The sequence below is a fragment of the Gigantopelta aegis genome, chromosome 1, assembly GCF_016097555.1.
Source record: "Gigantopelta aegis isolate Gae_Host chromosome 1, Gae_host_genome, whole genome shotgun sequence".
Taxonomy (NCBI): domain Eukaryota; kingdom Metazoa; phylum Mollusca; class Gastropoda; order Neomphalida; family Peltospiridae; genus Gigantopelta; species Gigantopelta aegis.
In genome coordinates this window covers 5,506,486-5,628,381 of record NC_054699.1, presented here as the reverse complement: position 1 = coordinate 5,628,381, position 121,896 = coordinate 5,506,486, and the positions used below count along the sequence as shown (strand labels likewise).

General features: G+C 38.5%; 3 protein-coding genes across 4 annotated transcripts in view; 2 read left to right on the top strand and 1 right to left on the bottom strand.

Annotated features, from left to right (window-relative positions):
• Positions 1-5,693: 5,693 nt before the first annotated feature.
• Positions 5,694-65,993, top strand: LOC121369790. The gene is made up of 8 exons (XM_041494864.1): positions 5,694-5,758; positions 30,078-30,290; positions 34,274-34,400; positions 35,437-35,518; positions 37,211-37,417; positions 56,029-56,159; positions 59,713-59,821; positions 65,540-65,993. Exons 2-8 carry the CDS (start codon positions 30,085-30,087, stop codon positions 65,659-65,661), a joined length of 984 nt encoding a protein of 327 aa, XP_041350798.1. The 5' UTR covers positions 5,694-5,758; positions 30,078-30,084; the 3' UTR covers positions 65,662-65,993.
• A 20,928-nt stretch (positions 65,994-86,921) lies between these two features.
• Positions 86,922-102,911, top strand: LOC121369779 (myosin catalytic light chain LC-1, mantle muscle-like). Of its 2 annotated transcripts, XM_041494848.1 has the most exons (7): positions 86,922-87,055; positions 89,651-89,678; positions 96,745-96,891; positions 98,062-98,229; positions 99,043-99,129; positions 100,645-100,688; positions 102,371-102,911. In XM_041494848.1, exons 1-6 carry the CDS (start codon positions 87,053-87,055, stop codon positions 100,683-100,685), a joined length of 474 nt encoding a protein of 157 aa, XP_041350782.1. In that variant the 5' UTR covers positions 86,922-87,052; the 3' UTR covers positions 100,686-100,688; positions 102,371-102,911. The 2 variants fall into 2 exon arrangements, with proteins under 2 accessions (XP_041350782.1, XP_041350775.1); XM_041494841.1 differs by lacking the exon at positions 100,645-100,688.
• Positions 102,912-105,517: 2,606 nt separating this feature from the next.
• The window catches only part of LOC121369770 (myosin essential light chain, striated adductor muscle-like), a 47,434-nt gene continuing 31,055 nt past the window's right edge, over positions 105,518-121,896 (bottom strand). The window contains exons 2-5 of the mRNA XM_041494832.1: positions 115,744-115,890; positions 114,569-114,736; positions 113,012-113,098; positions 105,518-109,075 (exon numbers count right to left, since the gene is read on the bottom strand). Of these exons, the coding sequence (XP_041350766.1) occupies positions 109,029-109,075; positions 113,012-113,098; positions 114,569-114,736; positions 115,744-115,890 (449 nt within the window). The 3' untranslated portion in view covers positions 105,518-109,028. The remainder of the gene's footprint in view (positions 109,076-113,011; positions 113,099-114,568; positions 114,737-115,743; positions 115,891-121,896) is intronic.

The window sequence follows — 121,896 nt, the reverse complement described above, 5'->3', positions numbered from 1 at the left end:
GTGTCGTGGTAGGCCATCGGTCTACAGGCTGGTAGGTACTGGGTTCGGATCCCAGTCGAGGCATCGGATTTTTAATCCAGATACCGACTCCAAACCCTGAGTGAGTGCTCCGCAAGGCTCAATGGGTAGGTGTAAACCACTTGCACCGACCAGTGATCCATAACTGGTTCAACAAAGGCCATGGTTTGTGCTATCCTGCCTGTGGGAAGCGCAAATAAAAGATCCCTTGCTGCTAATCGGAAGAGTAGCTGTCACGGGGATTCTATAATACCCGTAACTGAATAAAACACGATTATCAAAATATCTCTCCTAACTGTATATCTATTAGATCTCTCTGTAACAGGCTGTTAAACCCTAGTATGGCTCGTCTCTAGGTATGATCAGAGATACGATCTTATATAAAGTATATATTATTATAGCACGTTTAGCTCACTAAAAACACAACAAAACACAACAAAACACAATACACTTTGGAATCTGTATTAATCTACGCTGACAAATGTACAGCCGTAGTAGTTAATTAATAACAGCAATAATAACAACCCAGAACTGATCACTTAATTAGTTAATCTCTAGGTGTCTAGTTACACAATATGCGAATCACTTCACCGTTACACCACACCCACACGTGTGATAATTGAGAAACGCTTCCAGGAGAAGTTAATTAATAAAGGAATTACAACACCATTCCTAACTGGTTAATTTTTAATTAACCCTTACTACTCGTTCAGTAACGTGTGATAATTTAGGAACGCTTCCAGGGGAACTTAATTAATAAAGGAATTACAGCTCTATTCCTAACGGGTTAATTTTTAATTAACCCTAACTACTCATTCAGTAACCTTGTGACACAGAATTAATATTGGTACCTATCACAATAAAGACAATAACCTACAGTGTACCTAGGTCGTCTAGGATGACTGGCTAAGCTTTATATTACCAAATACTCGTATAATGTTAGAACAAGAAGTCTACGATTTACTTCATCAGATGACCGAAGACACTGTCTAAAGAATATTGGAATAATAAAGTATCAAAATATTTAAAAGTCACATCAATCACATCAAGGTTATACACAGAGCAGAAATAATATATTTACCAGTCCAAACGGACAACGTTCCCCCCTGGACACCTTCCAAATGTTTCTCCTCGATATCTCTAAAACACTAGCTATTTATTATAAATCAGGATTTTGCCTGGGGGTACAAGGCGGTACCTCACGTATCATCTCATATTCTACATCTACTAGAGTCGGTATATTTCTCTCTGATCGTCAGTCTGGCTGTCGCCAACCGCGAGCAATCTCCTGGCCATAAACAGCACTACCGGAGATATTACGTAACTACTAGCCACATGGCCTCCGCAGCTGGCTGGGTGTGTATTAGGCGTACCGATCGAAGACCGTCGCGCAGAAGTATTACGTAACAAGTTGCCCATCTGGGCTTAAGTGCAATTAACTGCACACGGCCCTCTAACACAAGTAAAATCGCCACAGGCGAAAACAAACTAAGAGCATGTACCGTCACACACCCCCACCTCAAAAAGGATATTTCCTCTACTCTAGGAATAGGGAAAATATACTACATTAAAACAAAAAGGTGCGTTAACCGACGCATACGGGCATTTATAACACATGTAATAATAGGGTGACTACCAGTAATCACACTGAGTCTCTGAGTCCCTGGTATACAAATAAAATATATATAAACAAAACAGAAATCAAGAATGTCAACACATATCATAACGTTCAACTTCGGGACAGGGCATCAGCGATTACATTGGATGTGCCCTTGATATGTTCAATGGTAACTGGGTATTCTTGCAGAAGAAGACTCCACCTCAAAACTCTCTGGTTGGTGGCTTTCATTCTGTGAATGAAAGTAAGCGGATTATGATCAGTAAAGACCACCACTTGGTGCACTGCCGATTTCACGTAGATCTGAAAATGCTTCAGAGCTTGTACCATGGCCAAAGCTTCCTTCTCTATAGTGGAATAGTTCACCTGGTGTTTGTCAAACTTTTTCGAGAAGAAACTTACAGGATGGTCCAGTCCATTTTCGTCTTCCTGAAACAGCACAGCTCCAGCTCCCACGTCACTTGCATCCACAGCTAGCTTGAACGGCATTCGGTAGTCTGGTGCTGCCATCACGGGAGACGAGGAGAGCATCTGCTTGAGACGGTTAAATGACTTCTCGCATTCATCTGACCACTGGAACTTCGTTTCCTTCTTTAGCAGCGAGGTGATGGGGGCCGCTACCGTCGCAAATCTAGCGCAGAAACGACGATAATAACCGGCCATGCCAAGGAACCGGCGAACTTCACGACGGTTGGTCGGTGCAGGGTACTGGCTGATGCTTAGTGTCTTGGCCTGCAGTTGGGCGACGCAACCATGTCCGACAGTATGACCTAAGTAGGTCACTGAAGCTCTCACGAATTCGCATTTGCCCAGGTTCACAGTCAAGTTAGCTTTCTGTAGGCGACTGAATATTAGTTGTAACCCGGTTAAATGTTCATCCCAAGTGTCGGTGGCTAACACCACATCGTCCAGATACACACTGACGGTTTCTAAATCAGATAACACCTGGTTCATCATCCTTTGAAAGGCAGCAGGGGCAGTCTTCAAACCAAACGGCATCACTCGGAATTGGAAGAGGCCGTCAGGTGTGATGATCGCCAGAATGTCCTTAGCTTCCTCCGTTAACGGAATGGCATAAAAACCCTTCAGTAGGTCCAATTTGGTGATGTATTGCGCGTGTCCAACTCGGTCGATGCAATCGTCAAGGCGGGGTAGAGGGTAGGCATCTGCCTTGATGAGTTGATTCACGCGACGTAGGTCAGCGCACACCCGGAAACTGTTATCTCCCTTTTGAATCAGAATAACAGGTGATGCCCACTGACTGTTTGATGGTTCCAGAATGTCGTGTTCCACTTTTAATTTTTCTAACTGGAATTCTCTATCCCTCTCTTCTCTTTCTCTCTCTCTCTCTCTATCCCTCTCTTCTCTTTCTCTATCGCTATGTCTATCTTCTCTATTTCTCTCTTCTCTTTCTCTCTATCCCTCTCTCTATCTTCTCTATCCCTATCTTCTTTTTCTCTATCTCTATCTTCTTTTTCTCTCTCCCTCTCTCTATCCCTCTCTTCTCTTTCTCTCTCTCTATCTAATGCACGTTCTTCTCTTTCGTACTCAAGCTTTTTAAAAGCTAACTGTTGTTCCATACTCAAGTCACTTATCTCTATCTCTGGAACAATCTCACTGTCTTCCATAACAGGCCTATCACCAAAAACTTCCTGGATAATAATTGTCTTTATATCACCTAAGGTTTTAGCTGATGTTAAATCAATTTCTCGCTCACCCGCGATTTCAACTAACTCGGCCTTACGTGCTCGCTTAATCTCCACTACACTGAGCGTAGGCCTATCCAGCAAATTCTTATCCATGTTTAGATATGACGCACTTATTATTAATTAATTTTCTAGTGAACAACGTGCTACTTCTGGTAAATTTGTAAAAATAATTTATAAAGCCCCCATTTACAAACAATACTTTTTTTAAAATATGCATGTCCTGTTTCAGATCCCGGACGAGCCCCCAATTTTCTACTCCTGTCACGGGGATTCTATAATACCCGTAACTGAATAAAACACGATTATCAAAATATCTCTCCTAACTGTATATCTATTAGATCTCTCTGTAACAGGCTGTTAAACCCTAGTATGGCTCGTCTCTAGGTATGATCAGAGATACGATCTTATATAAAGTATATATTATTATAGCACGTTTAGCTCACTAGAAACACAACAAAACACAATACACTTTGGAATCTGTATTAATCTACGCTGACAAATGTACAGCCGTAGTAGTTAATTAATAACAGCAATAATAACAACCCAGAACTGATCACTTAATTAGTTAATCTCTAGGTGTCTAGTTACACAATATGCGAATCACTTCACCGTTACACCACACCCACACGTGTGATAATTGAGAAACGCTTCCAGGAGAAGTTAATTAATAAAGGAATTACAACACCATTCCTAACTGGTTAATTTTTAATTAACCCTTACTACTCGTTCAGTAACGTGTGATAATTTAGGAACGCTTCCAGGGGAACTTAATTAATAAAGGAATTACAGCTCTATTCCTAACGGGTTAATTTTTAATTAACCCTAACTACTCATTCAGTAACCTTGTGACACAGAATTAATATTGGTACCTATCACAATAAAGACAATAACCTACAGTGTACCTAGGTCGTCTAGGATGACTGGCTAAGCTTTATATTACCAAATACTCGTATAATGTTAGAACAAGAAGTCTACAATTTACTTCGTCAGATGACCGAAGACACTGTCTAAAGAATATTGGTATAATACAGTATCAAAATATTTAAAAGTCACATCAATCACATCAAGGTTATACACAGAGCAGAAATAATATATTTACCAGTCCAAACGGACAACGTTCCCCCCTGGACGCCTTCCAAATGTTTCTCCTCGATATCTCTAAAACACTAGCTATTTATTATAAATCAGGATTTTGCCTGGGGGTACAAGGCGGTACCTCACGTATCATCTCATATTCTACATCTACTAGAGTCGGTATATTTCTCTCTGATCGTCAGTCTGGCTGTCGCCAACCGCGAGCAATCTCCTGGCCATAAACAGCACTACCAGAGATATTACGTAACTACTAGCCACATGGCCTCCGCAACTGGCTGGGTGTGTATTAGGCGTACCGATCGAAGACCGTCGCGCATTATTACGTAACAAGTTGCCCATCTGGGCTTAAGTGCAATTAACTGCACACGGCCCTCTAACACAAGTAAAATCGCCACAGGCGAAAACAAATTAAGAGCATGTACCGTCACAGTAGCCCATGTAGTGGCGACAGCGGGTTTCCTCTGAAAATATGTGTGGTCCTTAACCATGTGTCTGACGCCATATAACCGTAAATAAAATGTGTTGAGTGCGTCGTTAAATAAAACATTTTTTTCTTTCTTGGGACTATCGGCTGTCAATCAAAACATCGAAAATGAGCAAATAACCATGCATACCACTCGCCTGTTTATGCGTTAAGTTTAACATTTAAGTTACATTAATCTGATACGTGTGCATGCAGGATATATGTATATTATTATTACTATTATTATTAATGTTGTTGTATAATTATAATTATAATTATGCAGTGACGTAGGAAGGTGCTGAAAAGTGTGTCACAGTGTGTGGGCAACACTTATATTTACACACTTTTATACTGTTATAAAGCAAATATGAAGCAACATATCTCAACGTGGGGGCACATGCCCCTCCCCTCTTCCCACGCCAGTGTTATTATTATTATTATTATTAAAAACGTGATTTTAAAAATTCAGTTGGCCATTAATAAAGGGACGTAATCCTGTCACAAATAATAGGCTAAAACTAATAGTTCGGTGGCGTTGATAATCAAGGCTCATCAACCACCCACCTCAACAGAACTAAACAAACAATAACAAACGTAATCGCCCTATATTATTCTTGTTGTTAGTATTATTATTAAAACCCCCACAATCGTCTAATGGAAACATAATAGAATAAAATACTAGTACAAAAGTTCCAATCTTATAGAGACTACTATGTATATTTAATAAACGTCACGTGCGGGGACCGCCGGGGTTTTCCCTTGTTATAAAATTAGAATTTCGGTAAGCCATGTTTTCGAGATCCACTTGAGAGATTCGGCTGAAGAAGTTAGCAAACATTGACATTAATCGGCAATGTAAGTACATTTTTCTCTCTGTTCTAATCAAATACTTTATCTCACAACAACATGAACATGTTAGCTAATTGTCGGACTTCGACTTTGTGGTTTTCTTTAATACTTACAGGCTCACTTAGCTCGAGTACTTGACAGTAGAACACCTAGAGTGACATCCGGACGGTTAACACACTCTCATTACATGTAACCAAATGTCCGTCTAGCTCTCGTACTGTCAGAGTACTCGGGCTAACTTATACTGAGACAGAGAACTAAGGGGACCATTGTGACTTGGTACTGTCTAGGAGCGGGACGTAGCCCAGTGCCACTGGTAAAGCGCTCGCTTGATGCGCGGTCGGTTTGGATCGATCCCTGTCTGTGGACCCATTGGGCTATTTCTCGCTCCAGCCAGTGCACCACGACTGGTACATCAAAGGCCGTGGTATGTGCTATCCTGTCTATGGGATGGAGCATATAAAAGATCCCTTGCTGCTAATTGAAAAGAGTAGCCCATGAAGTGGCGACAGCGGGTTTCCTCCCTCAATATTTGTGTGGTCCTTAACCATAAGTCCGACGCCATATAACTGTAAATGAAATGTGTTGAGTGCGTCGTTAAATAAAACATTTCCTTCTTCCTTCTTCTCCACAATGGTAGGGCCAGTTTCCATCTATATACGGAAAATCCTGAGAATCCCGAAAAGGCAGTTTCGGTATTACATTTCTGTACATCTCTGTCAATCGATCTATTGCAGAAAGTTGTGGACTATTTTCAAACTTAATAGTAATGGAAGAACTTTCTTTTGTTTAACAACACCACTAGAGCACATTGATTTATTAATCATCGGCTATTGGATGTCAAACATTTGGTAATTTTAACATATAGTCTTAGACAGGAAACCCGCTACATTTTTTTTCATTAGTAGCAAGGGATCTTTTATATACACCATCCCACTGATAGGATAGCACATACCACAGCCTTTGATACACCAGTCGCGGTGCACTGGCTGGAACGAGAAATAACCCAATGGTCCCACCGACGGGGAGTAATAGCAGTGGAGGACCAGAAGAATGGGGTGGGGTGGCGGATGGTGGTTGGATGTCTGAGGTGCACACTTCATATAGGCATAGGAAGATGCCAGCAACTGGGTGAGGGGTGAGGAATTTAATGTGAGATCATATAACATGACGAATTATAACCTACATTCATATGAATAGTGAACTTTCCAGATAATTAGTCGGAGAGTAAATCAAAAATAATTATTATCCATATGGTTCAACATAACCGAGTTAATAATAATCATACGAAGCACACGTGTAATAACAAGTGTTATTATCCATATGGTTCAACATAACCGAGTTAATAATAATCATACGAAGCACATGTGTAATAACAAGTGTTATTATCCACATGGTTCAACATAACCGAGTTAATAATAATCATACGAAGCACACGTGCAATAACAAGTGTTATTATCCACGTGGTTCAACATAACCGAGTTAATAATAATCATACGAAGCACACGTGTAATAACAAGTGTTATTATCCACGTGGTTCAACATAACCGAGTTAATAATAATCATACGAAGCACACGTGTAATAACAAGTGTTATTATCCACGTGGTTCAACATAACCGAGTTAATAATAATCATACGAAGCACATGTGTAATAACAAGTGTTATTATCCATATGGTTCAACATAACCGAGTTAATAATAATCATACGAAGCACACGTGTAATAACAAGTGTTATTATCCATATGGTTCAACATAACCGAGTTAATAATAATCATACGAAGCACACGTGTAATAACAAGTGTTATTATCCATATGGTTCAACATATCCGAGTTAATAATAATCATACGAAGCACATGTGTAATAACAAGTGTTATTATCCATATGGTTCAACATAACCGAGTTAATAATAATCATACGAAGCACATGTGTAATACAAGTGTAATGACGTAATTGTGGTAAGCGACGTCATAACATTCCCAAGTTATTCAATGTTTTTTTAACAATGTTAATTCAGTTATAGTTAGTTCCGTTAGCAAGGTGGTCATTTAACATAATTTTGTATAAAAGAGTAGACAATTTTGATTGTTTTCCTGATATCAGTTGCGCTCAGTAGCATACCAAACTCGATTGGCATTCACCCTATTGTAACATAAATATTGGTGTTGCTTTCTTAACAAGTATGATGTGTCTTAGAAAGTTTATTTGTACATAATTAAACATATCAACTTTATTATATCCCCATATTTCGCATCCATATAATAAAACTGGCAGAACCATTGAGTGGAACATTTTAAGTTTACATTCGGTTGATAGATAGTTGTCCTTTGATTTTGATAGTACAAAGTACATGGCCTTGGTAGCCTGTTGTTTATGTCTATTCTTACTAATTCGAAAGTTTTTTAATTTTGTAAAAGTAATTCCTAAGTATTTGTATTCTTTCACATTTTCTAATGTATTATTTCCAATCTTAAAATTATTATGTTTATAATATCTAGTGTTACCGTTAAAAATAAATATTTTCATTTTGTTACCATTTATTTTAGGTTTCCATTTATTGCAATATTGATAAAACATATTTAAGGTGTGTTGTAGGTCTGCTGCAGTGGGTAATAGGGCAGTATCGTCTGCATATAACAAGCAAAACATGTGCAAAGCAATATCTATTGGGTCATGTTGGTTGTCTGTGATAGGAAAAACCCCTTCACATCCATAGCTAGATAAATACTATTTTAAATCGTTCAAATACATGGAAAATAGAATCTCAGTCAGTCGCTCCACCCCATTTCATTTGCTTATATGGTGTTGCTAATACAGTTTGCAATATAATACATGTATCACCAAGCAGCTCTATCAAAACATATATTTCTGCTTCAAAATGCTCGAAAATGGAGGGGTGTGTCACTGTAATTGGCTTGTACTCTTGTTGAGTAGTATCCCCCATCCTTCAAAAGCCTAGATCCGCCCTCCTTCAAACGTCTGGATCCGCCCTTGAAATATCGACAAATCACTTCCTTTGGAAGACCCAAATAAGCTGCATATTCCATTCTAATCAATGTAGGGCGAGACGTAGCCCAGTGGTAAAGTGCTCACCTTATGCGCGGTCAGTCTAGGATCGATCGCCGTCGGTGGACCCATTGAGCTATTTCTCGTTCCAGCCAGTGTACCATGACTGGTATATCAAAGGCCGTGGTATGTGCTATCGTGTTTGTGGGATGATAGATCCAGTCACCCTGATCCTCTGTGTTTTGGGCCGTAGTTCTATATATTATGTGGGAGACGCGTGAAACTAGAAGGGAAGGTAACCAGTCATTTCGTACCATAGTCATTTCGTACCCAATTTTACCATTTCGTACCCAAGCCATTTCGTACCCTGGTCATTTCGTACCATAGTTATTTGGTCATTTCATTCCATAGACATTTTGTACCATGGTTATTTCTTACCATGTCTGTTTGGTCATTTCGTACCTCAATCATTTATTGTGCAGCTTAGTTGACTGATAGTCTAGATAGTAAAATGCCGACTTACTGATTTAAAAAATAAACATTAGGCTAATGCAGCTATATTGAAGCCCCACTCTTAAGAAAGAAAGAAAGAAACAAATAACAAGAATAAAGATGATATATTACTTTTATTACTTTTATCTTCAAACGATACTGATGTGACTGTTGATTATAACGATTGTTATAATAAGGCAAGCATAGACAGAGAATCTGTCGACAGTGGGCTAAGGACCTAAGCCTCTTTGGGGTGGGGGGGTGGGGGGAGTCTCGTATCATATGAAATGATCATCAGTGGCAATATACATATGTTCATTTAAACCTTTGCTCACTTTACAAGGTATGTTTACACGTCAGCGTTTATTCGTCAACAATAAAAATAAGAAGTGGCATACCATGACAAAAATAAGATCCCGAGTACGAAACCACTATGGTATGAAATGACCAAACATTATGGTACGAGATGGTAAAAAGTAGGTACGAAATGGCTATGGTACGAAATGACTGTGGTACGAAATGACCAAAGCACTATGGTACGGAACGACTATGGTACGAAATGACCATAAATTATTGTATGAAATATATTTCCTGGGGAACATGACTCGACCCCAATAAACCTCACTCGCCACAGACAGACATACACCTGCTAATATGAAAATCGCAGTTCCATTTCTGGTGTATACTGCATAACAAATGAAAGTGTATTTATTTATTGACAATCGATAATAGTATAATATTTGCAAAAATAACCAATATCAAGTATTACTACTAATCAGGGGCCTAATTCACAAAAGTCTCTTAGGCTCTGCTAGACAACAAAGCATCCTCTTTGCAAGTCTTTTTGCGCTGCAGTGCGATATCGCAAAGTTGCGAGAGTTAATAGTGAATTAGGTCGCTGCAGCTGTTTTTACTCCGTAAATATTTTATGGTGCACCTCGAACTTCAACTTTATCACGCAACACTAATTAGAGTAATGGGAACACGACGCCTAACGTTGTTGGGGCGGATAGTAGGGACTGGAGTGCAATTAAACAAGCTGATGTTTCTTTGATCAAGGGCGGGATCTAGGCCAGTCAGTAGCTATAGAGCGCTCCCCTAACGTTCTTGGGGCAGATAGTAGGGACTGGAATACAATAGTAACATGTGGCTAAAACTCCAACATACAGCGTATCAATCAACATATACACCACGGATATAGATACTACACGCTTAAAGTAAATCAGAACAAGGAGGTTAAGCTGTTAATTTCAGTGATAGTGGGCAGCATCTATGACTACCCTAGTTCCGCACAAAAATTGTCACGCTAGTTTTAATAGAAAAGGATAGAAGTGCTTGTTTTACGACACACCAGAACAATTAAACTACGGCTAGTTGGTGTCCGACATATTGTTATGGAGGAATGCACAGAGAGAGAGACACACACACAGACAGACAGAGAGGTATATTTCTGATTTAAAGACAGTCAGGTGACAAACTGTGCATTAAAGTATTGCACTGTGTATCTGGATAAACTGATACAATGTTCAGCCTCCAGCAACCTTAGCTCCACCTTCTCTCCTAACATTTACTTCATTAAAAACAAATTCTATTAATAAGGTGTTCTTTCCTAAACAACTAACTATTGTAAAAATAGTGGCTGTTGTGCAGGATTCAGTGGAATAAATGACTCACTATGGATGCTTAGCCTGAATGAATAGGATTGGAAGTGGCAGACCCTATAGTTTCAGTAGTTAGAACCCGTGAAAACAGACAGCAAGTTTAGTTAAATCTACAAACCTGGGGTCTAATTCTCTAAACTCTCGCAACTTTGCGATCTCGCAGTGCAATGCTAAAAGACTTGCAAAGAGGATGCTTTGTTGTCTAGCAGAGCCTAAGAGACCTTTGTGAATTAGGTCCCAAAACACATCTGGGTAAAGTTACAACAGAGTGAAACAAGAGTTTGTTACGTAGGAAAATAGAAGACTAGTGCCCATCTCCAGAACGTTTTCTTCGCAGAGGTACGTGCGTTTTGGGTTTTGTTTTGAGAACCATGAAACATGCATTTCGTGGTACGACCATAAGCACCTAGGATGTACGTAAATTAATATTCCAAACAATAAAATATAAGTACTATCTGATTTCAAGTATCAACAACAGCTCGAATAGTGCAATTTAGCCTAGTGGTATAGCGCTCGCTTGATGCGCAGTCGGTTTGGGATCGATCCCCGTCAGTGGGCCCATTGCGCTATTTCTCGCTCTAGCCAGTGCACCACTAGTATATCAAAGGCCGTAGTATGTACTACCCTGTCTGGGGGATGGTGCATATAAAAGATCCCTTGCTGCTAATCGAAAAGAGTAGCCCATGAAATGGTGACAGCGGGTTTCCTCTCTCAATATCTGTGTGGTCCTTAACTATTTGTCTGACGCCATATAACCGTAAATAAATGTGTTGAGTGCGTCGTTAAATAAAACATTTCTTTCTAATAGTGAAACATATGCCGCACTGTTTGAAAACTGGTTGTGTCTTTTTAAGAAACAGGTTATCACGTGGAGTCTCTTCTTGTGATCAAAGAGGAAGGAAGGAAAGAAGGGAATGTTTTATTTAACGATGCACTCAACATATTTATTTTATTTACGGTTGTATGGCGTCGGACATAATATGGTTAAGGACCACACGGATACTGAGGGAGGAAACCCGCTGTCGCCACTTCATGGGCTTCTCTTTTTCGATTAGCACGAAGGTATCTTCGATATGCACCATCCCATAGACAGGATAGCACATACCACGGCCTGGTTCCTACGGGCCTTCATTGATTTAATTGAATACACATGGACTGCTCAGTATTATTTATTAACATTTTCACACGCATTGATTTGATTTCATTTATACTTATTTTCGTGCTTGTATCCAATTAAAGTTCAAGTACGATGTCCTGGGCCAGACGTAGTAGTGTTGGTATATAGTGTTCTATTAGCTAAGTTGGTAGAGCACTGGATTCTCGTAATGAGAATCAGTGGTTTGAATCCCTTCAGTGGAGGTTGATTTTTCTTAGTGGTTAGTAAGAGAGAAGTGTGACCTTACACCCACTCACTGAGTCGTTTTACACTTGTACCTACCGTGTACCTATCTTGTACCTGTTTTTTTTAAAGAAGAAGAAGATATGTGTCATTTATTGTTGTATTGTGATGAACTTTATGATTTAATTTCTATTTTTCATGAAATATGTATTTATTTGTTTAAGGATAATGGTTTATCTTTAGAATTGTTAAAAGAATTATTGCTTTTTGCTTATTTCAAAATACAAAATTGCTCAAATGAATCCATCAATGCTTTGCTCTCAATATAAAGAATATAAGTTTTCAAGAGACATTTAATAGCTGAATCAAGGGATGTAAATATTAATATTGTCAAAATTTTTAAGCATTATATGCGTTAGTACTTCTTAATACTTTTAAATCAATATCGCTTTAACAAATTTCTGTATTTATTAATAAATATATTAAAACTAATATTTTTCTTGATCTAAATAATGATGAATTAGTTTTCAAATACCCACTTGAAAACTGATATTTATATTTAGTATTTCTGTTGAAAATTTCACATTATCTTACAAGATCGATATCCCTCAATTTGCATGTAAGTGTGCGCGTGCGTGTTTGTGATAAAATGTGTGAGTGGTTCTATGCGAGAGTATGTGTGTGGATATGTGTGCATCTTTTTATTATTTTTATTTATAAATTTTACTCTCACACTGAGGGTTTTTGATTCGAATCCCCTCAGTGGAGGTTGATTTTTCTTAGTGGTTAGTGAGAGAGAAGTCGTTTCGCTGTGACCTTACACCTACTGACCGAGTCGTTTTACACTTGTACCTACCGTGTACCTATCTTGTACCTATCTTGTACCTACCTTGTACCTGTCTTGTACCTGTCTTGTACCTACCTTGCACCTACCAACCTAACCAATACACTACTGAGACCGAATCTGACGTTTTCACAAATATACAAGACATATTTAAAAAAAAAAAAAAATCTGCTTTTATTTAAATTACAGACCTTTAAATACGCAAGTTTGCTAAATATGAATTATTTTTTAAAAGATATATACCTTGATCCTTCCAACCTCAAGTCCGATGATTTAACCACCACACTACTGAGACCGGATGACACGTTTTCACACTTATACAAGACGTATTTAAAAAAGAGAAATATTTACTTTTAATTAAAAAACCCAGACCTTTTGAATACGCAAGTTTGTTTAAGTATGAGGGTGGTTTTTTTTAAAATAATGAACCCCCCCCCCCCCCCCCCCAAAAAAAAAACCCAAACAAACAAAAAAACAAACAAATAAAAAACATTACATACTGAACGTGAAATCTATTCACATTCCTTTGATGTATTTATTCCAATATTTATATCATTATATTTTGTGTTACTTGTTTACCCTTTGTTCACTTCACTTCACTCCAATTCACTTTGTTCCCTCACCCCACCCGACACACACACACACACACGTTTGACAGACACTTGTTGTATTTACAATATTGCCTTAGAATTGCAACACTGATGACAAAATTTCGCATTTCTTCTCATCAAGGGGCGGGATTTAACTCATTCGGTTGAGTGCTCGCTTGAGGTGCTTGCGTCGCAGGATCGAACCACCTCGGTGGATTCATTCAAATGATTGGGTTTTTTTCTGGTTCCAACCAGTGCTTGCAGCATATAAAAGATCCCTTGCTGCATTAAGAATAATGCATTCTGTTGTTCAGCACATTCCACAGACATTCATAAAACATATTGTTTAACGACACCACTATAGCACAGTGATTTATTAATCATCGGCTATTTAATCAAACATTTGATAACTTTTAGAGAGGAAACCCGCTTCATTTTTCTATTAATACCAAAGGATTTTTTTTATATATGATACATGATAGCACATACCACAACCTTTGGTATACCAGTCGCGATGCACTGGCTGGAACAAGAAAAAGCATTGATCCCCGTCGGGGGGCCATTTGTGCTATTTCTCGTTCCAGGTAAGGATGGTATATGTGTTGAACATCAGAACCTCTGACGTGTGTTTTAGAGCGTTGTGGAATTAAAATATAACTGAACCATGAGCGGAACACAAGATTAGATAATCGTAAACACATTTGTTTTTCGTTTTTCTTTCTTCATTCTAAAAAACAAACAAACATTTTTCACGTTTTTGGATGATTTTAGCAAGTGTTTTTCTGTTTCGTCTATTAGGTCTAGAAATGGACTGTTTTAGGCACGCTTCTATGTCGAGTCTTAACTATTGTATATTTTAGTAAATATTTTATGTGGTAAGGTCTGTTTTTATGAACTTGTATAATGCAGGAATTAAATGAGAAACATTTTTCATTTTACCCTGCAATATGTTGCTCTTCTGAGCTGGGGTGGGCGGAGGGGCGGAACGTAGCTCGGTGGTACAGCGCTGTCCTGATGCGCGATCGATTCCTGTCGGTAGGCCCATTGGGCTATTTCTCGTTCCAGACAGTGCACCACAACTGGTGTAACAAAGGCCGTGGTATGCACATGTACTATCCTGTCTGTGGGATGGTGCATATAAAAGATCCCTTGCTGCTAATCGAAAAGAGTAGCCCATCAAGTGGCGACAGCGGGTTTCCTCCCTCAATATCTGTGTGGTCCTTAACCATATGTCTGACGCCATATAACCGTAAATAAAATATACTGAGTGTGTCGTTAAATAAGACATTTGCTTCCTTCGTCTGAGCTGTCTCTGTGTTATTAGAGTAACGTGATCGTAAGTCGGACACGGTCGGTAGTCCAACAATGGTGACGTTGTATTTCATGGGTGTTACAATTGCACAGGCATTAAATAATAAATAAATCATAAACATTAGCTACAGAACTTGTGCAATTTGCCATTCATTCCAACGCTACATGACTTTCATTTAACACCAGAAGGAAGCCACCACAGCTGGAATTAGCTACAGAACTTGTGCAATTTGCCATTCATTCCAACGCTACATGACTTTCATTTAACACCAGAAGGAAGCCACCACAGCTGGAATTAGCTACAGAACTTGTGCAATTTGCCATTCATTCCAACGCTACATGACTTTCATTTAACATCAGAAGGAAGCCACCACAGCTGGAATTTTGAATAAGAGATACGGTATTTTTTAAAACTTCTCTTTCTCCGATGATAATCAGGAAATTACTTCAGTGCCCTAAAAGGAACACCTATTACATGTAAATAAATATTTTGGATGAACGTGTTATTGTATACATATCAGAAGCGGATTGGGGAAGGGGGTGCAGGGTTAAATTTTGCGACAGTTATAAATTTAATATATATATTATTTTTTTTATTTTTTTACGATCCCCCTCCAAACCTCCCCCAAAGTTCGCTTGGCATTCCGCCTCATGTCAATGAGCCCCCCCCCCCTCCCTTAAATGGATTTTCTGGACCCATCTCTGCATATAGCTCCCTTACCTTTGTTTTAAACCAAATCCACGTTATTGATATCAAGTTGGACAGTTCAAAAATAACTGCCCGACTCGGTATCAAGTAATTTCCTTATAAACACCACTCGGACATTGAAGGGGGCGAGTTTTAGCTCAGTCGGTAAGTGTTAGCATGAGGTGCTGGCATCGCAGGATCGAACCATCTCGGCGGATCCATTCAACTGATTGTTGCATTTTTTTCTCGTTCCAGCCAATCCACCACTACTGGTCAAAAGTCGTGGTATGAGCTGGCCTTTCTGTGGGAAAGTGCATATAAAAGATCCCTTGCTGCATGTCAGAATTACCAAAAATGTACCAATAGCCGATGATTAATCAATCAATATGCTCTAGTGGTGTTGTTAAACAAAACAAACTTTAACTATTATGCTGTTACGAAGACAAAGTGATCTTGGGTCCATTAAAATGAATACTGGCTAGAATAGCCCCAGTTCGATTCGATTCTGATAATAATTGGCTGAAGCAGCAGTCATTGTACATGATGACCCAAAAAACAATGGTCCAAACCAAATGGACATATCATCACGAACAAAACAACAACAGCAATAACAATATGGCCTCCACGAGTCCAAAATATTGGACTCGGGTATTCGAGGTTCAAACTCGACCCAGACCCGAGTAGTACTGAGTACCAGACACGTACACTAGATCTATGACTAATTAAAGAATAAAGTTAAATAGTATTATGAATCTTAATTCCAGGGGCGGGACGTAGCCCGGTGGTAAAGCGTTCGCTTGATGCACGGTCGGTCTAGGATTGATTCCCGTCGGTGGACCGATTGGGCTATTTCTCGTTCCAGCCACAGCTCCACATCTGGTGTAACAAAGGCGCCATGGTATGTACTATCCTGTCTTTGGAATGGTGCATATAAATGATCCCTTGCTGCTAATCGAAAAGAGTAGCCCATTAAGTGGCGACAGCGGGTTTCCTCTCTCAATATCTGTGTGGTTCTTAACCATATGTCTGACACCATATAACCGTAAATAAAATGTGTTGAGTGCGTCGTTAAATAAAACATTTACTTCTTTCTTTCTTTGTTAATTCCAGCGCCAAATCATGCCAGTGTATTGCATTGCATACATTTTCATGGCAAAATGACGTAATCAAATATAACTAAATGAGAATGCTCTGCCTTGCACGGTGCTTGAACCTTAATTGGATATAGGCTAATACACGTTGGTATGTTATCCTATTCTATGCCTTGCACGGTGCTTGAACCTTAATTGGATATAGGCTAATACACGTTGATATGTTATCCTATTCTATGCCTTGCACAGTGCTTGAACCTTAATTGGATATAGGCCAATACACGTTGGTATGTTATCCTATTCTATGCCTTCCACGGGTGAACGAACTCGAGTCTTGCTAGACTCGGCATGGACCCGAGTACTCGAGTACTCGTGGAGACCCTAAATAACAACAACAAAACCCCCAACAACAAACAAACATTCCCCCCCCCCCCCAAAAAAAAAAAAAAAAAAAAAAAAATACACAAAAACACACACACACACACACATTACCCCTCCCCACCACACACACACATTAACCCTTCCCCCACCCCACACACACATTAACCCTTCCCCCACCCCACACACACATACAAAGAAACAAAAACAAGAAAAAAAAACAAACAAACAATAACAAAAGAAACCGAACAAACATACAAATAAACAAACAAAACAAAAGAAACAAACAATACAAGAACAGAGAAACAAAATGAAGAAAAAACAAACAAATAAAAACCTTTTACTTAGCCGTTCATTTATTTAATTTCAACTTATTTTCATGATTATATCCAATTAAGGTTCAAGCACGCTATCCTGGGCACACACCTCAGCTATCTCGCATGTCTGTCCAGTTGGTTAGTTGTTAGTAAAACAAAATATGAGTCAGTGTAGTGGTCTTACATCTTCCATCTGAATCGTTAAAACTCTTAGTGGGAGCCGGTACCGGGCTGCGAACCCAGTACCTACCAACCTTATGTTCGATGCTTTAACCACAACACCACCAAGGTCGGTTTTAACTTCAACTGACATTTTCGGGGTTCTTTTGTCCTGGTGCTGTTTTGACCTGGTTCCTTTATATAATTTTACAAAATGACAGCTAATCCAAAGCGGACTGCCTAATGTGCGGACTAAATGTTCGCTTTAATGTCCACTTTTGTGTATATCATTAATTAATGAAGCAAGTCACTGGCGCGTCTAATGCACAGTATTATTATCATCATATGGGTGATAAAATTGTTTCACGGAATGCCAGCGTATTTTTAAAAGACTTCGATCCAATGTTTCGGAATAGTTGTAAGGATGTGGTGAAGTACACAACTGCACAAGTATTGGAATAAATCGATTTCTAATTCACTCTGCACATAACGCGAATTTTAATTGGCTAATCAAATCCATTTACGGCAGTAAAACGAGAAAGTATCCGCGTCAGAAAACAATATTAGCAAACTACTTGTGGATACAGCAGTTAAAGGCAGACTGTCATAGATTTAAGGACATTATTTCTCTTTTAATGAATAATAAATGAAATTTACATTAATTTTTACAGACCAAATCTAGCTATTGCATCACTTTAACTACATCATGATGGAGTACAATCCATGTCAACCCCCTCAGCAATGTTAGTTTTTGAATTATGGACCATTACCACAATTCAATTATTTTTACAAAATATCATTAATAAGTGGAGTATGGTGGTTACGTAGATCAGGTCAGTGGTCTGTGACAGTATGCCTTTGATACATGTGTCTACACACGTAATAACAAGGCATAGTTCGGGAATCAATGCAGGTTATTTAGAAGAAAAAACACGGTGGCCAGGACAGCCTACAAGAAACAGAAAACAATTATTGATAACAAACAAAGACTTCTAAACGCCAGCAAACAGTAAAATTAAACTAGTGAAACACTGAGAAGGAAGGAAATGTTTTATTTAACGATGCACTCAACACATTTTATTTACGGTTATATGGCGTCAGACATATGGTTAAGGACCACACAGAAATTGAGAGAGGAAACCCGGTGTCGCCGTTTCATGGGCTACTCTTTTCGATTAGCATCAAGGGATCTTTTATATGCACCATCCCACAGACAGGATAGTACATAACACGGCCTTTGATATACCAGTCGTGGTGCACTGGCTGGAACAAGAAATAGCCCAATGGGCCCACCGACGGGGATCGATCCTAGACCGACTGCGCATCCAGCGAGCGCTTTACCTCTGAGCTACGTCTCGCCCGAAACACTGAGTAGACACAACTGGAAGACTGAACAGAAACTTACAGATCTTAACCGATATGACACACGGGTGTTTTGGAAACTGTTAAAGGAAAACATAGATGACTGTAATTCACCACCTTTAGAAACACTTCATCAGTACTTTAAAAATGTAAACAGCAGCGATGCCTTGTTTGTTTTGTGTTTTCCTTTAGCAAACCTGCCGTCTAATTATAGAACACATAGAAAACTTTATTGCGTCTTTTTCTGTTTCCTTTCTTCTTTCTCTTTTTCAGTACTATTTATTTCTGTTCATAATTAAATTGCAAAAATGTATTACTGTCGTAACGTGCATGTATTATGGAGAAGGCCTAGCAAGTTGTATAATCTGTACCTAATCCATTTGTTCTTCAAAAAACAATAAAACGTCTTTCAATAAATAAATAAATAAATGTAAACAGCAGCGATGACTCCACTCCCAAATCAGAATCGAAAAATAACAGTATATTAAATTCCTCCATATTACAAGAAGAAATACTTACTGTTGTGAAAAATCTTAAGAATAACAAAGCTTCAGGTTTAGATAAAACAATTAATGACTATATTAAGCAAACTATTGATTGTATGATTCATATACTGTACATGTTAAACGTTTTAATTTAGTTTTTGAAAACTGTATTTTCCTTCACTCATGGTTAGTTGGTATAATCAAACCAATTTATAAAAGTGGTGATAAAAATAATCCAAACATTTATAGACCTATCACATTACTTAACTGTCTTGGAAAACTCTTTACCGCTGTGTTGAATAATAAACTAAAACTGTATATTGAAACAAATAATACACTATCTGGAATTCAAGCAGGATTCAGGAAAGACTATTCTACAAATGATCATATCTTCACACTCTATGTCGGGCTGAGTCCTTAGAAGTGGTTTTGTTTAACGACACCACTAAAGCACCTTGATTTATTAATCATCGGCTATTGGATGTCAAACATAATTTTGACAGTTTTAGAGAGGAAACCTGCTACACTTTCCCATTAGTAGCAAGGGATACACTTCCCACAAACAGGATAGCACGGGCGTTGCTAAGTACAACGGATCGGGACCAGACTAAGTAGGTCAGGACTAGTCTAAGTAGGTTGGGGGCCGGCCTACGTAGGTCAGTGCCAGTAGGACGGGGCCGGGTCACGTGACAAGGCCGTGACGTCATCAAGGTCACGAGAAAGTAGGTCAAGGTCACGAGAAAGTAGGTCATGACCCTACATAGACCCTTATAAGTTATACTACTGTTGGGTTGAATTATTTATCCACTATTGTCTTTGATTCGATGCTGGCAAATCATAAATAGACCCGTTCAACCACGCGATAATCGATCACGTACTCTGTGATTAAAGTAAAAACTAAATGCGGAAATAAACAAAATAAGCTCGCCATCTTCCCCCTGCGTTTACTTAAATCATGTTTTCTTTCTCCAAAAACGCAAGTTAGCTTTGTTTGTTGATTCGTGCTGGGGTGTTGTTAAACATTAATTCATTAATTCATTCATTGTTTGTTGACGTGAAAATTCCGAAATCTCCCATTTACCTTCATAAACTATCTGTCTGTATCACCGTCAGTGCACACTATAATAAGCCTTTGGTGTGTGAAAAATAGCAATGTTGTGTACTTCTTCCGTTATTCAACTTTAAAAAATGGGACATGTATTTCTTGTTTGTTTGTTGTTGTTTCTTTTTCTCTCTTTTTTTCGTTTTATTTTAATCATCCGATATATACCTGTGTATACATGCCCTGTATATATGGAGAAATGAAATCGATTAAACTGCAGTTATCTCATGGTGAGTTACTAATTGTTTACGACTGATTGCCAGTAATCCCCGTTGTTCCAAGACACGAAATGGCACGACGTATTCCTTTGAGTAAAGTAGCTTATAGATATTCTATATATTTGACAAGCAGCTTATTATAGATTTTTAAAAACTCCAGTTGAAATAGAATGACTGTTATTTGTTTAACATCGAGGTACTTATCTACATGTATTTAGCTTTCATAATAAATTCAGTAGCCTAATCTGTTTGCACGTAAGTGTTATAATCTCAAACGTTGATTAGATACCCATGCGATAATCCGAAACGTTCGTATTTAATGTTTGTAGTCTGAGCATATGAACATGTATTTAATGATGAAAACAGGGAAAAGGTCACAGTGACACTAATTTATAGACGTTCAAACACTCATACACCATACACACACGCACGCACATACACACAGTCACAAACACTCGCATAAACACACGCACGCACGCACACACAGACACAAACACTCGCACACACATACACACACACACACACACATAAACACAACACACACAGACACTCGCATAAAGAGAGAGAGAGAGAGAGAGAGAGAGAGAGAGAGAGAGAGAGAGAGAGAGAGAGAGAGAGAGAGAGAGAGAGAGAGAGAGAGAGAGAGAGAGAGATTGATTGATTGATTGATTGATTGATTGAATGTTTGTTTAACGACACCCCAGCACAAAAATACATATCGGCTATTGGGTGTCACAAATGGTAAGTATATGAACATATTTATATAGACTCATGTAAAACCAGTGTAAGGAGCTGTGGGGGGGGGGGGGGGGGGAGTATAATACAATATATAAAATCAAGTTAAGTATATCTTAAAATTTTGTATAGAAGTCAAAGTGTTTTAAAAACTTTACAATTAACATTGGATGGAATTTAAACGATTCCAAAACATTTCTGTTGCCAAATATATCATTTCTTGTCGGCTTGAGATGATCACACTCCACCAAAATGTGCCGCACAGTCAGTGTACACTGACAGTGTTCACACTGAGGAGGAGGGTCCTTCTTTAAAATAAATGAATGCGTCAAATATGTATGGCCAATGCGGGCACGGCATAAGACTATGCTTATTCGCAACCGCACCGTCCCAATCATCTTGCCAAGTCGAAAAGATATATTGGTTAATATGAAATTTAAAATCACTGTAGGGGACACCAACATGGACACGGGGCAAGTTCAAAGCAGACTTGGCAGCAACATCTGCCTTTTCGTTACCCCTAATGCCAACATGGCTGGGTACCCAACACAGTATAACATCTTTATTGGCAATTGATAAAAAGACACACTTTCGTATCACCATCCCAACTAAGGGGTGCTCCAATTTCATGTACTGTAGAGCTTGAAGACACGAAAGTGAGTCTGTAAAAATAATATACTTGGATGCATATGAATCCTTAATCTGTTCCAGGGCTTTAATGATTGCCCAAATTTCAGCAGTAAAGATTGATGCTGAATCGGGCAATCTCATGGAAATTATTGTGTCTGATGGAAACACTGTAGCACAAGCCACAGAATTCCCATCCCGTGATCCGTCTGTGTAAACAGGAATGTAATCACAGTGCCGCTCTTGGATTTCCATGAAATGTTGTTTATAAATAACTGCATCTGTGCGATCTTTTTTTAGATGCACAAGATCGAATACAATTTTTGGTGGTTTGATACACCAAGGTGGCAAAATAAAATATGAAGGCGTTTCCAAAATGTCTGTTAAATCAATGTTGGAAACTGATAAAAACTGCTTAATGCGAAGACCAAATGTTCGAATCGCATTCGGTTTCGCATCAAATAACTTCATATATTTATTATCAAACACCGCATTGTGTGCAGGATGTTTTGGCATTGATTTAATCTTTGTAGCATATTGCAGAGAAAGCTTTGCACGTCTAGCACCCAAACTAGGTTCGTGTGCATCGACGTACAAGCTCTCCACAGGAGATGTTTTGAAAGCACCAAGACAAAGCCTAAGTCCCTGGTTGTGTATAGGATCTAGCATTTGCAAGTAAGACTTACGTGCTGACCCATACACAATGCACCCATAATCAAGTTTAGACCGAACTAAAGATCTATAAAGTCGGAGCATAACCTTTCGATCTGCTCCCCATTCAGTCTTGCCAATAACCTTTAATATATTGAGGGCCTTTAAGCCCTTCTTTTTCACATACTGTAAATGAGGAACAAAAGATAGCCTCCTGTCAAAAATAACCCCCAGAAATTTGGTCTCCTCCACAACTGGAACCGGAGTTTTGTCCAGAAACAGCTGTGGATCTAAATGGTGACCTCGTTTCTGGCAGATGTGCATACAGACTGTTTTTGACTTTGAGAATCGAAATCCATTGTCAGTTGCCCATTGTTGAAGTTTATTCAAACAAAGCTGCAACTGACGTTCAATGATACTCATACTGGACGACCTGTAGCAAATCTGAAAATCGTCGACATATAACGAGCTATCAACGCCAGGTTTTAAACACTGGGTGATGCTGTTAATTTTCACGGAAAATAAAGTTACTGACAGGATGCTACCTTGAGGCACACCCATCTCTTGGGAGTGAGAATCGGATAACGTAGATCCCACTCGTACCTTGAAAGACCTATTCTGTAAGAAATTTGAGATAAAGCCAGGCATACGGCCTCTTAGGCCCATGCCATGGAGGTCTTTCAAAATCCCAGACTTCCACGTGGTATCATAAGCTTTCTCGAGGTCAAAAAAAGACCGATACCAAATGCTGGTTATGGATAAAAGCATCCCTACAAAACGTTTCAAATCTAACAAGATGATCGACCGTGCTACGTCTAGGCCTGAACCCACATTGCACGTTAGTAAGCAATTTGTGGGACTCAAGATACCAGACAAGTCTACGGTTGATCATTCTTTCCATGGTTTTACAAATGCAACTTGTCAAAGCAATAGGGCGATAACTGGTAGGATTTGTTGGATCCTTACCAGGCTTAGGAATAGGAATGACAATGGCTTTTCTCCAATCAGAAGGAAAGTCACCCAAAATCCAGATTTTGTTAAAGATATTTAATAGAACCATTAAGGATGATTCAGGTAAGTGTTTTAAGAGTTGATAATGTATTTCATCTGGTCCTACCGAAGTATCATGGGCTCTACGTAGAGCGTCCTGCAACTCCTCCAAAGAGAAGTGCCTGTTGTATACTTCAACATTTTCAGATGAAAAGTTAATAGGTTGCTTTTCAGCTTTATTTCTGACAGACGTAAAATCATCTGTACTGAAAGAAGAAGAAGAGTTATGGGAGAAACTGTCTGCCAATGCATTGGTAATGTCACGATGAGACGTAACATCCGTGTCATTGACAGACAAATGGCGAACTGTATTATTGGATTCTTTTCCCTTGATTTTACGTATCCTATTCCAGACAGATTTCACAGATGTTTGAGAAGTCAACTTGGAGACATAATTTCTCCAAGATGATTTCTTACTCTGTCTGATAGTTTTACGAGCCTTTGCCCGAGCAATGCGATAACTATTCAGGTTATCCCCGGTAGGTTCGCGTTTGAACCTCTCGAGGGTCCTGTTTCGCTCTTTGATTGCATCTTTGCATGTCTCATTGAACCATGGTTTATTGAAACGCTTCGGTACTGCCGAAGTCTTAGGAATAGTTTCCTCTGCAATATCTTTCAAGATGGAGGTGAACAAAGACATGGGATCATCCGCACCAGTCATGGCAGTTTGTTGCAGTCGAGTGCTGCATAGATGCCGAAATTGATCCCAGTTTGCCCGTCAACTTCCATCTCTGAACTCTTTCAAGTGATGGAGGTCCATCATTCTCCAAAATAACTGGAAAGTGGTCACTACCACAAGGGTCTGGACAAACTTTCCATGAGAAATCAAGACAAAGTGATGGACTACAAAGGGTTAAATCAATGGATGTGAAAGAACCACTTGCAGGATGAAAGTATGTATGACTTTTATCATTGAGTAATATTAAGTCATTTTTGAGAATTAAGTCTTCTAATTGTTTACCTCTAGTGTTTATGTCATCGCATCCCCACAAAGTGTGGTGTGCATTAAAATCTCCCATGATAATAAAGGGAGTAGGGAGTTGATCAAGAAGACCTTGAAAGTCCCTAGTACTAAAATTGTAATTGTTTCGAGGGGGTAAATAAACTGAACAGAGAGTAATAGTTTTATGAGCCGTGACCTTTACGGCCACAGCTTGTAAAGTCGACTTTAATATGACTTCACTCTGGGGAATGTTTTCATTTACAATAATGGTTTCCCAGACGCTCTGTTTTCACTCTGTTGACATTTATGGTAGAGATTAAATCCTCTGATGTTAATACTGTCAGTATCCTTCAGGAAAGTTTCCTGAAGACACACCGCAAGAGGATTATACTTTTGAATTAGAAGACTTAATTCATCAAAATTGGGCCTAAGCCCACGACAGTTCCACTGGATAACTTTATTTTCCATCGGGAGGAAGTATGGCTTTTATCTTTGGCTTTGCTGGTGGTCTTTGTGATCAGCAATGATCTGGAGATGAAATCTCCATATCATCATCACCGATATCAGCCAAAGTATCGTACATATTGCTGATCAGGACCGAACGTAATTCGATCTTTTTCAGCCTACCAGACAGTACTTCTGTAGCTTTCTTTGGAGATTTCTTTGTGTCATTGCCTGTCTTAGGGAGACTAGTGCTCGACTTATTTGGTGGATTTTTAAAATCCAATGACACTTGAGTTTCAATTTCCTTTTTCTGGGGTGTGATTTTTTGTTTTTGTGCTGCTTTTTGCACCTGTTTTTTGCGTCTTCTCAATATCAGACAGTTTCTTGTACTTGGCTTCATCACAATGCCAAGTGAGGTCTGTGTTGACTGCAACACTTTTAGTGGCGACTTTGGCAGCAGCTGCAGCTGCATATGACTTGTCACCGACTGTAGGTGTTGCTGTCTCCACCAACCTCCTGGCATCCGTGAAGGACAGTTTATTTTGTACCTTCAACTGTTGAACTCTTTTTTCCAGCTTCCACCGCGGACATTCTCGCGAGTATGCACAGTGGTTGCCCTTGCAGTTGAGACAAAGTGTATCGTTCTTACATGTCTTGCTGTCATGGTCAAATAGACCACAACGAGCGCATGTAAGTTTTCCACGACATGTGTTCTGACCATGGCCAAACCGCTGGCATTTGAAGCAACGCAAGGGGTTTGGAATAAAGGGTTCAACAGGAATATTAAGGTAACCGGCTTTAACAGATTGAGGAAGGGTAGGGACGTTAAAGGTGAGGATACAAGTATTCGTCGGTAACAAGTCATTCTTTCGACGAACCTTTATCCTCCTCACCGCAGTAACACCCTGAGAACTTAAATTTTCGCAGATTTCTTCTTCAGTAACACCTTCTAAATCTCTGCATCTGATCACTCCCTTTGACGAGTTGAGGGAGGTATGCGGAGTTACCTTAATCGGCACGTTATAAAAAACTGTCGACTTGAGGAGGCAAGTTGAATGCTTGTCGGTTGAACATTCAACCAACAGCCCATTTTTGATTTTTTTTTACTGATTTTGGCTCACCAGCCAAGCCAACAATTGCCTTTTGAATGGCAAACGGGGATAATTTGTTCAAGGCCCCATCATCAGTGGAACTGATGACAAGAAACCTTGGCCAATTTTGTGAAGAAATCACTTTGGATTTCTTCACAGTATACTTTGATTTCATGGACTCCTCGTCCGAAGACAAGAAGTCCGAAACTTCGGTGTGGACCCTTTTCAGGGTCCCATCAGAATTTGGTATTTGAATTTTTGTTTTCTCCATATTTAAAGGATGAAAGGTTCATCAACCAATGCCCCCCACCCACCACCGAGTCCAACAAGGGAACATGGTGCTGCGGATAACCAGCAGACAGCCATGCCAGGGATACATGGTTGATATACTTGGGCAATAAACAAACAATAAATCACCCAATTGACCCTAGCCACCGCTTCAAGAGCAACATATACAAACGGTAAAGCAAACAATGTTTGTTCTTGACTGTATAAACAAAACAGAGGTTGTTTGCTCTAGAGCATGGCGTGACCAGCCGATTGATCAGGTCGGGCCATTCCTGACCTCCCGTCTACATGAACTCCGGGCCAAAGTGGTGTATTGTCAATGGCAATATACTCGGTTGCAGACATTAACCATAACTCAACCACCAGGATCCCATCATCCACTTCACGGGTCGCACCTCACGGCGAACAAGGCGCCTCATACGAGGAGTTGTGCATTTATTGGCCATTCTATAAAAGAATGTTCACCCCTGCACCACGGTGAGGTTAATGCACACGCAGGGGAGAGAGAGAGAGAGAGAGAGAGAGAGAGAGAGAGAGAGAGAGAGAGAGAGAGAGAGAGAGACACTGACTTATACACAGACACTCACATACCCCCACATACACACAACATACACACACATACACGCACACAACACACACTACTCACACACATACACATATATAGATGTATAGATGTAGAGATACACACACATACACACACAAACGTATCTATGTATATGTGTGTGTGTGCGTGCGTGTGTGTGTATTGATGTATGAATATCTATATATTGTATGTATGTCGAGGTTGACTGTTACATAGATATTAATGCACTGGGGCAGGGGATAATTAAACCCTTTCTGGTCTCACAAATTGCCCCATGCCGTTCCTGGGACTTGAACCTAGGTATGTGTGTGTGTGTGTGTGTGTGTGTGTGTGTGTGCGTGTGTGTGTGTGTGTATGTATGTATGTATATGTGTGTGTATGCATGTATGTATGTATTGATGTATGAATATCTATATATTGTATGTATGTCGAGGTTGACTGTTACATACATAGATATTAACACACTGGCGCCGGGGATAATTAACTCCTTTCTGGCCTCACAAATTGTCCCATGCCGTTGCCGGGACTCGAACCTATAGCATCGAATCGCCCGCAAATTGCAGAGTAACCACGATGCGTTCTGAGCTATCCAAACATCGATAAAAAGGATGCTGTTTAACTCAACCACATGCATGAGGCCTACAAGCTACGCGGTCGATCCCGCTTACATGTATGAAACAGTGGTCAGACCTGGCACTGGCTAGTATGTATTGATGTATGAATATCTCTGTATTGTATTGTATGTATGTATGTATGTTACGTATGGATGTATGTATGTATTTAAGGATGAATGAACGCACTGGCTCGGGAATTTTTTGAAACCTAACAAATTAATATTTTCTAATTTTGCCCCTGGAATTCGAAATTGATTTTAAATTGACCGTTGTGATATACAAAATATAACTGTTTTTTAGTCAGTCTTGTTTTAAATTTATTTGGCTAGTACTATGTTTTGTTTATTAACCGAATACAATGTATTTGTTTTAGAAGGTTGTTAGAAAAAGGGATAACAAACAAACCAACCGCTGAAAAATGGACTGGTTTAAGAGGCTTAGACGCAGGCTTTGGCGGCGGGTAGTCATGTGGAGACTAAGATATACTTGAGACTTGAATTTTTTTCTGTATGCAATAACCGGACGTGCTGTAATAGGGTTTTTCATAACAGTTTGCAGATTTAAAAACTCCTCCTTCTTAAATTTACCAATAGCAACGCTACGTCGACTGGAATTATTGGAAAAAGTATTTTATCTCTTTCTACTTCTTTACCAAATTCAACATTCATTCGAAATGGCTGTTTTGTCTGTAATGTACGAATCCAGAAGGCCTCTCGTTCAAGTATCAAGAGGTCTGTTTCGTCTTTTGAACCAAGTATCGGGGGTTGTTCAATTGGAATTATTTCAAATTTTCATCTAACGTATGGTCAGGTAGATTGACATGATTGGCGACAGGGGTGTCAACTTCATGCTGAATATCATACTTGTGACAAACTGCTCTAATTCTCAGTTGGTTTTGCGTTTGTCCTACGTACTCTTTTTTTTCTTTTTCTTTTTTCTTTTTTTTAACATATATTACAGGTGATTAGATATACTACATTTTTTTAACCACAGTTCATGTCTGTCCGAATTTGATATTCAATTTTGTTCTGTTGACTTTTAGTCGGCTGCATTTTAATTAAGTAAGTGCTTATTTGAGGTGATTGGTTATGCTGAAGTTTGCTATCCCATCTGTGAAATGGTGCTCATAAAAGATCCCTTGCTACTAATGGAAAAATATATGTATGTATAAATATATGTATGTATAAATATAAATATATGTATGTATAAATATATGTATGTATAAATATATGTATAAATATATGTATGTATGTATGTATATTATGTTGACTATTACATACATATATATTATAACGCACTGGCGCAGGGGATAATTAAATCCTTTCTGCACTCACAGATTGTCCCATGCCGTTGTTGGGACTCAAACCTATGGCACCGAATCTCCCGCAACTTGCAGACTTGCCACGATGCGTTCTGAGCTATCCATACAACCATAAAAAGGATGCTGTTAAACTCGACTATATGCATGGGGCCTACAGTCCACGCGGTCGATCTCACTGACGTGCATGACACAGTGGGCAGACCTGGCACTGGCTAGTATGTGTCGATGTATGAATATCTATATATTGTATGTATGTCGAGGTTGACTGTTACATACATAGATATTAACGCACTGATACAGGGGATAATTACATTCTTTCTGGCCTCACAAATTGTATGTATGCATCTTTGTATGTATTGATGTATGAATATCTATATATTGTATGTCGAGGCTGACTGTTACACCAGTACTCTACAACTGGTGTAATAAAGACTGGGGTATATACTATCATATCTGTATATAAATGGTGCATATAAAAGATATATGGGGGCGGGACGTAGCCCAGTGGTAGAGAGCTCGCTTTCGCTTGATGCGCGGTCGGTTTGAGATCGACCCCGGTCGGTGGGCCCATTGGGATACTTCTTGTTTCATCCAGTGCACCACGACTAGTATATCACAGGCCATGGTATGTGCTATCCTGTCTGTGGAAAAGATCCCTTGCTACTAATGGAAAATGTAGCGGGTTTCCTCTCTAAGACAGTATGTCAAAATTACCAAATGTCTTACACCCAACAGCCAGTGATTAATAAATCAATGTGCTCTAGTAGTGTCGCTAAACAAAACAAACACGTTTTTAACATTGTTGTTGCTGAGAGTCGTGTACATAAATTAAAGAAATTAATCTTTACCTTTATTTTGTTGTTGTTCAGTTTATTATTTTGTTGTCCAGTTTATTCTTTTGTTCTTCAGTATAATCTATTCATTTGTTCTCTACAGTCAAGGTATGGGTGAAACAGACGTTGTTGCTAGGAGTCGTGTAAAGATTGACGCCATGATGTTCGATTCCGGAGATGACGTCACTGATAGTGGCGCGCCGTCCTGTATGTTCGATGCCGACATGGAAACCACCAAGAAGCGCGGGACAGACGATCATCACTGTCATCGTTTTTACCCTCTGGAAAACAACGGATTAGCTTCAATGCACATAAAGTACTCAACAGCCTACATTAGATAGTTTTTGTAACCACGCCTTTACTGTTACGGATAGTGAAAGAACGGTCACCACTTAGTGTGTAGTTGGTGACGTCACAGCAGTTTGCTTCCCGCTTTTTTTTTTTTCTTCTTTTTTTTTTAGAATAAAAAAGCCTGCTATACGTAATTTATCATCCATTAAAGGCTTTTGTAGGAGATTTCGCTGACACTATAATTTGCGATATCTCCTGATTGTAACAAGCGGGATATCGCAAATTATAGTGCCAGCGATATCTCCTACAAAAGCCTTTAATGGATGATAAAGTGACGTTCAACCCGCATTACTGACTTTGTTTACAGTTGTCGCAAATGAAAAGAATGATAATGGATGATAAAAAAGAATACCCTCTCATGTCTTGTGATATCATAATTTATCAGCACTCGTTGATAAAAGTATAAAAATCCTCGGCAAGCCTTGGATTTCATACTTTTATCAACTCGTGCTGATAAATTATGATATTACAAGACACTCGGGAAGTATCCTCTATGAATTTTGTGGCTAATGTATAATTTAGATAATAATAATAATACTAATCTGCGAAACTGGCTAAACGATTAGTAGTTACCAAATCAGGCCTTAGAAAATTAAAAATTTGCGTGACCCATTTATCGGTTACGCAGAAATAAATCCAGGTAACCCATTTCCTTTTTGCGTAACCCGTTATATCCATGTAAATGGTGCTCGAAATTTTGCGCGAACAAAATAATAGGTTACGCAAAATTAGATTTGTGCGAGCAACGCGCGAACGAAACGATCGCAGCCTGTCAAGTATCGTACTTTTTCCTATTTATTCCTATTTTTTGATGAGTCCTTATTTAGCCCTCTTTTTGATGAAAATTCCTATTTTTCCCCTCTTTTTTTTGCACTTTTGACCAGTTTCATATGTTTGGGGTTTTCTTTGGGTTTTTTTTAGTGACACCATATTTTTTCTCTTCACACCATTTGCTCCTCATGACTTGCTATGAGGCATATTGTGATATCTGTGTCATTGAAATCTGAATATGCAGATGGGATGCATGGTTACAGGCTTCCAGTTATTAATTTTCACAATGCAATATAAAGTCCTCTTATTTATAATTTCTGAATTTATGGATATGTTTCTGTTTTTTGGTAATATCTGATCTTGTTGAATGCTCAAAACCAGAAGTTTGAAAGGATATGGCAACCCTTTCAGTCTAGGCCTAGTGACTTTGAGCTACATACTAATTATGTATTTAGTTCGTTATAGTTAGCTTGCATGCAGTTGCTCCAGTGAAGCCTGATAAATGCTCAGTTTAGCTTGCTAGCTGGTGGATAGTTGTGTTACCTTGTGTGATGGTTAACTATGCATTGAGCTACACACTAATCATTTCTTGCTTTAAACATGTATAGTTTCTGGTGGTGGTCTGCATGTGATTCTGCTAACTAGATAGTATAAACTCTATTGATGTAATTGTATTGTGTAGATACATGTATGCTATTATTTAAAGTTTTCAGCAAATATATTGCAGTAATTGGACTGATCTGTGATTGACCATGATCCTTTTTCAAATTAGGCATACTAAATCATTCAATGTTTCATTATGGGTGGGCAGGGTGGCTATTAGGGGAGTGAGAAGGCCATTACAAACTTCCAGCTTCGATCTCGGATGACAATATATATCACCAATGCAGTACAATACTTCTCATAACCAGTTAATCATAAAACTGAATTTCCCTCTGGTTACCTACTTTCAGTTTATAACGTGGTCAATAACTGTTTTAAAATGTATAAAACCATTGGAGAGGATGGCTGTGATAGGTTAAGGTCTCCTTTAAACAAGGTTAAATAAAATTAAAAACAATTAAAGTTATTATTTCAGTTATCTGCTCATTGTATATTGGTTCCTATATTATATAAAATATTGAAGAATGATCATGGAACAGTCAAAACAACTGCTAAATTATGTGGGTAGGTGGGTGTTTGTGCAAATATCTTACATTTTCCACATTTCTCATCACGTCTAAATTGTACGAAGTCAGGCTGAAGCTGTTAGGGTTACCTCTGATATACTGGTGCATGGTGTCTAAGGAAGTAGGACTTCGGTTCTCATTTGCAGGTTGTGCTTTGCTTACCGTAACAAGTATTCTATTAAATGTGCACACCTGCAGTATCATAATTATTTGACATATTTCTACCAATTCAGTTAGCACACAGCTACTAAATCCAGCTATATTATCCAGTTGATCACATAAACACACACACTGCCATTGCTGCTGTTTTTGATGGTGTCACTGGGTCAGCAATGCCTTGTTGTGTGGTTTTTTTCAATCAACACTCCTGTCATTTCAGAGTTAAAATTTTACCTTGTAACTTGTATTATTCAATAGCATAAAAGGAATACTGCATTGTGTTGCTTTTTAAAAGTCTTACTCCAAAGAACCAAATTCAACCACTGCATTGTCTGAATAAAAAGTGGTGGATCGGGATGGCTATAAGGGGTGTTGGGAGGCCATCTTAAAACAAAATAAGTGCCTATTTTATTCCTATGATATACACATTGTCTTATTTTCCTGTATTATTATCTTTTTAATGGTTTTCTATTTCCATATTTAGTTTTTTGAGATGGCTCATTCACTTGACCCCTGCAATATTCTCTATTTTGGGACATTAACTTTTATACAAAATTCCTATTTTCTTCCTATTTTGTGGGCAAAATTCCTATTTTAACCCTATTTTCAGGCAACAAAAATTCATATTTTCCAATTTTTTTGACCCACCGCCTCACTTGACGGCCTGCGATCGTTCTCGCAGTTATCAGAGGCCTGCCGGAGAATCCTATGAAGGGCAGAATTTATAAAACCTGTTTATCTTAAACGCACGTGTAAATGCATGTAGTTACACACGTGTAAGACAAATAAGTAGTATTTGTAAATTCAGCCTATTGCCATTAGCTATCCATAACCAGTGGCGGGTACAGAAAAGCTATTTTTTTGGGGGGGGGGGGGGGGGGGCAATGCCATGAGTCGGAATGCCACGGGAACTTTGGGGGAGATTTGGAGGGGTATGAAAATTAATATATAATAAAATTATAACTGTCGCAAAATATTTTGGGGGGGCCTGGGGGTCCCCCTAGATCCGCCTCTGGGAACGGTAATAGTGTGGTTGCAAAACGGTCACGTGGTATATATTCTTGCGCAAAGTAAACTCGTGCAATAAATAGGAAGCGAAAACAAAGTATGTCAATAACGAGATACTCTCGGCATACTAAGTTGAAAACTAGACGTAGCTCCTCGTCATATTTCGGCCAACCGTTAAAAAATGCACCCAATTTCCTTCATAGAAACTGCTAAACCTTTATTTTTGAATTTAATCGTACGGGACATTGAAAATTCGATAGCACCAAAACTACCCTCCCCCTCCCCCGCCCGCTACCGACTCCGGTCGGGCTGCTGGTGCTCCCTTGTACCTGTCAGTGCAGGCGGTCCCCTCTCCTACCCACCTCAACCCTTTTTCTGTCCATGACAGGCGTGCGCTACAACAGCTTGCTCTGAATAAACACGTAAAACCTTATAACCTGATGACCTAACGTATGTGAAGTTCTGTAGATTTAATTTACTGTACATTCAGTGTTACGAAGTTATGTTATTTAATTGACTGTACATTTATTGTCACGAAGTTATGTTATTTAATTAAACTTGTATTAATCGTAATATAAAAATGTGGTATGTTATAAATACAGAACCACTTATTTATTTATTGCACTCGTTTATAGTGCGCAAGATTTATATCACTCGACCGCTACGGGTCTTCGTGGTATAAAATTCTTGCACATTATAAACTCGTGCAATAATCAACATGACACAACAACTGGTATGTGGTTCTGTCTATATAATATGATGCGTGTAACGGAAATTTAATTATTGTCTATTGAATTGTCTAATAAAATGTCTAATGAATTATCTACTGAAATTATTGCAGAAAGGGCGACGAGTTGTGGTGCATGAAACACCAGGATAGATATTACGAAGTGACCACTTGGACGCACCAGACAGTTTTACACATGCTCAGACACTTGCCACTAGTGGAAGAAGACACGTTCACTCTGGTCAGTGCAGGACAATGTTTACTTTAGTCAGTTCAGGAACAGGTTTAATTTAATTAGTTCAGGAAAATGTTTACTCTGGTCGGCGCAGAATTTGTTTTACTTTAGTCAGTTCCGGAAAATGTTTACTTTAATCAGTTCAGGAAAATGTTTACTCTGGTCGGCGCAGGAAAATGTTTACTTTGGTCGGTTCAGGAACAGGTTTAATTTAGTTAGTTCAGGAAAATGTTTACTCTGGTTGGCACAGGAAAAATGTTTACTTTAGTTAGTTCAGAAAAATGTTTACTTTGGTTGGTTCGAATTGTTTTTTTTTAGTTAGTTCAGAATTTTTTTTACTCTGGTCGGCGCAGGAAATTTTTTGACTTTAGTCAGTTCCAGAAAATGTTTAATTTAATCAGTTCAGGAAAATGTTTACTCTGGTCGGCGCAGAATTTTTTTTACTTTAGTCCGTTCCGGAAAATGTTTAATTTAATCAGTTCAGGAAAATGTTTACTCTAAGTCGGCGCAGGAAAATGTTTACTTTAGTCCGTTCCGGAAAATGTTTACTTTAATCAGTTCAGGAAAATGTTTACTCTGGTCGGTGCAGAAAAATGTTTACTTTAGTCAGTTCAGGAACATGTTTAATTTAATTAGTTCAGGAAAATGTTTACTCTGGTCGGCGCAGAATTTGTTTTACTTTAGTCAGTTCTGGAAAATGTTTACTTTAATCAGTTCAGGAAAATGTTTACTTTAATCAGTTCAAGAAAATATTTACTTTGGTCGGCGGAGAAAAATGTTTACTTTACTCAGTTCTGGAAAATGTTTACTCTGGTCGGCGCAGGAAAATGTTTACTCTGGTCGGCGCAAGAAAATATTTACTTTAGTCAGTTCTGGAAAATGTTTACTTTAATCAATTCAGGAAAATGTTTGTTTTAGTCAATAACAGGGTTACATTGTGGACGCTCTTGATCAGAGGTTTGGCTGCAAGTACTACTATCTGCTGTTAATATTCCCGTCAGTATAGTTAAGTCTTATTGGAACCAATCCACGTATATTTCAGATACTCCGAAGAGTCTCCAGCGATGGTTCGTATGACATACTGGAGGTGATCATTAGTAAAGTTGTAACGGATGATGCAGGCGGTAAGGAGTTTCAATGTGTTTGTCCATTGTTCTTATAAAGTTGGATGGTTCTCTAAAAACAAAACGTGATACTTCTGGAGGAAACTTAAAAGTTTATTGTTTAGACTTATTCATTTCTGCACATATGTGTTCTTAGGCCTTTTAATGCCAATACAGAAACTCAAGACAGTGTTGTTATAGTAATCATTTTGGAGTGGCCAGAAATGTTGACGATACCGGGTTTCTTCTTTTAAATACATCCTACAGAATTTTAAGGATATGCAAAAATTCAGAACATTTCAAATGATCATGAGAGTAAAGCTGTATTCTAACCGGACGCGAGCGATTTGTTTAGAAATCATCGATTTCAATTGCCGTATCCTAAAGCCCAGTTCTCACTTGAAAGATTTTTCGTACAACTGCGGTGCGACTAAAAGATTGTACAGCCATGTGATTCCCGTACGAATTACCTAGGCCCCCCCCCGCGTGCAATCTCACTTGTGCGACTGCCTTTCTGCACCGGGCTTGCATACGCTCGCATGAGATTTGCACGACAGTTGCTCAGAAGTCTGGTGGATGTCGCACGGGAGTCGCAGGGGGTCCGCTGGGAGTCGCACATCTCGGCTCCCTTAAGACTCACGTACAACTCCCGTGCAACCTATCATACTGCCGTGCGACTGCTGTGCAACCTCTATGCGAGCAATGCGAACTGTGCAAACCTAGAGACAGCCGTACGATAATTTTAAACATATGAAAAATGTCGCACCGGCATGCGACTTGTCCAAAATACACACGACACCCCTACAACGTGTGCGAATCATCAACATACTGCTGTGCGACTCCCGCATGCCCTGTACGATTTGGTGGTCGCACGGAATTCGCGTAGAAAATCGTTCAAGTGAGAACGGGGTTTAACCGCACGCGTGCGATGCGACAGATTTATATGTCGCGCCGTACGCGTTCGGTTAGGAAAGAAAGAAGTGTTTTATTTAACGACGCACTCAACACATTTTATTTACGGTTATATGGCGTCAGACATATGGTTAAGGACCACACAGATTTTTTTAGAGGAAACCCGCTGTCGCCACATAGGCTACTCTTTTACGACAGGCAGCAAGGGATCTTTTATTTGCCCTTCCCACAGGCAGGATAGCACAAACCATGGCCTTTGTTGAACCAGTTATGGATCACTGGTCGGTGCAAGTGGTTTACACCTACCCATTGAGCCTTGCGGAGCACTCACTCAGGGTTTGGAGTCGGTATCTGGATTTAAAATTCCATGCCTCGACTGGGATCCGAACCCAGTACCTACCAGCCTGTAGACCGATGGCCTGCCACGACGCCACCGAGGCCGGTCGTTCGGTTAGGGTGCGGCGATTGAAATCAATTATTTCTTAAATAATCGCTCGCATAGCTCACGTCTGATTATGATACAGTTTAAGCATTGCCTGCTATCCGGGTACAAATTTAAAAATATTTGTATCTCTGACAAAGTTTAGATACTTTTACATTCAGAAATACATTTCATTTAATTAGATGTGGAAAATCACTGCTTCAAGCAAAGCAAAATTTTAGACAGATTTTTTGTTATTGTGTTGTTTTTTTCTTTCGTTTTTTAACAACATGACCAGAGCAAATTGATTTATTAATCATGGCTACTGTATGTCAAATATTTGGTAATTTTTAACACGAAGCTAATCTACTATTTTGTAGGTGTGAAGTCATACTACAGTATTGTAGTGAACGCTATACATTTTAGTTTGCATCCCGTGGATATTGAAAATATCCAATACACGGGTGTGGAGCGGGTTTGGGTTCGTCACGGCGCTTTGAGAGGCCACTTTTTAACCAAGTCACCGTCAGGGTTACCGACCATGGAAGATATCCCGGATGTAGACGGTGGAGACGACGATAATCGATGTGAGTAAACAGTTTGACACGACACGCCAGTAAAAATAGGATAGTTTTCTTTGTCAGTAATTTCCCTTGGGTTTGAAGTAAAAAGAAAAGAAAGTACATTGGAAATAACAAACATATTGTGTTTCTAAATGCAATGTGTAAACTCACTGGTGACAGTATATCAATACAGCAGCACCACACACCCATTACATGGGTTCCGTAAGGGGCGTGGAGGGGGCATTTCCCCCAATTCTAAAGCTGGAGGGGCCAAGGTATGCAATATGTCCCCAACCGCCCCAGTTGAATGGCGATCTAACTGTGGATTAGAATTGTTTATTTACTCCGACAGTTCACAAACATGTAGCTCACAATTACCCACATACGTATACGTATACATACACATACACATACATGTACATATAGATACATATACACATACACATACACATATACATATACTCATACATATACTAATACATATACTCATACAAATACATATACATGTACATATACTCATACATATACTAATACATATACTCATACATATACATATACATATACATATACATATACTCATACATATACTCATACATATACATATACTCATACATATACATATACATATACTCATACATATACATATACATATACTCATACATATACATATACATATACTCATACATATACTCATACATATACTCATACATATACATATACTCATACATATACTCATACATATACTCATACATATACTCATACATATACATATACTCATACATATACTCATACATATACTCATACATATACATATACTCATACATATACTCATACATATACATATACATATACTAATACATATACTCATACATATGCATATACATATGCATATACATATACTCATACATATACTAATACATATACTCATACATATACTCATACATATACATATACATATACTCATACATATACTAATACATATACTCATACATATACTCATACATATACATATACTCATACATATACTCATACATATACTCATACATATACTCATACATATACATATACATATACTCATACATATACATATACATATACTCATACATATACTAATACATATACTCATACATATACATATACATATACTCATACATATACTCATACATATACTCATACATATACTCATACATATACATATACATATACTCATACATATACTCATACATATACTCATACATATACTCATACATATACTCATACATATACATATACTCATACATATACATATACTCATACATATACTCATACATATACATATACATATACTCATACATATACTCATACATATACATATACTCATACATATACTCATACATATACTGTACATATTATACTCATACATATACTAATACACATACACATACACATACACATACACATACACATACACATACTCATACACATACTCATACACATACTCATACACATACTCATACAGATACAGATACATATACTCATACACATACACATACTCATACTCATACACATACAGATACAGATACAGATACAGATACACATACACATACACATACACATACACATACACATACTCATACTCATACTCATACTCATACTCATACTCATACTCATACATATACAAAGAAAGAAGTGTTTTATTTAACGACGCACTCAACACATTTTATTTAAGGTTATATGGCGTCAGACATATGGTTAAGGACCACACAGATTTTGAGAGGAAACCCTTCCGATTGGCAGCAAGGGGTCTTTTATTTGTGCTTCCCACAGGCAGGATAGCACAAACCATGGCCTTTGTTGAACCAGTTATGCCTACCCATTGAGCCTTGCGGAGCACTCACTCAAGGTTTGGAGTCAGTATCTGGATTAAAAATCCCATGCCTCGACTGGGATCCGAACCCAGTACCTACCAGCCTATAGACCGATGGCCTGCCATGACGCCACCGAGGCCGGTCATACAAATACAAATACATATACATATACATGTATATATATTCATACTCGTACTCGTACTCGTACATATACAGATACATTTAAGAATTGAACGTGAAAATGTTTGAGTTCCATGCTAGTATGAAACGCAAAACCACTTTGCACACTGTATGAATGGCGTAGCATACTAGCATGAAACTCAAAAATTTTCACGTTCAGTTCTTATAATTCCAAACACATAACCATGTAATTAATGTAAAGCTCTTTGCATAAAAAGTGAACTCTTATTTTCCAACTATTTACTATTTTATTAACACAAAATTCATACTCAACATTAGCGGAATCTCTATGGCGGCTCGGCTTTTTCCGTCAATAGCCGAATGAGAGAATGTCAAATTGACTCAATGTTACAATCATTAATACAATTCATATTAAATTTTTGCATTAAATGTCAATACCAACTAGAAACATTTTGAATTCACTATAAACATATAACGTAAGTAATTTCAATAACTTTTAACCTGTAATAAAAATGTCTGAAGCGACCTATTTTGTATGGTGTAATTTATATGTGAAGCGGTTGGTGTATGAATATTTAACTACGAACTGTGCATGGGCGCCATTTTTTTTTATTACTGTCCACATTTACCAATTACGACGTTGAAATTAAAGTTATCAAATTTTGAGTGCGTGAAAATTCCATGTGTTGATAGATTGGTATAATATCCGCCCGGTCCCCTCCATTATTATTTTTAGTTAGTGGTTGGGGTTGGGGTTAAGGTTAGGGTTAGGGGAGGGGGGACCGGGCGGATATTTTTCCCGAAACGGCATGCTTCAGTGATGCACAGCACATAATTGCTCATTTAATGTTTATAAAAGATACTGAGTGATTATTACAACAATTTGTTTGCTAAATGTTACAATATGTTTGTAATATAACATTATAATTGTGTATTTAAAAAATATATTAATGTTAGGTGTAATGTATGACATTATTTAATTGGTTACGAACTGGTATGCTAGTGGTTACGAAACGGTATGGTACGAACGTGTTTGGGTACGAAATGTCTAGAAACCGCGACAACACAGGATGGTTTTGGCGTGCGACTTCAAGTGGTGCGACACAGGTATTCGTGAGATTTGACAGTGCCATGCTCATGTTTCGTTTTTGGAAAGTGGAACATTCTCTGTTGTAGCTTCGAATTGAAGCTTCGTTCCTGTGGCCCGACATGTACATGATATGCCTAGTTTCAAAACCCGAGTCGTTTAAAGATTGGATCGCAGTGGCGCGCAAACTATGTGCTGTGTACGTCATACTATGATTTGAATTGCAATATTTCGGGTGTTTCGTCGCTCCAAAGGTAATTGTTGATTTTATTTAAGTCGGAACTACCAATTATTGGTTTATGTTTCGTTGCACGCGATGTTCCGGATTCTATTTAGACTTTCAGTTTACCGTTCAGTAAATCATTTGCTTTTTTAAACTCTTTATCTTTCACAATATCTATGTTCCTATCACTGTCATGCATATGCCTGTTTAAATTAAAATCTCCAAAAAATTGTATAGGAACATCTGATATGTTACGATGTCTAACGCTGACACTTGGACGGACGTTTGACAGAAGACGATTAGGCCACTGTTTGATGTCTAAAAATAGAATCAAGGAAATTCCTCGGGGATTCCTTTGCTGACATAATTCATAAAGTAGTTCCGGCTATAAGCCAAAACTAGTGCTAAACTGAGATTCATGGTGCTATGAATGTCAGTTTTTATCATCACGTGATACGAATTTGACAAATCCAAAGGTTTATAACAAAGGCATTTTTAGAGATTGGAATTATATACATTTATTACCCATATGGGCTCAAATATACGGGGTAATATTTTTTTGATTTCTGCACAGTGTGCAGATTGCTTCTACAGTCACTGATTGGCTGGCTTTAAAAAGACAAGATTTGATTGGCAATTACATACTGCCGGGACTACTTTTTGTTCATTCATGATTCCATTCATCGGTCAAACTATTACTACGAACTTCAAATATTTTTTTACGATACGAACATTTATGGAATTAAAAATCAAAATATATGTACAAATGTTTAAAAATGTTTTTATTTTATTATTTTGACTGGGGTTTTTTGGAACTATTCTTTGGTGGATACTGTTGGGTGTGCACCGGTAACGGCGCGTATGGATATATTGTTATGGCTGGTAGAGCTTGTTAGTTGTTACAGCAGCGAGAACGTAAATATACTTTTAAAATCGTTAAAGATTGACAATGGATAATAAAGAGAATAACCAACTCACTACGAGGAATTACGGATTATCTGTCCCTCGTGAATTAATGCTGTAAAACCCTCGCCAGAGGCTCGGGTTTACAACATTAATTAACTCGGGACAGACAATTCATAATTCCTCGTAGCTCGTTAGTTATTCTCTAAATATACATATACATGTACAGATACAGATACACACATATATAATTTATATACAAATTTAATAAAATTTTGTTAAAATGCGTGACGCCCGACTAAGGTCTGACTACACAGATCACTTCCGGGTGAGAGTTCATTGATGACAGTCCACTATAGTTCCTAATTGTGGCACATGTTATGGTTCACATATTCACTTCTAGGAAATGGTGAAGAATTAAAACAATATGTATGTTTAATGGTAAGCCTTCTGGCTGTATTTTGACCATGTTATTTTGTAATATTGTGCACCAACCTTTTGGGACATGGGTATATAGCGCAAGTGACAGCCGGAGTGAATCGGTTAATGAACCACCTGTTCGGACCGGTACTACAGCCAGATGCAGTTACATAGCAAAAAACTGAGACGGAAATGTTCACAATTTTGGAGTGAATATAAATGCTTATATAATGTATGTTTGCAATGGTGTATGTTGTTAGTGCCAACGAGAACCCGTTCTATGGGTAATCTTCGCTTGAAGTTGGGCAGTTTAACATGGGTTTCAATGGCAGATGACATCTGTTTAGTGAGACCATAATGTAAAACACGAAATTACTGTTTATCCCCAAATATATAAGTTTAGCAAGCCAAAATGAAAATGTACTAGTGTAGCATCCTTATAAAAGGTAATTACATCGATGTGGATTTGAGCCAAGCGTATGGGGGCCCTATTTGGGTAAATATAGCAAACATGTCAATTTTATTTATTTTTATTATTTTTATTTTATTTTTATTTTTTAGAGGTGTGTGTGTCAAAATGTATATTCTAGTGTTCTTACATGTAATAAATAAATTGATATGAGTGTCTAACACTGAGTTTCTCATTGTAAAAGGTCAGAATTCAAGGTCACAAGGACAATATCCAAATTCACCCTAATTTCTGTGATTTTGTGCATAATTAATTTTTTCGAATGTACAGTCATAATGACAAACAGTTTTGATGGTATTGTGAATATATAACATAGTATTCTACTATGAAAGTAGAATTTGTATCTGCCATTAATAATATGTGGATTTTCATGCTGAAATATACAGAAAAAAACAGGATTTCAACACTTCGTTATGAAACAATTGTTGCCTATAGCAACAATTGATGGAAACTAATATTTTTAATGAACTAACTAGATAACTAGCTTCTTTGTATGTTCCCCATATCAGAACTACCAACAAGGTCATACATTACCATATAGTGGCTGCTTGTTTGATGACCATCTATTGTGTGGATGACCAAGGAGTAACAATGTGATATGAAGTTTTATTGGATGGTATGGTGCATCTATCTTTTGGTGTATTGGTTAGAGTTCATAAGTTACACGGCTCTAGTATAGCTTTTCATGGAGTAAATGACCCAAATTATCAAACTGACTTCAAACCAAGTCAGAGGCTCGCATAATACAATTTTTATTCCTAATATATATGATATTGACGATACCGAAAAACACTCTGGTAATAACCTCTATATATATTGAACAGCAAAAGAAACGCAAGTATTTTAAAGAGGTCAAAGACTAAATGAAAAGTTAGATATTTGACTTGCAAGTGATGTGTGATGGGTATATTTTGAGGAAAATCGTCTCTTTTGCAGTTTTCATTACGTTTTCTTCGCATACATGTACAGATGAAGTATGTCTCCAAAACATACCATAGGATAATGCCATGGGATCGTAAAGTAAAAGATCCTCGTGAAAAAAACAAACATGATTTGTTACTGACATTAAGAGGTATAAAAACACCTATTTTTAAAAATCCCTTCTTCAGTATTGATGTCGTACACATATACCAAGTTTTACCCCACAACAGCGGGAACAAGCAATCGGACGCCTTACGGCAAGTCAAAGCGTTAGTAATGTTGTCAATGCGTTTAACGTTCACACCACAACCATTTATTGCTTGCGAGATCGGTTTGCCACCACCAACAGTACTGCTGACCTTCCAAGAAGTGGACGCCCGTGTGTTACCCCACCCACATATATCCATGGCTTGCTTCTTCACGATCCATTCCTGGTAGCCAAGGAAACAGCTCGGCAGACAGTTGGACCGACCCATCAGTGGTGACACACAGTCAGGTGATCTCAGTTCTCGTCGTCGTCCTGTCAGCCGTTGTTCCTGGTGGACTCGGCAACACCAACAGAACTGTTTACAGTGGACCTCATTTCATCGGAATTGGCGTTATCTATATTGGAGACTTGAACTCTGTACAGGTGGAAGTCGGTTTTGCTTTTCCCATGCTGGTGGAAGTCGGTTTTGTTTTTCCCATGCTGGTGGAAGTCGGTTTTGTTTTTCCCATGCTGACGGAGAGAGAGAGAGAGAGAGAGAGTGAGAGAGTGAGTGAGTGAGTGAGTGAGTGAGTGAGTGAGTGAGTGAGTGAGTGAGTGAGTGAGTGAGTGAGTGTACCCTTTTAACATGCCCCTATCCTATACCACTAAGGTTTTGGGCATGTCCATCCCAGGCCCGATCTCTGGATGGCCTGTGATCTGGGGGAGAGACTAAATCGTAGACACTGAGAGTCGTCAGCCAGTGAGAGTCTACTGAATATTCATGAGCAAACGGTTGATCGACATCGAGATTTTACGACATCGAGTAATGTTCTATGCCTGTATTTTCGAACCTATCATAGCGCTACGAAATCGTAAAAACCATCGTATGGTGTGACGTCACTACAGCACACGCCATAGTGACGTCATAGCTTACGATGATTTTTACGATTTCGTAGGCTAAGATTGCTTTGAAAATACGGACCCTGGTGTATATATATAAATTATTCCAACTGTAGATATTAATGTAACAAGTATTTAATAATATACAGTGTGGTTAATAAATTGTGTAATTGAATGTTATGTAGCGTATATCAATGTCGTTGTTTGTTGTTTTCCTACTCTTCTTCTGTGGGATAATCCCGCCGATATTTTGATGAATTTTACACCAGTGGTTACGGTTATCTAAACGTCAAAATTGTAATGCACGTCTGTACAACTTAATTTCATAAACAAATAAACAAACAACAACAACAAAAATCATTCAACAACTACAGAATATATAATTTAAAATAATTACTGTATAAATGAGTACAAGTCAAACCGATTAGAAAAATGTTGTCCACTACTTTTAATTATAATTATTTGTAATAACAATTGTCCTAAATAAAAATAACAACAACAACAACATAACAGTAGTTACGGTAGGTTTTTGGAAAATTATAAATTTAAGATTTCAGTATGTTGGATTATAAATACATTATCTCACTACCAAGTACACATGAAGTCATCCACTGATGTAGTTAACAAATTACACACTTCTTGGCTAATGTCTATTTCCTCAAAGTAAAAATCTACTTTTGTAGACACAAAATTAATCAGTTTCTTTATTTTTTAAAGTATGATTTTTATTAAATAGATTTGAATAAAGTACCACTGAAGGTTCATTTACCTTTAATATACATAAACATACATGTATACATACATACATACACACATACATACTTGCATGTGTATGTCTGTGAGTGAGTGTGTGTGTGTGTGTAACCGGCCTTGGTGGCGCAATGGTTAAGCCATCGGACTACAGGCTGGTAGGTACAGGGTTGGCAACTTTATATTATTATTTTTTAAGTAGATGTGAATAATCTTACTGTATGTTTACTACCGATGTTTGTGGTAGTTTTCAGAAAAACAGAAACGTAACATTTCAAAAGGGTGGATATTATGGTACTTAACTACCGAGGTACATGGATATCATCCACCGAGGGTACTTTTCCTTTAATATGGTATATTGCATTGCACATATGTTGGCTAATGTATATTTCAGCAAAGTAAACACCTAATGTAGACATGACAATTAAATATGAACATGATGGCTTAATCCATTATCTAACTGATCAGGGTAGATATTCTTTTCATATCTAAAATTGTAATTTTTTTTTTTTTAAATAAATAGATATGAATAACCTTACTGCATATTTACTATCCATATCAGGAGTAGTTTTCAGAAAAGGAGATCCTTAACAGTTCAAAAGCATAGATTTCACCATACTTAACTACCGAGGGTACATGGATATCATCCACCGAGGGTAGTTTTCCTTTAATATGTTATATTACATTACACATATGTTGGCTAATGTATATTTCAGCTACGTAAAAACACCGTCTAATGTAGACATGACAATTCAATATGAACATGATGGCTTAATCCATTATCTAACTGATCAGGGTAGATATTCTTTTCATATCTAAAATTGTAATTTTGTTTTTTTTAAATAAATAGATATGAATAACCTTACTGCATATTTACTATCCATATCAGGAGTAGTTTTCAGAAAACGAGATCCTTAACAGTTCAAAAGCATAGGTACATGGATATCATCCACCGAGGGTAGTTTTCCTTTAATATTTATATTACATTACACATATGTTGGCTAATGTATATTTCATCTGAGTAAACACCTTTTAATGTAGACATGACACTTTAATATGAATATGATGGCTTAATCCATTATTTAACTGATTAGAGTGGATTTTCTTTAGATATGAAAATTTTAATTTAATTTAATTTTTATTATTATTATTATGTTTTAATAAATAGATACAAATAACCTTATTGCATATTTATTATGTCAGGGGTAGTTTTCAGAAAAGGATATTCTTAACATTTCAAAAGGGTTGATTTTACTCTACCTAACTACCGAAGGTACATGGATATCATCCACTGAGGGTACTTTTCCTTTAACATGGTATATTATATTACATTACATATAATATGTTGGCTAATGTATATTTCAGCTAAGTAAACGCCTTCTAATGTAGACATGACAATTAAATATGTATATCATGGATTAATCCATTATCTAAATGATCAGAGTACATTTCCAAATTAAAAGAAATTATTATTATTATTATTTAAAAATATATGTGAATAACCTTATGGTACATGTATGTTTACTGTCAGTGCTAGGGATAGTTCTAGGAAAATGAGACACTTAAGATTTCAGTAGGGTGGATTTTACAGTACCCAACTACCGAGGGTAGATTATCATCCACCGAGGGTACATTATCATCCACCGAGGGTACTTTTCCCAAAAGATGTTATATTAATTTACATATTTGTTAACTAATGTATATTTCAGCTAAGTAAACACCTTATGTAGACACTATATGTGATAGATTAATCCATTATCTAAAAGATCAGTGTAGATATCTAAATTGTATGTCATGTTTTTATTTTGTAATCAAATATATGTGAATAACCTTACAGTATGTTTACTATCCATGCTAGTAGTGGAGCGACTTAGCTGATCAATTGTGCACTTTTCTGTGAAAGCATGAACATTGGCAAATGGTTAGAGTAACCCAATACAAGGATATTTAGTCCAGGGCCCACTGGAAATTGCACCCTGTATGGCTGCCATCTTGAAATCCAAGATGGCCACCATTGTGGACCTGTTTTGTTTAATATCTCCTTAACTAATACACATATTGAGAGAGTTGAAATGCCTATACCCACATGTTAGGGGACTAGGAATCCAGTGGTGACAGAAGTGTTTGCAAATTGTGTCTGCCATCTTGAAATCAAAGATGGTCGCCATCCACATTGCGTGGACTCTCATGTCCAGGTGACATTTCATCTATAAGCAACAAAATTAACCATCGCTGGATTTTTTGCGCCACTCCCCTAGTGGCACCAGCAATTAAACTCTTACAACCCTTTCACATCACTCTTCAAGTAACGCCGGTTTGGGAAGTTATAATAACTTCCTAAACAACTAGTAGGCCCCCAGGATTGGACTGAACTGCAGTTGGACATGGTGGGGGGTGGGGGTGATGGGATGCCGGGAGTTAGGGCATTCTTTGGGGCTATATACATAGGCGGTTCGGCCTTAGGTTTTGTGTAGGGCCGGCCTCCCCTCCCGACCGACCCTCACCTGGTCACACCAATGTTTAAAATATGACTGGCAGCCCCTTTCCTCTTAACCTCCCATGGGCTTAATGAATATTGTTTAAGAATTATTCTTAATTTTAGACCAGCCCATCTAAATGTGCACCGAAAATATATTGTATTAATAATTTATATAGGTTAGGAATGTTGATATTTTTCTTTACGGGCGCAGCCAAAACGTTTTAACCCCAATTCTCCCCTTTTGATACTTTTGGCGTTAATATTCAAAATGTCCCCTATTTGTTAGGTTATCCCTGTCCCGAGTCAGACCCCTGATCTTATCGGAGGCCGGACTCAGGATAGGCGTGTTCGAAACCCTAGTGGTATATGGACACGTTAAACCAGTTACTAATCTAAGCTATAAATAACAATTTGAATATCGACCAATTACACTTCGCCTTTTATAGCGTTATTCGGGAGCATACAAATTCTAAAAATATCGGGCGAGACTATTTATGCAATAGGTGACCTTGTTGGTCTATTTCAACACTGAAAAAACAGGGGGAAAAGTGCAGTAATAAACTCTGGATTGTATATTAGTATAAACAGATTTTATGGCTATATCATCACAGGTTTTTTTTTTGTCTTGAAACAAATTTTATATAAACTTTTATATTGAAATTAGTTTTCGGCATACTTCGTAATTCACCGAATCATTTCGTATACCCTCCGCATAATCCCGAATGTTTTCAAATTCTTTTCAAATCACTGGCATGATTTTGCAAGTAAGGTTTTGATTGGTCAAATGAAAGGTCAACTTGACATAAGCTCCAACAGGCTGCTGTTAGATCCACATGTAATAGTGGAGCTAATTTTAATTAGATTGCTATTTTGCTCAATATCTCATTTAGTAGTAAAGATATCAATACAGATTTAACACCTATAATAACATTAATCATCGGCTATTGTCACTATAGGTACTTGTGCCATCATACATCAAAATGACAAATCTTGCAATAATAGTGGTCATCCTGTTCTGTTATAAAGACATGCAGGCTGCAGGTTCTGAAATCAAAAGTTTTAAATGAGTGGCAAGCAGCGTGAACCATACCACTAACAAGTCAGCAGATGTGCAGGCAGAATTAATGGAATTTTCTGTTAGGAGACTGGAATTTTAGGTGATGGTAAAGATGTTGTCACAAAGGTAGTGTTGAACAGCTCAGTATTTTATATAGCGCAACTGACAGAAACAAGCGGACACTTATAAACAATGGGGAATGGGGAAAGCTAATGAAACATGAGTGGCACCCAGAGACATCAATTATATAGCTTCACTGTGAGAGCTGACTGATTTCTTCAAATGCACTTGCAAATTTATGGCTCATTAATAGGAGATGGTATAAATATAATATACAAAAACCAACCAGAATTACAGGTAGTGGAATGTTTAAGCAACACTTTGACAGAAAATTAGAATTTACATTGTCAAACCATTAACAAACATAACTGAACACATTTTATTCTGACTGAGCACATTGAGTTTGCATCTTTTAATGTCAGGATACCAACTGTTAAGTATGTAAATACTGTCTGAGTTTCCAATAACAATTACATTGTATCTAATCACATTAAATATTTATTATAAGCAATTCCTTATTTTTATAAACCATAGTCAAACATTTAAAACAACAGAACATGTCGATTAGATTTGGATGTTCAAAGATATGTATTTCAAAATTTTCTTGTGGCCATTTTGAAAAATATTGCACCACTCCACCCGTTGCCCACTAATTTTATATAGTACCTATCATAGCATCTATATATAATATATACTCTTCAAAAAAAGAAACGCAAAAGGGTACAAATGGGTTATAACTCCGATTTTATGTTTCCTACCGGTTCATGCTTTGTGAATATAAGGTCATTGCATGTCCCAAATACATTCCCACGGTTACATTCGATAAAACGCAGCTACTGTACAATAAAGTTCCAAAATGTGAATATTCGCAAAAACGCAGCCACGTGCAAACCATGTCACCACTGCACGTGCGTTGTCTGCACGTGCAACATGAACACCGACAGTATAAAAGTGCAGGGTGTTCGCTTGCCTGGCCTCTGTATCTGGCCGACAGTTGACAATCCAGGACATGCCACGTCTCAGTGAACCGCAGAGAAACAATGCCATCGGCCGACTAGACGCAGGCGAATCCAGAACGGCCGTTGTCAGGGCATTCCATGTGTCCCCAAGCACCATCTCCAGACTGTGGGACCGTTACCAGCAACATGGATCAACACGTGACCTCCCTAGATCTGGTCGACCACGGGTCACTACCCCCGGGCAGGACCGCTACATCCGGGTACGCCACCTTCGGGAACGATTGACTACTGCCACCTCCACAGCCGCAGCAATACCAGGTTTGCGCAGGATATCCGACCAGACCGTACGGAACCGCCTACGTGAGGTAGGAATTCGTGCCAGACGTCCAGTTCGAGGTGTCATCTTAACACCACAACACCGTCGACTCCGACTCCAGTGGTGCCAGATTCATCGACAATGGCCTCAACTGCGATGGAGACAGGTGTGGTTCAGTGACGAGTCCCGATTTCTGCTCCGACGTCATGATGGAAGATGTCGCGTGTATAGGCGTCGTGGTGAACGTTATGCGGCAAACTGCGTGCAGGAAGTGGACAGATTCGGCGGGGGTAGTGTCATGGTGTGGGCAGCCATCTCACACACTGGCAGAACTGACCTGGTCCACGTGCAGGGCAACCTGAATGCACAGGGCTACATTGACCAGATCCTCCGGCCACACATCGTTCCAGTTATGGCCAACGCCAACGCAGTGTTCCAACATGACAACGCCAGGCCTCACACAGCACGTCTCACAACGGCTTTCCTACAGAACAACAACATTAATGTCCTTCCTTGGCCATCGATATCACCGGATTTGAACCCAATTGAGCATCTATGGGACGAGTTGGACCGACGCCTCCGACAGCAACAACCACAGCCCCAGACCCTGCCCGAGCTGGCAGCAGCCTTGCAGGCCGAGTGGGCCACCATCCCCCGGGACGTCATCCGTACTCTGGTTGCTTCAATGGGCAGGCGGTGCCAGGCAGTTGTCAACACACGCGGAGGCCACACCCGGTATTGACTCCAGATGACCTTGACCTTGGTGGGGTGTCCTATCACTTACTCACAATGGACTAGAGTGAATTGTGAACAATCCTGCAACATTTGGTAATTATCGGACTCACCATTCAATAATTAAATCAATTCTCCAAATGTTACGACAATGTGGTTTTGCGTTTCTTCTTTTGAAGAGTATATATATATATGTATGTATGTATGTATCTGTCTCTGTGTGTGTGTGTGTGTGTGTGTGTGTGTGTGTGTGTGTGTGTTTGTTTGTGTTTGTTTGTTTGTTTGTTTGTTTGTGTGCATGTGTGTGTGTATTTTATTCTTCTCTACACTGTAAGCCTACAGTTTATGAGAATAAAGGTCATTGTCATTGTCTTTATGATAGTCTCGAAGAATTACCACTTGGGTGTGCAAAATTTGACACAATCTATGGATTCTGACACTGTTGGGGGTTCACATCGATAATCCACTGGGTGCCATCCTTGAGAAATTTGAAAACTCCAAGATGGCGGCCAAGATGATGGCCAAATCAGAAAACAAAGAACAATTATTTTTATATCTACCCCATGGTTTTAGGAGCCTGGAAAGACACTGGTGCTATCATAATTGGTGTCATCGTAATTCATGAGGGCCATGTTAATTTTAATGTATTCAAGATGGCCACCAATATAAGTAATGAACCGAGGAAGGTGGAACTGTTAAAAGTAACAGCCACACAAAAGACTTGTTGGTGTAAAGAGGATGACCTACATGTAATAATGAAAAACCAGCCTCAGTGGCGTAGTGGTTAAGCCATCAGACTACAGGCTGGTAGGTACAGGGTTCGCAGCCAGGTATAGGCTCCAACCCAGAGCGAGTTCTTAAGGGCTCAATGGATAGGTGTAAGGCCACTACACTCTCTTCTCTCTCACTAACCAACTAACAACTAACCCACTGTCCTAGACAGACAGCCCAAATAGCTGAGATGTGTGTCCAGGACAGTGTGCTTGAACCTTAATTGAATATAAGCACAAAAATAAGTTGAAATGAATAATGAAACACTATATCAAAGTGACCCTTTACTGGGTTTTTTGTTTTCTCTCGGGTACTATGTGTGTTGTTTAGTGAGCATGATAGAGTTTTGCCAGTTTTAGCTGGTCTGTTTTTTTATTTTTATTTTTACAATAATGGTATTTAACACTGGGAATAAAAAGCAAGTACTAGGCCACCTAAAATAATATTACATTGCAAATTAACAAAATTACATCATGCACACTACACCACGCACAACACTACCAAAGATCTTACATTCTATTGGCCAAGAAAAGGTCACTGTAAAATAATGTTACAATGCATTTTACATCTGTCAATCCATTCAACTGATTGGGTTCTTTCTCGTTTCAACCAGTGCACCACAACTGGTCAGAGTCCATGGTATGTGCTTTCCTGTCTGTGGGAAAGTGCATATAAAATATCCCTTGCTGCATTAAGAAAAATGTAGTGGGTTTCCTTTGATGACCATACGAGTCAGAATTACCAAATGTTTGACATCCAGTAACCTATGATTAATTAATCAATGTGCTTTAGTGGTGTCGTTAAACAAAACAAACTTCTTCTTTATATCTGTCAAATTATTTTATTATTATTAATTGATTATCTTAAACCCACAAGTTTTTTTACTGACTCTGTTAATCATTTTACAAATATACAGTGGCACTTTATTTTTAACAGTTCCATCTCCTTAGGTACATTGTCTGTATTGGTTGGCATCTTGAAATAATTAAAATTAACTTGTATAGAAGAACTGAACTACTTTCATCATATTCCATGACCCCTAAAACCATGGGTTAGATGCAAGAATTACATTTTAGTACCGAATAATAAGGAAGTTATTGTAATTTTCTCAATTTGGACCACCATATTACAAGGCCCATTTAGTTGAATCTGAATTTTGATAGCACCATTGCCCTCCTTGGCTCCTACAACCATAGGGTAAATGCAATAATTTTTGTTTATCTGTCAATTTATAAACAAGCTGTAGCCATTTCCCTGATTTGGCCACCATTTTGTCCGCCATCTTGGATTTTTCTTCAAGGGTGCCCAGTAGATTATTGATGTGCACCAAACTGTGCAGACATTGAACCCAAATTGGCATTTGGCTATTCACATTTCTTTCTTTTAAATTATAATAATAAAATTAAAAAAATATGGAAATCTACCCTGATCATTTAGATAATGGATTAATCCATCATATACTTATTTAGTTGTTAGTGTCTATATAAGAAGGTGTTTACTTAGCTGAAATATACCATATTTTGGGAAAAGTATCCTTGGTGGATGATCTTGTAACCCCAGTAGTTAGGTACTATAAAATCCACCTTATTTCAATAGGGTCTTAAGTGTCTAATTTTCCTAGAACTATCCCTAGCACTGATAGTAAACATACAGTAAGGTTATTCACATATATATATTTTTTTTTAATTAAATAAAAATAAATAATAATAATAGTAATTTCTTATAATTTGGAAATCTAACCTTATCATTTGGATATTGGATTTATCCACCATATACATATTTAATTATTAGTGTCTACATAAGAAGGTGTTTACTTAGATAAAATATACAATATACAAATATTTTATTTAACGATGCACTCGGACCACACAGATACATGTATAGACAAGAGAGGACATCCACTGTTGGCACTTCATGGGCTACTCTTTTCGATTAGCAGCAAGGGATCTTTTATATGCATCCCACAGACAGAGTAGTACATACCACAACCTTTGATATGCCAGTCGTGCTGGAACGAGAAATCAATAGCTAACAAATACATAAATTAATATACCATATTAAGGAAAAAGTACCCTCAGTGGATGATCTTGTACTGTTGGTGGTTAAGGTACTCTAAAATACAGCCTATTACATTCTTAAGTGTCTCATTTTCCTACAACTATTCCTAGCACGGATAGGAAACATACAGTAAGGTTATTCACATACCCGGTATATTTTTACAAAAATAAAGGAAGGAAGGAAATGTTTTATGTAACGATGCACTCAACACATTTATATTTCTGGCTATATGGCGTCGGACAGGAAGGGATCTTTTATAAGCACCATCCCACAGACAGGATAGTACATACCACGGCCTTTGTTACATCAGTTGTGGAGCACTGGCTGGAACGAGAAATAGCCCAATGGGTCCACCGACAGGGATTGATCCCAGACTTACCTCACATCGAGCGAATGCTTAATCCACTGGGCTATATCCCGCCCCACTTTTACAAAAATAGAAAATGAAAATTACAAATAACAAATTGTAAATATACCCTGATCATTTAGATAATGGATTAATCCATCATATTCATATTTAATTTTCAGTGTCTGCATAAGAAGGCATTTATTTAGCTGAAATTAACATTACAGATAAAATGGAAAATCTACCCTGATAAAATTGAAATCTGAAGTTTATAATTTTTGCAAAATCTACCCCAGCATATATAGTACACGTGTAGCTTTGGTGCAATCTAAAGCCCTGACATTAGCCAAATATCATGTACCACATTGTTAGGTCAGTTGTTCGGTCATTTAACCCTCACCTTACCTGTAGGTGGTAGATAATGAATTAACCCACGATTATATATTCATTTTTACATATACTGTATATATATTCATGTTTACATATCTGATACAGATGTTAAAAACCCCCAAAAAAACCTATGCGATATATTATATTATTCATGTATTATTAATATTATGTCACATTTACAACCGATTAACTTTACAGCGTTGTTTGTAGTCTGATACATCTGTCATAAACTCAGTTGCTGAGTTGACGGCAGGTGTATCGGACTAGGTAGGTACATCAGAATGTCGGAAGTACAGATTAGAAGAAAAAAAACACATTGAAAAACACTCAGTTATAAAACTAATTTGTATTACTTAATATTTTATTAAATGCTCGTTACAACAACACAGATCTATATTTGACATAATTTACTAGGGAATTAGGCCTACTCGTTCATATATATGTTTATTTCCCGCGGAAACATATCAGACTCGTTTGTGACATGTGGCATGGCTTACGAAAAAGGGCGTAGCTTAAAATCACATTTCGCGAGATGTTACATCCTGGTGGCTACGATTAAGTATTTCCCGTGATCTGGTCCGGGACAGAATGCTACAGGAAGAGTTCGAATGTGGCACAGACATGGACATCTTTATGACGACCAGTGTTATGGAAAGAGATCCATGGGGTGGTCCAAATGTGATGCTATGGGCTGCAATTGGCCTGAATCAAACACTTGGCCAGAATATTGGTCCTGGATGGGGTGATGGTGTTACAGCTCAGCATTACATAAACCAGGCACTCAGACCCCATATAGCGCCGTTTGTTACTCCTCATCTGCAATAATCTTTCCAGCATGATAATACCAGACAACATACAGCTTGGGCTACAGTTCAGTTCTTGCAGCAGCATAACGTCAGACGTTTGCATTGGCCAACCCTTAGTCCCGACCTAAACCCCATTGAACATTTATGGGACGAGCTAAAAAGAAGACCACGAAATGCAGTTCAGCTTCAGGCAACCATACTTCAGACCTTTCCACTTATCCCATTGGCCTTTATTAACCATCTGATCCATGTACAGAATGTATGTTGCAGTTGTGAATGGTGGACACAAGCTATTGATTATTGATCACTCTGTCTGGGTTGTCTGCCCATGTTGTCATTTATGACTGATGCCTATTAACATTCCTTCAAGTTACAAAACTTTGGGCATCAATAATGTTTTTCTTTGGTTTACATCAGTTTTGTACACTACTGTCTAAAATACATAACATTCATATTTGGATTATGGCATGCGTTTCTTTTTCTGTTCAGTATATATATATATATATATATATATGTGTGTGTGTGTGTGTGTGTGTGTGTGTGTGTGTGTGTGTGTGTGTTCTTTGTTTTGTTTTGTTGGGGGTTTTTTAAAAACATAAACCAGTGATATAAATTCCCGCTCCTCGGTTTTGAAATACGTTTTTCGAGTATTATTAAAGCAAAACGATATCAAAGACATTTGGCTTCCCATGATGAGAACACCAATGTTGATGTTCTATTCTAAAGTGTTAAATAATAATAATAATTAAAAAACCCCAAATAGACCCGAGGTTGCCGCTTCAATGTGCATTGTTTTTGTGTCTATCGTTTCAGTTATTTTCAAGCAATACACATTTACTGGTTTGAACGAGAATGAAAACATGGTCTTCATAGCATGTCTTCAACATGTTCAATCCAACAGATTCCTTACCGCCACCTTCAGCAACAGCGTTTCGTTTGTAGAGGTAAGAACATGTGTGCCCCCAAACACCAACCACTATCTATACTAATATAATACGGAAGGTCTTTTTAACACTTCTTCTTGTTTAATTTACACGGGGATCATCTTCTTTGTACTTACTCGGATTCTAGGGGGGAGGGGGCAGGGGCCTGCCCCCACCCCCCACCCCCAACTCTGAAAGTGGGGGAGCCACTAAATGCACAATATGAACTCGCATTTAATAAGTGCACACACACACACACACACACACACACACACACACCCAGTTGCTGCAATCTTCCGACGCCTATGTTACTTGATGCCGCATTTCGCAAGCATCTTTTTTCTTCTTTTTTTTGCCCTCATTACACTCCCATTGTCCCTCCTGGTGCATAGGCCACTGACAACAGTTCTCCAGAGTCGTCTGTCCTGGCACCTTGATTCCAGCCGTGTCCAGTTATAGCCTGGTGTGTTTTTATTTGTGGTGTCCGCCTGGAGGTTCCTTTGCCGCCTCGTTTCTTCTTGACTGGTAGGATCCATGTCAGAGCGTGCCGTGTGTGTTCCATGTCAGAGCATGCCGTGTGAGTTCCATGTCGGAGCATGCCGTGTGGGTTCCATGTCAGAGCATGCCGTGTGGGTTCCATGTCAGAGCATGGCTGGTAGATTTCATGTCAGGGCATGCCTGGTGAGTTCCCTGTCGGAACATGCCTGGTGAGTTCCATGTCAGAGCATACCTGGTGGGTTCCATGTTGGAGCATGTCTGATGTGTTCCCTATCAGAGCATGCCTGGTGAGTTCCATGTCGGAGCATGTCTGAAGTGTTCCCTGTCAGAGCATGTTTGATGGGTTCCATGTCAGAGCATGTCTGATGTGTTCCCTGTCAGAGCATGCCTGGTGAGTTCCATGTCGGAGCATGTCTGATGTGTTCCCTATCAGAGCATGCCTGGTGAGTTCCATGTCGGAGCATGTCTGAAGTGTTCCCTGTCAGAGCATGTTTGATGGGTTCCATGTCAGAGCATGTCTGATGTGTTCCCTGTCAGAGCATGTTTGATGGGTTCCATGTCAGAGCATGTCTGATGTGTTCCCTATCAGAGCATGCCTGGTGAGTTCCATGTCGGAGCATGTCTGAAGTGTTCCCTGTCAGAGCATGTTTGATGGGTTCCATGTCAGAGCATGTCTGATGTGTTCCCTGTCAGAGCATGTCTGGTGGGTTCCCTGTCAGAACATGCCTGGTGGGTTCCAAGTCGGAGCATGCCTGGTGGGTTCCAAGTCGGAGCATGCCTGGTGGGTTCCATGTCAGAGCATGCCTTGTGAGTTCCATGTCGGAGCATGCCTGGTGAGTTCCATGTCGGAGTATGCCTGGTGGGTTCCAAGTCGGAGCATGCCTGGTGGGTTCCATGTCGGAGCATGCCTGGTGAGTTCCATGTCAGAGCATGCCTGGTGAGTTCCATGTCGGAGCATGCCTGGTGAATTCCATGTCAGAGCATGCCTGGTGAGTTCCATGTCAGAACATGCTGGGTGAGTTCCATGTCAGAGTATGCCCGGTGGGTTCCATGTCAGAACCTGCCTGATGGGTTCCATGTCAGAACATGCTGGGTGAGTTCCATGTCAGAGCATGCCCGGTGGGTTCCATGTCAGAACCTGCCTGATGGGTTCCATGTCAGAGCATGCCGGGTGGGTTCCATGTCAGAGCATGCTGGGTGAGTTCCATGTCAGAGCATGCCTGGTGGGTTCCATGTCAGAGCATGCCTGGTGAGTTCCATGTCAGAGCATGCCTGGTGAGTTCCATGTCAGAGCATGCCTGGTGAGTTCCATGTCAGAGCATGACTGGTAGGTTCCATGTCGGAGCATGCCTGGTGAGTTCCATGTCAGAGCATGCCTGGTGAGTTCCATGTCAGAGCATGCCTGGTGAGTTTCATGTCAGAGCATGCCTGGTGAGTTCCATGTCAGAGTATATCCACCTTCTTCTTATTTCATCTTCGACAGTTAGTTGGTGAGTTCCCTGCCACAAGTCAGTGTTGCTGATGATGTCTGGAGGATTCGTCTTAGAAAGTTGAATTCTTCTTAGACTACTACTACTACTGCTGCTGCTGCTTCTACTACTACTACTACTATTACTATTTCTACTACTACTACTACTATTACTACTACTATTTCTAGTACTACTACTTCCAATTCTTCTACTACTACTACTACTACTACTACCAGTTACTACTTCTACCACTACTACTACTTCTACTTTTACTTCTACTAGTTACTACTACTACTACTACTACTTCTACTACTACTATTACTACTACTACTTCTACTACTATTACTACTACTACTACTACTTCTACTACTTACTAGTTCTACCACTACTACTACTTCTACTACTTAATATTTCTACCACTACTACTACTACTGCTACTTCTACTACTATTACTACTAGTACTTACTACTACTACTACTACTTCTACTACTACTACTTCTACTTTTACTAGTTACTACTTGTACTTCTACCATTACTACTACCATTACTACTACTACTACTACTACCACCACCACCACCACCACCACTACTACTTACTACTTATTACTTCTTACTACTTCTACCACTACTACTACTACTACTACTTTTACTTCTACTAGTTACTACTTGTACTTCTACCATTACTATTACTACTACTACTTACTACTTCTTACTACTTCTACCACTACTACTTCTACTTTTACTTCTACTAGTTACTACTTGTACTTCTACCATTACTGCTACTACTACTACTGCTGCTGCTGCTGCTACTACTACTACTACTACTACAACCACCACTTCTACTACTTATTATTTCTACCACTACTTCTACTACTTACTATTTCTACCACTACTACCACTACTACTACTACTTCTACTTTTACTTCTACTAGTTACTACTTGTACTTCTACCATTACCACTACTACTACTACTTACAACTCCTCCTCCTCCTCCTCCTACTACTACAACTACTACTATTACTACCACCACTACAGTACATTAATTAGTGTGTACAAAGGTGAATTCCATAAATACAACTGTAGCCTCTGCTAATGAAGGCTGGCTATCTACAAGGCGGTCGTGGGTTTTTTTTTTTTTTGTTTTTTTGAAAGGGGGGGGTTGTTGGGATTTTTGTGTTTTATTTGGGGGAGGGGGGGGGTTCCCAGTGTAATGCCACTACACCCCCATCTAATGATCTAGTGGTTATATACAGTTAAACCCATCGAAACCGAACACCAAGTGGACCAGGTACAAGGTCTGGTTTTAATAGGTGTCCAGTTTAAAGAGTGTCTGTTTTGTATTGATATTTACAAAGAGACGTTTGGTTTTGTGGGAATTCCAGTTTATTAAGGGTCCAGTTTTGATGGGCTTTCACCATACATATAAAACCAACATAAAACATGTTAGTATTAGTGGATATTTAAATTATTTGACATCAGCGTGTCCGTTAGACGCCATTTATCATACAAGCCAGTGTTTACGAATGTATTCCTCTCGCTTTCGCTCTTTAGATACATTTTGAAATGGACGCTCCTGTATAGTATTCTTTATTTTTTATTTGTTGTAGGACGAAGAATTTTCTGTCAACAAAAGGAAACCCATCAAACCTGATCAGCGATTCTTTTACATGCATCCACACAACAATTTAGTGTACCTGGAATCAGTGATTGTCAAAGGTAAGGCGGTATGGTATGGTGTATGGTAAGGTGTATGGTGTATGGTATGGTGTGGCGTGGTGTGGTGTGGTGTGGTATATGGTATGGTATGGTATATGGTGTGGTATGGTATGATATGGTGTAATATGGTATGGTATATGGTATTGTATATGGTATGGTATATGGTATAGTATGGTATGGTATGATATGGTATGGTGTTTGGTATGGTATGGTATGGTATGGTATGGTGTTTGGTATGGTATGGTATGGTATATGGTATGGTATGGTATATGGTATGGTATGGTATATGGTATGGTATATGGTTTGGTATGGTATGGTATATGGTTTGGTATGGTATGGTATATGGTTTGGTATGGTATGGTATATGGTTTGGTATATGGTATGGTATATGGTATGGTATGGTATGGTATGGTATGGTATATGGTATGGTATGATATGATATATGGTATGGTATGGTATGGTACGGTATGCCTTCTGTCCGGTGCTAGGTTTGACAACTGTTCATCTAGCTCTCCTACCGGCAAGAGTACTCGGGCTAGGTTTGGGAGTAAACTAGTCTGGCAGTGGTAATCCTCTTTTTGACTGTGCAAGAAATGAAATCACCAGTAAAAGATCTTCCTAGGGGTGGCTGTCCTCCTATAGAGGAGGCACCAGACACAGATTCATGGAATCAACCACTATTTTACTAAATGCCCATTCGACTGCATTGTGCAGAGATACGGCCCTGATCGTGTATTACAGTTTTGTCGTTGATTTGGATCCTATCTTTATACTTCTTGTGTTGTCCACTCCACATCCCAGTCTTTGTCTACAACCAAGACTGGTACTTGTCTCATGACCGAAATGTGCCACACACCTGCCAGGTTTTCCTGTGTGCTACCTCTATACCACTTAAACAGTTTTCACTGGCTCCTTCTGGCTTAATGATTGTTAAAGTCACAACCCTAGTTGTAGCCCGTGAAAATGGACCCGACGTTTGGTTGTTAACCTCTATACGTGAAGGTAGCCGTACACCAGATAGTATCTATTTTTCTCCTCCAGCCAGTGCACCACGACTGGTATATCAAAGGCTGTGGTATGTATTATCCTGTCTATGGGATGGTGCATATAAAAGATCCCTTGCTGCTAATCGAAAAGAGTAGCCCATGAAGTGGTGACAGCCGGTTTCCTCTCTATATATCTGTGTGATCCTTAACCATATGTCCGATGCCATATAACCGTAATTAAAATGTGTTGAGTGCATCGTTAAATAAAACATTTTAAAACATATGAAGACAAACTCTTGTTTTACTCTGTTGTAACTTTATCCTAATGTGTTACAGGTTTGTAGATGAACCAGACTTAGTGTTAATTTTCACAAGTTAAAACTTTGTTCTGCGACTTCAATTTTTGTTAAAATGTGTCGAGTGCATCGTTAAATAAAGCATTTCTTTCTTTCTGTTTTTTTTTCTTCAATTTTTGTTGTTGAGAAAAGTGCGTTCACTCGCTTTAGATTGAAAATCAGCCTTCAATATTACCTTTTCTGTCCAGGAGCCAACTGTTTTCTTCTTTGTTTTAGGCGCCAAATGCCGATATAGTTTATGTATATATATATGTGGCAAAGTGTGTGTGTGTGTATGCATGTGTGTGTGTGTTTATGTGTGTATGCGTCACTGAGTTTTTGGTGTGTGTGTGTGTGTGTTTGTGTGTTTATGTGTGTATGCGTCACTGAGTTTTTGTTGTTGTGTGTGTGTGCGTGTGTTTATGTTTGTATGTGTCACTGAGTTTTTGTGTGCGTGTGTGTGTGAGGGGCGTTGGTGTGTGTGTGTGTGTGAGGGGGGAGTTGGTGTGTGTGTATGTGAGTTTTAGGGGGAGTTGGTGTGTGTGTGTGAGGGGGGAGTTGGTGTGTGTGTGTCTGAGGGGGGAGTTGGTGTGTGTGTGTGTGAGAGAGAGGGGGAGTTGGTGTGTGTGAGGGGGGAGTTAGTGTGTGTGTGTGAGGGGGGAGTTGGTGTGTGTGTGTGTGTTTATGTTTGTATGTGTCACTGAGTTTTTGCTGTGTGTGTGTGTGGGGGGGGGGAGAGTTGGTGTGTGTGTGTGTGTGAGGAGGGAGTTGGTGTGTGTGTGTGAGGGGAGTTGGTGTGTGTTTGAGGGAGTTGGTGTGTGTGTGTGTGTGTGTGCATGTGTGTGTGTGAGAGGGGGGAGTTGGTGTGAGTAAACGATTGATGCAAATATTAAGGTACCTTCAAAATTATTTCGTGCATCAGAGAAATAAAACTGTACAATTGATATACGTACTCGGTAAATAGCCTACATATCCATAACTGTTGAGTAAATTGTCGGTTCCAAGTAAATTCTAAGTCTCTACCATAACACTTTATGAAATCCAACGTGATTGTAATAATCCTCATGAAACATTACTAAGAGGTGTTTCCCCGAATAATGTGTGGCTAAATATAACATGGCCGCCATCTTTGTTTATTTTTGTTGACTACACAGAATTCTGGGTAAACTTAGTGTATTGAATGTGTACGCATAAAACAGTGACGTCACTTGTTAATACGTGTAACACACTCTCAAGATTCCCCTTTAAAAAAAACCCAAATCTACACATAAATGGAATTATATAGTTGTACATTGTTATAGGTATATAGCTGAACGTATAAACTTTATGTTTCAAAAAATTGGTGGGAACTGTCATTATTGTAACTTTGACATTGCACCTTTATGCAGAAATACAAGTTTGAAAATGTGTGTGCGTGTTTTTATTTATTTATTTTTATTTAATCTATTTATTTTATTTTATTTTTATTTTTATTTTTTATGTGTGTGTGTGTGTGTGTGTGTGTGTGTGTGTGTGTGTGTTTTGTTGTTCGTTTAACAGTTGCATTTAAAAAATTAAAATGTTTAATGTAATCAATTGGTTTAATTTATTTGATGCACAAATACAAATTATTAATATTATTTGAATTATTTTTCTCTCTGCTTTTTAATTATGCATTAATGATACATTTTATTACTTACAAATCAGTTTAAAAAAAAATAGTATTTAGTATTTTCCATGGAAATAGGGAGAAATTTTAGGATATATTCGGGATTCACCGATAGTTAACTGGATTTCTACTTTATGCTGATGATGTGTTTGCGTACTGCATAAAATGTTTATCGAGATCCTGATCTCTGTTAGTCATGTGATCGTCTTTTCATTTTTGGTTCAAGTTATTTACACAGCCGTAATGTTTTATAAAACACTTTTTCTTTCCTTTTAAATAGTGTTTCATAACGCGCACAACAAAATATTTCATAACTATTCAGATATATTTTACTCGTACTCTACTCTACTCTTATCGGCTTCGGTGGCGTCGTGGTTAGGCCATCGGTCTACAGGCTGTTAGGTACTGGGTTCGGATCCCAGTCGAGGAATGGGATTTTTAATCCAGATACCGGCTCCAAACCCTGAGTGAGTGCTCCGCAAGGCTCAATGGGTAGGTGTAAACCACTTGCACCGACTAGTGATCCATAACTGGTGGTTCCACAAAGAATTTGTGCTATCCTGCCTGTGGGAAGCGCAAATAAAAGATCCCTTGCTGCCTGTCGTAAAAGAGTAGCCTATGTGGCGACGGCAGGTTTCCTCTAAAAAACAGTATCAGAATGACCATATGACCAATGACGTCCCATAGCCGATGATAAAATAAAAAAAATCAGACCAGTGGCGTCGTTAAATAAAACAAACTTTACTTTACTTATACATATTAGATAATATTTACTTCTTAAAATTTAACTTTGATCATTTCCGAACACATGGTGGCGGTCTGTTTTCGTATTGATCTTATTATCGATGATGTGATGATTTTTATATGCCCAGGCAGGGATTTCGAAGTCACCCCCAAAATACTCCCCGTGTACACGCACCTGACAAAAGTATTATACATGTATATTTAATGTAAACTACAAATTTGTTATTGATGTACAATGTATTATTCTATGTATGTTTATGTATTATAATCATCCCCGTCTATGAATACTATTCTAGTCTGTATATAATATGTGCACGTCTGTTTTACGCCTCTAGACTGTATGTTTTGGTAAATAAATATATAAAAGTTGTTGCCACTTTCCGACACATTTACCGCTTTCTGTTGGAATGATGATTCGTGCGGAAAATCGTGCCAAGAGTCGCGGCATTCGTGTTCGCGTTCTGTATAAATAGGCCTTTTTTACACGTTGAAGTTTGATAGTTTACAGCCACTGGCCTCGGCCACTACACCCTTTTCTCTCTCACTAACCACTAACAATTAACTATAACCCATTGTCCTGGACAGACAGCCCAGATAGCTGAAGTGTGTGCCCAGGACAGCGTTCTTCAGCCTTAATTGGACATCAGTACGAAAATAAGTTGAAATAATAATAATAATAATAAATAGTATACAGCGACTATTTCGCCCGAATCGTTCCCTTCTGTGACTTGCTGATCTCTTTATATCAACTTTTGTTTAATCGCCAGGGGGCCACCGTATAAAATGTTTCAGTCGCCAAACGATTTTTTTTTAGCTACTTTCGATTCACTAATATCAAAACCTATATTAGCTCGGCCATTTACCTTTCGACTGACCGTTCAAAATTGCGCCAAATTCCCTCAATCAAAATTGCGCACCCTTTTCTCTTTGGCATTTAACTGCTCCATTCAAATTCCATAGCACCACCACCACCCCCACCCGCCTGCTACCGATTTGATCGGGCTGCTGGTGCTCCCTTGCACCTGCCAGTGCAGGCGGTGCCTAGTTCACAATATGCGAATCCCCCCCCCCGTTACACAACACCCACGCGTGTGATAATTGAGAAACGCTTCCAGGAGAAGTTAATTAATAACTGGTTAATTTTTAATTAACCCTTACTACTCGTTCAGTAACGTGTGATAATTTAGGAACGCTTCCAGGGGAACTTAATTAATAAAGGAATTACAGCTCTAATCCTAACGGGTTAATTTTTAATTACCCCTAACTACTCATTCAGTAACCTTGTAACACAGAATTAATACTGGTACCGATCACAATAAAGACAATAACCTACAGTGTACCTAGGTCGTCTAGGATGACTGGCTAAGCTTTATATTACCAAACTCGTATAAAATTAGAACAAGAAGTCTACGATTTACTTCGTCAGATGACCGAAGACCCTGTCTAAAGAATATTGGTATAATACAGTATCAAAATATTTAAAGTCACATCAATCACATCAAGGTTATACACAGAGCAGAAATAAAATATTTACCAGTCCAAACGGACTACGTTCCTCCTGGACGCCTTCCAAATGTTTCTCCTCGATATCTCTAAAACACTAGCTATTTATTATGAATCAGGATACGCCTGGGGGAACAAGGCGGTACCTCACGTATCATCTCATATTCCAACTCTACTAGAGTCGGTATATTTCTCTCTGATCGTCAGACTTACTGACGCCATCGTAGCCAAATCACGGTCGTCGAAACCGCACTCGCAGAGGTATTACATAACTACTCGCCACATGGCCTCCACAGCTTCACTAAGTGCATATTGGAATGCCCGATCGCGCGAAGTATTACGTAACAAGTTGCCCACCTGGGCTACGGGCAATGAAACTGCACACGGCCCTCTAACACAATTAAAATCGCCACAGGCGAAACAAATTTAAGAGCATGTACCGTCACATTCGTCATCATGTTTAGGTAACACAGATATCTAAAGACTATTCGTTAATTTTCAGATTTGTACATCAAGTTTGACGTCATGGATCGGTTACGGATGGCAAAATGCAAACCCGCACCATGGGAACGAGCCTGCGAGGACACCGGACGAAATTTTTCTTTTGACATGCAACAGTGTTGACGCTTGATCCAAAAATAGGCATATGGGAAGATGCCCCATGCTTGTCCAGCTTTCAATTAGGGACACTGAGAGTGATGTGCTGGTGTAATGAGTCAAATCACTGATGGTTGATGGGAGGGGAGGGAGGGGTGGGGTGGGGGGGGTCTGTCTTTAAGGTTCATACGCCCTTTGTGTTAGGGGAGGGTTATTTTGCAAATCTTAATTTGTTTAATACACACCCCCCACCCCCCACCCCCCACCCCGAAAACATGGTAATAATCTGACTGGTGGGGTGGGGACTGACTGCAACACTGTTGTTGATCGACCATTTGACTGATGCTAACCCCAGACACGGCGGTAGTAAGTAGATATTGGGTGGGGTGGGGTGGGGTGGGGACTGACTGAGATAGAAGACGCAAATGAAAGTTTCTAGGGGGTTTGGGGGGAGGGGGTATGCTTCCCCGTAAACGTTTGAAAACTAGATGTCATGATATGCAACTTCCTGCATTCTACAAGTAAAATTCATCTCTGTCTTGTGATTTACTACCTATATATATTTTTTTTAATTCCGAATTATTGGGTGGTGTGGGGTGGTGTGGGGTGGAGTGGGGTTGGGCGCTAGAGCGTTATTTTTCTTGACAAAAGAAGTAGTACGCCCAACATCAATGTGTAACGGTCACAGGCTTTAAATAGAGAATATGTAGGGTAAAGACAATATGTACTCAAATATTGTGACCATTGACAGAACGAGGACAACAGACACCACCGAACAATGGTGCGGGGGGGGGGGGGGGGGGGGGGGGGGGGAGCTGTAGGTTTGGTTTCTGCCCTTCAGTCCACCATATAGTTTTCCGACCATTTGTTTTTCCCACAATGCCACAAGATATTTACCTGAAATTTTTTATATAGCTTTATCATGTGCAGTTACAAATCTAGTTTGACTTTGATGGGGATTTACCAGTTTTACGACCAGTTTGACTTTGATGGGGATTTACCAGTTTTACGACCAGATCAAGTTTGACTTTCAAGAAAATTTATTCAAGGACCACAACTGTAATTTATCCACGTTTGACAGAGTTATGGCTCTTGACCTTTGTGGGGCCTGGTAGGCGACTTGTATTGCTTTGACAGTGTTCTCAGAATGCATGTTTATGACTTGTTATTGCATGGATAGGTTTTTTTGGTTTGGTACCCCAAAGATGTTTTTTTTTTAATTCTTTATTCACTCAAACCATATACATTGTAATAATATAATATTTACAAAGTGCTTTAGTATAGGCTTGCTTTAGTATATGAATGGCAAAATATATATCGGGCATATTTTAATAATTAATAATACAAAGGCTTGTGCCAGCATGGCACTGATTACGGAAAAGTGGTGCAAACATTTGAGGCATGGTGCCTTACCATGCTAAAACTATCTAGGGAAAACACTATGTATATGCTATGTAAGTATTGCATATGTGTACTATTACCTTGTTTTTATTGTTATTATACAAACTCTGTATCAGGTGCTTAAAGGGACAGACCCTAGTTTTTAAACACTACAGCATATTTTTCACTATTAGAGACGTTTATCATCACTGAAATCAAACATTACTTATATTTTATTGTTTAGTTTATCCATTTCTGTACATCCGAAGTGTTTCTGGTCATCCTGGTGTTTTTAATATCACAAAATTCATTTATCATATTTTAAAAAACGCACACGCATTTGAGAAGAAGCGGTTATTGATTCGAGTTCTAGTCTATTTTTTAACGATATTTTCCGGTTTTAACGTCACAGACTCTTCTTTCACTCTGTTGTAACTTTATCGAAATGTGTTGCAGGTTTGTACATTAAGTATAGGGGAATGTCCGAGTAACTCCATTTCTGAAAAATAATGGAGACGAGGCCCGTTAGGAATGGAGAGTTACGAGGATATTCCCCAACTTAAAATACACCTGTGATGTCACTGTATTGCCTCAACGCTCCATTATTTTTCAGTAATGGAACGATGATTCCATAATTCTCCATTATAAAGTTATTAAAAACACTGACAGTTATATTGACATAAAGTCATTATTTATTGGTGTAGTTTAACTAAACTTAGTGTCCATTTTTACGACGCCGTAATGGTTAACAACTAGCCGTAACTAGGGTGTGTCCCTTTAACTAAACTTCGTGTCCATTTTTACGAGTTGAAACTAAGGTCTTTAAAGGGACAGTCCTGAGTTTACAATGCTAAATTGTAAAATGATTCCGACCAATATAGCCTTTCTAATGACATAACAGAGAAATTAAATATATTTTCTTAATTAGAATATCAGTGTCTGTATGTACAAAGTATTTGTTGTTGTCCTAATGCTTGTAGTAGCCCAAACCGGATTTTACCTCCCAATAATTTTGTACGTACGAAAACATATATATCACGAATTAAAGTAAAAACTGAGTGCTACAAACATCAGTATACGACCGCAAACAGACACTGGTATTCTTAACAAGAAAATGTATTTAGTATGAAATAGTAGTCGCCAACAAGGCTCTGTTATCACAAACATCTTACAATGATTGCAAACTCGGGGCAGTCCCTTTAATTGATATCTTTGCAAGTTTTTCTGCTAAATGGGAAAATTGTTAGAGTTTAGTGAATTAGACCAAAGGCTAGCCCGAGTACTCTGTCGTTACAGAGCTAGACGGACATTTGGACGGTCATGGTCGCTCTCTCGGCCAGAGATAACTCTATAGCGAAAACACGGAATTGCTTCCTACCATTGGGTAGGCAAAGATTCGCACTCCAATACAAGAGTAACCCTATGTTGAACATAAAATACCATTACATTGATCATTTTCGAGTTCCCTATAAAGATATCTCTGGCTGAGAGAGCGATCGTAACTGTCCAAATGTCCGTCTAGCTCTCGAACGGCAGAGTACTCGGGCTAGATCCCAGACCCGTAGGAACTGAAGTAATGTTTTTCGCCATCCCCATACTTCAGGGCCATTCTCTGTCATAAAAACGAAAAAACCTTTTTCTAATTGGCTCAATTTCATCTATACCATTACTATTTTGTTCTCCGTGTTGTAGAAATCAAACTCTAGGCTATCAACAAAAAAACACCACCTATACACACCTAGATAGTCTTGAACTTCCGCTATCTTACCCACAGGTCTTTTACACCTATATCTGTACATTTTGCTTTTACACCTATATCTGTACATTTTGCTTTTACACCTATATCTGTACATTTTGCTTTTACACCTATATCTGTACATTTTGCTTTTACACCTATATCTGTACATTTTGCTTTTACACCTATATCTGTACATTTTGCTTTAAATAACGTTATGGACATTTTATACATTTAGTGTTTTATTGTCTCTTTGATATATTTTATTTTGTCAATTTGAAATTTAATTGAAAAAATTGTAGATATTAATAATGTTTCCATAAATGTTTATAAAATGGTCACATGGGTTGGTTGTATACCCACCACAGATTGTAATTATGGCATTTTACCTAACTCACAACTGACCCAATGGATATATTTTTAAAAATTAAAAAAGGAAAAAGATTTCACCTTCCTCTTTTATTTGGTAGTTCCGTCACATGGGCACTTGCCATAGATTGGTATGAGCATTTGTATAATATACATCTTGATACGTTTTGTTTATTTTAGTAAATTTGATATATTTTCACTATATTAGTTTTTACTCTGTACATAGCACTTAACATTGTTGTCATGGAATGTTGTATTCATTTATTGGGACATATATTTCATTTAAATAATTACATTTCACTAATGTTTTGTTTTTGTACAATCTGAAACACGTCGGCAACCGACGCAGACTGACGCCCATCGACGCAAATTGACGCCCGTAGACGCAGACTGACACCCGTAGACGCAGACTGACACACAGTGACGCCCATCGACGCAAATGGACGCCCATAGATGCATACTGACGCACAGTGACGCAAATTAACGCCCATCGACGTAGACTGACACCCATAGATGCAGACTGACGCACAGTGACGCAAATTGACGCCCATAGACGCAGACTGACGCACATTGATGATCATTGACGCAGACTGACGCAAATTGACGAAGACTGACACCCATAGACGCAGACTGACGCACAGTGACGCAGATCGACGCTCATCAATATAGACACGGATCGACGCAGACTGACGCACATTGACTCAAGCCAAACACAACTTTTATAATAACTCATTTGTAGACGGTCGACGTCGATCAGATTTTGTTTGGATTTTTTTTTTAGATTATCTTAAGTGTATAATTATTACTATTATTTTAATTTGTATGCAAAAGATTTGTTGTCCCTGTAATGTTTCAACTTTGTTGATTTGAAGTGATATTCTGTTTAATTCTACAACTAATTAATAGTTTAGTTTTTTTAAGCTGTTTAGTATTATGATTTATCCTATAACTTACCCATGATATCTATGTCATAAACCAATGTGATAATTTACTTTATCATATAATATCTTACATTTTCAGTACAATCAAAATATGTGATATTTTTCAGATTACATACTTTAAGAATTTGATAACTTTGCAAATTAAATGTAAATTAATAGAGGTCACGGCACTAGATTTATTGACATTTAAGCAAACGTACTAGGGTGACACTCCATAACTGACGTATGCATTCATAGTAATCAAATAAAAACATTTCAATAGCAATTGTACACTGAAAGCTGTCCAGCGTTCAGAAAAGCTGGGGTAATAAATAGAATAACAAACTCGGTACCAGTTATTATCAAATTTATGTCCCTGTGAAATATTTTCACTTGTCACTCGGTAAAGCTCGTGAGAAGTGAAACTGATTTCACGAAGGACATAAATTTTATAATAACTGGTAACTCGTTCATTATCCTCCATACACAGAAATTCAAATACATTGTTTTGCTTCCTATGTATTACATAGCGGTCAGTTATCCTCCATACACAGTATGTGAAGTTCTGTATTTATTAATACATTGTTTTCGCAATTCAACTGAATGTATTTATTACATAGCGGTCGAGTGGTATGTTCTTGTGAAAAATAAACGAGTGCAATAAATAGGAAGCAAAAACAACGTATGTGAAGTTCTGTATTTATTACATAGCGGTCGAGTGGTATGTTCTTGTGAAAAATAAACGAGTGCAATAAATAGGAAGCAAAAACAACGTATGTGAAGTTCTGTATTTATTACATACCTTCTTTTATGTTATTACAAAAAACATTTTTGATTTAACGTCATAACAATTCTTTCTTAAATCTATGATTAATATACCTTTCATGGATTTACTTAACGTTAAGAACCATACTCTGCGGCAGTCTTGTGTAATGTTTCAAATACGTTGTGACGTAATTTGTAAATCATATATGACGTCAGTAACTAAAACTTAAAAGGCGCTAACTGCAGTAAAAACAAAAAGGGAATTCCCAATTTACAAGTTCCGGTCCAGATTGCACATATGTGCGATACAAGATTAATTTATCACACGGTTTGAAAATGTCTTTATCACTATAGTAAGATTGAATAGGTATTTAATAAAAAAATAACATCGATTATGAGTACCGTAATAAATAGGATATTAAACTCGCTACCATTTCGAATCATGTTTATGTCCCTCGTGGAATATTTTTCGTTGTTTCTCGCTAAAGCTCGTGACAACTGAAAATTATTTCACGAGGGACATAAACAAAGTCAGGGTTTGTTCCTGCAGGGTGTTCATTTACTCTTTTTAAACTGTCATATGTAATTATTTTTTTACTAATATATATACATGTAAATATTTTTTATTTTTTTATTTTTTGAAAATGAGATGTCTCTTTAATATTTCATTCTGTTGATTTGGAATGATATTCTGTATAATTCAATTTTTATTTAACAATTACTATTTTCGCTTTTAGATATACATTAATTTATGCAACTTTTTGGCATGCAGTATTTTACCTTTTGCATTTTGGGCATTTTAAATTAAATTTTATGTTTGAAGCTTGTTGGCTTGTTGTTGTTTTGTTTGTTTTTTGTGTGTTTTTTCACATTATTATTATTATTTATTTGTTTTTACTAAACTGTGATTTTTCTAAGACAAAATTCTAACATGTCTACAAGAAACCACAGTACAGTGTACTTTAGTAACTGATAGATGAGTGTCTACAAGAAACCACAGTACAGTGTACTTTAGTAGCTGATAGACGAGTGTCTAAAGAAACCACAGTACAGTGTACTTTAGTAACTGATAGACGAGTGTCTACAAGTAACCACAGTACAGTGTACTTTAGTAACTGATAGACGAGTGTCTACAAGAAACCACAGTACAGTGTACTTTAGTAGCTGATAGACGAGTGTCTACAAGAAACCACAGTACAGTGTACTTTAGTAGCTGATAGACGAGTGTTTAAAGAAACCACAGTACAGTGTACTTTAGTAACTGATACACGAGTGTCTACAAGTAACCACAGTACAGTGTACTTTAGTAACTGATAGACGAGTGTCTAAAGAAACCACAGTACAGTGTACTTTAGTAGCTGATACACGAGTGTCTACAAGTAACCACAGTACAGTGTACTTTAGTAACTGATAGACGAGTGTCTACAAGTAACCACAGTACAGTGTACTTTAGTAGCTGATAGACGAGTGTCTAAAGAAACCACAGTACAGTGTACTTTAGTAACTGATAGACGAGTGTCTACAAGTAACCACAGTACAGTGTACTTTAGTAGCTGATAGACGAGTGTCTAAAGAAACCACAGTACAGTGTACTTTAGTAGCTGATAGACGAGAGTGTACAAGTAACCACAGTACAGTGTACTTTAGTAGCTGATAGACGAGTGTCTAAAGAAACCACAGTACAGTGTACTTTAGTAGCTGATAGACGAGTGTCTAAAGAAACCACAGTACAGTGTACTTTAGTAACTGATAGACGAGTGTCTACAAGTAACCACAGTACAGTGTACTTTAGTAGCTGATAGACGAGTGTCTACAAGAAACCACAGTACAGTGTACTTTAGTAGCTGATAGACGAGTGTCTAAAGAAACCACAGTACAGTGTACTTTAGTAGCTGATAGACGAGTGTCTACAAGTAACCACAGTACAGTGTACTTTAGTAGCTGATAGACGAGTGTCTACAAGTAACCACAGTACAGTGTACTTTAGTAGCTGATAGACGAGTGTCTGCAAGAAACCACAGTACAGTGTACTTTAGTAGCTGATAGACGAGTGTCTGCAAGTAACCACAGTACAGTGTACTTTAGTAGCTGATAGACGAGTGTCTACAAGTAACCACAGTACAGTGTACTTTAGTAGCTGATAGACGAGTGTCTACAAGAAACCACAGTACAGTGTACTTTAGTAGCTGATAGACGAGTGTCTACAAGAAACCACAGTACAGTGTACTTTAGTAGCTGATAGACGAGTGTCTACAAGTAACCACAGTACAGTGTACTTTAGTAGCTGATAGACGAGTGTCTACAAGTAACCACAGTACAGTGTACTTTAGTAGCTGATAGACGAGTGTCTACAAGAAACCACAGTACAGTGTACTTTAGTAGCTGATAGACGAGTGTTTAAAGAAACCACAGTACAGTGTACTTTAGTAACTGATAGACGAGTGTCTACAAGTAACCACAGTACAGTGTACTTTAGTAGCTGATAGACGAGTGTCTACAAGTAACCACAGTACACCTGATAGACGAGTGTCTACAAGAAACCACAGTACAGTGTACTTTAGTAGCTGATAGACGAGTGTCTACAAGTAACCACAGTACAGTGTACTTTAGTAGCTGATACATGAGTGTCTACAAGAAACCACAGTACAGTGTACTTTAGTAACTGATAGACGAGTGTCTACAAGTAACCACAGTACAGTGTACTTTAGTAGCTGATACACGAGTGTCTACAAGAAACCACAGTACAGTGTACTTTAGTAACTGATAAATGAGTGTCTACAAAGATTTGCGCACTGTAACGCTTGTCTTTGACTACATCCAGATTTGTTTCATTTGGTATAGGGATGATTAAAAAATACAACAAGTCTGCATAATGTTCTTGGTTTAGAATGATCTAGGGTCGATCCCCGTCAGTGGACCCATTGGGCTATTTCTCGTTCCAGCCAGTGCTCCACAACTGGTATAACAAAGGCCGTGGTATGTATTATCATGTCTGTGTGATGGTGCATATAAAAGATCCCTTGCTGCTAATTGAAAAGAGTAACCCATGAAGTGGCAACAGCGGGATTCCTCTTTAAATATCCGTGTGGTCTTTAACTACATGTCGGACGCCATATAACCGTAAATAAAATGTGTTGAGTGCGTCGTTAAATAAAACATTTCCTTCCTGCCTTCAGGACATTAGAGGCGTGTTCAGCCAGCTGTTTCTCGCTAACGCTTGTCAAAATAGTTTGCAAACGTTTAGCGAATAACGCCTGACTAAACGTAGACTGGGGTTTTTCAGTTTATTTTAGTAATGCATTTCCCAGAGTTCCCCAAGAATTTATGTAAACACGTTTCCAAGGGAGTCTAACCAATTCCAATAAAACATTTAATTTACACGAAACAATGACCTATATAGTCACATGAAAATATTACATGTATGCAAAGTTGTAGATTTTGTTGTTGTTAATATTCTTGTTTGCCACTGTAGGCCAGATGGCAATGAACTATTTGATTAATTAATAACAATGAAAAACTAAATATATTTGTTGCAGTGTGTTATTTGCAAGTTACCATCTAGGATTCTATGTTTAAAAATTAGCTGAACTTAGTTGATTCCTTTTACGTAACGTTTATGTGAATTCTAAGGGGGTTTGTGAGAAATATATCCCCGGAAAATTAAACCATTTAGTTGTTAATTGTACGTAATTATCATACCTACATGTACGATAACTGTGGTGTTAATAACATCGTAAAAATGCAATACAGATCTTGCATTTACCAGAATTTGTCATGATAAATTCTTCTTGTAGCGGACACGTGTGTGTGTGTGGGGGGGGGGGTAGTTCGGTGGTCAAATCCCCACCCCACCCCCGCTCAAGCAAATTTTCTTCTTTTTTCAAGGAGGAGCATGACTCGACCCCCCGTATACACCAGAGATGGAAACTAGTGCAGGATATCACAGACAATGAAATGAGATTTTCAGCAAAAATGATGGTTCCAAATAAAAACATTCATCAAAACTCTTAAATGATATATGACCTCCACCCCCTCCTCCATTTTCTTGCAGATAATTTAAATATGAGGTGCCACACTTGTTATTGGTGTGCTGTCTCGGCCTGTTAAAGGCATATTGTCACAGATCACTCACATATTTAATGGTTTAACAAAGTATTACCTGAACAAAAATAATTTGATTTGTCCCTAAATGTACTTTATTCAACCATTTTCATAACCCCCATACTCCATTTATTAATGACATTTTGTAAAAATAATTGAATTATGCCAATGGTCCATATTTCAATAACCGAGAGGGATGACATGGATTTCACTCCATCATGGTTCAGTTAAGGTGATGCGTAATTTTTATTTATTATCCATTTTCAGAGAAATAAGGTCCTTAAGTCCGTGACAATATGCCTTTAATACGCTGCTTACGTCAGCTTTATTAGTAAAGGTTAACATTATCAGCAATAGGAATTGATTTGATACACTGGAACCACAACCGTACCTCTTAGGATACGGGTTCCTTCCAGTTCGATATCCTCTCGGAAATCACCGCTCGGTGAATGGCCGAATAACACAGGAAAGGGCTACTTGAGGACACTCGAGCTAAATAGTCGCCGTTTACACTTGTAACAAGTTGTCTTGAAAAATGTCTGCCCTTGTAGGAGACACATCTACTAACAAGACTGAGTCACCAGAAATGTGTTGCCGTATCACTCCGACAAAACAGAAAAGGACTATTTAACGTGAACACATCGGTGTTAATGTTTGGTAGTACTACTTATCTGACCATCAACGAGACCATGTGAAAACTGATTTTATTTCTAACTACAACAACCTATAAAACGTGCCAGCAGGCAAGTTCAAATTAAGCTGGTCTGACATTGCTAGCATTTATAGAACTTGTACGTCTCTGACGTAGGCGCGTACGGACTCTCATTATTGTTTTTTGCATGAATTGAACAAAATGCCCAAATTCGGATAACTGCATTTATTCATATTAGCATTACTACCAAACAGAGATATAGGGTTGCAAACGAATCACTACGCATTTTTACATGAATTACAACTAATTTTGAGGGTAGAATGATGGAAGTACATGGTAAAAAGCTCTCAGGTTAGCATATTGCCCGAATTTGAGCTGGTGTTCCAGCACTAAGGGGGCAGGTGCCCCCCCCCCCCCACCCCTCCTTGCCCCCATGTCTCGTTATGACGTACGCCTATGATCTCTGATCCCAGCATCTAAACTGACCTCTGTGTTCACCAAACACAAGCCAGACCGGTATACCCCCTCCTAAGTGTAAATAAATGTATGTCAGCTTAAAGGCGCTCAATCACGGATTTAGTGGGCCTTATTTATCTTAATATGGATTATAAATGGAAATTACATTCATTTGGAATACCAAACCTAGTTAATTGTATGATCCAAAACATTTTAATTGAACTACGAACGAGGAAATTCCATCAGGCGCGTGTGCATGGAATTTAGCAGGGGAGAAAGTCTAGACGGTTACAACGCTATAGTGCTTGATTCGAAGACGGATAGCATGTTTTTCAGCGTCACAAATGTGGCACACGACCGGCCAGTCATTTTTCGTTAAACGTTTGCAAATTATTTTGACTGATTCGCAAAGTGGTTATTCGGTTTAATGTACAGCGTAAAAAAAAATACCCCCCCCCAAAAACAAAAAAACAAACAACAACAACAACAACAACAAAAAAAAAACAAAAAAAAAACAACAACACAACAACACAACAACAACAAACAAACAAAACAACACAAACAAAACAAACAAACAACAAAACAAAACAGTATAGGGGCCTACTGTCGCATGTTTTGCCGTCTAAAGGTTGGCTTAATTATTACTTAACCCAGTTGAATCCAGTTCTACGTGCAGGGACAAGTTCAGCCTGCCGTTTGTGCGTGTGTGCATGCACGTTAATCTTGCTTTTTATAGACCCCTCCCCATGGGGCGGGACGTAGCCCAGTGGTAAAACGTTCGCTTGATGCGCGGTCGGTCTAGGATCGATCCCCATCGGTGGACCCATTGGGATATTTCTCGTTCCAGCCAGTGCTCCACAACTGGTGTAACAAAGGCCGTGGTATGTACTATCCTGTGTAGGATGGTGCATATAAAAAATCCCTTGCTGCTAATCAAAAAGAGTAGCCCATGAAGTGGCGACAGTGGGTTTCCGCCATCAATATCTGTGTGGTCCTTAACCATATGTCTGGCGCCATATAACCGTAAATAAAATGTGTTAAGTGCGTCGTTAAATAAAACATTTCCTTCCTTCCCCTCTCAGATAAAACACCGCCCCCGCCACCCCAAAAAGTAGTAGTAGGCTAATAACAATAATAATAATATTATTAATAATAATAATAATAATTAATAACAATAATAATAATAATAATAATTAATAACAAGAATAATAATAATAATTAATAATAGTAATATACTATTATTATTATTAGTAGTATTATTATTATTATTATTACATGTATTATAATGTTGGTTATATCATGTTACGGTGGGGTGGGAGCGGTTGTTACAGAAACCTTACATACATTTAGAGGGGGTGGTCTCAGCGTTACTGGTATATAAAAAAAACCCATATTTTGAATTTTATTGCCCATTGCAATTCTGCGGATTTGGAATATGACTAAATACAGCAAAATAACCTTTTAGTCATATTTATTTGCGGTAAAATTAACTTTGTAAAATGTTTACGTCAGGAGCCTCAAAATTGCAATCAGAGAAACATTATTAAGTTCAAGCCCTTTTGTTAGTTTGTGTACTGTCAGAAGTTAGTTTCTCTTTTAGATAATCTACCTCAGCAGCTGATAATTTGTAATTTATTTATTTATTTATTTATTATTATCAATGTTTTGTTATTACCAAGGGGTCCAACCTAAACCGTATGACACATGCTTGAACTTCGTATACCACTACCAAAATGGCGGATAAAGCTCGCTTCGCTACACGACGGTGAGTACATTTTGTCTTACAGCTACATGATGGATGCCTTTCTGATTAAAATAATATTGCGATACGTCTCTAGAATGATTACTCTATCCATATGTTTACGTAATTCTCGATTTTGTTTAACCAAAAAAAAGCTATTGAAGAAAAACCTCGTTGTTTTGACGATCAAAACAAACATGATAAAACATTTTGATGTTTCTTTACCGAAACAATTTATATTTATATACTTTGAAAGTGTCATGATAAAAGCTTATACACCGTGGGGGCTAAATTAAGTAAATACGTTTTGGAAAGTCATTTTATAATTGTTCATCCAAGACATTTCTTATAGTTTAGGCACATCTTCGTCTGCTGCCCCGGGTTTAAGCCAAGATTTCGTTTACTTCAAAAAATTATATTTGAATTTGTACCCCTAAAATATCGTAATTGTATTTATTTTTTTCAGTAATGGGGAGATACAAAAAAAGGAAAGTTGTTTCCAGTCTTGACACATAGGAGATCCAGTTCTGACAAAATGCTGTGTAATCGTTGTACCTCAGACTTTACAAATTGCACAAATAAATGTTTTTGCATCAGTGCATTTAAGAAAGCATCTTCCATATCAACACCCATTGTGTAAATCCTACATCCAACAAGGGATTTCCAATACCACCACATCAGAGATTATAACAACAGAAAGGAGAAAAGCGATTTAAGAAGAGGTCATTCACATCTCAGAGTGCAAATAATGATAATCATACATTTTAAGTGTTAGATGAACCGTCCCTTGATGCAGACATGTATATTTTTGATATAACAGAAACAATATCACTCTTCAGAAGCAGTGTTCAAAATGGCCTTTTTTCCACCACCCCCAAACATTCCCTATGTATTATTTAAAGATACGCTAAAAAGGCACTGTCACGGTAATTCGTCCTGTATGTGGTATTCTGATGCCAACAAAAAGCACTTATTATGAACATGCAAATTGTTTTTGGTGGTCAGTTTATCAGATTCATGAGAGGGTTTTCTCACCGGGATATATTCTGGACAACCTCAAGGAGTTCAACCTGCACGTGACAACTACAAGGTGGATAAAGGAAAGATACTTCATTCATAATGACTTGGAATCAAGGACAAAAAAACCAACTCACCCAAGTATTGTTCGTATATTTTAATGTGACGTCACAATTGTAATTCCTATTTTTTCTCTGTTCAGCTTGGAAAATTAATTATTGTTTTTAGTAGAATGGCAACAGAAATGTAATGTAAATCCCCTCATTTATAAAATAAGTTTCTCAATTCATGAATGTTGACTATCTTATTTATATCACTCACGTTAGTTAATTTTCAAAACGTCACCTAAGACTAAAGCCCATGTCTTAATTAACGAGGGTGAAATAAATACAATAACCAACCGTCGCTCGTTGTGGAACCTTTATGTACACAATGCATCATATTGTCATTAAATTGTGTCTAAACACATCTGAAAACACCCAGATGTAGGTCAAGGGTCAGTCAAGGTCACTTTGACCTATTCGAGATACACGGCATGTATCCATATACTAGGATTGCTGTTTTAGGAGTCCAGTGGGGGATTAATAACAAACTACTAATACACTGCATTATAATGTCGATTTATTAAACAATATATAAAAACTAGATCATTCATTCCAATGGATCTGGAAACGCGGTGTCCTTGGAGATGACTCCTAGTTGACAACACTCGTCCACAGTCAGTGCACTGGTGCCCGTCTGGTCTGCTTTGATGAACAACCACATGTCTGCGGATGGCAGACCTTCCAGAGTATTGTTGGCCGCAGTCTTCATTTGGAACATACGATTAGGTGTCCTAAACCCGGGGGAGCAGACGAAGATATGCCTAAACTATAAGAAAATTCTTGGATGGAAAATTATAAAATGACTTTCCAAAACGTATTTGCATAATTTAGCTTTCAGGGTATACAAACTTTCATCATGACACTTTTTAAGTATATAAATATAACTCATTTCCTTAAAATAACACAAAAAACTTTGATCATGTTTGTTTTCACCGTCAAAACAACGAGGTATTTCTTCAATAGCTTTTTTGTGGTTGAACAAAATCGAGAATTACGTAAACATATGGATAGAGTAGCCATTCTAGAGCCGTATCGCAATATTATTTTAATCAGAAAGGCATCCATCATGTAGCTGTAAGACAAAATTTACTCACCGTCGTGTAGCGAAGCGAGCTTTATCCGCCATTTTGGTAGTGGTATACGAAGTTCAAGTATGTGTCATACGGTTTAGGTTGGACCCCTTAATTACTGTAGTTGCAATATTACGCTATTCATATAGTTGTCTATTTAACTACAGCAGTTAATGAAACTAACGATATGGTTTCTACCGTCTGACTCGGTAATAAAAACAGTTTCGGGAGCAAGCATGCACATATTTTTCAATGGAATAAACACGTGTAACAAATCGTACATCACGGCGTATATTAATTTTAATTTAAAGGCATACTGTCACAGATTTAAGGACCTTATTTAAAAAAATATGGATAATAAATAAAAAATTACATTAATTGTTGGAAACCAAATCTAGCTATCGGATCACCTTAACTGAACCATGAAGGAGTGAAATCCATGTCATCCCTCTCGGCAATTTTAGTCTTTGAATTATGGACCATTGCCATAATTCAATTGTTTTTACAATATGTCATTAATAAATGGAGTATGGTGGTTATGAACATGGGCGTATGGGCACTCTTTGATTTAGGGGGGCTGTACGCCCATGGTTATGAAGATGGTTAAATAAAGTAGGCCTACATGTAGGGACAAATCAAATTATTTTTGTTCAGGTAATACTTTGTTAGACCATTAAAGCTGCAGTGTCTGGTTTCAATCGTATACAATCAAGTTCTAAGTTCAAATACAAGCATAACTGCACTTTTAATTCACTCGCGAGTTGTCGTCATTAGCGCATATCGTCAAATGCTTACTAGCCAGTTAGAACAATTCTCGCCATTTTGTAATACCGAGCAGATTCTAGCAGCCACTTCCTAGCAGCCAATTACGCTAGCAGCCAATTTCAGCAGACACGCATGTCGACGTTCTAAACACCGGACTATACTATACACTCAAACGTCAATAACTCGATCTTGAAGGGGTCGAGGAAATAGTTCGAGTGTTTTAAAATTAATATATAAGAGTTGAAATTTGAAACAAAAGTAAATGATATAATGAATAGTGCTGTATTTTGCAGATGTCAACACATAGCGGAACATAACTAATAAATAAAACACTTAATGCAAATAACACTCAGTACATTTTTTTTCACAAATTTTTAAAAATTATTTTAAATATTTTGAATAAGAACAATCATTAAAAAGCACTAATGCGAATCAGGAACCAACATTTATTTAGAAAAGAAAAGAAACAGCGCTAACAATTATTGTAAGTTAGTACTCTTTGAAGTTAACCCGACTGAGTGTGTAATTACGTATTCCGTAGTGAGGCTCTCCGCCACGCATGACCGCCGACAACCAAACACAGAATCAGTTTGTTCCACTTAGTCGGCGATCTATTATTTTGTAATTATCACCGTAATCCTGGACTGCCCAGACCACCCGAGACCGGCGCCCTTCGTCAGGAGACTAGACTCTAAATGTTGTATAAGCACCAGGCCTGATTGACAATGTATTCGTCTTTGAAATATTATCGGCAACGACAGTTTGATCCATCCATAGGTGTCGAGTTTTAGAGGTGCATAAACGTCAGTTCTAAGTGACTGAATTGCTCAATGAAGTATTTGACACGTGCTTATAATTACATCCGCTGAATGTTCAAGTACGTCTGACATGGGCATATGTGCTTGAAAAGTTCATACCTGAGACTGACAGACATGTTTTGTATTTGATGCTATGCAGGAGTAAAGTTAATTTGCTTGATTCCATGGCTTGTGACCAATCATGTTTTATGAGCCAAAGAGGAAATGAAGGGATCTTTTATATGCACCATCCCACAGGCATGATAGCACCTACCACGGCCTTTAATATACCAGTCATGGTGCGCCGGCTGGAACGAGAAATAGGCCAATGGGACCATCGACGGGGACCGATCCCAGACCGACCGCGCTTCAAGCGATCGCTTTACCACCGGGCTACGTCCGCCCCTACGTCTGCAAATAATGCATCTTGAACTGTATCAGGAACAACACTGTCCGTAGAAAACTACAAATAAATGTGTGTAGTTTAAAAGTGATCTTATGTTTTCCTATTTGGAGACGTTACTATATTACTGTCCTGGGTTATCTGTGTTAATACATCAACCACAAACACCACCAGCCCCATCCATCCCCGACTAGATATGGTCACTCGAATGTATTTACTGTCGGTGGGCCCATGGGGCTATTTCTCGTTCCAGCCAGTGCTCCACAACTGGTGTAACAAAGGCCGTGGTATGTACTATCCTGTCTGTGGGATAGTGCATATAAAAGATCCCTTGCTGCTAATCGAAACGAGTAACCAAATGAAGTGGCGACAGTGGGTTTCCTCCCTCAATATTTGTGTGGTCCTTAACCATATGTCCAACGCCATATAACCGTAAATAAAATGTGTTGAGTGTGTCGTTAAATAAAACATTTCCTTCTTCTTCTTCGATTGGCAGTAGAATATGTACATACTTATATCGTTCTGTTTACAGAATTTCCTCTGTTTGATTATTTGTTTTAATACTACACCAACTCCCACCCCCTCGGATAGATATGGACACTGCAGTGTGTGTTCGAAATGGCAGTAGGATATGTACATACTTATATCGTTCTGTTTACAGAATTTCCTCTGTTTGATTATTTGTTTTAATACTACACCAACTCCCACCCCCTTGATTAGATATGGACACTGCAGTGTGTGTTCGAAATGGCAGTAGGATATGTACATACTTATGTCGTTCTGTTTACGGAATTTCCTTTATTTGATTATTTGTTTTAATACTACACCAACTCCCACCCCCTCGGATAGATATGGACACTGCAGTGTGTGTTCGAAATGGCAGTAGGATATGTACATACTTATATCGTTCTGTTTACGGAATTTCCTCTATTTGATTATTTGTTTTAATACTACACCAACTCCCACCCCCTCGGATAGATATGGACACTGCAGTGTGTGTTCGAAATGGCAGTAGGATATGTACATACTTATATCGTTCTGTTTACGGAATTTCCTCTGTTTGATTATTTGTTTTAATACTACACCAACTCCCACCCCCTCGGATAGATATGGACACTGCAGTGTGTGTTCGAAATGGCAGTAGGATATGTACATACTTATATCGTTCTGTTTACGGAATTTCCTCTGTTTGATTATTTGTTTTAATACTACACCAACTCCCACCCCCCTCGGATAGATATGGACACTGCAGTGTGTGTTCGAAATGGCAGTAGGATATGTACATACTTATATCGTTCTGTTTACGGAATTTCCTCTGTTTGATTATTTGTTTTAATACTACACCAACTCCCACCCCCTCGGATAGATATGGACACTGCAGTGTGTGTTCGAAATGGCAGTAGGATATGTACATACTTATGTCGTTCTGTTTACGGAATTTCCTCTATTTGATTATTTGTTTTAATACTACACCAACTCCCACCCCCTTGATTAGATATGGACACTGCAGTGTGTGTTCGAAATGGCAGTAGGATATGTACATACTTATGTCGTTCTGTTTACGGAATTTCCTTTAGAACGGATCCGTCAGCGCTCATTGCTGACAACAAACTGCGACAAGTAACAAGCACTAATTGGAACCACGTGGTCGCGGGTTTCATTTCTCCTGTAAGCAGGTAAAAACACGAGCACGTGTAAGATCGCATATAACATTGCCACTGGCAACAAAAGAGTACCGCAAATACATTTCCCGCAATATTAGTATAGCGGTACTTTTGGTTTCCCTGTGGCGCAGTAATTAAGCTATATAGCTTTCAAGGTCGGAACGTTCCGAGGGTTTTTTATTTATTTAATTTTTTTTTTTTTATCAGAGTTGACGGTTCATTGGGGCGACACTGTAAAACCACTACATTGATTTTCGATTATTAGCTATGACTGTGTGCTGTGTTGCCCGTGGGCGCTGGTGTATATAGTCAGTATGTTAGGGAGCCACCCACATTGGGGGCAAACTATAATGTCTAAGGGTTGTGTTATGGACCATAAAGAAGATGGTCAGAGAAATACTGCACCGAGCAATCACCTTATATATATTCTTGCCCACTGGACAGGTTTATCCAGCCTTTGCACGGTGCTAGAAAAATCTGTCTGACCCGAGGGCTAGACGATTTCTACATACATAACTCATGCTTTACAACGATTGACGCCATAACAGATGGTTTTTAGAATTCTGTTTGCCATTTCACGTTGCATCATTGTTTTAAAAATATTTAAACAAATTAACATTTTCAACTTTATGTTTATTGGTAAGTTGTTACATTTTTATGTCGTTGCATGAGTTGGACTATATTTTCCCCGCGTATGATTAAATGAGTTTGTAAGTAAAATGTTTACGAATCGTTCTACAATAAACAAACCGTCGCTTACAAAATTAATGTTTTGTTACTGAAATTAAATGGGCAAGAAAAAGAATCAATCACCGTTGTGAGGTATAGATAAGGCAATTCCAACCCGAGGGACAAAATGTTTTTGTAAGGGTCTCTGTAAACCTGGGCCCTCACAAAAAACATATTGTCCCTCGAGTTGGAATTGCCGTATCTATACCTCACAACGGTGATAAATTATATTAATATATAATCTCTCTCTCTCTCTCTCTCTCTCTCTCTCTCTCTCTCTCTCTCTCTCTCTCTCTCTCTCTCCGGCCAGTGCACCACGACTGATATATCAAGGGCCGTGGTATGTGGTATCATGTCTGTGGGATGGTGGGATCCCTTGCTGCTAATTGAAAAGAGTAGGCCATGAAGTGGCGACAGCGGGTTTCCTCTCTCAATATCTGTGTGGTCCTTAACCTCTTTAACTGTATGTCTGTATCTGTCTGTCTGTCTCTCTCTCTCTCTCTGTCTGTCTCTTTCTCTGTCTGTCTCTCTTTCTGTCTCTCTCTCTCTCTCTCTCTCTCTCTCTCTCTCTCTCTCTCTCTCTCAGATATATTTCTCCTCTCTCGAACTCAATATATTTTAAATACGGTTATATAGCGTCAGAAATATGGTTAAGGACCACACGTGAGAGAGGAAACCCGCTGCCACCACACAATGAGTGACACTTCCCGATTGGAAACAATGGATATTTTATATACAGCATCCCGCAGACAGGGTGGTACATACCACGGTCCTTGTTAGACCAGTTCTGGAGCACTGGCTGGGACGACATATATTATAGCCCAATGAGTCCACCGATGGGGATCGATCCTAGATGGTTAAGAGTGACAGATGTAACTGTGCACCTCCTGATTTGCATATGCAAATTAAGCTACTAATACTTTTTTTTTTAATGTAATGCTATATACACTATAGTATAGTATATAGTAAACTGCGACTATGGCTGTAGAAAAGTTTGGTTTGTCTAACAACACCACTAGAGCACATTGATTTATTAATAAGTTATTTCGACATATAATCTTAGAAATGAAACTCGCTACATTTTTTATTAGTAGCAAGGGATCTTTTATATGCACCATCCCACAGACAGGATAGCACATACCACAGCCTTTGGTATAACAGTTGTGGTGCACTGGCTGGAACGAGAAAAATAGTCCAATGGGCCCACCGACGGGGCTGTTGGAAAGAATTAGAAGAAAGTTTGTTTTGCTTTAAGATACTATTAGAGGACAATAGACACATTGTTCAAGTAGTCACGAATATCAAACATAGTTTTCAGAGGAAACCAGCTACACGTGCCCATTACATCTTTTATATACTTTCCCAACAGATACGACAGCAGATACCATGGGATTTGATATACACAAGTCATGAGTCCAGACTCAATATCTAATGACGTCACACGCACACAATTTGTATGGCGTTGTCATGACATTAGTGTCTTTTAGTTTTAGTTTTATAAGCACCAGGCCCGGTTGGAACGGGATAAAACCCAATTGATCCACTGAAGAGATTTGATCATACAATTTAAGCACCACAGGCTCGCCCTTGAAGAACATAATGCGTAGTATGCCGTCTCACAAAGCGTCGAATGCGTTTTATTAATTAGAGCAGAAACATGACATGCACTGGGATGTACTGGGTGTATGTATATGCGCATTATCTTCTGCTCTGTGCAGAAAACATTTTGTTGGCAGCTGTTACAGGAATGCGGCCAACAAAATACATGTACACCGGTATATCAGTAAATAAACTTTCACACATATTCGTTCTCCCCTCCCCCCTCCAACCATCAGCCCAACTGGGATACTTTAAGTCAAGCCGATATTACAATATTTCTAAAAGAAGCTTTCTTAAAAGCTAATGGAGTTTTTTGCTCCTCCCTCGGAATGAAAGAGAATATTACGTCGTTAGTTATATATTGTGATATTCCAGAAGGCGCCATTCATTGTCTGCGGTAAATCGGCACTCGTCTGCCGCTGTATCTGGCAGCCGACAGATATCACATTGCCGCCTTACCTATTTTGGCACGTGCTGGGCTGTTCTGCTCTGTCTTCTGCCATGTGTTGCAACCATATATGACCAAGGCCACGCAGTATGCCTAGCAACGCATTATACTGGTACCTACTGCTATCCACACGACTAATCTACTGTAACAGTTGCAAATTAATTAAAAGCGCCCAGCGTAAACAAAATCATTTCTGTCTTTTTCTAAAAGAGCTATTCTCCATGGCAATAAAACACATACGAAGGTTAAATTTTTTAAAATAATTGTATCTTCGTTGCCAAAGACCGGAGTGATATCATTGCCAAGCGCTATTTGTTTACACAGGGGGTCAATAATATTCTTTACGGCTAAAACGTCACTTCCGCTAAAAACTGTAAATTCATTATAGGTGTGTTAAATAGTAACTTTCGTTAGTAAAACTGAATACCGGACTCCTCCAACCAGTATTATTTCACTATTTCTAATTCGCGGCAGGGGACGTAATTAACATCATCTTGTCCTACTGTGACCAGATGGTGCAACAGTGAGGCATCGTCCATATTGCGGATCTGGCCGCAGTGCACCACACCCCCAAGTACGGCAGTGGACTCGTCGTATATATAGCAGGCACGTGGGAGAGAATAGCACACGGCATTTTTAACATTCCGCAGGTAGAGTTCTTGCTTTAGTACTGAACGAGGCAGCATCCAGGAAACCAGCCGCAATGGTAAGACAGTGATTTTATGAATCACCCTCCTTCACCCACGGTAGCATGACTTTCCTGAAACCCCCCTCCCTGTGTGATTTCGTGTGTGCATATATTAATTTAATATACATAGTTTGCGTGTGCCTTAATACATATATGCAATCCACGATACATTATATTGAAAATCGTTAGCTATGATCTAATACCTTGTACAGAGTGCATAAGCATGTGGCTTAGGTTTGGTTCCTTCCTGCTAGAGCGGTATCTGGAAAACAGTGGAAAGAAAGAAGAACATTTGTTAAATGTTAAAATTTATGGTATTGATTTCATCCAAGTAAATGCAATTTTAAAGTAACTATTTCTCATTTGCAATTGACAATGAAAATATGTAGAACTATGAGAGCGTAGTCATATCTTTAATTCATTTATAAAAACACTTGTAAAGCCCGGGGGATGGAGTGCACGCCGCACAACCCACCCCTCGTTGGCCCTTTCGGTTTGCAGAGCTATTTTATATGTAGGCACTCATATAGGTTACCGGCCTGGCATCACTGCTAAATACGGAGCTTGCATCCAAATATATATTTTTGGTTTTGAAATGATCAGTAAGATAGTATTAATTAAACATTTAAAGCCCAAGGTACAACTATTAAAGATAAATGTACCGAAAACAACAAGAACAAAACAATTGTATAGTATTAATAAAACATTTAAAGCCCAAGGTACAACTATTAAAGATAAATGTACCGAAAACAACAAGAACAAAACAATTGTATATTTGAAGCTATTTTCTATCTTCTTGTTAGCGTGGCATGTGTAGAAACTCGTGTGTGTTAATATTGATATGAAAACTTGATTGGAAATATCAAAGTGAAAAACGCACCTGACGTCAGCACATTATATAACGAGTGCTCGAAGTAGATATCTGATACCATCTGTTACCTCATTCCCACCTCAACATGTCGCTTCCATCTAGGAAAAAACAGTGTACCAAAAGTGGCCTACGTTCAGCCAGCCGTTTTTCGCTAAACGTTTGCAAACTATTTTGACTGGTTTCCGAAGTGGTAATTCAGATTATAATGTAGCGTAAAAAAAACAGTCTAGTGAACGTTAGGCACAAACGGCTGACTGAACTCGACTCTGACACCTCTGTAACGGTCTCGACGTTTTGTTCCACCACCTCCCAAGAAACTTTCTGAAGAGATCATTATGTACAAATATAATGGTTTACTAACATAGTGTGGTCATTGTATGCATGGCTTCTAAATCGATGTTACAAAAAACAAACAAGAAACACCCACATATCTGTATTTATCTTTGAACACATATCTGTATTTATCTTTGAACACATATCTGTATTTATCTTTGAACACATATCTGTATTTATCTACGGGTAAGGGGCGGGACGTAGCCCAGTGGTAACGCACTCGCTTGATGCGCAGTCGGTTTGGGATCGATCCCCGTCGGTGGGCCCATTGGGCTATTTCTCGTTCCAGCCATTGCACCACGACTGGTGTATTAAGGCCGTGGTATGTGCTGTCCTGTCTCTGGGATGGTGCATATAAAAATTCCCTTGCTAGTAATGGAAAAATGTAGCAGGTTTCCTCTCTAAGACTATATGTCAAAATTACAAAATGTTTGACATCCAATAGCCGATGATTAATAAATCAATGTGCTCCAAAACAAACTGTATCTATAAATAACTGGTTAGTACAAAATGTAACTGAGTGTATGTTAGTGCTTAACAACATGGACCTGGGTAATTAAGCCCGCTTATGAAAGAACTACATGTATTTACTTTGTTGTCATCGTATATTAAAATTTGTTTTGTTTAATCACACTACTAAAGCACGTTGATTTATTAATCATCGGCTACTGGATGTGAAACATTTGGTAATTCTGACATATAGTCTTAAAGAGGAAACCCGTTAAATTTTTCCCATTTTCATCAATTCTCTAAAAATTGATAACAAATGAAAATTACATTAATTTTTAAAACCAAATCTAGATAGCGCATCATCCTAACTGAACCATGATGGAGTGAAATCCATGTCAACCTTCTCGGCAATGTTAGTTTTGGAATTATGGACCATTGCCATAATTAATAGTTTTTTTGTGTGTTTTTTTACAAAATATCATTAATACGTGGAGTATGGTGGTTATGAAGATGGTTGAATAAAGTACATTTAGGGACAAATCAATTTATTTTTGTCCAGGTAATAGGTTGTCAGGTCATTTAATAGATTAGTGGTCTGTGATAATATGTCTTTCAGTAGGTCAGTTATATGGCCTTTATAAATACACATGACTTTGAGTTTATGATAATTAAATGGTGTTTTTATTTCTTCTTTGATAAATACAATATAACCTTCAAAAACTAAAGTAAAGTATATATTGTATATGCAGTATAAATGAATGCCACCATATCATAATAATATTTGTTTGATCAGGAATTTAAGATTTTCTATTCGATACTTTTTACTGACAAATGAAAATGTTACCTCCAGCGGAATGTGACATTCATTTTGACAGTATAATAAATTCAGATTTACATTATATTTTCCAGATTTACATTATATTTTCTAGATTTACATTCTATTTTCTTCTTCTTTTCAGTCTCAGTTATCGAAAACAGAAATCGAAGGTGAGTACTGGAATTCTTCATTCGAGCAATAAACTTAGAACGGTGCAGGATACTTTAACTACCAAGTAACAGCAAGAAAACCCCTCTATGCCGGACACTCATGAGAGAAACTAAACAGTCCAATTCTAAGGGGTATCAGGTTTACAAAGGGTCTGTTCTGTACTGCTATTTGAATAGGGGCCGTGATAAGCGTCCAGCTTTGAGGGATTTCCAGTCGAGTCAACATACCACCATGTGTCGTGTCGTTACCTGCTATAGCAGCTTACTATAGTCCGGTTTAGCAAATAGTTTCTCATGAAATAAAACCCTACACAATTTTAACATGCTTTTTCAAATCTTCCTTTGATGATTATACGTAGGATGACCTCTGTAGTATTTAAATAACCCATTGGTTTGAAGTAACTTATTATATGTTGTACTAACTGATAACAACTGTGCACTTGGTTTAGTGCCAATTGTATAACAGCAACACGAGGCGGTGGTCAGGCATGGGGGTTGTTAACTGAAAAAACTTAGTGGTCGACCGATGTTGATTTTTTACACGGTACTTGCCAGTTGGGAGCACTCCCTAAAATTAGTAGTCACATGACCCTCTCGATAGTGATGTATTTTTCACAGAATATATTCTGACATAGAAATTGTATTGAACTGCATGAGTAATTAATGGTGGTGTGTAACCTTTACATACACAGTAACTTGTGGTACACAGGTTGGAACGGGGAATGTATCAGAGAATGGGCCCCCTGAGGTGATTCGATCCTCACCTCAGGCAAGCACACACACCCTCTCAACCTCGCTCTCTCTCTCCTGACAGAAACATGCACACGCACCTCCATACATAAACACGCACACACACACACGCACGCACGCACGCACACATGCAGATACAAACACATGTTCCCATTTAAACTCTTGGAAATGTTCCTAATTAGTAATTACAGCGTGGTTTCATATACATGTAATGAGTTTCTGTTATTGGAACAGTAAGGCCATGTGTGTTTCTACCTCACTATATCTCGTCGCTGTATTTCCACAATGCGTAATCAGTCGGTTTGCATGTTACTAGTAACAGGAATATTACCAGTTCTCCATACACTGAGGTTTTTAGGCCTGACGCAAACAAGTTTTTTCAATTTATTTGTTTATTTATTTATTTTAAATTCTAATTGAAAATTTAGTTATTATGATGCATTCAAAAAAATCCTTTCTCTTTTAATTCAAATGGTAAATTCCATAGCTTTATTACCCCCACCAATCCCCCTGTCTTCGACACATCCACCGGGGAATCTCAGAGGATGTGCCCAAGACAGTCGCACTTGAACGTTCAGTGGATGGAAGCACGAGTTATATGGTTGATTGATTGGCCGATTAATACATTGTGGTGACCATGATGTATATAATTTTATTTCAACTTGACTTTCGTGCTTATATCCAATTAATGTGCAAGAGAGAGAGAGAGAGAGAGAGAGAGAGAGAGAGAGAGAGAGAGAGAGAGAGAGAGAGAGAGAGAGAGAGAGAGAGAGAGAGAGAGAGAGTGTGTGTGTGTGTTGGTGTAACGGACGCAGCCCTCCTCACCAAGTCATTATTCTGAGTTTGTAACCATTTAAAAATATTTGCAAAAAATATTTTAAAATTTTTAAATTACAATTTACTTACATTTTATTTTTGTTAGGATATGAATACCTCTATAATCAATGCATTTCTGAATGTAGTGATGTTTTGTAATAACTCAATATCAATTTATGTCTAAATTAATTTCGTACGAAAAGTTTAAAGTTAAAGTTTGTTTTGTTTAACGAAAACAAATATTGTACGACATAATTCGGCCGAAGGCCATTCCCATAGGCGTACAAAATATCTCTATCATTTTTGCTCGAATTTGAGGTTTGGTTCCAGAACTACCGGGGGGGGGGGGGGGGGGGGGGGGGAGGGTTACCCCCCTCCCGACTCCCCCCACCCCGGTCCCCCTGTCTCGTACGCTTATGGTCATTCCAAATGTATTTATCCGTATAAAGCTTTGTAGCTGAAACATGTTAAGATTATAATATAGTGTTTTTAAAAAAACAAGAATGTGTATTTATTTTATTGGGGGATGGGGGCAAACGGAAGTCTTGCTAGGGCTGAAAACTCAGGGTACTCCTTTTAAAAGCAACTCTAACTTGAAGCCTGTACAGGGTTGCGAATTTAGTACCTACCAACCTCAAGTCCGAAAGTTTATGATTTATGTTCCTCTTTCTTTATGGCATTTCGCGGTGTTCGTATCCAGAATAATTCCTCGAGTCTTTGGCAGATGCCTCTGTTTACAGACACTCGATCTCAGCTCGGTACTATGTCAAAAGATGATGTGTGTAACCGGATACCGTCTGCTTGCTGCACGCGCCTGGTCTACATACCTAGCTCGGTGCACTCGAGGGATGAATTACCTTCCCCGTGTGATTATCGAAATAGCATTTGGTTGTTACCTATCCTCACTCTTGTATATAAGAAGGGAGTTTGCAAGATTTTCTTCTCCCTTTTCATTTTAATTTTTATTTTTATTATTATAATTTTTTTAAATGAACCTTCTTACTGTTGCTAAATAGGATTTGATATGGTGGCAGGTGGTATGAACCGCATAAAACAAGCGTTTCTTAACGTCACGAAGTGATCGCCCTAGCCAGCAGTTCACTTCAACTTGTTTTAATTATCATGCCCAATTAAGGTTTAAGCACGCTATCCTGGGCATATCGCTAATTTAGGTCACCTAATAATGTATTACTCTTCTAAAGAGTGATAATCCACCATTTGTCTTTCAGATGATAAAACTCTGTAGTCATAAACATGGCGACAGTGTAAGTTTATTCTGTTTAAAGACTCCACTAGAGCACCCTGATTTATTAATCGTCGGCTATTGGATGTCAAACATTTGATAATTCTGACATATAGTCATGGAGGAAACCTTCTACATTTGTTCCAGGGACAGGACACCACATACCACGACCTTTCATATGCCAGTCATTGGGGCGCTAGATGGGACTGAAAGAAAAAACACACCAGTCAGATAATAGGTCCACTGAGCGGGTTCGATCTCACGATCAAAGCACCTCAAGCGAGTTTTCAACCGACTGAGCTAATTTGTTGTATGAAAGAAAGAAAGAAATGTTTTATTTAACGACGCATTCAACACATTGTATTTACGGTTATTTATAGCGTCAGACATATGGGTAAGAACCACACAGATATTGAGAGAGGAAACCCGCTGTCTCCACTTCATGGGCTACTCTTTTCGATTAGCAGCAAGGTATATTTTATATGCACCATCAAACAGACAGGGTAGTACATACCACGGCCTTTGATATATCAGTCGTCGTGCACTGGCTGGAACGAGAAATAGCCCAATGGGCCCACCGACGGGGATCGATCCCACACCGACCACGCATCGAGCGAGCGCTGTACCACTGGGCTTGATGTATACTGACGGTAGACTAAGGGCTGGCTATGTACACGACGGTCGTATCTTGGACTAAAAACACAGTGTAAAAGAAAGAAATGTTTTATTTAACGACGCACTCAAAACATTTTATTTACGGTTATATGGCGTCAGACATATGGTTAAGGACCACACAGATTTTGAGAGGAAACCCGCTGTCGCCACTACATGGGCTACTCTTTACGATTATCAGCAAGGGATCTTTTATCTGCGCTTCCCACAGGCAGGATAGCACAACCCATGGCCTTTGTTGAACCAGTTATGGATCACTGGTCGGTGCAAGTGGTTTACACCTATCCATTGAGTCTTGCGGTGCACTCACTCAGGGTTTGGAGTCGGTATCTGGATTAAAAATCCCATGCCTCGACTGGGATCCGAACCCAGTACCTACCAGCCTGTAGAACGATGGCCTGCCACGACGCCACCGAGGCCGGTCCCCCAGTGTAAAGTCACCACACCCCGTCTAAACGTCGTCTAGTAGAACTTATAGAGATATTGGACACGATGGGGCGGAACGTAGCCCAGTGTAAAGTCACCACACCCCGTCTAAACGTCGTCTAGTAGAACTTATAGAGATATTGGACACGATGGGGCGGAACGTAGCCCAGTGTAAAGTCACCACACCCCGTCTAAACGTCGTCTAGTAGAACTTATAGAGATATTGGACACGATGGGGCGGAACGTAACCCAGTGGTAAAGCGTTCGCTTGATGCGCGGTCGATTTGGGATCGATCCTCGTCGGTGGGCCCATTGGGCAATTTTTCGTTCTAACCAGTGGACCACGACTAGTATATCAAAGGCCGCGGTGTGTGCTATCCTGTCTGTTTGGATGGTGCATATAAAAGATCCCTTGCTACTAATGGGAAAAATGTAGCGGGTTTCCTCTCTAGGACTCTGTCAAAATGACCATATGTTTGACATCCAATATCTGATGATGAATTAATCAATGTGCTCTAGTGGTGTCGTAAAATAAAACAAACTTTAACTTTAACATTAGACACGAGTTTCACCGACTTTATACAGAATAGTTCACTGACTTTGGCATATGATGACAATACAAACTTTAACTTTAACATTAGACACGAGTTTCACCGACTTTATACACAATAGTTCACTGCCTTTGGCATATGATGACAATACAAACTTTAACTTTAACATTAGACACGAGTTTCACCGACTTTATACACAATAGTTCACTGACTTTGGCATATGATGACAATACAAACTTTAACTTTAACATTAGACACGAGTTTCACCGACTTTATACAGAATAGTTCTCTGACTTGGCATATGATGACAATACAAACACAATTATACATCATGCGACAACATGCGAAGTGCTGGTTACATCTAGTAATGTTATAATCTGGTGAAGCTAGGATGTATCCACTACGGCGCCGAGCGCTCTTGGAGGCGTACGTCTAAATAGCACTTAATACCAGATACCTGCGCGCCCACCTGGGACGCATCTTAGCAACGGCGCTGTCTTCGTCAGCAGCTATAATTTGTTTCTGTCCTAGACTTTCTCCACGGCCTCACTGGAACTGTACCTGCAGATATGTTATTTGCAGTCAACTAAACAGTTATGGAAAGATAACGGCGATATGTGGCCAGAATAATCTTTAGAAGGTGTAAGACCTCTGCACCGACTTCTTCCTCACTAATCATGAATTATTAACCTCTGTCCTTGGACTAGTAATAATAACATTGTTTGTCAGCGTTGTTTAGTGCTGTCAATGGACACCCTGCATTGACAGATCGAACCGGCTCGTCTCTTACACATTATTTCCCTTTGGGCGCCATATTGGAATTTGGATTTTAAACGTACCATATCGATATTACTAGTATTTTGTAAACAAGATCATATAGAATAAAAATTAACGCGTTACTTTGTTGCTATATAGTTTTTGCGTAGTCCAACAACACATTTGTTTTTAATAATAATTACAAAGTCAGCTGTTTCATTTCTTTATGTATTCATTTCACAGGCGCCGATTGTAATGTTTGTGATGAAATACAATAGCTCAGATATTCGGTCAACCCACGATAGCTTCAGCAAAATTGTTCATATATTTGTTTTCATTTTTCAAATATTTATAAAACTGTAAATGCATTAAATTTATATCTTGTTAAACCGGGTTTTTCTATATATTTACATAAAATGTAATTAGAAACTTAATCTTCTGGTACCATAATTCCAAAGCTTTTGATTTTATTACTGTGCTGGCTTCAGTATCGTGGTGGTTACGTTAACAGCTTTACGGCTGATAGGTACTGGGTTCGCATCTCAAGACGGGTCTATATGATAATTCATTCACTGGGAAGGTTCAAGACGACTACATCGACATCTCTCTCTCTCTCACAAATAACTAACAACTAAATCATTATCCCTGTTCTGGACAGAGAGATATCATAAATGCGATCATATGCGTGCCCACGATATCGTGCTTGAACCTTAAGAAGACATAAACACGAAAATCAATATAAGTGAACGAATGAACGAATGCTAATGATTCAATGATGAAATAATTGGTGAATTAACGAAAGAATACCTTTACAATTATTACGAAAATTAAAATAATAATAAAAAAAATAAAAGAGAAAAAGGCCTGGAAGCAAGTGCATCTGTTGGTAAACCGATTTGTGCTTCTAGACCCCAAGAACACGGCAGTGATGTTCTTCAGGTAACGAAGTAGAATGCCATTCCCGTGCGGTCCACGTGTTAAATATAGCTTCCAGGAATCGGCGGCCATAAAAGGTTGAAGAGCCAGACGTTATTTTAGAACAACCAGTGTTACGTTCTCAGTTGCTTTATAGTCATTGACTCATGTCTACCACACTTTTGATTAAACGAAATTGTATACTGTATAAAATAAGAATAAAATTCGGTATTAAACGGTATACTTTTTTCTTAATAATAAAAATCATGAACTTAACAAACAACATCACATCTCAAAGAGAAACAGTTGTGCCTTAAATTTGTAAACATATTCAAACTTGAGCATAATATTTCGAATATTCTTTGACCTTATTACTAATAGATTCAGTTTTATACCAGACCCAACTTTTTGTATGCCAGTACTTTACTTATGTTACTGTAATACAGGAATAGGATAGTGTCATAAAATATTCAAGAAATTAACATTTTCTTTCAATTTTTTTTTAATCGCCCGAAGATATAGTCTTATAAATATAGTATTATAGCATGTTAAATTCACGTTTTACAAAGGATGTGGTATGTGATGCCCTGATTATTGGAAACTGCATCTAAAATATCCCTTGCTATTTGGAACAAAATGTAACGGGTTCTCTTGGACTACGTTTTACAATGACCAAATGTTTGACAGCCATTAGCCGATATTTAATAATTGGTATTCACTAGTTACACAAAACAAAATATATATATATAAGCCCACCCACCCACAAAAACAAAACAAAAAGAAGAAAAAAAAACAGAAAAAAAGGTAAAAAAACCCGACAACAAACAAATATTGCCCCCTGTTAAGCTGTGTACTCATTCTGGGTTGGGGTCAGTAGGCCTATTGGGATTCGAATCCGACATCTGCTGAAGCTAAGAAGTTTTATTTTTCGTTTCAGATGTTCGGGAGGTGTTCGACCTTTTTGATTTTTGGGATGGTCGTGACGGCGACGTGGACGCCGCGAAAACCGGCGACATGCTGTACTGTCTGGGCCTGAACCCCACACAGGAGATCATCATGAAGAACGGCGGAGTCAAGAAATTCGGTGAGTCGGTTACCATGACGACCACGTCGGGATCTTTACAGAAAGTACCGAATACTTCCGAATTGCGCTTTCGTCTTTAATTGATTGAAAACATATTTTATTGTAAAAAAACAACAAAGGATTCGAGCACAAGTCTTTTAATGTGTAATGGTTGGTAAAATGTTATGAAGTATTATTATACAGTCATGTGTTGTTTTTGTATGAAGCATTCAGTACGTTTGTTACTACGATAATTACGTCATTGGATAATGGGGGGGGGGGGGGGGGGGGTAAGGGGGTTACGGAAAGTGACGAATAATTCCGAATGATACACATAAGCTACATTTTTTTCGTTCATTTTGAAACAGTGAGGAAAAAGGTTTATACAGTCATCATTACGATGTGGAAGGTACCAAACACCAAACTCGAGATATCGAAAGAAAGAAAGAAATGTTTTATTTAACGACGCACTCAACACATTTTATTTACGGTTATATGGCGTCAGACATATGGTTAAGGACCACACAGATTTTGAGAGGAAACCCGCTGTCGCCACTACATGGGCTACTCTTCCGATTAGCAGCAAGGGATCTTTTATTTGCGCTTCCCACAGGCAGGATAGCACAAACCATGGCCTTTGTTGAACCAGTTATGGATCACTGGTCGGTGCAAGTGGTTTACACCTACCCATTGAGCCTTGCGTAGCACTCACTCAGGGTTTGGAGTCGGTATCTGGATTAAAGATCCCATGCCTCGACTGGGATCCGAACCCAGTACCTACCAGCCTGTAGACCGATGGCCTATCACGACGCCACCGAGGCCGGTCGAGATATCGGTGGTTCGAGATAAACATAATAGTTGCTGGTGAAAATTATACCATGGGACTATTTCTGGACTTTGATATATCTATCATGGGCTTTTGAAATCACAGATGTCGAGATAATGACGTTTGATTTTCGGGAGGGGTTGGGGGGGTCTTGATTTTTTGTTTTAAATATGTGTTTATTTCATTACATTTTGTACAGTGATATGGGCTAAAGGCTAAATCGTCGCCCGCCTTAAGATAACACTCATCTCTACGTCACTTAATACCTCATTGCTGTGGATTTCACCGCTTCCCAATCACTGGTTGTGAAGTAGTTCGCAGGTAGAGATAATGTTCTAATTTAATATTGCTTTATTTATTGTCAGGCGAGAAGTCGTACAAATTCGAAGAATTCCTCCCAATCTACGAAACCGTTGCCAAGGAAAAAGACACAGGAACTTATGCAGACTTCATGGAAGCCTTCAAGACATTTGACAGGGAAGGTCAGGGATTCATCTCCTCAGCGGAAATGAGACACGTGTTGACGTCATTGGGTAAGACTATTCACGGAAACTGACGAATGATTCCGAATGGTCCCGAAAGAGTTCCGAATGACATAAGCATGCGTAAAATGTTCTGGCCTAACTTGGCAACAGTATATCAATATTTATATCTTATTCCTGTTTTGAGATGTCAATTATTGGACCGTCTGTTTATATAACTGCTGAAATATTTGTAATTAACAGTTATAAGTATGTACGCACTATGTGTACACCTGGCTCTGGGACGACTGCAGAATTTGTTTAATGAGGGGTGAAACTTCAAAGTTCAGCTTAAACGTGTACCTACAGTACTCATGTGTACGTAGGCGTACGGGCTCCCATTTTTTGTAGGTGGGGGGGGGGGGGGGGGGGGCTGGTTGATCTTCTCTCAAACATACATTAAACGTACATAATATAAAAACAACTATCTTCCTGAAACACCAAGCGCAAAAAAAAGAAGAGAAGTTATAACTACGTTCCTCGCGAGCTAGATTTTATGAGTTTTATAATTTTAAGAATCGACCGGCCTCGATGGTATCATTGTTAAGCTATCGGATATACGGCTGGTAGGTACTGGGTTCGTAGCCTGGTACCGGAACCCACCCAGAGCGAGTTTTAAATACTCAATGAATAGGTGTAAGTAAGACCACAACACCGATTTCTCTTTCACAAACCACTAACCACTTACTTACTGTCCTGGACGGACAGACCAAATAGATGAGGTGCGTGCACAGGACCTTAATTGGACAGAAGCACGAAAATAAGTATAAATGAATTGTGTAATCTTTTTCAGTGAATGTTTTTTGTTTTCTTTCTTTCTTCCAGGCGACCGACTGAGTGACGAGCAGGTTGATGACATCATTAAGTGTATCGACTTGAGAGAGGATTTGGAAGGAAACGTCAAATATGAAGGTCCATACGGGTTCTTTTGTTACAGTTTCACATTTTGCAGAAGGGGCGGATCTATGTGGGGAGGGGGGCATATTTTGGTACAGTCCTCCTTACGACGACTGGGATGAGTGTGGCATATTCGGGTAAGGTCAAATATGAAGGTCCACACTGGTTCTTCTGTTACATTGTCAAACATTTCAGAATGGGCGGATCTATAAGGGGAGGGGGGCATATTTGGGTACAGTCCTCCTTACAACGACTGGGGTGAGTGTGGCATATTCGGGTAAGGTCAAATACGAAGGTCCACACTGGTTCTTCTGTTACATTGTCAAACGTTTCAGAAGGGGCGGATCTATAGGGGGAGTGACATATTTGGGTAAGGTCCCCCTTACGATGGCAGGTCCTTAGTTTCACACTCGTCAATCACCAATTAGAAAGAAATAGCAGCGACCCACCAAGGGGGTGATAAGCCACCACCCCAGGTGTGTTTGCAGGGGTTATCGGAGGTCAAACCCCACCCCACTGCTCCAAGTTATCATTTCTTAAATATATTTTTTTTCGGGGTAGTATGACTCGACTCCACTAAAACTTCGCTTGCTACAGTCTAGACCCCCCCCCCCCTCTCCCCCTCCACATAGAGTTTTTCCATCTCGCGTAAACAGCGGGGTGCTCTAGTATTAATGTGAAATATCCTTCTATGGAATCTGCCGATCTCAGAGTTTCAAGTTGCCCCTTTTCAGGTTTCTCCAAACTCTCGCCCTGTCCCTCCCCACTCGGAAATCCTAGATTCGCCCGTGACATGAATATTACTCAGTACATTTTAAAGTGTGTTTAGTTTAACGACACCACTAGAGCACATTGATTTATTAATCATCGGCTATTGGATGTCAGACATTTGGTAATTTTGACATATAGTCTTAGACAGGAAACCCGCTCCATGTTTAAAATGCACCATCCTGCAGACAGGATAGCGCATACCATGACCTTTCATATACCAGCAAATTTTAAGCTACAGTTGTTTGGAAAAGTTAAAGTTTGTTTTGTTTAACGACACCGCTATTAATCATCGGTTATTGGATGTCAAACACATTTGTCATGTGTGACTCGTCGTCTTCAGAGGAAATCCCATTACATTTTATATGCATTAATCCATAGACAGGGCAACACCTACCACGGTCTTTGATATACCAATCGTGCTGCACTGGTTGGGTCGTGGAAAACCCAATTAGAGAATGGTTCCACTGAGGTGATTCGATCCTACGCCGCAAGCACCTCGGGCGATCTCTCTACCGACTGAGCTAGATCCTACCCCGTTCACGGTTGTTTGGTGTTCGCGACATGGTCCACAATACAATTTGGATCCGCCCTGGTTACTGGCATTTTCGCGTATCCATGTTGCATTGAATTTAACACAGACATATCATTGTTTGTAGTTCTTCTTTTTTTTTTTTTTTTTTTTTTTTTTTTTTTTTTTTTTTTTTTACACATTATCACAATTTATGTCAATGATTCCACATCCTAATGTCTTCCTTTCAGAGTTCATAACAAAGGTCATGGCCGGTCCCTTCGATAAGTAAAGGGTGCGGTAAACTTACCCTTCACCCCCACCCCAATGCTTTCCTTCTTTATGTGCTAACACGTTTAATCTTTCTGATTCCTGTGAATAACAAGAAACTGTATTCTAGTATTCATTCTGTAACACTGAAAATAACAACTTAGCACTGCTACTGCTTATATAACTATTACTAAAATCAATATCACTAAATTGTTACTCTCTACCAAATCTTATCTTGGTACACGACTGAATCCAAGACGCTTTAATAAGGAAATACATACTTGATTAGTATCATTCGAGGATAACAAGTACATAGTACATGTATCGGTTACACCTCTGCTACAGAATTCTATAGTCACCTCTTGTTCGGTCGATAAACAGAATTCTATAGTCACCTCTTGTTCGGTCGATAAACAGAATTCTATAGTCACCTCTTGTTCGGTCGATAAACAGAATTCTATAGTCACCTCTTGTTCGGTCGATAAACAGAAATTGTATTGTATGAGCACTTGACCAAAAGTTGTATGGAATAATATAATTGTACTCTTCTAAGACTCTTCTTGGTGCAGATACCTTTAATCTTTAGTTAAAAATATATACGCAAAATATTACTACTAACGTTAGTACTGTTACTATTGCATACGCAAAATATTACTACTAACGTTATTACTGTTACTATTACATACGCAAAATATTACTACTAATGAGTAAGTTATTGCGACTGCTGTTATATACGCAAAAAATACTACTACTTGACGTTACTACAACTACTATTATCTTCGCAAAACACTACTACTAACGTTATTTACTATTATTATATATGCAAAATATTACTACTAATGTTATTACGACTACTATTATGTACGAAAAATATTACTACTAACGTTAATGCTGTTACTATTATATACGCAAAATATTACTACTAACGTTATTAATATTATTATATACGCAAAATATTACTACTAACTTAATTACCGCTACTAGTATGTAGGCAAAATAATACTGCTAACGTGATTACCGCTATTCGTATTAGATATGCAAAATAATACAACTAACGTTATTACGACTACTATACTACTACTACTACTACTACTACTACAACTACTGCTAGTGCTATTGATACTACTACAGTATTCTGTTTCTAGTAAAATAATAAGATAAAATAGTAAATTTATACAGAATTAAATAATTAAACGAAAAATATTTTTTTTTTTTAAATTATAATTTAATTATAAACTAGTAGGAAAAAATTAATTTAAAACAGCAGTAGGCCTACCTATCAGGTGTCAAGTCAGTAACGTGACGTCAACAATTATTTGCAAGTACAGTTTCACTAGACTGGTCTCCGCTCCTAATTTTAGCACATGGATATTTCAGGGTACAAACCACAAGAACTGGTGTAGCCAGATCGTTACACAATAAGATTTTTTTTGTTTTTATTGTTTTTGTTTTTAGTTAATGACGATTAATAACGTTTATTAAAATAATTATTTGTATTTATTTATTTATGTATTTATTTATTTATTTATTTATTTATTTACCCGTTTATATACTTTTTGTAAATTGATAAACGTTTCCTACTTTGTAAACGTTGCTGTACTTGCATAGCCTATATCTTTTTCCAGTATTGACACTTTCAAGTTTCCATCATTTTAATACATTTACTCAATTTAATTTTTAATTTTGTTTTTGTTTTTTCCATTTCAGAATTCATTTCCAAAGTGCTGGCTGGTCCATACCCTGACGATAAATAACATTATTAACGAAACAGAAAACAAAATTTGATTTATGATCAGTTGTGTCTAAAATAGCGACAACATCAACAAAAACCCAAACAAAACAAAACAAAAACAAAAACCCATGGTTTTAGAAGATGCTGCTGCAGATTCGTGCCAAAAGTAACTCCAAACTTAGCACTACAAACCGGACATCCTTTCGCCAAATAGAAGAATTAGTTTAGGAACGTAGCAGCAGAGGAGAACTTTTTTTTCTTCTTGGATTTCTTACTGAAGACGCAACCTGCCTCGGAATATGTGTATTATTTTGCCGTGTGTACTTTTATTTATTTCTGTATATCCCTGATCATTAGCGGACTATTTGAAAGACAGATGGATCCGCGGAGTAATACACGATGTACAGCTGTTTATCAGAAAAGTGTTTAAACGAAAATGTCTACGTGGGTAAACCTCTTGCAACCTCAGCGGCGTGTACTGTGCAATATATCCCAATAAAGATGTTTTCACTCGGATCTTTCATGTCTTTTTGTTGTTGATTTTGTACTTTTTATTGATCGTTCCGTCGGTGGACTATTTCTCGTTCCAGACACTGCACCACGACTGGTATCTCAAAGGCCGTGGTATGTGCTATCCTGTCTGTGGGATGGTGCATATAAAAGATCCCTTGCTACTAAATGAAAAACGTAGCGGGTTTTATCTCTAAGACTATAATATTATGTCAAAATTATCAAATGTTTGACATCAAATAGCCGATGATTAATAAGTTAATGTGCTCTGTTGGTGTCGTTAAACAAAACAACGTTTAACTTTTTGTGGGTGTGTGGGTGGGGGTGGGTAACTGTTTGGCATGCTTCCATCAGGGAACTGTTCAAGCACGTCTGTCATGGGCACAACCTCTGACTTAGCCAGAGAGTTCTGTCCATGGCTGTTTATATAACGCGCATTTAAGAGAACACTTGCCCGGTTGATTGATAAGTAATTACCTGGTGTGTCCAGCTGTTATAGTAGACTAGCTGAGTTCCAGGCGCGGATACCAGGGTGGGTACTGGGCGTACTCACTGAACCTCGAAATGGGTGTGTTAATGGCACATAAACACATTTTAAACTATGGCTACGTGATATGATGTCTACTATATGGTTATTGAATGAGAGAGAGAGAGAGAGAGAGAGAGAGAGAGAGAGAGAGAGAGAGAGAGAGAGAGAGAGAGAGAGAGAGAAACAGAGACAGAGACAGAGACATACAGACCGAGAGACAGACATATATAGAGACAGAGAAACACTGGACCCAACAGGCTCGTTGGAAACAGGGGGGGGGGGGGGGGGGGGGGGGGGCGGGAGACACCAATGAAATAACCAGTGGGGGATAGACTGTTGGTGGGATGGATGGATTAAACTAACAACTGGTGTAATTTTAGTTCGTGTTTACTAAGGTTCGAACTCGTCACCCTTGAGTCACAACATTCTGCCTGGCTGAAATATCTAACAGTTCGACGTTGGTCAAAGCGGAGTGCCAGTTAGATCGGAATTCTGCATGACAGAATAATGATAATTATTAAAAGGTTTACTGTCAGTTTTAAGTAATAAATTATACTTACAAAGAAGACCTCCACTGCTGATATTTAAGAGGTTCCTTGTGACGTACCTGAGATCAAATAATGATGTAATTCCATCGTGTAGTCAACGTTTCAAACATGACGTTCGGGCGTATACTCCACTGTACTCCGCTATACTCCATAGCGCAAATCAAACAGATCCGCAACGATGTCCGCACAGAGAACACATGATCTACACAGCGATAACTTCCAAACACACACAGAACGTTTGTCGTAAAATATCCAACACACCATAAAGTGATTAGTAAAACAACCTCTTTTGTGAATAACCCGATTCAAGGCTGTATATATATATATATATATATATATATATATATATATATATATATATATATATATATATATATATATATCCAGTAAAGGAATACAAACTCTGGTGGAATTGTTTCTTCCATTATAAGGGAAGTCTCAAATTTGCATAATGACAAAAATTAAACATGAATATTTCTCTTGTGAAATATAAAAATTATACCTTGAATTGTATGCCCAGACAAATGACATCAATATAATTACATCTGCTACTCCGATAAGGGAGACAGAAGTCGTGTGAGTTTTAATATGAATTGCATCTATGCGATGACGTGTTTTCTTTGTGTTTTGCTTTTACGTGGGCCTACTATATAATGTTATTGTTAAAGGGACATTCCCGAGTTTGCTACATTGTAAGATACTTCTACGATTAAACTTACATATTAAATATATTTTCTTGTTTAGAATATCATTATCTGTATATTCAATGTGTTTCTGGTCGTCTTAATATTTGTAAGAAGCTCAAAGTGGATTTTGTTTTCAAATAAGTTCGTACGTACGAAATTTTTTTATTTTAGGAAATAAAATGAAATTTAACCTAGTACAAATATTAGAACGATCAGAAACACGTTTAATATACAGCCACTAATATATTATGCAGAAAAATATATTTGATATGTAATTACAATCGTTAAAAAGTCTTTGCTGGTCGATAACATCTTAAAAATTGCAGCAAACTCAGGAATGTTCCTTTAACGATTCTGAAAGAAAGGACTGTTTATGTCATGTTATAGAACATTACAATTGTGTATATTCTTAATTTAAATATCCAAATGTTATATTTGGCGTCGATTAATTTGTTGTGATTATAAATGTGTGCAAAAGAGCAAACTATAAACATTTGCAACTTTGAGAATGAATCTTTCATTAGGATTTGCCTTTTGTTAGTAATAGATTAGTGTTTCGTTGGAACAGTCAAATGAACTGGGACATAATATTATATTCTTCAGAATTACAATAATTGTTTTCCAAAAACTGGTTGGGAGGGTAGGGGAGTTAGCGATACTATTTTTTGAACTATCTTGCTGGATTATACAAATTAAAGTTTATTATTTAATTTTATTTTGTTGGTAATGGGCATTGGATATGGTTTGTCCTTCACACCTAAATTCTGTTATATCTGAAACAGACACAATTTACTTCCAACGTTTTACTGTCGACGGTATTGCAAAGTGTAAACAAAAGTAACTAAGATATTTTTTTTTCCAGGAATGTTTTATTGAGCGCCAACATGGTATATATTTACAAATAATTTATAATACAAAATTAGTAGCATAATGCAAAACACGATAAGTGAAGCTAACCTATTAATGAACGTTAACAGAAATGTGGACTGCAAAACACTTAATGCAGTAGTAGCAATAAACACTTGTAAATTGTTTTAAATTTATTGTTTTTAGTGTGAGGTTGGGAAAGAAGAAACAATCGAATAACTAAAAAAAGGTATATAACTTTTATTATAATATCAATGATTGAAAGACATTTACTTTCAATGTTTGGTGTGTTCTCATGCTATAAATGAGTTTAAAAAACACAAACAACCACAAAAATGCAAAAGTAATAACAACAGATTGCTTTGTGTATTCCATTTGTTTCTTTTTTATTTTTGAGTTATTCATAATTCATAAATGGGAAATTATATATTTTCAGATTTCAGTTCTTGTTTATTTTTAGCCGTTAAGGTGAAAATAACAAAGATATTTTAAAAGCATGTGTTCATTCATCCTTAAAAACATTATAAATTCAAATAAAACTGTTCAATGATAATATAGTTTTGCATAGTAAACAAAACAATGAAACAAACACAAAGCGAATATCCTTATATATTTTTTTAAAATGAACAGTTAATACAATGTTAATATCGTAACACCACAGGTGTTACAAAAGATAATATATGCATATACAAAGCATACATATAATTTATTAAATAACGCACGCAAGTTTCTTTAATAAGCATTATTTTGAAAAGAGCGGGTGATAAATGTGGGGTGGGTAGGAGAACATTGGCTATTAAGCACTACATAAAGGAAGGCGCAATCTCTGTCAATGTAATCGAATTGTAAACAATATTATACTTCATATTGTAATATGTAACATATTATTATTATTACTTTAAAACGAGGGGTGAAAAGGGAAAGCATTGTCCCCAATATACAACAAACATTCGAGACGCCGTTGTTTCGCATTTGTATTTACTAATAATGATATTAAAATTTTGTCAAGATGAGTACCATTTCCATTACTGAAATATATACATAATACGAGTGAAGAGATGACGTATAAGTTTAAGCATACACTTGCATAAACAAGCATAAAATTAAGAATGATTTTTTTTTTTTAAATGAAGAAATGTAAAGATAACAGCATAAGTAGCAAGAAACATTTATACGACGAACAGACAGCGGAACAACTAGGTCACATAGCGGCACCCTCCATTCCTGGTTTCTTTTTTAAATATATTATTATTGATTATTTTAAATTAAAACATACAAAAACACAACAGCCTCAACATAAATCATTAGTCAAGTCACGTGATCGTTTTTATCCATGGAGGAAGTCTCATGCAAGTGTCACGTGACGAGATTTGAAATATTGTCGAAATAATAAAACTAAATTAAATAAGCTAACGCTTACAAACGTCTTTCAAACTGGGTGATTTTTGCGAAAACATATCTACAATATGCATCACTATGAACCGAATTTTAAAATAATATATAATCTGTGTGGGCTCAACGTAATTTAGCGAAATAAATTCCAGTTTTATCTATTGCGTATTTGGTTAAAAAGCTACGTATTTAAACTATACACACTCTTTATAAATCTCACTAATTTAATCTAGGATTAACGAAGTATTCACTAATATCAATTAATTACAAAACTTCCCACAAACAATAAATATATTGAATTTCAATATTTATGAGCAAATTCGCAAAAGTGACGCTGGATAATATCCACCATCGCGTAAACACCAAGACAACTTTCTTTCAAACATTGTGTGTATTTAAATTGCAAAGATACATAATTGTCATAATACAAAATTACCCCATTTTCTCAAACCTCCGTGCATTAAAATTATGGATCGAAAATGTTGTCTTTGTTATTGAGGTAGTAAAGAGAATAAATTTTCAGCAAGAAATTAGAACCAAAAATAGAACAAAAGGTGTTACAATGAAGTAGAACAAAATGTGTTGAAGTAGAACAAAATCTATTACAGTGAGAAAGCAGAGGAAACTATGTTAGCTAGAAAGTAGAAGAATCTGACTTGAGAAAGTACAGAACAGTAGGTTACAGTGAGAAGTAAAACACAATGCCTAAGCGTTAAAGTAGGACACAATGTTAGTTTCAGAACAGAATATGTTACAACGAGAAAGATCAAGACTTTATAGTCAGGACGTATGACAAAATGTCCTATAGTCAGGAAGTAGAACAAAATGTATTAAAGTAGAAACAGTAGAACATAAATATGTTATAGTCAGGAAGACGAAGAAGAATACAGTGAGAAAACAGATTTAAATGTGTTACACTGGTCAACTAGAACAACATGTGTCACAATGTAGAAGACAGAACAAACACTTTATGCAATTAACAAAGTAGAACAGCTTGTTTTAAGAATCAGGTATAACCAACTGTTTCCTAAAGTAACAAGTCAAAACTGTTTTTTAGCACTGATCATATTTACGTTTGTTTTAATAATGTTTTATGAGACCAAGTAGAACTGTTTTTATATATAGCAACAAGGTATAAACAATTTCGGTTTTCAATGGTCACATTAAAATTTGCTTAAATAACAAAATAGGCATAAAGATTTATATATTGTTGTACCAATATTTTTGTTTTAAAGATACAAAAGTGTAAAATGTATAAATGACCAAGTTAAAAAGTGTTTGCTGCACTAAGAAGGGTTGTATGAAAACATTCTTGACTAAGAAGGGTTGTATGAAAACATTCTTGACTAAGAAGGGTTGTATGAAAACATTCTTGACTAAGAAGGGTTGTATGAAAACATTCTTGACTAAGAAGGGTTGTATCAAAACATTCTTGACTAAGAAGGGTTGTATCAAAACATTCTTGACTAAGAAGGGTTGTATGAAAACATTCTTGATTAAGAAGGGTTGTATCAAAACATTCTTGACTAAGCAGACCAATCAAATATATACTGAACAGCAAAAGAAACGCAAAAAATATTAATATATATATATTTTATGATACAATTAATTTTGCAAAAATATTTCTCAAACTGGTTCTAAAATGTCCACCAGACATTAGTCATTTTAACAGATACAAAATCTAATGGAATTCAAAAAGAATAATTTTAAATTAGTTAAAAAAAACTAAATTAATATTTGCGTTTATTTTATTGTTCAGCTTATTAAAGCAACGATATCCAAGAGAATAGTATGTAGAACCAAACGTCTGGCTGTAGAAAACAGCAGACTATCCTTGTAACGAACAGCAGACTATCCTTGTAACGAACAGCAGACTATCCTTGTAACAAACAGCAGACTATCCTTGTAACGAACAGAAGACTATCCTTGTAACGAACAGCAGGATATCCTTTTAACGAACGGCAGGATATCCTTGTAACGAAACATCAAGAATATGAGAACGAAATCCTTCCTGTTTGACGTGTTTGAAATGAAGTTATCTTGGAGCAGACTTTACTACACGAGTTGGTAGTACTTGAGGTTCTTCTTCCGGTTTCTTCCTTTAGATGTCCTTGCCATCAGGTCCTTTCAAAACCTTGTTAATAAAATCTGGAAGAACAGAAAGCCAAAGAGAACAGAAAATAATGACAACAAGAGAATAGAATAAAATAGATGTTAAATGACACCCCAGCACGAAAACTAACAACAAGAGAATAGAATAAAATAGATGTTCAACGTCACCCCAGCACGAAAACTAACAACAAGAGAATAGAATAAAATAGATGTTCAACGTCACTCCAGCACGAAAACTAACAACAAGAGAATAGAATAAAATAGATGTTCAACGTCACCCCAGCACGAAAACTAACAAGAGATACTTGTACATAAGAATGTATTATTTAATAGCAATTACGTTCACGAATATTCCTTTGTTTTAACATATCCAGTGTATAAAGATTTATGACGAATGTATTTGAATAAAATGTACAATAGACGGCCAAATATCAAAAAAAAATTATAGGTTAAAGGGACACACCCTAGTTACGTTTATTTGTTAACCATTACGGCGTTGTTTTTCGCTATTAAACCCCATTTTTCACAAATAAAATTGCACTTTACTTACATTTTATTATTTAGAATACACATTTCCATTCACCTGAAGTGCTTTTTGGTAATCCTGATGTTTGTAAAACCACGAAATGCATTTTTTGCATTTTTTCAAAAAAAGTGTTGTCGAGAAAAAACCGTTAAGCAAGCGAGGTCCAATCTATTTTTAATGTCACAGACGTTGGTATATCACGTGACCGTTATCATTTTGGTTCGGTTTGTTTTCTCGTGCACGGTTCGCGCAATCACAATCCGATTTGTTGTTGTTCATTTGTGAGCTTTTTCTTCACAGTTCGTGAACATTTTCAGTAACAATAAAGTTCAGACAAGTAAGTGTCTCAATACAAAACGTTACAAACCCTTAAAACCAATAATTTTGCTAAGTCTTACGATATCTGGAGACGGGATACAACCAGGACAGAACAGTTGGAACATGTCCAGGAGAGGTGAAACGAACGCACCCCAAGTCTGTGAAATTTGTCGTGACGTAGGCATTGTTGTGCTTCTACCGGTGACATCAGAATACTAACTTTCAAAATTATTTCAAGCAATTGGGACATGGGATTCCCATGGTATTTATCGATATAAAACCTGCTTTTTCACTCCATTTGATAAAAACGTGATCTAAGTGTGTTACAGGTTTGTAGATTAACTAAATTATAATTTATTTTCGCTGGATGGAACTAGGGTGTGCGGCTTTAATGTCTTGTGACATTTCTAGTGCTGTAATCAATATAGCCAGCTTAGTGACGGTTATAACTGTACATCGTATCTGTTCTTTACATTTGTTTACCGTTATGTGTTGTCTTCAGTCAACTAACTTACTTAAGCTGTATCCTAACCGGACGTGAGCGACGCGTTGATTTCAATTGCAGTATCCTAACCGCACGCGCACGATGCGACAAATTTATTTGTCGCGTCGCACGCGTCCAGATAAGATACGGCGATTGAAATCCATGCTTTCTAAGATAATCGCTCGCACCGTTCGCGTCGCTCGCGTCTGGTTAGGATACAGCTTAAGTCATTGACTCTACTTGTTGATTATAACCTGTATGTTTCTGTTCTATTTTTGTTTCGTCGAGTAATTTTGTTATGATATAAACTTGTAATGAGGTCATTTACATGAGCAGACGGAGTCTTTAGTCAAATCCAAAAATCACACATTCTTTAAATTCTTAAGCGTTTTCTGCCGTTGTAACATGTGTATGACATACGGAGCCCTTTTGATGACTAAATGTACATCTTAAAATTTATATATATATATATATATATATATATATATATATATATATATATATATATATATATATATATATATATATATATATATGTATATATAAATATTGTATTATGCGAGCCTCTGGCGAGCATAATACATTATTTTTATTCCTAATATATGATATTGACGATACCGAAATACACGAGGGTAATAATCTCTTTATCATATAATCTCAAGCTTAATACAACATGTTTTTGTAAACTGTACACGCAACTTTAATTCCAGTCCGCCATTACCAGATATTCAAATGATGTAAGAATATGTGGCGCGGTGTATTTTTGAATGGAAATGACGTCAAATTCAAATGACGTCATTTTGGATGTCCTTACATCAAAATAAAGTTATGCCTAACGTTTTTTGTTTTCTGAACGCTGGACAGCTTTCAGTGTCAAATTGCCATTGAAATTTTATTTATCATATAATATCTTACATTTTCAGTGCAATCAAAGTATGTGATATTTTTCAGATCACATACTTTAAGAATTCGATAACTTTGCAAATTAGATGCAAATTAGTCGAGGTCTCGGCACTAGGTTTATTGACATTTAAGCAAACATACTTGGGTGACACTCCATGATTGACGTATGCATTCATAGTCATCAAATAAAAACATTTTAATGGCAATTTGACACTGAAAGCTGTCCAGCGTTCAGAAAACAAGAAACTTTAGGCATAACTGTATTTTGATGTAAGGACATCCAAAATGACGTCATTCGAGTTTGACGTCATTTCCATTAAAAAATACACCGCGCCACATATTCTTACGTCATTTGAATATCTAGTAATGGCGGACTGGAATTAAAGTTGCTTGTACAGTTTACAAAAACACGTTGTATTAAGCTTGAGTTTGTATGATAAAGAGATTATTACCCTCGTGTATTTCGGTATCGTCAATATCATATATTTGGAACAAAAATAATGTATTATGCTCGCCAGAGGCTCGCATAATACAATTTTTATTTCTAATATATGATATTGACGATACCGAAAAACACTCTGGTAATAACACACACACACACACACATATATATATGTGTGTTTCTTTTTTCTTTCTTTTTTTTAAAAATTAATTAGTGTGTGTATAAACAAGGTGTTTGTGGTCGTCCTAATGTTTCTAGTAACAAATCGGATTGTACCTTCCAAAAATGTCATACGTACGAAAAAACCCTCTGTAAAATTAAAAATGACTTCCACCAAAACGCTAGCATCCGACACAAACACATTGAATATACACACTAGTATTGTAAACACATTTTTAAAAAGGTTGCATCAAGCAAGCGCTTTACCACTGGGCTACGCCCCACCCCACCCCTACAAACAAATTTATTCAGTATTTAATTTTAGTCCCCAAAATACTCTGTTAGTCTGAAAGATCTTACAAAGGCTTCAAACTCAGGACAGTCCATTTAATCAGTTTTGAGTCCATAGATAAAGTTTCAAGTTTACTCTCCTTACCGACACTACTAGATCACAATGAGTTATTAATCGTGGTAAACATTTGATAAATCCGAAATAATTATAGTCTTAAGGCGAACCCACACGATACGAATGCTTCGTACGAGAATAGCCGATTGCATAGACAACAATGAAATCGTTTCTGTCCCGGGTCGGATCCCTGGCTATCCAGAGACTGGAACCGTGACGGACATGCCTGAAACCCTAGTGGTAGGAAAGAAGGAAATGTTTTATTTAACGACGAATTCAACACATTTTATTTACGGTTATATGACGTCAGACATATGGTTAAGGACCACACAGATATTGAGAGAGGAAACCCGCTGTCGCCACTTCATGGGCTACTCTTTTCGATTAGCAGTAAGGGATCTTTTATATGCACCAACCCATAGACAGGATAGTACATACCACGGCCTTTGTTGCACCAGTTGTGGAGCACTGGCTGAAACGAGAAATAGCCCAATGGTCCACCGACGGGGATCGACCCTAGACCGACCGCGCATCAAGCGAACGCTTTACCACTGGTCTACGTCCCGGCCTCTAAACCCAAGTGGTACAGGAGCAGGTAAAAACAGTTTCCGATCACGATGAAATCGTACTTTTAGTCTTGTCACAACTGGCTGTTGTCGCCCGAGACATTCGCATAGTGTGGGGTCGCCTTTAGAGGAAACCGCTACATCCGTAAGGGGTAAATCCCCACGTACCTTCATATTTAACGTTCCCCTCCAGATCCTCCCTCGTGTCCGTCAGTCTGATGATCTCGTCCACCTCGGCGTCCGTCAGTCTCTCCCCTGTAACATAGCAACAGTCACGTGGTCGAAATCTCATTGAGAAAATATCTTAATGGTCTCTCAGCATTGAGGTATCTACGTGAGTAGATCTGAAGCGAGCCAATGGCTGTGGGGAGTCCCAAGAACACTTCGTCGTTGACAGTAATTCTAAATGTGTTAAGCCACGACCAATGGTGTATTTAGGCGGGCGAGCACTTACCTTATTTTTATACTAGCCCCAGCGACTCAAATTCATTGAACCTTAGTTGCAAAAAACAACAGCAACAACAACAAACAAACAAACAAACAAAAATCAAACAAATACACACCTACCCACCCACCCACCCAAAAGAAAAAGAAAGAAACAAACAAAGAAAATTTGATTTGAAATGTTCTACAATATATCTATGACTAAAGATCTATACCAGTGGCGGATCCAGAAAATCCACTGGGGGGGGGGGGGGGGGGGCTCAGTGACTTGAGGTGGAATTCCAAGGGAACTTTGGGGGAGGTTTGGAGGGGGATCATCAAAATAATGAAAATTAATATATAATAAATACTGTAGCAAAATTTAGGGGGGCCCGTGTTCTATTGTTCTTTCCAAAACAAAAAAAAAGAAAGAAAGAAAGAAAGAAATATGAAAGAAAGAAATAAGAAAAAAAGAAGACATAAAAACGTAAAACCTGTACATAGAAAACAAAAACTAGACAATACCATATTATTACTAATGATAGCGAAAACACTATGGTATATATATGTAAATTGATCATAATCTTCTTTATTTAGAGAACCTATACTGTTTGTAACAAAAAAATGTGCTTGTATACAAACTTCAATAGAACTAGCAGGTCAGGTCAAGTCATAGGTTTTAACGTGCACATTCAGAGCAAGCTGTTGTAGCACACGCCTGTTATGGGCACAGGTGCCGGCCTTGGCCAGGCTCCTCTGTCCAGGATAGGAATAGAACTAGCAGAGTTATTTCCCTTATATTGTCGCGTCCATGACATTTATGCAGACAAGAGTTGTTTCCCCTCTCTATTGCGTGAACTACATTGTAGAATAAATAGGCCCATGGCGATGTCCAAAATTGGACCCGTTGTTGACGTGATTGAACCTTGGGTGCACTGGCGCAGGAAGCAGTGGGTGGGTGCGGACAATAAAGGCATGTACCCCTCACCCCACTTTTTAGCAGCAGCGATTGTTTTTATATATTTATATATACATACATGTATAAATATATGTATGTGCGTGTGTGTGTGTGCGCGCGTGTGTGTGTGTGTACGCGTGTGTGCCCCCCCCCCCCCCCCCGCCTTCACCTTTTTGCATCTTCCTACGCCCGATACATGTACGGTGACCAAAAGTACCCAGACCAGTCACAGGGAGGTGACCGGATCCTCATGTTCCACCTTGGATCAGCCCCTGTCGTGTTTTGTTGAAGCTGAGTAACATGACATGCACCTTGAATTTTTTTTTATTTTATTAATGTCTTACCCATTGCAGTAAGCATGTGTCGCATCTCCGCCGCCGAGATGTAGCCCTGCCCCTCGCGGTCGAAAGATTTCATCGCTTCAACGAACTCTTTGTAAGTACCGACATCCTTCTCTTTCTTCACGGCTTCGTAACTCGCCAGGAACTCTTCAAACGCAAGCTGCTTCTCGCCTGGGTAGAAACACTTAGTGTGCAACGATTTCATTTCATTTCAACGTATTTTCGTGCTTATATCCAATTAAGGTTCAAGCATAAAGAAAGAGAGAGAGAGAGAGAGAGAGAGAGAGAGAGAGAGAGAGAGAGAGAGAGAGAGAGAGAGATGAAGAGAGAGAGAGAGAGAGAGAGAGAGAGAGAGAGAGAGAGAGAGAGAGAGAGAGAGAGAGAGAGAGAGAGAGAGAGAGAGAGAGAGAGAGAGAGAGTCAGAGAGAGAGAGAGAGAGAGAGAGAGAGAGAGAGAGAGAGAGAGAGAGAGAGAGAGAGAGAGAGAGAGAGAGAGAGAGAGAGAGAGAGAGAGTCAGAGAGAGAGAGAGAGTCAGAGAGGAGAGAGAGAGAGAGAGAGAGTCAGAGAGAGAGAGAGAGAGAGAGAGTCAGAGAGAGAGAGAGAGAGAGAGTCAGAGAGAGAGAGAGAGAGAGAGAGAGAGGTGATAACAACAATGGTGATGATGACGACTATGATAATAAATAAATAAACAAATACATTTTTAAAAATAAAATTAATTAATTAAATTTAATACTAGTACATAATAATAACCAATGCTAGAAATAACATACTTAGCATTCTTTATTTTACAGTTTTGTGAGTGCATATGACAACGATTTCTGTTACTCTCCCCTCCTCTCCCCTCCAATTACCATTGTCTGACGATTTCTGTTACCCTCCCCTCCTCTCCCCTACAATTACCATTGTCTGACAATTTCTGTTACCCTCCCCTCCGCTCCCCTACCATTACCATTGTCTGACGATTTCTGTTACCCTCCCCTCCTCTCCCCTCCCATTACCATTGTCTAACGATTTCTGTTATCCTCCCCTTCTCTCCCCTCCAATTACCATTGTCTGACGATTTCTGTTACCCTCCCCTCCTCTCCCCTCCCATTACCATTGTCTGACTATTTCTGTTACCCTACCCTCCCCCCCCCCCCCCATTACCATTATCTGACGATTTCTCGGACAATCCTCACCTGCTTTTTTCGTTCCGCCGTGTTTAATGGCCATTTCGACCGTGGGGTTCAAACCGACACACCGTAACAAATCTCCCACTTTGACAGCGTCGATCAGACCGTCCCGACCATCCCAGAAATCAAACAAGTCGAACACCTCCCGAACATCTGGAAATAAAGCGTTGGTTGGTGTGAAATTTAAAGCTAACAACACCTCCCGAACATCTGGAAATAAAAAGTTGGTTGGTGTGGAATTTAAAGCTAAGAACACCTCCCGAACATCTGGAAATAAAGCGTTGATTGGTATGGAGCCCAAGCTAAGAACACATGGCGGGGAACATCTGGAAATAAAAAGTTGGTTGGTGTGGAATTTAAAGCTAAGAACACCTCCCGAACATCTGGAAATAAAACGTTGGTTGGTGTGGAATTTAAAGCTAAGAACACCTCCCTAACATCTGGAAATAAAACGTTGGTTGGTGTGGAATTTAAAGCAAAGAACACCTTCCGAACATCTGGAAATAAAACGTTGGTTGGAGTGGAATTTAAAGCTAAGAACACCTCCCGAACATCTGGAAATAAAACGTTGGTTGGTGTGGAATTTAAAGCTAAGAACACCTCCCGAACATCTGGAAATAAAACGTTGCTTGGAGTGGAATTTAAAGCTAAGAACACCTCCCGAACATCTGGAAATAAAACGTTGCTTGGAGTGGAATTTAAAGCTAAGAACACCTCCCGAACATCTGGAAATAAAACCTTTAAAGTTGCGATATTGAAAACATCTTAAACACCGGCCTCGGCGGTGTAATGGTTAAGCTATCGGACATAAGGCTGGTAGGTACTCGGTTCGAATCCCGGTTCCAGCTCCACCCAGAGCGAGTTTAACAACTAGCCATTAACTCTGTCCTGGACAGATAGCAGAGGTGTGTGCCCAGGACATCTTAATTCGATACAAGCACGAATATAAGTATAAATGAATACATGAATGACCTCTCGAAGAAAAAGAGAAAAAAAAACAAAAAAACATTGGTGTGAAATGTCGGGAAATGTTTAGTAGTTAGATATCGAGAATCGACCATTTTGTTCCTGTGTTCGGAACGCAAAAAATTAAACAAATCATTATCGTATCCAAAATCGCCTGCACAAATCAAAGTCCAAAGGATGTTTTGACAGGCCCTGAACCACTGTCAGGTGCTTCTCCGATATAACTGTCAGGAGGACTTACCCTTCCTACTCTGTCTTTACTCGTTCTAGCGGGAATGAATGAATGAATGTATGAATGAATGAATGAATGAATGAATGTATGGATGAATGTATGGATGAATGAATGAATGAATGAATGAATGAATGAATGAAATAATCTTTAACAACACCCCAGCACGATGTTCTAGTCGGTGCACCACGACTGTTATATCAAAGGCCGTGGTAGTGCTTGCAAGATGTGCGGTTGGTCTGGGATCGATCCCCGTTGGTGGGCCCATTGGGCTATTTCTCGTTCCAGTCAGTGTACCACGATTGGTATATCAAAGGCCGTGGTATGTGCTATCCTGTCTGGGGGATGGTGCATTTTAAAGATCCCTCGCTACTAATGGAAACTTATAGCAGGTTTATTTCATCTCTAAGACTATATGTCACAAATACCACGTTTGACATCAAATAGCCTATAATTAATACATTAATGTGCTCTAATGGTGTCGTTAAACTAAACAAACGTTTTACTCGGTACTTAAGACTGCCATTACCAAAAGCCTATGACAAGTCTATTTAGCCTTAGCCGGCAGTACTCGCATGCAAGCACTGGCTGGATAACCGTTTTAAAAATAGCATGGAAGCGTCAGAAAAATTCTAGACATATTTGAAATTCTAAAGTAATGTCGTCAGGTAATATGCACATTGCCAAGGCGGATGGAAGTTGGTCCCTTTCTTCACTCTCGATGCGTTCCAGGCCATAAGGTTTACAGCATTTGTGGTTTCATTATTATAAAATAGTGTTTACGCTATCCAAAATAAAATAATATTTGCTAACTATTTCAATCTATTTCTGAAATATCCATTCAACCACAATATTACACCCCAAATTCTGAGACCAAAAACAAAAAACAAACCAAACAACAAACAAACAACAACAAACAAAAACAAACCCCTCCTCCAACCAAAAAACCATCAACAAAAACTGATTATATATACTGGTGTAGGAAGCAGGGTGGGGTGGGGATGGGGATAGAAAGGGGGTATGTGCCCTCTCCCACGTTTCTTGATCCAGTAGCTGCAGCGATGATATATATATATATATATATATATATATATATATATATATATATATATATATATATCTGTGTGTGTGTGTGTGTGTGCGCGTGCGTGTGTCTGTGTGTGTCTGTGTGTGTGTGCGTGCGTGTGCGTGTGTATATATGTGTGTGTGTGTGTGTGTGCGCGCGCCCTACGCTCCCCCACTTCCCTGCATCTTCCTACGCCACTGGGCCAGTGCACCACGACTGGCATATCAAAGGCCGTGGTATGTACTACCCTGTCTGTGGGATGGTGCATATAATAGATCCCTTGCTGCTAATCGAAAAGAGTAGCCCATGAAGTGGCGACGGCGGGTTTCCTCTCTCAATACCTGTGTCGTCCTTAACCATATGTCTGACGCCATATAACCGTAAATAAAATGTGTTGTGTGCGTCGTTAAATAAAACATTTGCTTCCTTCCTACGCCACTGATATACATTCATTACACATTAAATATTACAAGTATTTTGATGTTCAAGGGAAGTACACCCCTCTAGGACCCCTCCCGTGGATCTGCGCCTGTAACTAAACATGTCCCTTTTCGTAAGGCGAGTGCAGCCACTCAAAATACGATGATGTATGTTCTGAATCAGAACTTCAAAGCGGAAGTGATGAACAGGCTCGATTGTCGAGATCATTGTCTCGCGTCAGAAATGAAATTTCCCATTACCGCCATGTTGGCAGCGGATCCCAAGTCTTCATAAGCGATATCTGTTTTCTACCTTCTTTATCGGAGAGCCGCTGTCTTTCGGTTTTTTTACTTTCCTTATCAAGAGATTAAGTCAGTGTTTTGCATTCTTCACCATACTTATTCGTTCAGTAGGAATAATACTGCGTCTTTGTTAACGCCTAAGAGCCGGACATGGCCCAGTGGCAAAGCGCTCGCTTTGTACACGGTCGGTCAGGGATCGACCCCCGTCGGTGAGCACATAAAGCAATTTCTCGCTCCAGCCAGTGCACCACGACTAGTATATCAAAGGCCATGGTATGTGCTATCCTGTCTATGGGATGGTGCATATAAAAATCACTCGCTACTTAATGAAAAAAGCAGCGGGTTTCCCTTTCTAAGACTGTATGTCATAATTATCCAATGTTGACACCCCAAAACCGATAATTAATAAATAAAATTAATGTGCTCTAATGGCGTCGTTAAACAAAACAAACTTTAACTTTGTTAACGTCTCGTTTATAAAATGAATGAATCACAAACGATGAAAACGTTTGAATAAAATTTATATTAATTTGCTTTCATTTATAATGGGATGGGGGTAGGGTGGAGCGTAATGCAAAAATCTTTAGCGTTGGGGAAAAGGGAGTAGTTCCCATTCAATTCAGACACCTATGAAGCTATGGTATGTGCTGTCTTGTCTGAAGGTGCATACAAAGGAAAGAAAGAAAGAAATGTTTTATTTAACGACGCACTGAACACATTTTATTTACGGTTATATGGCGTCAGACATATGGTTAAGGACCACACAGATTTTGAGAGGAAACCCGCTGTCGCCACTACATGAGCTACTCTTTCCGATTAGCAGCAAGGGATCTTTTATTTGCGCTTCCCACAGGCAGGATAGCACAAACCATGGCCTTTGTTGAACCAATTATGGATCACTGGTCGGTGCAAGTGGTTTACACCTACCCATTGAGCCTTGCGGAGCACTCACTCAGGGTTTGGAGTCGGTATCTGGATTAAAAATCCCATGCCTCGACTGGGATCCGAATCCAGTACCTACCAGCCTGTAGACCGATGGCCTACCACGACGCCACCGAGGCCGGTATGCATACAAAAGATTCCTTGTAGTTAATCAGTATGTAGTCTATTCGTCGGCAGCACGTTTCCTGCAGCCCCCAAGCCGATTTATAACAATGACCATATATGTAGAAGGAAGGAAGGAAATGTTTTATATAATGACGCACTCAACACATTTTATTTACTGTTATATGGCGTCAGACATATGGTTAAGGACCACGCAGATATTGAAGGAGGAAACCCGCTGTCGCCACTTCATGGGCTACTCTTTTCGATTGACAGCAAGGGATCTTTTATATGCACCATCACATAGACAGGATAACACATACCACGGCCTTTGATTTATCAGTCGTGGTGCACTGGCTGGAGTGAGAAATAGCCCAATGGGCCTACCGACGGGGATCGATCCCAAACCGACCGCGCATTAAGCGCGGATCCAGAATTTGCAAGGGGTGGGGATCTACATACAACTTATTAAATCGAAGTTTAACATTAGCGGTGAATGCAATGTAAAATATATGAAAACTATTTATTTCATCGTGGGCAAGGGGCAGACCCCATCGACACCCCCACCCCACCCCACCCCCGTGATCCGTGCCTGCTAGTTTGAACAATGTGCAGAAGTGTCGTTGAACAAACATTCCTTTCTTTGATTCAATTGCAGACGCCTATTTGCACATTTCAGCATCTCGTGTTTTTTGCTTCTTGTTTTATTTTGGCGATCTATTATTAAACAACAAGAGAATCAGTTGAACATCGGCGAATAAACAGAGAATGTGTTGACTAGCAACACACAAATGGTGTACCTTACTGTAACGTTACATTTTAAAAAGGTGGGAGAAAACATCCAAAATAAATAAATTTTCCCGAGTTGCATTGTATGTCGTTTATGTTTCCTTCCTATACCAGATGTAACACTTTGCACCTGTAACAAGTTACACCTGTGGCCAGGTATAGCTTAGTGATAGATCGTTCGCCTGGTGTGCAGTGGGTAAGAAGATCGATCGTCCTCTGTCTCTCTGTCTGTCTGTCTGTCTGTCTCTCTCTCTCTCTCTGTCTCTCTCTCTCTCTCTCTCTCTCTCTCTCTCTCTCTCTCTCTCTCTCTCTCTCTCTCTCTCTCTCTCTCTCTCTCTCTCTCTCTCTCTCTCTCATGCATATGTTAGTTAATGCAATATTACGTCGGATAATACACAAACAAAAACATTATATACTCTTCAAAAAAAGAAACGCAAAAGGGTACAAATGGGTTATAACTCCGATTTTATGTTTCCTACCGGTTCATGCTTTGTGAATATAAGGTCATTGCATGTCCCAAACACATTCCCACGGTTACATTCGATAAAACGCAGCTACTGTACAATAAAGTTCCAAAATGTGAATATTCGCAAAAACGCAGCCACGTGCAAACCATGTCACCACTGCACGTGCGTTGTCTGCACGTGCAACATGAACACCGACAGTATAAAAGTGCAGGGTGTTCGCTTGCCTGGCCTCTGTATCTGGCCGACAGTTGACAATCCAGGACATGCCACGTCTCGGTGAACCGCAGAGAAACAATGCCACCGGCCGACTAGACGCAGGCGAATCCAGAACGGCCGTTGCCAGGGCATTCCATGTGTCCCCAAGCACCATCTCCAGACTGTGGGACCGTTACCAGCAACATGGATCAACACGTGACCTCCCTAGATCCGGTCGACCACGGGTCACTACCCCCGGGCAGGACCGCTACATCCGGGTACGCCACCTTCGGGAACGATTGACTACTGCCACCTCCACAGCCGCAGCAATACCAGGTTTGCGCAGGATATCCGACCAGACCGTACGGAACCGCCTACGCGAGGTAGGAATTCGTGCCAGACGTCCAGTTCGAGGTGTCATCTTAAAACCACAACACCGTCGACTCCGACTGCAGTGGTGCCAGATTCATCGACAATGGCCTCAACTGCGATGGAGACAGGTGTGGTTCAGTGACGAGTCCCGATTTCTGTTCCGACATCATGATGGAAGATGTCGCGTGTATAGGCGTCGTGGTGAACGTTATGCGGCAAACTGCGTGCAGGACGTGGACAGATTCGGCGGGGGTAGTGTCATGGTGTGGGCAGCCATCTCACACACTGGCAGAACTGACCTGGTCCACG

Bases quoted from the DNA above. Each gene is read 5' to 3' on its own strand.
- LOC121369790 (XM_041494864.1), top strand. From the start codon at position 30,085: ATGGGTGAAACAGACGTTGTTGCTAGGAGTCGTGTAAAGATTGACGCC. The intron at 34,401-35,436 runs GTCAGTGCAGGA...CGTATATTTCAG, and splicing joins AAGAAGACACGTTCACTCTG to ATACTCCGAAGAGTCTCCAG. The intron at 56,160-59,712 runs GTAAGAACATGT...TATTTGTTGTAG, and splicing joins ACAGCGTTTCGTTTGTAGAG to GACGAAGAATTTTCTGTCAA.
- LOC121369779 (XM_041494841.1), top strand. The intron at 89,679-96,744 runs GTGAGTACTGGA...TTTTCGTTTCAG, and splicing joins ATCGAAAACAGAAATCGAAG to ATGTTCGGGAGGTGTTCGAC. The intron at 99,130-102,370 runs GTCCATACGGGT...TTTCCATTTCAG, and splicing joins AGGAAACGTCAAATATGAAG to AATTCATTTCCAAAGTGCTG.